Source organism: Phaseolus vulgaris, chromosome 11, assembly GCF_051622355.1.
Source record: "Phaseolus vulgaris cultivar YP4 chromosome 11, ASM5162235v1, whole genome shotgun sequence".
Classification (NCBI taxonomy): domain Eukaryota; kingdom Viridiplantae; phylum Streptophyta; class Magnoliopsida; order Fabales; family Fabaceae; genus Phaseolus; species Phaseolus vulgaris.
In genome coordinates, this window is record NC_143508.1 from 1,861,118 (window position 1) to 1,979,329 (window position 118,212).

Sequence of the window (118,212 nt, forward strand, 5' to 3'; positions counted from 1 at the left end):
AATTTTTAAATTTATAAAATAATATATAATATCTAATTTTTTAGAAAACAATAATTAATTTATATATTGATGCATTCATGGCTAAATTTTCAAGTGAGATCACTTGATAATGAAGGACAGATTATACATCATTCAGGTAACGCTTTTGTGATAGGTGAATGTTTAAAGAAGTGCAGAGACGAATCTGAGACCAAATCTCATTACTACAAAACAGTGAAAATGACAACACAAAAGCCTGAAAAAAATGAACAGAAAACCCATGGGCCACATGGCGTAAAATCTATCATGTTAATGTTCATGGAAGTTTGAAATGTGCAGTAGTATAATCATCTACTTTCCCTCTTTTAGTGAAAGGTTTTTCATGTGGAACACCTCATCATAAATAAACTAAATTGCCATATAAATAAGTCCCTTCAAAATCCGTGAGGTAGGTTATGGTGGTGGTTATGCACTTTAATATGCAGTTTCAATCTCATCGTTCCAACCACCAAAATTGAAGACGCGCCTACTATAATGCATAGGGAGCGATTAACTTGTCCTTTTCAATGTCAATTATCAGAAATTTCCATAGTTAATGAATGGAGAATTAATTAATAACCCCATCACGCTGCTATGATTAAGAGCTACATAATCATGTTAAAAGAGTTTTCTGTCAAAACAAAGAAACTTCAAAGTTTCCCTTTGTCATTATTTGAAGATCAAACATGTTAATTTAGATATTACAGTATAAGAACAGCAAAACTTGAGATTTCTCTACAGGAAATTAGATTGGAGATAACATCGTACCCCACCATGGACCAAAACATTAAAACAGTGGCCAATTGTGTCACAAGATTTTTTGAGCTATGAAACAGGAAAAAAATCAATTTTTTTAGCAAATTCAACGCTATAAATCATTTAAAGTTTTGACTAAACAAACCCAGATATGAATCTCAATAGGGAAAGATCCAAGTCCCAATTTTGAGCTACCCCAGATGAATGAAAGAATTTGCACACCAAAAGCAGAACAGACAGGAACTAAAGGTGGAACTTTTTCTTTCTTGGCCTAAAACTGGCAAAAATTTGTTTTGAGAAAGAGTGAAGGTGACCATGCAGTTGAACACATGATGTTACCACAAGAAAAAAAAAGTGTGACATGAGATGGATATATAACTACCTGCAAGTGAATCAAGAAGGGTGGATTTTCCAGAACCAGAAGGACCCATTATAGCCATGATTCTGCCAGGCTCAGCATAGCCATTGAGACCATTAAGCAGTCTCTTGGTGGGTCCTTTTCCAAAGTTTGGTAGCACCACTCTGAGATCTTGCCAAGCCAAGAAGCTCCCTCTGTCAAGGCCCGTGTAGGGCACATCCCTATCAGTCTCAGCAGCAGCAGCAGCACCCCAGTTGGAGGGTTTGCTGCGATCGGTGGCTGCAGCCTCAATCTCCATGTTGTTCTCGAGCTAGCTATGGAAGTTTGACCTAAAGATGATGAAAGTGAACATAAAATAGAGTTAAAGGAAGATAGAAAAGAGTTATAGGAAGGAAAAGAAAGCATGGAAAGAGTGATTGGCAACAAATACCAAACAACTAACTATTAATGGTGTCATCAACTGAATTAGAGAAACTTATGAAGAGAGAGAGAGAAGAAGAAGAGTTAATGGGTTGAAGATGAACAGATCAGAAGCATACGGGTGGCAAGTAAGGGAAATTAATGTGAGAGTAACAGGTGCATAGATGTATACCATGCTTTCTGATGGCACCACCATGAATGCTGCTGTCACTTTCAACATCTCTCTACTTTTACATCTTCTCATTAACCAAAATTCTAAAAACATTTTTCTAAATTTTCCTCTAATACACTCACTCCATCTTAGTTTTTTATTACTCCAATATTTAAGAAAAAAAAAATTATAAATTTTAATATAACATTAATTAACTACTGTTTTTTATCTTTTATGTTTGTATTCTGTACCAAAAACACAATTTATGTATATATAGATAAAAAAATTGTTGAAAAACATATATTTGATGTTGTTTATAATAATATAATAATATTTTTAAATTAAAAAGTAGAATATAAATGAATAAAATATTAATTTATTTTAGTGTGATGTGTGTGTCTTGAGAGTGTTATATTGTGATATAAAATGAAAATAGTAAAATAAAAAAATTATGTTATTTTATTGAAAAAATTATTGTATTGTTCGATTTATTTAAAACGACACATGAAATTAACTTACTATCTTCCTGTTACATGTTATTTGTGTGACTATCTAATTCTAAAAATTGTGGAAGGATAATAATTATTTCATTAAATGAAATAGTGAAATCTGATACATGGTTTAATTTTGTGATGATTATTTTAAATTTATATAAAATTATTAATTTTAAAAATATAAAAATGCTAAGATTATTAATTTAAATATTTTAAATTATTAATAGTACATCAAATTTAGTTTTTAAATCGTTAATAAAAATATAAATTTGATAAAATAAGTTAAATAAACTTTTCATCTAAATTTATGGGAATAAATATGTATATGGTCGAGATGTTCTAACTCACAATATTTCGAACATATAAATTAGAGGTTGTTTAAATAGATTTTCATTACAAGAAAATCATGAAATAGAAACTAATTTTATAAAAAAAATAAAAAATTTGTTGTTGATTAAATTAGAGACTATTTTAAAAACTAAATAATTTTTTTATTTTTAAATTAGTTTCTATTATTGTTAAATGGTTTCTAAATTGATATCTAATTAGCAACCAAAGTTTTTGCTACCAAATTTAAAATCTAAATAATTGGTAGTTAAAACTTTGGTAACTAGTTAGATACCAATTTAGAAACTATTTAACAATAATAAAAATTAATTTAGAAACCATTTTTTTTATTTTTTAAAATGATCTCTAATTTAATTACTATTACAAATTGCAACTAATTATTTTGGTATCTAAAAAATTGATTTCTATTTAATGATTTTTTTTAGTGTTTGTAAAGAATTTATACTTAATATTAAATTAATACAGAGATATTAATTGTGATACACATACTAATCTAGATCTATGAGTTAAAAAAAACATCTGTAAAAAAAATATGAATCTAATAATATTTAATGTCTTCAACTATCCAATATCGAATATTAAGTGTTAATTTGAGTATCGAAAAACTTTTTCTAAGTATCATATCCACTCCAATCAAAAAATAAACTTCAAAGACTATCACAAGCCCACAACAATGAATTAGAAAAAACAAGATCCATACAATAACCAAGTAAAACACATAATGCTGAAAATTAAGTATATTGTAAAAGTAGGTCTAACATATATAAAAACATAATGATGAATAATAACTATATTGTAAAAGTAGATCTAACATAGTATTCCTAAATTTCGAACTGCTGAATTTATTTTATATTATAGGTTAACATGAAGTTATGATTTTTTTTTTAAATATTTATACTTCGACTTTAATCAAATTTATTTACAGTTAAGTATTCAATGTTTTTATCTATACATAGTTTTTTTTTCCAATTTAGTAACAGAGGTTATTTATGAGCCATTACGTTGATTAAAATATTTGAAAGGCAACCTAAATCGAATTCCATCACTTACCCTATCTTAAAAATTTGATGTCATATATATATATATATATATATATATATATAATTGTTCCTGCTAGGAATATGAGATCTATAGAATTATTGAAGTAGTGATCGCATTGCAGGTATCTCATCATTCGGTGTTCACCCGAGACTGAGTGTCGAGGAAGAAGCACGAAGACGAGAAGAATCTCAGTTCATCATCTAGTAACCTGTCCGATCGAAGGAAGAAGACGAACACTTCAATAATTCTTTAGGTCTCATCTCCCTAGCACAAACAATAATATAAACTCATGTCAAATAAAAGTAAAATAATAAAAATACATTATATATAATATATTATAATGGATGGAATAGAATAAAATGTTAAGGTGCATGAATAGTTAAGTGAGTGAACATTAATTACCCTAATTTTGTTAGCATTGATGTCTAGAAAAACAGGATAATACAATAACTTATTGAATATCATAATTCATGTTTAGGGTTTCATATATCATGCCATTTTAAGGAGAAGAAGAAAAAACATGATATGAAACCTAAACAAAATGGACATCTAACGATTTTTTAAAAAATTTAATGAGGAATTATTATATTGTACAAGTACATGCAGATAAAAACTAATTAGCATTTACGAGGAGGTTGTTATCAATAAATATGAAAATGGAAAAGAATAATAATAACAATAGTTATTATAATAATAATAATAATAATCAATAAATATATTATATATAAATATAGAATAAAAATTAATTAAAATTAAAATCTATAATATATCAATGTTCTAAAATTGACGAAGATTATATTTAATAATATATCATTAAGATTACAAGAAAATCATTAAATAGTAACTAAATTTAGAGACAAAAATAATTAATCAATATATTAACTAAATTGGATACTATTTTAGAGACTAAAAATTATTATTATTTAATGTGATTTCTATTATTAATACAATATTATAAAATAATTTCTAAATTGGTGCCTAAATTAGTTACCAAAGTCTTAACTACTAATATTTTATATTTTAAATTAGTCTTTAAAAGATTAGACTAAGTAGTTAGTAGCTAAAACCTTGGTAGCTAATAGTTAGATATCAATTTAAAAACTATTTTGTAAATTTTTATTAACAATAGAAACTAATTTAGATATTAATAAATTTTTAATTTATAAAATGATATTTAATTTAGTTAATATAATAAATAATTATTTTAATCTTTAAAATTAGTTTTTATTTTATAATTTTTTTTTGTAGTTCTGAAAGAAAAAATAGAAAGTGAGTGAGAAATCAATAAATTTTATGGCACAAGTTGAGTTGATAAAATAAAGTAAGATAGGTATAAATATATAGAGAGGTATGGGATAGGTTATGCCCACACCACAAAGGAAGAAACTTCTCTTATGTTATGAACCTATTTTCACTAATTGTCGGCACAAAAAGTTTCTTCACTATAACAAACATTTGAACACAAGTTTTGGCTTTCAACCTTTGACATGAAATAGTAGTAATCATAATAAAATAATGTATTTTTATTGTTATTCTAACTCTTGTTAGACCAACTTTAAATTAAAAAATAAAATAAATGTAATTAAAATATTAATTTATTGAATTGTTAAATGGATGCATTTACTATTTCACAGCTTTAAAGTATCAGCACTGATTTCAATTTGAGTTACTTGGAGTGGTTAGTGATTCTACTAAAAAAATAAGTCACAAGTAAAAACACTTGTATTTTGATTTTTAAGAAAACCTTTGTATTAAAAAAATTGGTGTCATTATATATATTATTAAAAATAACAAAATCTGTGAATATGACATTACTTGGTAGAGTTTTTATTTGTAGTTAAAAATTTATTGATTTTTCTAGCATTATAGGAGAATGTAATACACATATATATATATATATACATAATTATTTTAATATACTTTAAAATTATTTATACGCGTATATAGTAACATATACTTTAAAAAAGATTATAAGTATATAAAATCTCATTATACAGAAATTAAAAATGATAAACTCAACTCCTGTACAATAGTAAAATAAAAAATAAGAAAATTTAAATGAAAAATAATTATAGTGATGCCACGTGTCATTATAACAAATAGATTGTTTACTTGAATATATATAGAGTTGTAAAATTTGAAATATAATTTTTGGATTCTATTTTTTTTAAACTTTAGAATTTAAGTCTGCAAATTATATAATTCAGAAATAAAAAAAATTCTGCACCTCTTATTGAAGGGTATTCTGGAATTAAAAGATTTATGGAGGTGCGGGAAGAAATATGGAGGTGAAAGAGGAAATTGCCTAGATCAAATTAGAGATTAAAAATGGTTTTAAAAAGAACTTTTTGCACCCCTGATAATGGTTTTGGCAGCTTCTCGGTTGCTAGGCTTCAAAAAGTTAAAAGAAGTCGAATGTTTAATGTGGAAAAGAAATGTTAATTTGGCCACAACAATTAGTAATTTACTAAAATTTATTTTTAGTAATAATTTACTAATTAAATCAAAGGTGGTACAAAGTGTGTAATTTGAATACTTATTATTATTTTCTGAATTTCATTTTTTAATTGAGTAAAACGTATAAATCATAAAAACAGTATATATCTATGATAATCTTCCAAATTGAATGTGCAGAGCATTTTATTACTTGAGAGAACAAAATAACAATTTTTTTATTCACACCTTATAATGAGTAATGTTGTTTTAGAAGACTAATATTTTATTAAAATATGAAGATAGATGAAAAAAACCCCTCTTCAGGAATCTTTTCACTTCACAAAAAAGAGTATATTATTGTCAAATGAAAAGTAGTCTTAATGCAAAAAACTACAAAAGTAAGTTTTAATTAAAACATATGCATAATTTAAAGATCTTTTATACTTTCAACAATCATAAATAATCATATAATTTAATTTCTTTTATTTTCATAAAATTATTCAAAAAGACATAGCTAAAGTAATGTTTAATTATAGCTACTGTTTTTAGCTCAAATATTTATATCCAAAAAAATTCACGAGAACTCTTTAATATATAATTTTTCTATTGCTCTGTAGATCCTGAAATTGAGCTTATGTGGTTTCAAATTGTACTTCAACTTGAAGTCTTTACATGTTTTTACTAAATGCACTATAGGAGACTTGGCATTAAATCTAATCTGAATTAACATAAGCCAACAATTAATTCGATGAAGAGATTAATTTTATGAGATTCAGTCAGAAAAAATACATGTTTACAAAATGTTTATTCAATTTAGTTTTATGCAAATCCAATTATAAAACATAATGTGTAACAAAGTATTGAAAGGATTGACAGGGCAGTATGAATTATAAAACATGATGTGTAACAAAGTATTTTATTTGTTTCAACAAAAATTAGAAAACAAAAATCCCATTTTATAGATTTCCAACCCTAACAATTGACATATAATTTATGCATACAAACACATGTAAACAAATTTCATAAAAAAATTAACATCTGTCTCATTTCCTGTACTGAATGTCCAATTGTTATTAACTTCCTCTCGATCTGAACCCTTACCATGAATTCCTTCAACTGCACTAGTCTACTTTTTAATTTCCTTAATTTCCATCTCAAACTTTAACTCAATTCATAACCATTTTGCCAAAAATTCTTCATATAAACTTCATTTCAAAAAACAGCAGAATAAACTTGGAACTGCATCAATCAGCAGTTATGCAATACGAATGGATCAAATTTGCAGACAGTAAAAACAATAATACATCACAATCTGAAATTTCTTCAAATTTTACACTAGTGGTAGCGGGATCAAAAATAAACCTAACATTGAAGTTTTATTTTTATATACTGATACAAATTATTTTAATATTCAATATTAAAAGTCCCTGAGATAAGTCATCAACTACAGAATACTTATCAGAGCCTCCGGAAGAATCGCAAATAATACGACAGCAATATTTTAATCATTAGACCGAGCATCACAACAAATTTTAGCTTCGAGAAACGGATCATTACTCTTGTGGCGTCTCAAATCTTGTTGGGGTGTCAATTCCCATCATGCAGCAAAGGCCCGATATCAAAATGATTAGCAAAACTAAACCCTGGATTATCACAGAAAACAATCCTATCAGAACACCATAAATGTCATAGTCACGTTGCGGTATTTCCGCAACCCACAGCAGATATAGTCAAACAATAAGAGAAATCAAACAAGACAGACACCAACTCTAAACCCACTCGGCCCAGTTATCAGATGCGCTAACAAGTAATGATGATAAGTAATCATTGCTGTCTTGGGGCGTATCAAGGGGAAGCATACAAGGTGAGAGGAGCAAATTGGATAATAATAGGTGGTTAACATTAAACTTAAACAAACCAAACCATCCATGAAAAATTAAATGGTCAAGACTTTCACCTATTACACTCTCTTCTTGTCTCTGTCTGCTTTATATTACATATTACTTGGTTACATATTGCAAGACATCATGATAAAATGTGTCATCAAGGAAAGAAAACCATAGAAAGGAAGCAAGAAAAGCAAAAGAATAAAACTATCAAGATAATGATAGAGCATACATATATGAAAAACAGTAGACCAGGTAGAGAGGAATAATCAACAAACATTTCACGCTCTAGTTAACATCAAAAGCAATTATTAGCCACTTTATACCATAGTAAACTGGATTTAGGGCCTATTAGAGACTCAAACTTCCCTATTTAAGAATTAAGATCAACTTTCCATTTAATATTTGGTTTACTAAAGCCTAATTGGCAGCATAAAATTTAAAGATCCTATTTTGAAGTTCAAATATGCAACTGAAACCTAGAGTCCTAGATAAACATAGCATCCAAAAGGATATTCCTGAAACAGTAACTGAGTTTGGAATATCCCAGGACAAAATGATGAAGTATTAGCAAGTAACGAAATATAGGAGTAAACTGTAAAAACAAATATAAAGTATAAATGGAAGGTGATAGTCATTTAGATAATCTCCTCATTTCTTTTACCTACAAGTAAGGAGTTCTCTTTTATAGGACATTTGAATTGTAATGCTTTATGTAAATCCATGGGGACTGAGAGCCTGGGAGGGGGATTCTTAGACAGACAACTTCTAAGTATTTTAAGAGTTGTGCTCCACATATGCATTGTTTAAAAATACTATAGCATTATTACCATGTTTTCAAATATTAGATTGAAGGACATTTCTACAAGGAATGCTGCCACATAACACTGGCTAATAACAAACTAAATATAACCAATTGCATGGTTTGTAGGGGAGGAAATGCAATAAATGTCTAAGACTGCCAAAGTCGGGGAGGCTGAGAATGCTGAAATATTACAGGATGACAGGATGTGTTACTGAATGTCATGATACTATCATACTTCCATTGTTAAAACTGGAGGCATGGAGATAGAGACAGACAGCAGTCTACACAAGAAGGCCCAATAAGAGTATAGTTGTGGTAACATAAAATTCATACATCAAGAAGAAAAAAAGGAATTAAAAACAAGGTGACTCCTAAGTCTTCGAGCTACCCCACTGGTAAAAATGGAAAAAGAAGCTCACCACAAAAATTCCCTCCAAAAGAGATGATTTAAGCATGCAGACTTTATCACAACCTGTGGAATTGGTTGATTCAGCACCTTCTTCAAGAAACCTTTGCAGTTCTCTGTAAGAAGGATACCGGATTGACCTGGAGGGATCTGACACATAAAGAACAGCATATTTTGCACCCGATTCCTCCATGGAACTCAGAAGCTTCGATAAAGTTTCCCCTACAAATACACAGTGAACACAAACATTTAGTAAATTCATATCTAGCAAAATCCATAACTAGATAAAAGTGTATGTACCTTCAGATTGTGTCCTGTCAACATTTTTAAGATCTTGAGAGCCTCCATTGCAGAACACAACCAAATCTGTTTTCCCCCTGTGACTATCTTTCATCCTCTTTGTCAAATAGTCCTGTCAATAGGAAAATAAAGGGCATCAGGTCGCCATTACAGGACCCAAGATTCCATAATGGACCATGTCACATTAATTTGTTGATTACTTGTACTGAATGCAAAGCTGTGACTTCTTCATTTGTACCACCCATGGAGCAAGATCCATGGAACGCAACATTGGCAATTGCCGTATCATCTCCACAGGCTTCAGAAAATCCTGAAACCAAAGTGTTTTCCAAAAGCAAATCCTCTGATGCAGAAACATAGGGAAAAGCCATAGAAGTGTTGGATCTGGCAAAAGAGATCTGTTCATAAAAATGGAACAGTGTCACAGTAAAAATATATAATGGAATGGACCCAAACTCCATTATTTGGATTATAAAATATATAATGGAATAGGATGGAAAGTGGTGGAGTTCAATCCATCTCATTCCATCAATTTGAGACTTTCTTGTTACCCCTCATATAAGGGTACACTGAACAATCCTCTCTTCGTCTATTTTATTAATAATTCATCCTTTAACCCCTTCTATCTAGATACAATACAATATCACAGAATGAAGATGTGGATGAGTTTTAACTTTGGTGGCGAGAAAGGGCTGAAATGAAGAATCAGATGATGATCAGTTCGATGGCCCCATTAGTGGAAGTTTACAATTTTGATTGTGACCCTACCCTAATTAGGATTAGGCTCTACTAATGACGATCGGATTTTATTCTCTAAGGCTAGCACATGGAAGAGGTTTATGGTGAGTAGCACAATAGAGATGGTGGTTGGACTACCGTTGCGACACAGAGCCGTAGTGAATGTGAGGGTTCAAACATCAAAGGTGCATGGCAAAAGTTATGATGCCATTGACACTGGGTAACATATTATGCAAAATCCAATCTCATAGGCCTCATCTGCTAAGGATTTATATTTCTAAGATAAGGTTAAAATAAGAATATAAAGTTATCATTTATTCTGCTCTGTTCTTTTTCCAAATGATGGAATGGGACATTTGATTCATTCTATTATAAATTACCCAAACAATGGAATGACATTTCTAATCTATTCCATTCCGCACTATTATATTTTGATTGATTTCGTTCCATTCTCTACCACTGATCCAAGCATAGCCCTAAAAATCTCAAATCATATTTACTCAACATGAAAACTTGACACAGACTGCATGTCACAATTCTCTCACCTTGAGCAGATCTAAAAGGGCTGGGTCTGCATGTTTGTTCATGCTTAAATCTGAAGATTGCAGCTGCAAAAGAAAAATGCAACATAGTTTACTCAACCAATGCCGCTGCACTAGTTGGCAGGAATCTAATACCAAGTAAACAATATACACAAAAGCTGCAATATATAGAAGCTTAAAAGATATTACCTCTCCACCAACGAACAAAAGTGCCAGATCCAGAGGCTTGTGAGTTTTCTTTCCTTTGCACTATCCAAAATATATAAAAATTAAAAACACTAAGCAACAACAATGATAGAAATAAATTGAACAAAATTGAAACAAGGCTATCATAAACAAGAACAGAAAAATATCCTTTTCTTCATAAAGGTTGAGGGGAGAGAGAACTGCAGAGTACATAGCCAGAAACCAGTCATGAAGATTAAGATAATACCAGAAAATTTGACCAGCCCGCTTCAGATATAACAGACTTTGCAAGATCATAAGGAGAAATGACTTGGTAATTTACAGATTCCTTCAATCCAGTTTCAGAGGCCCTGCAACAGTCCAGTCCAGTAAGATATAAACGATTTTATTATTTGCTAAAGTATATATGCAAACACGATAAGGGAATATTCAACAACAACACACAAACCCATTCTCATATGTAATAAATTACATGAAGTATCATGCAAGTTAAAGATGTTGTCAGTTGCCACTAAATACAATAAGAATTAAATGAGATTGTTGCATATTTACAAACAATTTTCGTTTTATCCCCTCTTCATATCTTTCACTTATCCACTGCTTTCATTTCTCACTCTGGACTTCAAATCCACAAAATTTCAAGCCCTATCTGCTGTTTTCTTGAATGATCCAGAAAATCTATCTCCTACTTGTGAACCAAAGCGTGTGTGTAATGCCACTAAAAAACCTAAGAATGAAGAGTGGGTTTTTCACCACTTCAAATCCTCCCCTAATTTGTTTCCGACTAGAACCTTTTGAGCATGCGATTTCTACAGGCTAGCCACACTACAATACAACCGTAGAATACCCAAACTCCTTCCAACAAACCCGAAATTCCCCACTCTACAGCTTCCAGATTCGCCCTACCCTATCCTAATCATAAAAATCGATAACAAACAAGCTCGGCAATAACTAAATTAAACCTAAGTTGTTTGCTATTAGCCACATCCACACGAACCATACAGCACGGAACACAGCAAGTAGAATAAGGAAGTAAGAATTGTGAAGTGACACAAACACGAAAAAAGGATAAGAATCAGGAATTACAGTTCATAATGTGATGACCAAAGGAATGCGGGAACGGTTGAAGGAACTGCTAACAATCCGTTTGGAATAAAAGCGAAAAGAATGAAAACACTAAGCAGCGGCACCACCATCGTTGTTCCTGCAACTCACAAACGACAATCGAAGTTAGATCGCGTGATACATTTGATCGATCAGCTTCAGATCGAGTTCAAGCAACATACAACAACAAATTGAAACGCTCTGCGATGGGACGAATTCAAGAATCGAAATGGATCGAATCAGAGAGAAAGAGAAGAAGAAAACCTAATCGTACGTAACTCACCTCCTTCTTACACAGGTGTGTCTGTTTTGTTGTTATTATTATTATTAGTTTTATCAGAAAATTAGAATTTGCGATGCACACCTCGCTCTTCACAGAGATCTAAGCTGTTCAAAATTTATTTATGATTAAAATGCATATATGGTCCACATTTTTTTTTATTTTAGTTTAAATGTATTTGTTTTTCTTTAAATAAATTCTTTTTTAAAATTCAATCTTTACCTACAAAATCATTATTTTTTAGTTTTATCTCTGTAAAAAAATAGTCATTTAAGCTCCTTTACACAATACTTGTTTTTTTTAATTTATGTTATGTTTTATTTTGTTGTTAAAATTGGAATCTCTTAACAACATTTAAGCATATGTAAACTCTATATCGAGTTAAACTTATTGTTTATTTATTACATTATTTTAATAAAAGATATAGATACAAGGTTTAAGGAAAAAATAATATAAATTTTATTTTTTTTACTTTTTAGTTGTTTTTCCTTGTGTTTTCGAACGGGATTGAAATCAAAAAAATTACTAAATTTCTTCTCGGTTGATCAACCTGCTCTTCCTCTCGAATGAACTTCTACTGCCTCTATTACTCCTCCACTTCTCGTCTCCGTGAACTCTGGGATTGGATGATACTTGTAAAAGACATTCTGACGCTCAAACTTCGACACTCAACACCCAATGTATTTAGTATTAGAGGATAACGTACATATATCTAGCCAGTCTTTATTTTTTTTTCTTATTCTAGTATTTATTGGCTCCTTATTTTACATTATATCTTTTTATCTAGACCTAGAATGAGTGTATTGTTTTTATACATTCAGAGACTCTTTGCTTTAGTTGAAATAAGAAAAATAAAATAGAAGAAATATTCATTCTTATATTTTTTTGTCTTTTTTATTCATCTATTTTATATTTTATAATAAAGTCGTTTAGAATCTATCTAAAAAAAACTATGTTATCTATCTGTGTCATTTATTATTAAATTATTCATAAATATCTAGTTTCGTCTATGAGTTGAAAGTTTTGACACTAGCATAATCAATTTTATAAAATTTACTGAGATTTAAAATTTATATTTTAAAGTTATTTACAAGCTCTCAAATACTTTTTTTTTTTTTAAATAATTGTTCTCTTGCTAATTTTCTTTGTATTTTTCCTAATTTGGCGTGAATATAAAAAAAGTAGTTAAAATACTATAATAGAGTTGGAAAAGAGAAGGAATGAGTAATCACTTTAGGCCGCCAAACAAACACTCACTATAAACTCCAAAAGTCCCAACTCCCAACGAAACCAAAACCATAGCAAAAACTCTCTTCTTTTCGTCTTCTTAATATTCACAGATCTCTACACTATTTTCGATCTAAATTCTCTCTTCTTCTGTTGTCCCACATAAAACTCAGATTTGCTAGTGCCCAACTTCGAATTCCAAAGCAAAAACATGTTTTTGACGAGACCCATTTTCCGGGGACCCTCCCTTTGGGCGTTGCACTCTTCCCACGCTTATTCCTCTGCCTCGGCGGCTGCAATTCAAGCTGAGAGAACCATCAAAGAAGGCCCCAGAAACGATTGGAGCCGAGACGAAGTTAAATCCATCTACGACTCTCCCGTTCTCGATCTTCTCTTCCATGGGGTAATTCCTTCTAATTTGTGCTTTAATGGGTTTCTGCAAGTTGTTAATTTGGTAAGGGAAGTCCATTATTTTTGTTAAAAACAATGTGTCTAAGATTTGGTATTATTAAAACAATGTATATAATTGAAGGGACCATTTTTCTGTGGGTAATTTTTGGGTTGAGTTAAGAAAAGTCTAAACTTTAAGATATTGTTGGAGTCTATTTTAGGGGATAGTGTTTGTTGGACCTGTTGCCTATGAAGCTCGAACAATACTTTTAAATGGCGTGTTGGTGTCGCAGAACACTCGTATGACACTCTTAGGATATGTCTTTTGAAGTGTCTAATTCAAAAAATATTTATTGAATTTTTGACAATTCTAGTACGGTTCTAACACAATTTTATAAGTATTTCCGTGTCCGTGTCATATCAGTCCGAGTCGTATCAATGTCCGTGTTGGTGTTTGTGCTAATAGTTTGTTGCTCTAATACATGCATAATCAAAATTGTTGTAAATTTACCAAAACTTTGTTTCTATTGTTGGGGTGATTTGGTTTGTCAGGCTCAAGTTCACAGACATGCCCATAACTTCAGGGAAGTGCAGCAATGTACTCTTCTGTCTATCAAAACAGGAGGTTGCAGTGAAGATTGTTCTTATTGTCCACAGTCATCCAGGTATGATACCGGAATCAAAGGCCAACGCCTTATGAACAAGGAAGCTGTTCTCCAGTCTGCAAAGCGGGTACACTTTTTCTCAGATGTCATTATTGTCTCTAGCATTTGGTCTTGTGATGTCATTATTGATATCTGGAAAAGTTGAATCTGCCTCTGAAATGACATCACAGAATGGAAAAGTGTTATGCATTAATTTCAAACATTTCTTTACTTCATATGTCTTGCTTGTGTGGTGCCGTGCTTTTTCTTGAAAGGGGTAATCCTTTTCCTGCAGGCAAAAGAGGCTGGGAGCACTCGTTTTTGTATGGGTGCTGCATGGAGGGATACACTAGGAAGAAAGACTAACTTCAACCAGATCCTTGAATATGTGAAAGACATAAGGTAATGCAATGCAGCATCATTTTATTTGTCAGGTTTTTTACAGAATGATAGGCAGATAAGTCTTCTTTTTTGGATTTCTTTGTTAAATACATAGATAAAAGGTTGGTGGTGACTGAAAAGTATGCTGAGTGTTTATTTATTAGCTTTCAAATGGAATATAGTTTATTTCTTCCGTGAAAATGATAACACTTAGATTATCTGTCGCATTCCAGGGAAATGGGGATGGAGGTTTGCTGCACCCTTGGCATGCTGGAGAAACAGCAGGCTGTTGAACTCAAGAAGGCTGGTCTCACGGCATATAATCACAATCTTGACACTTCAAGGGAATATTATCCGAACATCATCACAACAAGGACTTATGATGAGCGCTTGGAAACACTTGAGTTTGTTCGTGATGCAGGGATCAATGTTTGTTCTGGTAATTATATTAACTTAAAATGTAATGAAACTTACTAGTAATTTGCTATGGGCTTTGTAAGTTTGAAAACTGTATACCCAGTTATATGTATTTTATTTATAGATTAATTGAGTAAGGTGCGAATCAGATCTTTCTAAGTGGCTTGAGCAATTTTTTGTCACATTATTTCAAACTTTGGAGCGAATCTTAATGCCTTATTTTGTTTACTTTGGTGACATTATAGTTGCTAAAGAAAAGAGATCCACAGCAGTATGATGATGTATAACGGACTTCAATTCTATAAATATCTTTTATGCAGATTTTATGCCGCAATTTCTATCTTTTCCTTTAAAGCATGCTATGTTTAAGTGAGCATCTTAGGGGGACCAATAGGTATTTAACGGCTCAGCCATGGCATCACTAGCTATCAAATCAAACATTTTTTTGCTTTGAATCTATTCAAAACTTACCTGAATTTACAGTTTATCTTTTCTCATCAATGTAAACAATGATTGAGCCATCCATTAATTTATTAGTAATGAATATATGATATATATTATATTCAGTAAAATATCTCATTGCGATGAGAAGGGTTATCCTCCTTACAATGGTTTGACCAGCTGAGAATTATTTACAGGAGGAATTATAGGGCTTGGAGAAGCAGAGGAGGACCGTGTAGGTTTGTTACATACATTGTCAACACTTCCAACCCATCCAGAGAGTGTTCCTATTAATGCACTTATTGCTGTGAAGGGAACCCCTCTAGAGAATCAGAAGGTGAATTCATTAAATAATTGAATTATTAGACTAAACTAATAGCAAAGAAATGTCAATCATCTTATTGCCCTTAATTTCTGATTGAGTTTATAGTTGATTCAGGAGGACAAAAAGGTGTAGTTTTAAAATGTTTAGCTTATATAAAAAAATGTTAGTTATGAAATTAGCCTTTCTGGAGACACCTTTTATATAGTGCCTTTCAGGAATGTGAAGATGGTAGCCAACATTTTATTTCTGGAGTCCAAATTGTAAAAGTTATTTGTTTAGATGACAAGTAGAGAGCATGTATATGTTTTAAAATTAACAGGTAACTGTTATTAATGGTAATGATGTAAAAGAGAAGGTGGAACCTAATTATTTGGTGGGAAGTTATGCATAATTTTATACACGGATCTATTCAAAGGATTATATGATAGAGGGGCTATGTTTTATGCAAAAAAAAATTATGTTGGTCCAGTAACATTTTTTATCTAGGATTCTCATTCTGTCATTTCCTCTAACCTTTGAGCATTTTAATGACTATATAGATGTAATTGCAATGAATAATAATATTAACTAACAAGCAGACATCAAAGTTGTATCATTGTATGTAGCTATTGTGCTTGCTTTTAGACTATGTTGGGATTGATGCTGCATCAGGAATTGCTTGAAACTTATTGACTCTTGTGTCTCATATACCAGTTTACACAAACTGCTGTCACATTGATTTGAAAATATCTGCAATATTTTCAGCCTGTTGAAATATGGGAGATGATTCGCATGATAGGCACAGCACGTATAATAATGCCAAAAGCAATGGTCAGGTTATCTGCTGGCAGAGTCCGGTTCTCCATGCCTGAGCAGGCATTGTGTTTTCTTGCTGGTGCAAATTCCATATTCACTGGTGAAAAGCTTCTCACTACACCCAACAATGACTTTGATGCTGATCAACTCATGTTCAAAGTTCTTGGACTTCTCCCAAAAGCTCCAAGCTTTCATGAAGGTGAAACTAATGAGACAGAGGATTACAAGGAAGCAGCTTCTTCTAGTTGAGTTGGTCAAGGCCTTCAAACAACATCAACGATCCTTCAACTTCTTTTTACTGCTAATTAATATGTACTTCGTCTTAGGTTTCATTGAGCTCGTTTATACTCAGATTTGGCGACATGAACTCCAACAACTAAAAAATGTTGCATAACTAGGCTTTGTCAAGCATAAAATTAATGAGTGAAGTAAAAGTGGACATAGTTTTCTGCATCATCACACTATGAGTGTACTCTATTTTCCTGTGATTATCGCCTTTTTGGGTGGTAGGTAGTTGGAGATTTAACAAAAAGATCCTCTAAAATGGTCATCTTATGATTTTGTTCTCAAAAACATTTGTAGTTTAAATTTGAATTGAATGAAACTTTAGGGATGTTTACCCACCTGCGTTTTTATTTTCTACTTTTATCTGTTTAATTTTTTATTATAAAAATATCACCTTATTTTTAATATAGTTTTTTTTTAAAGTTGTATAAAAACGGACACTCTCTTAAATTATATGTTTGTGACACAAATATGTTTAATTTAGAAAATGTTAGATTTATAATAATTGTAGTATGCTTTTGACACAATTTAAAAAAAATATATATTAATTTTTTAAATATTTAAATTTATTGTATAATTTTTTATTATTATAAAAAATAAAAAATAAAAATTTTTGAATCAGTCATAAAAAAATATTTTTTATTAAAAAAAAATTAAAACATACTTAATACATATAAATCGAATGAATGTCTATGACACATAGCAACTAACTCTGTTCCAAGAAACGAAGAGTTTTATTCAAATGGGAATTTTTAAAATTGTTCAAAATGAGTTAACTTATCCAAGAGAAGTCTTGTGAAATACGACTGAATAATTTTACTTTTTTAAAGGTTCCGTTCCATACTCTTAATTGCATAATAATTGATATTTTCTGTGTCCTCTCCTGTATTTGATTACTAAATTCAATTTTGCAGGGTAATCATGATTGTATTTGATTGCCTCACCTATAATTTATATGGTGGCTACCAACCAATATTAAATATTCCAACGAAAGGGATGTTCAATCGGCTCAAAAATGCAAAATACCTTTTTCAGAGTCGTGAAACACGACTTGAGATAAAATTATTAAAATAAACTCATTAATAAACATAAAACTCAAACAATCATTGCTTCGTGTAAAAAGAAATGACACACCAAAATTGTTCATAAATCAGGATGTTTAAAATTAATGTAAAGATTGTATAAAATCATTTTAAAACACAACTTCTCTTGTTCAAAGTCATGTTTTAATTCATCATGTATCCATAGTCATATTTTCTTTTAAAATTGACTCATTTTGATGATTTTACTTTTTAAATTGCCCTTAATTTGTAAAAAAAAAAAAAAAATACAAGAAACGTAACTCCAGCACAGTATTGAACCACCCCTTCCAACCCAATCTTGTATTGGTGATATTGAAATAAGTTCAAGAATAAGACTATTAAAATACAAACACGAGTTCAGCATGAGCTAAATTAATGCTACCATATTCAAAAGACAGCCAAGGACCACCTCCCTATCCAACTGAGATAACGGAAGAAACTACTGTTGTGCAGGTGAAATAAACCAATCTAAGAACTAAGTGTGCCAAAATCATTAACATAAAATTATCAAGGATTACATCAAGACACCTGTTTTTATCTGATAAATAAGACGTGAGATCCTCTATACAGAAAAAGAATAATGACTGTCAATTGCTCTCCCATTACAATTAGGCATGCCTGGGTATATTCTGTGTTCCTAATCTTGCAAGATAGCATGCTAACTGGATAAAAGATCAAAAAGGAATTCTTGGAAGGAAATCAGTCAAGATTTTCCAGCAAGGTTATAGTCCCCTACAGTGAGAAAAACATGCTCACCAAGAACCACTTCCACAGCAGGTAGCTGATCAATTGAAACAATAATTTTCTGCAACAGGAGAGAATGATGAATGTGCATATTTCAACCAGTAACTAAAACAAAGACAGGACTATAACTCGATCAAACCTTTCTATTTCCATCTTGAAACTCAGACTTCAACTTCGAATGATCTCTTGATAGCAGGTAAGTTTGCAAATTATGTGCACTTTTTGCATCACCTGTAATAACTGAGCAGTAAGTCGAAGCAACCAAGAATCACAGAGGATGAAAGGGAATCGAAGTACAATTTGTTTCGGATAGAGATATATTAACTTGACTGAGAAAACAAACCTGTAAACAGTGAAAGAATGGCTTTTTTGTTAAACATCAATGCAGGTCTCGTCAATGTGATACCAAATGACATGCTAGCTATCCCATGGAACCTCTCTTCGCCAAGGACAACCTGCAGTTGTTCAAATTAAATTAAGATGGAGTGGCTTGAAACCAAGACACATGACTGATTTGTAAAGAATCACAATTCCCTGGAGGCTAACAGCATATCCACCAACATGATATAGGCCAGGTAAACTAAGGGTTAACAAAATACAGTAGACAATGAATTTGTTCCCAGTTTCATAATTTTAAAATTAATGCTAAAATATATAATTTAAAAAATATCAGAGTTTAAGAAATATTTCAATAAACATTTTTTTCAAAATTGCATTAATAACCATTGATGTCAAATACAAGCTGATGTACGGACAAAAAACTAAATGGGAGGTTTCCCAACGATCGAGTGGGGTTAATTGCCAAGACTACAATTGACCTAAGTACCAAGGGAAAAGCTTTGTAACATAAGCAAGACCTACATAGGCACAAATATTATTTTTGCACAAGTATTGCTAAACAATAAGAAAGAGAGTGACATTAAGCTCAAACCGAGACAACAAAAATGTTTTATTTATTTATTGAGCAAATGGAATCAATACAATAAATAAAAGGTATTTGATATCCACTAATGATACAGGAATAAATAAAAATATTCCTAACATTATGTGTGTATTTAGTCTTGTTATATAAGATTTGCTCCTCCTTTCTATAGTTATAACAAGTTTTTTCAATAAAACCTAGTATAAAGGATTTGGTTTATTTTCAATAAATACATTTAAACTCAAGGTATCTCATAGATCAATAAAAGGAAAGTAAGCAAACCAATTGACGTACAACACCAAAAAAATGAAAAACAAATGATAAAAACTGCAATTATCTTAATTTAGTGAGTGCGTATCAGCATATGCCCACACACTGCCACTCTAACTTGTATCAGTAAAAAAAATTCAAGTTGACTTTATTTTGCCCATAGCATAGAGAGCCCATTCTAGTAGTCCAACCATAATTTGTTCACATGGAAACGATGACAGAACACAAAGCTTAAAGATGACACAGAATTCAAAAGCTTCAAGAAATTCTCTCTAGGTTCATCCTATTAGATACCTCTGCCTAGGCCAAAATGTAAAGAAATCCGCTTTGATGAGAAATTCAGTACATAAAAAATGTACCAATCTTAACAAGCAGCCCTAACCCAATACAAACTTATCCGTTTTCTATAATGTTGATCCTGTTTCTACACAATGTTAACAGTGTAGCAGCTTCTGCCCAACCAACAAGTGAACTGTCATCCCCTGATGAATGTTACTGCTAAAATAACAGCACCAGGATGAATTTTTTACATACCACTAATTTTGGCATTCAAGTTTTAATGGGTCGAAAGTTAAGCAAAAAAATTAATTAACAGCTAGGTAACTTTACCCATTATAAAACAACAAAGTGAAAAGTAAGCACTAGAGCCGACAGCATCTTAATGTCATACATGTTAATAGAAAAGATAAATCATCCAACCCCAATAAGGTCAAAATTAAACAACTTACTGCATGTACAGGCATCAGAGAATTTGGAAGCAACTGTGTACCAATAGCATCCCTGATGTAGGATTCCTGCAAGGAATACAAGATAAAAAGAAAATCAGATTACAAAGTTGTCTCTAACAAGAAACATGGTTCAACTATAGCCAGCCCAAAATGCATGATGCAATTCATGCATACAAAGAACACATCCATGTTAACCAAGTACAAAATATTGAGAAAACTAGCTTCTTTAACAAGACAATGTAAAAGACAATATGCCTTGCATGTCTTTATCTATAAATGTGTACAGTATTAGTCTTCACTGGAATAAAAACTATTCATGTAAATAAAGTATTTATTGCAGTAAACCTCCGCGCAAGAAAAAAAAATATTGGGTGCAAAACAGCCATTCCTTTGGTAATATTAGTACGTGTATGATTTGTATGTCAGGTGAAATACACCAAGGAGAAAAAAACTTCCCCTCTTAAAAATAGCACCCCCAAGCTGCTTCTCACCATCCCCATCTTCACAATCATCTCATTCTCATCTGTCCATTGATTCAAAACTAAACAACTCCTTACACACAAAGGCATAAAAGCATGAGGAAGGTGAATTGAATTGAGTTAAAAGGAACATTACCCCATCCCTCAAAAATCCCTATTTGAAGCTCTTTGAACTAAACTCATCCCATAAATCCAAAGGAGTTATTTTATGAAATAGATTGGTAATGGGTTGGGTGGGGTGTTGGAAATGTAGATATTTGAATTTTTATAACTTCCTTAAAATCCCTAAGCCTTACAAATTGGGGAATTTTATGTTTAAACTCTTTTGTTTCATATTCTTGGTGTTTGGATTCATTGCAAACATTGCAATTACTCCTCCCGACAACAGTGGAAAGGATTGACTTGGTTCTCCATTGTAGTGTCTACCTAGTGGCATGTTTAAAAAACATGGAATTTTAAAAATAAGAACTCTTATGGTTTCTTTGAGCACTTGAGTATGAAGACAAATTAAGACTTTTCATTTATTTCTTTATTCTGGGTTGAACTTGATTTTCACTGTTCTTAAGAATGCATGATCAATGTGAATTTGGACTTCTCATGGTGGGTGGGTGAGTATCATTAGAAGCAATGAAGAGAAAAAGTAACTTATGGGGTTTGAGTACCCTTAGTTCCATTAGTAACAATTTTGTTGCAACGAAAGAACAAAGAAGTCTATGAGTAGAATACTCAGTGCTTATTTGTGTAGTTTGATTCAACAAAGAGATAATGCAACCTACGATACGAGCTTCATGCCCACAGTATGGGTCATGACATCAGGTCCTACATTGATCACTATTTAGCTGCCCTTTACAATCTTAAGACATTTTTACAGAACTTTCATAGTATTATTTGGCAATTCATTTGAATTTTTGGTTGGGGTTATTATAGGTTTGAAATTTAGTTGTTTATTCTAAAAGCACTTCAATTTTTATTTTATTTCTGACTTAAATTTGCTGACTATATTAAAAAGAAATTGATGTCAGCTCAGTAGTTCAGTTTTTCACTTGCTCAATTTTGAATGTTGATAGTGCAAAACAGAGTATCTGTCGAGCAATGCTTTACGCAAAGCGTGGTATTCCAAAGTCATTTATTGGGTCTCCTAATTCTTACCTGTGAATGCAAAACTCTCTGAGAAACTGATTTGTCATCGTCTAATGATTCAAAGTAAACCTCCACTGTGTCAGTTGGTTCAAGAGCAACTTTCTTCCGCAACTTTTGAATCCTATTAACAATCTGTACAGCAAAACTTAATATATATATTTTAAAAAAACACAATCCGGGCCTTAAAAGTTGCAAGCGGTAAAAATTAAATTGAAGCAAAGCATGATAAAATGTATAACATACAGAGAGATTTTGTAAAAAAATATCATGCATTATCAGGTTTTAGGCAAAGAGGAAGGAGATGAAAAAGATTCTACGTTGGAAGAATTGCATATGAAAGAACCAGTTCTTCCAAAGAAATATTGAGGAATGGTAGGAGTACAGAGTAATATAAATTTGATGTTTCTTTCATTGTATCCATATACTTCACAAACATTATAGAACAACCTAAGATGTTTCTTCAATGGTAATTATGTTACCTCTCGGGCAGCACCGGCCTCAAACAATGAATCATCTGGGCGCAAGTCTAATATCACTAGAACATCACCTAAAAGAAAAAAAACAACACATATCAAGGAGAAAAATGTGATAAATTTATAACTTAAAACCACATCATTATAGCAATCAACTCAATTGAACATTAGTCGTTTTAATAATTGCAGAAAAAGGAGTTATTATTAGCTATTAAAGATTCTCACCATCTCCAGCAGCATCAACCTCATTCTCAGTCATACCATCAGGTCGTTTAAAATCACGGAGAACCTGAAAAAAATAACAAAGAGAATAAGGTTCCAAGTTTACTAGACACAGTCTACACTTCAAGTAAGAATCCCAGGACAGTAGAATGCCTCTACAAATCTCCCTTTCAGGTGCCAATAAATACAAAACTACGTTTGCTTGTCACTTCATATAGGTACATATTAAAGAAAAATATTTGTGGTCACCATGAACAACCAAAATTAAAAGGACCAGTTTTTACAAGGGTATGTGATGAACAGATTGGCAATGTTTCAAAGAAAACAAGGTACCCAAGAAAGCATTCACTTGAATAAACTTTCTTATAAGTACTTATAGTAGAAGAAATGAAGCTAAAATGAATTGGACATCTAAGTTAAAATCTTGTGCACTTGCACTTCAACTTTTATAGAAGTTATCTCATCTATCATCTCCAAACAGGAACTATACCAACAACACAGATTTCGATTCCTGGCACCATGAATACTAAAACTTCAGAAGTTCAATAGGAGTTCTCTCATCTCCATACTAACCATAAAGAACACATGCTATTTAATTGTGTTTAAGTAAAGATCAATGAGAACTAATTAGAAAAGGAAGGGCTCCGCTCAATAAAAACAGTCTTAGTCATCATCCCCACAAGATCAGCACACCTTAATATCAGTCAGCTTCAAACAGTGATTTGCAATGATAACTTCTCCAGCATTCTCAAAAGCCAAAATATTTTCCTGTGACATTGCTTTGACTTCTTTAGCAACAGTGCCCATCGATTTTCCTAGTCTTTTACCTAAAACACTGAAAATAAAATAAAAAAAACATTACAACATTGTGACTGGCATAAAGAACAAACTTCACACAAAATCATCAAATGCATACCTAAATTCAGGCTCGGCACGTAAAGATGCATATTTTAAGGTATCATTACATGGAACAAGGGATCGTACATTGAGTTCCTCCAGCACATACTGCAATGCAAATAGAATACAATTACAATTTGATAGAGCAGAAGCCAAAATAAATAGCACAAGCAATTTTTTCAAAGTAAATCACTGAAGAGAGGACACAAGGGATATAGACAAACATGAGAAAAACACATTGACAAAGCAAAGGCAAAAACAAAAGGGAAGGTCAAAAGCAATATCAACTCTAATTGTACTAATTAGCATGAAGAAGGTGCAAAAGAGTGTGTAAAAAAAAAAATTACACAAAAGGTCAAAATAACTTCAACTAAAAAAATATATATAGAAGCTGATAATGTGCCATGTAGTTTTTCTTTTTCCCATCCATATTGGGTGTGCAACAAACTAAGTTTTTATTTGAAAGATCAATGGCGAGAAAATAAAATAAAAATTCATGCAAGAAGACTTTCTTTGAGAGAGAAAAAAAAGCCAAATAATATTATTGTTAGTAAAGGTAGTCTAGTCAGACCTCTGAGAAGCTGCACATTTCAAGCAAGGTAAATTTTATTATCAGAAGCATCAGGGAAAAAGCTATTATCATATGAATTGATTGCCATTAAAAAGTTTCTTAACAAAAACTAAAAAGCACAAAGGGTAAACTGCAACATCTTGTCACATCAAGCAGGTACCTCCTTCAATTTTCCATTTATGTCATCAAGGAAGTCGGCATCGGGATGAACTATAACCATCTCCCTGTAGTGACAAGAAGTGATTAAAATTGTATGTCTTCCGGACATGAGATACATGTTTGTATGCATTTTTTTATACTAATATACCTTAGTGGAGTCTTAAGAGGCTTGTTGTGCCGTTCACGAATATTTCTAGCCAGATCAATTATTGTCATCATCCTTGAAACACTCTGCTCAATTCGTTCTCCCCTCTGTTTTAATCATGCAGATAAATACAAAGATATAGCATATTAGGTAATAATATATATCTTGTTTACGATAAAGCAAGACCTGTTGTGTTAAACTGTAAAATGAAATTACTTTCCACCACAAAATCCAATTATGCTTTCTGGAGAGGGAGAATGAGTAGATGAAGGAGGTATAACAAAGAATGTCATGAATGTTTAATCTAAATTCCTATTTCACATAACATTAAAAATAAGATGAAGGGAGAATAAAAAATCTGGAATATAAATTCAGTTAACTATACCAGTCCAAAGGGTTGTCAGCATACTTTTAAGAATAATTCCTATTACAAACGATAATATACAAATAAAATGGAGGAAAAAAATAATTCTAGAGCAAGGTAACTAAGAAAATGCTCAAGCTATACAAGCACACACACAGCATATGAATTGTCCATAGACCAGGATCATTAATGTGACCCACAGACCCAAAGTTGAACCTTATCATGCAGAAAGGATATGTAACTGTGTTAGTTTGAACTATCTCTTGTCTATCTTTTGCATTTGTTCTGTAGTCAGACATTATAAAAAAATCTAATAAAAAATTCCAGTTTGTCTGTCAGATTCCAGAATAATCAAACAAATAAAGTAAACAAAAAAAATTATGTATTTCTATTAGTATATTTATATTAAAAGAAAAGATAACTTTGCCAACTTCATACAATAAACATGTATATTATAAATGTAAATGTAGTAATCAATAAGCACAAGTAACTACTAATATCAATGTTTTGGTTTTTTAATCATTTAATTAATTGTATTAATTACAGGATTCAGAGAAAATATTAAATAAATCAAGATGTATACCTTTCCTTCTTCTGTGGGAAAACTGCAATAGTGTATGCTTTCATCTGATCCCTCACAAACTTTCCGCATATTTTGATAGAGGACCTCAGTGAAGAAAGGTGTAAAAGGCGCCATCACTTTACAAGACAACAGAAGGACCTAAAAGAATTCAAATGATTAAGTCTTCAACTGTACTAGCATAAGGAACTATCATTTTCCGGTCATATTGCAACCAACCAGGGTATATATGAAAGATATCACTATCACAAACATACATTATAAAGAGTTGATAGTGCTATCCTACAATCTTCTTCCCCTGAACGACCTTTAAGTCTCTTACGGTTGAACCTTACATAAATATTGGTAAGGTTATCAAGAAACTTCAGAAGATAAGGAACCACCTACAATACAATTTTTAATAGAGGTAACATTTTAGTAAATACTGTAAGTATAACACAATAATTATGCCACCAATAAAGCAAATGATGTAACTGAACATCATAAAGAGTGGCAGTAAATCTTACAAACATAAGTAACAATTGTGATCATGCAAAGTGAAAACTGCTGACTTTAAGAAGTAAATGAAGCTAATGTAAAATCAATGACTTAAAGAAATGACAACGGAGATTAAATTGGGTGCGGCAACTAGTTCAAAATTTAAAGAGTTTGGGACACCAATTAAATTAGGAAAAATACAAAACATATATATTTGAAATTGGATATAAATTAGCTTAAAATATCCTAAAAAGGTTAAACAGCTAATCAAATACATCTAACCATTGAGTATGTCATAAAAGGAATCAATATATTTTTGTCAGATTCCTGGATTCTTTCTCTCCATGTATAGTGCACAAAATTAATTCACTAATATGAGAGCTACTTTCCTCTTATAATCTGAGTGTTTTAGGTTAGAATTGGACGTCCTTTTACTTAAGAGAATTGTAGTGATATCAAGCTTTTAGTGACATTGAAATTTAGAAGCATGCAATCAATGACATTCTTTTCTTTGGTATATATTATATTTGGTTGGAGCAGAAAGAATGACTTCATTAACATGGCAGTCACTTGTCTTTTAACAAGATTATGTTTATGGTTTGTCTATGGCATTTCTGTTCACTTTTTTATAAATAGAATTGCCATGTCTACACACAACTTCTCATCTCCCCCTCATGATTGGCAGCCTTGCTGTATTCTTGATATTTCATATTCCTAGTTCCATATAGACATTTTTTTGCATAAATATTCTCTATCCAACAAAAAAAGACTAGCAAAAGCACAACAGACCGTGTAAAGGCGGTACCCATCCATTTCCTGTCGGACAAAATGAATAAGACTTTGGGTGGCTGAGTTAATCCATTGATCAAGAACGTTCGATGACTTCAAAAGTGAGGCCTGATCAAAGGGGACAAAAGGTGCTAGACCTTCAACTTCCAGCCTCTTTGTATTTTGAACAAGGAATCTGTATGCATTATACCAAGGAAGGAAAACATCCCTGACCTGGATCAGAACACCACAACAAAATGGAAGTACCAGTAGTTGTTCAGTTAAACATTAATAAAGAGTGCTTTGGAAAAACGAAATTAATTCATTTTTAAGAAAGAATTGAAAATAAAACCCAGATAAATGATACTAACAACACCATAAACTCCTTCCTTCTTGAAGCGAAGTGGCTCAGCACGCACAACAGGAGAGTTGATAAGGTACAATCGCAATGCATCCTATCCAACCGACAAATAACATATTAACTATTTTTATAATACTAATCATATATGTTGATACCATGGTCATAGACTCATAATTTGAAAAGGCAACCAAAACATGCATCCTGATGTTGCATGTAAATAAATTTTGAAAACAAAAGATGAACTTGAAAAGTTCTTACTGCTCCATAATCATTAATAACATCCATTGGTGAGGGATAATTTTTCAAGCTTTTACTCATCTTTTTCCCGTCTTCAGCTAGGACAAGTCCATTGCATATTAGATTCCTAAATGCAGGCTTGCCAAATAAAGCAGTAGCCAGCACCATAAGGGTATAAAACCTGGAAAACAGAAAAGCAGAAAAACTAAAATACACAACCATAATTGAAGAGGAAACAGAAGTTAGGGACAAAATCTAACAAAAAAATTGAACCAGAATATTATTTCACAAGATAATTTGGAACTATAAAATTATTTGGCAAGAAAAAGATATAACTAAGAAAAGCAGTAACAACATGAAGAAACAAACACATTATTAGAAGCATAGTGACCACAGCCTTTGTAATAAGTTACAGCTCTAGTTTAAACCAAAAATAGAACCACCCCCAAAATTTTTTTCACTAAAACGAATAAGATGTTCAGAATAACATTTCAAAGCTAAAAATGAATCTACAACCAAAGGGGTGAACAGGCCCCTATGACAAGACCAAATGCTAAAATAAAGAAACTGACCAACCACGTGTTTGATCCAGCCCTTCAGCCACAAAATGACCAGGAAAATTCTTCTCAAACAGCTCAACATTTTCAAAAGGATAATGAATATACGCATACGGCATGGATCCACTCTCAAACCAGCAGTCAAACACCTGAAAGATATAACAAGGATCCATAACAAAGTACAATGTATTATTATTTTCTAATAATACTGAAAATGAACATCTCCAGTTTCTCGTTTAGGAATTTTGATTTCAAGTTAATGATGGTGGTGACATGATTTTTATAATTACTGATATTTACTACAATTATTAATACTATATTCTGTTAGAGTTGGCAATTATCCTTTGATCAGCTTAACCAACACTGTACAGCATTTCAATTTTCACAACCTAAAAGAATAAATGAACACTACAAAACCTGATTGAGAGACTATGATGCAATTGAATAATACAATTGCTTAAAAGCTAAAAATAAACATTTTTTACATCATCAACACGGCGAAGTACACGACCGCTGTCAGATTTAATTGTAATATGATCAATGTTGTGACGATGAAGATCAAACACCTGTAGGAAACATTATGAGGGGATTAGTGATCTTATAACTTAGAAAAAAATATACATAAAGACTAAGAAAACAAATAGAACATACATTTTGGAAACAGAACCCATATTAAATGAAAAATACTTGAATATGAAGAGCCACTTTAGACGGTAGTAGGTATATTATGTTCACTTTTATAATGCATGGTCAAAGAATTAACGTAACAGATCAAGCTTTTAAGTGAAACTTCCAAGCTACAACAACCATACACGTAAGCTGCCCATAGGTCAACCTTGTTGCATTACAGTTATTTCAATTAATTACCCAGGGGGAAATATGACAATATAAATGAGGAAAAGTAACAAAACTGTATCCTAGTCACAATACAGAAAATTAAAAGTTATTTATACAGTGACTATAGGGCTGAAACAGCAGAAATCTGAAGCATAAAGGCACTGGAAGTTATTAAGAAATCAAGAAAATGTTCTGTTTTTATGGCATTTGAGCAAGGAAACTCACTGGAAGCTATCTATGGGTTAAATCAAGCTCCTACCGACTGGTTTTAAAGGCTAAAATCTTGTCCCCTTCCGTTTAGATTGTCTGACAGTAATCATGTCTATAGCTGCAATTCCACTACAATTTATCCCTTGTCTATGTTGATGATATAACCATAATAGGAAGCTCTCCTACTGCTATACAGAAGTATTGCATCAGTCACAACAGATATTCTTTAGATACAAGCTTTCCTTAAAGAACTTTATGTTCCTTTTCATATTCCTTTGGTGTTGTGTAATAATCTCAATGTTGTCACTTTAACTTTGTTGGAGAACCCACAATGACTAGAGATATGATCAAGTTATAACAATAAATAGAGACAAGCATCACCTTACATGTCGGTTTTCTAAGGTTGAGTTAGATCTAAAACCAATATCTAAGAGGGTGTCAGATCTTATCCTAATAAGGTTTGTTGGGTCAATCGAATGACCCACTATCAGTCCCACGCTTAAGATGTCTGGTTCTCATTGTCAGAGGGTGTGTTGGAGATTGCAAATCAACTAGGGGTATGACCATATTATTGTATATAAGTTTAGACAGTTTTCATTTTACAAGCCGGTTTCGTGGGATTGAGTTAGACCTAAATCCACTTTCTAAGAAGCTCATAATTCAGTCCTGCATACAAGAACAAAACATGCATGGAGCATGATGTTTTCTTTGTTTGTGAGAAAGTTATTAATAAGTAAGTAGTTCAGCATATTCTTGATCAAGATCAGAGGGCAGATCTTCTTACAAAGCCTTTATCTTCTACTAGATTTTCTTTATTTCGTGTGAAACTCAATGTGACCAAGCTCCTGTAATCAGTTAGTTACTTACAGATTGTTTGTAATCTGTTAGCAAGTTGTTTCAGTTTGGCTCCTCACTTTTGTGTCTGTTAGTCAATTACAAGTACTGTGCTACTAACTATTATAAATAGAGATCCTGTAAATTATTGTCTGTGTTCAATATTCATTCAGTTCAGAATATACATAGTAATATTTCTCTGAACAACAATCCCTTTCCCATCTGATGAGTAAATAATTGGGTTGCATTGCATAAAAGTAGTTGGACAAGGATAAAAAATCACATCCTTGCATATCACCAAGCTATAACAGAATGATCATAAAGAATATTATACAAGTTATATACGTGAATCCATGCAAAACAAAATAAAATTTTCTGTAACAAATACAAATCTATGTATTATCGGAAAAGAGAACAAAAATGTCTAACCTTTACACCGGAAAGCTTTTCAAGCTTTTCAACTGAATCTATGACAACTATTTCCTTCTCATCCTCACTAATCCATAGAGGGAGAGGGGTTCCCCAAAATCTACTACGACTAATTGCCCAATCTCTTGCATTTTCCAGCCAATTGTGAAATCGCTTGTCCTGAAAAAGATATGAACAATACAAAGATTTACATAAACATAGATTGCATACAGCTTAAACTTTGTGTTTGACATATGAATAATAGAAATATTTACAAAAATATAGATTGCATACAAATTAAAATCCATTTGCAATACCGCAGATATGAAATGAACTAGGTTCGTGTTCATGGCCAACCTTACTCATGTGTCTGCATATTTTAAGGAAGTTTCCAGAATTGAGATATCTTAGTTTCCTTTCTACATTTTTGCACATCATATCGTCATTACTTTCTCACAGTTTCTCTAATTACGATGATGTCCTTTGTATTGTACTATTACCCTTGCTATGTAACAAATATTTCTACTTAAACATGTTAACCACAACACATATCTATCCGTTCTCAATCATTAACACAAAGACTGTCAATTAATATATTCATATATTCCTGACAGAAAATAAATAACAAAGGTACTTGCAGAAATAATTTATTCCTTTTAGCTCAAATTGGCCAATTCTGAAAGCAAAAGGGAAGCAAAAAAAAAAAAGATCAAATAATAAACAAACAATTTAAAAATAAATCCATGATGTGTTAAGGAAGACACTATGTACCTTGACAAAATCAGGGACCCAGTAGGTCTGTTTATTGTTTTCCAGCAATTGCTCTTTCAACAACTCCACTCTAACAAACCTATGATAGAGTAGCTTAACATTTTAATAATGCATCAAAAGAAAAGACAGGTTCTCCGTTGTAGATATGCATAATATTGTTATCAACAAAATGACTCTCATTGACCCAAGAAAACGTTTCACTACTTAAAACCATGGAAACATGGATATGTAGTATAGAACAGCCTCAATATTTGTTCTGAAAAAAATTATAAAGCTAGAGATCAGAAGTTGCTCATTTTTCTCTCTATACACTTTGTACTCATTCCACAAAAAACAATAATAAAGATGGTATATTTGGGCAAGCTTTATTTCCAAAAGCTAAACTCTACAATTTGGTTGTATCTCAGAAATTCAGAGACTGTATCACTGAACTACTACTGGAAGTTATGAAGACATTAAGGGAAGTCCCATGCTGCATCTCTACAAGAGTTTTTAAAACCACTGAAAGTCATAGACAGACCTGCATTCTCTGTCTATTAAAAGCATCATTTATCAATCTCCTAAGTAAATATATATATTTCTAAAAATGTCTAAGTAATATTAACAACAATTATTGATAAGAACCTCGAGAGAGAGCCATACATAAATGCTAGTTGTTGCAGTTGGAGAGCCCAAAACTCCACACACAAGAATCCCATACTACCAATGCGAACTTAAGTCTCGTACATTGCAATTGGATATTAAGAATTATTTATATTCAATATCACATTCTACTCAAAACATAAGAAAGTCAACACGAGCACTCACAAATTGTGCTTAGATGAAATTATGAATGCTGGTGGAATCAGAAAACTAAAAGTAAACCATAACTAAAATATGACATTTTTTAATGAGAACAGGAGAAAGTAAATGAATTAACTACTACAGCTCAACAAAGCAGTCAAAAGTTCAAATCTTGATAAAACATGTTTACCAGCTCGGAACAGCTCTGTAAATGAGAGGGGTATCAGATCTCCAGCAGTATGGATAAGAATGCGTAAAAGCTCCAGACTTAAGCAATCTACCCTTTGCCTAAGGAAAGTTGAAAAGGGGGAAAATTTAAGCAAAACCTACTAAAACAATGTTTTAAGATGAATATGCTTCACTCCAAGACATAATAAAGTTAACTTCTATGAAATGTTCTCATCTTAAGCTCTACTTAAGATAGTAACTTAGACAATTTGGTAAAAGAGTTCCTACAGAAGACAAGCAGAAGGAGGAGTAGAAGAAAACTTTTGCATATATATTGTCCTGTACACTGTATCAGGTTTATCTTTTGTTCTCACATACACTCCCAGTCAAAAACACCAAGCTTTTTCTGTCCCAACTACGGTTTATTCCAAATTTTAGAGACAGGAATATTAGGAAAAATAGAAGTGACTTCCACTCAGTTACATTAGAAACTTAGTTAATCATCCAAAGCACCATAAATGATTCAAAATTCATAATGGGCTTGGCTTCTCATAATTATAGATATGTAGAGAATACCTTAACAGCTTCAATGATATCTTTGTCAGCTTGTTTGATGTAGCACCCACTAAAGTCGGTAATTTTTTCAGTAAAGCAGCCATCATCATCAACAGCTACAGTTAGATTATCCTACAGACCGACATATTATTTCAGTAACATATAGGGAAGATAAAGATCCAACAATATATATAAAAACAGAAGGGAAAATCTTAAAAGTTGTGTACTATCACCAAGTTTGCCAGTACAATTAAGTAGCAGAGAGGAAAGTCACCATAAAAGATGTGGCATTGCAATGGAAAAGATTAAGATAAGATAAATAAGAAATGTATCAACTTGAAAAATCTTTCCTAGGGACAGAGGAAAGATAAACATGTGAAGGCATGCAAATCGATAATTAAGAATATTTACTCTATTTAGACATCAAAGAATTGTTTCTCTAGCATTTGATGAGGGAAAATAAAAAAAATCCTCATATAACTTTATGTTCTTAAAAGTACAAACCTTGCTAAGGATTTTATTATCAATGCAAACACGGAAATCATCTTCACCAAAAGCAGGGGCGCAATGGACAACACCAGTACCACTATCATCAGTAACATAATTGTCGGCAACAACTCTAAAAGCTGTATCAGATAACTCCTTGAAGTAATCAAATAACGGTTCATACCTGCAGAACATGTTATCTTATGAGTTTCAATACTCAATGAGTATGCAAAATGTTTTTAGAAAGTCTCAAAAATAGAAAATATAAAGTGATACACTGAAGTTAACTAACATAAAAGATTAATGCAGTATAGGGCAGAACTGCTCACTTTGTCCCCACTAATGATGCCCCTGAAAATTTCTCCAGTACTTCAAAAGAATCTAAAACATTCTCCGTTTTTCCACCTGAAGCTCCCTTGGTCTTGGCATTTTTATTCTTAGAAACGTCATTTGAACTATTAACAATAGCTTCTTTGGGTTTCTCCTTAGGGTTATTGATTGCAGACAGACGAGATTCAGCAACGATATAAACTTTACCAGAGTACTTATTGCGAACCTGATTGCATCAACTCCAAAAATTAGTGATCAAGTAACTAGAAAATAAATAACAATATGTGTGTTTAAATTAACAAAGGATGTAACAATTTCAATTGGTCAATTCAAATGAATTCTCATTTTCCCTATCATTATTTTTCACATAAGTTCTTCAGGATACTTTTGTTGCATGAACATAAGTTTTATTACAGGGATTGAACAGCTAAACATTAGAGGCAAAAGCAAATTGCAACCAAAATCTTCCTACTGATTAAAAAGACGAATTGTAAATAGTTGTAGGTAAAAATCACGGCTCTATTATCAATACTCCTGTTCCAACATAACTTGCCAAGCTAGCAACTTCATTCTACTTCGTATCTATCTATGTATATATGTAAAATCATGCTCCAACTTAACCCCAATTCAAATAAAACAAGCTTGAAGGTAAAGTTAAGCAGCATGTTAAGTTCCATATATGCTATCATGACAACAAAGTTAACGAACCTTCACATATGTAAAATTGGCATTGATACACAGAGCAAGATTGCTAGGAAGAGTCCATGGAGTTGTAGTCCATGCTACAAAAGATGCACCATGCAGATCACCCACGACAGGAAACGTCATGAATACTTCAGGATCAGATACATCCTGTGCCAACAACATAGAATTTCAGATGCAGATACCATTGCAACAACATAGAACAGAATCTTGTTTGGATAAATCTGACAAAAGTAAAACAAATTAAGCATCTCTCATAAGCTAAAATCAACTAATCCACTTCAATAGTTAATCTTACCTTCTTATCGAAACAGATTAAGCTTCACCTAATTTCTCACAAAGTTAAGTTTTATAAGATGATTTCAGCTTATATGAGATACTCGATAATGCAGAAATGTGAAGGTTCTTATCAAAACAGAAACTAGAAACAGCAGAAAACAAGTTAGGTAGATTGGTTGCATGTAATCACCACTGACCTTATAGTTCTGCCCAGCCTCGAAATTAGAGAGCGGAGTTTTGCAGCCGGTGCTGTATGGCATGACCTAGAACAACAAAAAAATGCAGGTAATGTGTTGAAACAGAAATGATACCGGAAAATTGAAACAGAAACGAAGTGTAGTGTAGTGAATACCTTGAAACCTTTATAGACAAGGTTTTTGGCGTACAACTGAGAGAAAACCCACCACACGGACTCCATGAACTTGAGGTCCATTGTCTTGTAATCATTCTTGAAGTCGATCCAGCGACCGGTGCGCGTGATGACGCTCTCCCACTCAGAGACGTAGCGCGTGACGATGCTGCGGCACTCCTCGTTGTACTTGTCGATTCCGAGTTTGAGGACGTCCTCCCGTTTCTTGATGCCGAGCTTCTTGTCGATCTCGTTCTCGACGGGGAGGCCGTGGCAGTCCCAGCCGAAGCGGCGCGTGACGTGGTGGCCGGTCATGGACTGGTAGCGCGTGACGATGTCCTTGATTGTGCCGGCGAGGATGTGGCCGTAGTGAGGGAGGCCGGTGGCGAAGGGAGGGCCATCGTAGAAGATGTACTCCGGCTTGTCCTTGGTGAGAGCTAACTGAGTGTTGAATGCATCGATTTGAGACCAGAGTTCTAGAATCTTCTCCTCCTGCTTCGAGAATGTGAAGTCCTTCCCCTCGCAAACGTCGTCCATGCTTCCTTTCGCAGACGATGAACACGCAGCGGCGGCAACAACGAACACACTCAGCAGGAATCAGGGTTTATGCAACAGTGACGGTAAGTCTATTCTACTGTAACAGTAACACGCAAAATGCACTATGTGGAGAAACTAAAATAATATAATAATGAATGCATTTCTTTCTTGTATATGATTCTTGTTTTATAAATGAGAAATTAAAAAGAAATACACTAAGACAAAAATCACACTTACCATGTTTCCATAAATAGAAAAATCAAAGGAAGACAGTTTTCTTAAGTTCTTGAAAACATATTTAATCCAATAAATAAAATAAAATGGTGTTTTCTTTAATATGTAAAAGTTCAATCGTTATTAGGAAATTATTTTTGAGTATCTTTTATTCTTAAAGAAAGTTATATTTTCTTTTTTAATTCTTTACGGGTTTACTTTTCATTCTAATTTCATTACAATTTTTTGTATTTTTTTATTTTAATTATTTCAGAATTTAAAAATGTCAAAAGTTAACAAAACACATTTTTAGACATGTCCAAAAAAGATCTTTAGACTGTAATTTTCTTAAATATGCAAAAAAAAAAACATAAGATATGGTTTGATGCAGTTCAGTTTTAATTTAATGTAAACTCTAAATCATACAAAATCATAAAAAAAATCAGTGTTTTGTGTTTGGTATCAATCAATTTTTGTTACCATAAATTTATTAAAACTGTACTGGTAGGCACCGGACGAACGCACGTGGCCGACCGGCCTTATACAATAAATGGAAACGAACGCACGTGGCCGACCGGCCGTGTACACAATAAATGTAAGGGCATTTATGTGACAAGCTAAGGTGGTTAAGATACACCTCCGAAGAATAAGGAATATGCGTTTAGAGAAGATATGTTCCCCGGGTATTCCGGAGCACGACTGACAAGACATATCCATAACCACCCTGAGCCCAAGGGATAGAAAGCCCATTAGGCAATCCTATAAATACTGTGCTCAAGCCAGAGAAAGGTACGTTTTGATTCACTTACGAAACTGCGCTTAGAATCTCATACTTACTTGAGCGTCGGAGTGCCTTCGCAGGTACCCTCCCCCGCCCGACCGAAGTTGATAGCACGAAGGGACGACCGACCAAAGGAGACAGCAAGAAAGGACAATCGACCAGAGGAGAAGAAGATCAACACGTCAGCAATTACACCACGTCAACCGACCGTGCCTGGGCCCCATCTCTCCACTCAGGTACAATTGGCGCCCACCGTGGGGCCAAGGCAAATCTTCAATTTTTGAAGCTATAATGGTTGCGACAAGAAACAACAACGACGCTATGGCAGAACAGATGACTATGATTAAAATCCTCCAAGCTCAGATGGAGGAACTGCGACAAAAGGGGATGGAAGACCATCGTCAACATGAAGAAGATAGACGCCTCCAAGAAGAAGATAGACGCCGCCAAGAAGAAGAAATCGCCTTATTAAGAGAGCAGAATGCACGACTCCAAAAACAGGTCGATAATCCCGAACGAGAAGGCCAATCCCATATGGCCGACCGAACCGCCTCTCGCATACCTACACTTGCCAATACCAATCCTGCTTCCAGAGCTGAAACAGTCGAAAGAAAGTCAAGGAAAAGGGGTCATCCTTTTACAGACGAAATTATCACCACTCCACTTCCTGACAAATGGAGAGGCCTCGTCATTAAACTCTATGACGGCTCGACCGACCCGGACGAACACTTAAATGTCTACAAGACGCAAATGACTTTGTATACCACAGATAACAATGTGTGGTGTAAAGTATTTCCCACGTCGCTCCAGGGAGAACCTCTTACCTGGTTCACAGAGCTGCCTCCAAACTCCGTTAACGATTTTGACACCCTAGCCGCAAAATTCTCCACTCAATATGCCACTAGCCGACCGCATCACATGTCCTCCATGTCTCTCCTAGCGGTACAACAAGAAAAAGGTGAATCTCTTAGAACCTTTCTAGATAGGTTCAACAAAGCATGCATGAACATCCGAGGGCTCAAACAAGAGGTTGCATTGCACCATTTGGTCTCGGCCATCCGGCCGAGCCGTTTTACTGAAAGTCTCATCAAGAAGCCGCCTCAAGACATGGAAGACCTTCGAACTCGAGCAACCAAATTCATGCAAATCGAGGAACACATTGATTACCACCAACGGTTCAAAACCGTCGGATCCGGAGTCCTCAAAGACCAAACCCCGAGCAAAGAAAGAGAAGTCGCGATCGAACGAACTGTCCGAACCACTCCAAGGTCCGACCGGAATAGGGGAGGCCGAATCCCCAGGTTTAACAGTTACACCCCTTTAACTGTGCCGAGGGGACGAGCCCTAGATGAAGCACTACAAACGGACCTAATCCCGACATTGAAGCAGTATCAAACACCACCGAATGCAGATACTGCTAAGCGTTGTCAATACCATCAGAATTTCGGTCACACGACCGAAGGATGTCAAGCTTTGAAGGATAAAATTGAAGAACTCATCCAAGCTGGCCATTTACGGCAGTTCGTCAAGAGGACAAGGAGTTCAAGATCCCCACCACGGAATACTGACCGTCCTTCCCGTGGTGTCGACCGGTCGTACCGTAACGATTACAAACGCCACACTGACCGTAGCCAGACTTCGCGAAAACGCAGCGAAAGCCCCGTTCGGCGTACACGCCCCCGTAGCACAAGTCCCGACCGAAACGCCCGACCTCGCCAACGAATCCGCGAAGTCATCAACATGATTGCTGGACCCGTTAACTTGGGCGAACCGAACCACGAAACAAATTATATAGCTGGAGGATTTGCCGGTGGCGGGTGCTCAAATTCCGCCCGAAAGAAACATCTTCGTGACATCCAGTCCGCTCATGCTACCACGAGGAGGCGTCCACATATACCTCCGATTACTTTCACTGACGAAGACTTTACAGCCATAGATCCAGCCCAGGACGACCCCATGGTCATCACTGTAGAAATTGACAAGTTCGCAATTGCCAAGACTTTGGTAGATCAGGGTAGCTCGGTCGACATACTGTATTGGGACATTTTCAAGAAAATGCGCATCCCAGAAGCACATATTCAGCCCTATAACGAACAAATTGTAGGGTTCTCAGGTGAACGGGTCGATACTAAGGGGTACATAGACTTGTACACAACCTTTGGTGAGGAAGACGGCCCCCATAAAACAATAAACGTACGATACCTCCTGGTTAACGCATAAACTTCCTACAACATCCTGCTCGGTCGTCCGTCCATTAACAGATTAAAAGCCATTGTGTCCACTCCACACTTAGCCATGAAATTCCCCTCGGCTAACAACGACATTGCAACCATCCATGTCGATCAAAAAACCGCTAGGGAATGCTATGTAGCAAGTTTGAAAAGTGAGCCAACTCGACGACTCTATACAACCAATACGGACGACCGAGTCCCGCAAAAACGAGGACGTTCCCCCACACGGCGTTCCGGACGACACATGTCCCGTCGTCAAATGATAGCCCTTGTTGACCTCGACCCTCGCATGGACGATCCCCGTATGGAAGCAGGAGAAGACTTGCATCCATTCCCGCTTCGCGATGATCGCCACACTACGCACATCGGTACTTCGCTGAAACCGGACGACCGAATGGCCGTCGGGACGACACTTGTTAAAAATTCCGATCTTTTCGCCTGGACAGCCGCTGATATGCCTGGCGTAGACCCACAGGTTATCACTCACCGATTATCACTGTATAGAGAAGCTAAACCAATAGCTCAAAAGAAAAGACATATAGGCGAGGAACGACGTCAAGCCGCACATGAGGAAGCCGACAAATTGTTACAGGCTGGATTCATTCGGAAGACCCATTACACCACATGGCTAGCCAACGTGGTTATGGTGAAGAAAGCGAACGGAAAATGGCGTATGTGTGTTGACTACACAGACCTCAATAAAGCTTGCCCAAAAGACTCGTATCCTCTGCCTACCATTGATCGTCTCGTCGACGGTGCAGCCGGGCATCACATCCTCAGCTTCCTTGATGCCTACTCTGGCTATAATCAAATCCAAATGCACCCGGCCGACCGGAAGAAGACGGCCTTCATGACTGATTCCGGCAATTTCTACTATGAAGTAATGCCCTTCGGACTCAAAAATGCCGGAGCCACTTATCAAAGACTAATGGACCACGTATTCCACGACATGATTGGTAGGAATGTTGAAGTATATGTCGATGACATCGTCGTCAAGTCCGACTCATGCAAACAACATATTGCCGACCTAAAAGAAGTTTTTCAGGCCCTCCGCCAACACCAGATGCGACTCAATCCGGACAAGTGTGCGTTCGGCGTCGAAGGGGGGAAGTTCTTAGGTTTTATGCTAACTCATAGAGGCATAAAAGCTAACCCCGAGAAGTGCAAAGCTATCTCCGAAATGCGAAGTCCCAACTCCATTCAGGAAATTCAGAGACTTATCGGCCGACTCACCGCACTATCCAGATTTGTTCCTAAACTCGCCGAACGAACGAGGCCAATCGTCCGACTACTGAAAAAAGCATTCCGCTTCGAGTGGTCGACCGAATGTGAGGAAATTTTCCTCGATTTGAAAACTTTTTTATCAACCCCGCCGGTCATCCAGAAACCGGACGCACGAGAATCCATCATAGTCTACCTCGCCGTTTCACACGAAGCCGTCAGCTCAGTCTTAGTGCAAGAAATTAATTTTGAAGAACGGCCGGTTTACTTCGTCAGCCGCGCCCTTCAAAGTAGAACTTTGTCAATTTTAACCAAACAGTAATCATACACTAACTTTTACCTTTGGTTCACAATTTAAGTTGAGGTCAACAAGGTTGTCTTGGTTCTTGTTCAAGCCAGATGCACAATTTCCATCACTCTGAACTGGTTTCTCCTCATTGAATCTTCCACTTTGTGCTTCAACAATTTTATTTCCCATATTGGGGAAGCCACAATCCTTCCACTTCCATGCATTGTTGTCCATGTATCTCAGGTATACTTTTCCATCTGAGCCAATCAAAAGTAGTTGATTGCCTTCAAAGCTTGGACCAGGTGCACCAACCAGTGTAACACCTTTATAAGGTGTTCCATGTTCTATCCAGTTCCATCCATGCCAAGTATTCCACTGGTAACAAGACCACCTTCTCTTGAAAGCATGAAGAGAGAACCTGAGAGTGATTTTGTTGATGGTCTTATGACTGTTCCAGGAAACTGGGATAGAATCAAATGTTGAGACTGGTAATGCTCATGCCACAATTCAGTCACTTTGTTATACTGATATAGACGACCATTTCTTCCAGTGACAAAGACTATATTTTCCCTGAACAATTCCTGGTCAACTATAGTTGCAACTTTAACATTTTGAGGATTTTTGCAATCTTTCCATTTGAACTTCCTCATGTACACCTGAGTAAACATGTAAATTTTTACTTCATATCTAGCTAGTGTAGCAGTATTTTACGTCTATAAAGCTTATTCCCTGAAAATTTTAATATTTATCCATGTGTGTATAAATAAGACTTTAGTTTCACTACTTTCAACTAATTCATTTTGCTAGTTACTTTGTTTCGTGAGGTTGCAACTTGTGGAAAGAGTTCTTAACGGTTCAAAGGGCATAATTACCAATGTTTAAGGCACAACTGTAAAAAATATACGGAAGTGTTGGAGATCCTACATCAACTAGAAATTAACACATTTCATGGTATATAAGTGGGTGTGGGTGCAAACCTTTATAGGCTGGTTTTACGATGCTGAGTTAGACTTAAAGTCTACTTCTTAATATGGTATCAAAGTCATTTCAGACCTATTGTAACAAGAGTTTGTTGGGTAGAATTACCAATGTTTAAGGCACAAACCAGAGAAAATATACCGAAGTACACTCATATTTTTGTTAAGAGGCATGCAATCATCTTAAGCTTTTTGAAATGTTATTCATTCACACTTCTAGCATCTTTTATCAAGGCTTGTCTCTTAAGTATTCTAACTTCTAAGCAATTAAAAAGTTTGAGAACTTGTGTTACTGTTTACCTACCATGTACTGCAGTAATCCTCCACTTTTGCTCACAAAGAAGATTGAATCTTCAGTTGTAGCCCTCCTTGCTTTACCTGGTAATGTATCCCATGGTTGACCTCCAATAATATGTCTCCCTTTCCTCGTAGCAGTGCAGTTTTTCCATGCCATCTCGTTATCACTCCATTCTCTAAGGAACAGACTCCCAAATGAATCAACCATAAACAAACTTCCATTATAGTTCCCCACTATACCACTCATAGCCGAGGAGCTATCATGCTTCAACCATACCCATACATTCTCAATACAAACGTATTCAAAAACCAAACCATCATTGCTGATTAAGAAGAATGACTTGCCTTCATACAGCAGTCTTAAGCGGAAGTTACTACTAATCCAATCATCTGGCAGATTGTATTCTTCTGAAGACTTATTCAGTTCACCACCTTTGCCTAGAGACAAGTAATGACTCTGTGTTTGGCTTTGTTTTCTTCTACTTGTTCCTGAATCATTTGAGTCATCTTTTGTACCTGTCATACAATTTCTGGGGCCTCGTTCTTCTGTACAATATTCTGCATTCCACCCTTCACTCTCTGGCACATCTAATATAGTCCAAACATATCTGTTTGATGCTTTCCTTCTAGAGTTTTGTGGTGCAGATGGTCCTGAACTTTCACCCCCTATTCCTACTAGATGCAATTCTGCAAGTCTACCATCGTCTAGTGCATACAGTATCCTCCCAACTTGGAATGCTAAGCCAGCTATACCTCTTGCTGCTTTTGCTTGCGAGGGATGCTCATGACTTCCCCATGCTTCTGGAAACTGATTGTTATGAACACTTCCTGTTTTCATGTGAGAATTCAATGTCTAGAACGTAGTATTCAGATAGAAAACTTTGTTGGAACAGGAATAGTTTGAGTCTTTCACAGATGGTATTCTATGTCGTATTTTATTCTGCATATGTTGCTTCAATGAGAGAATATACATTGCAAATACTAGTTATTCTTATGAGTAGGAATTATGTTTACCGATGTTGAAATAATGAATCCAATCCACAAATAATCTTGTTAGTCTTTTCGTTGCTTGTGTATAAGCTTCAATAATCTTTCAGGTTCTTGAAAGATTATGAATTTGATTACATAACAGTTCACTATCAATTGATTACTCTTGGTTCCTAATTATCAAACAACTAGAGTGAGGTAAACTATCTAAGAGACAAAAGTAAAGCTTGCTCGATTAAACATCGCAAGTGCCGGCCGACCACCCACCAAACTTGCTTGATTAACATCGCAAGTATTGGCCGAACGCCCGCTTGCTCGTTTAACATCACAAGTGCCGGCCGACCACCCACCAAACTTGCTCGATGACATTGCAAGTATTGGACGAACGACTGCCCGCTTGCTCGATTAATATCGCAAGTGTCGGCCGAACGTTCACCAAATTTACTCGATTAACATCGCAAATGCCGGCCGATCGCCAACCAACTTGCTTGATTAACATCGCAAGTATTGGACGAACGACTGCCCGCTTGCTCGATGAATATCGCAAGTGTCGGCCGAACGTTCACCAAATTTGCTCGATTAACATCGCAAGTGCCGGCCGATCGCCAACCAAACTTGCTTGATTAACATCGCAAGTATTGGTCGACCGACTGCCCGCTTGCTCGGCTATCATCGCAAGTAATGGTCGGCCGCCCACTACACTTGCTCGATTAACATCGCAAGTAAGCTGGCCACCTATGCTTAGTTGTTCGATTAAAGATCACAATTAAATGGCCGATCGCCCGTTCTTGTTCGATTAAAATCACAATTAAAAGCCGACCGCCCGAAGCCAACTTATTTGATCACACCTATGGTCACGTCACACCTCGAGAAATGGAATAGCCGCACGATCAAGGGAAACCGACCGACACCCATCATTAAAGACACATCGGACATATCTAACACATCTGCCCTTGAGCCTGGGGGGCAAGCGTACCGGTATGACCGAGAGGCCGAGACCTTAGAAGACTTGGCCGAGTGGCCTAGACCTTGGAAGAGTTGGCCGAGAGGCCGAGATCTTGGAAGGCTTGGCCGAGACCTTAGAAGACTTGCCCGTGGGCCGAGACCTTAGAAGACTTGGCCGAGAGGCCGAGTGGACCGAGAGGCTGAGACCTTAGAAGACTTGGCCGAGAAGACCGAGACCAGTAGAACATGGCCGATGGCCGACCCATGCCATGATGATTTGGCCGATGGCAGACCCCTATTACAGTTAACGCTCAAACCAAGATCAGTGAAGTTAATCTATCATTAAGAATTAGGTAATGCAAACCTAAGAGGTGTCCACCTCGATAAATGGGCCCAACAAGGTAGGCCCACTAGAATAATATAAATAGTACGCATCCCAAGGAGTAAGGTATGTCATTTATCACTCTGAGAGCTGACCACCCGCTTTACTGACTTGAGCGTCGGAGTGCCTTCGCAGGTACCCCACCATCCGGTGTTCAGCCGAGGCCGAGGGCGGAAGGAGAAGCAGGAGGACGAAGAGAACCCCAGTTCACTACCCAGTCACCTGACTGACCGAAGGAAGGCGAAGAAGACTTCAATAGTTCTCTAGGTCCCATCTCCCTAGCAGGAACAACCATAAATTTATTAAAACATTTTATGATAAATATGTGTCAAATAGATAAAACTCTTATTAAAAATTTTATCTATTCATAATTTCAACTTCGTAATATAGTTATCCATAAAACAATTCCTTAAAAATTAGACTTATATATGACTATTAGTTACTGATTAGTTTAAACTTTTGAATATAATAAATTATCTGGTTCAATTTTATTTTAGTTATTGATTTTCAAACTGAGATCTGAAAATAGATTATTAATTAAAGAGAAATTAAATAAATAAAATTGATTTTGATCAGACTTTTCATGTTTTGCATCAGCATTTAATTATTAGTTTCATTGACTTTATTTCAAATAACCCACTTTATTTTTAAATTGTAATTTAAAACAAGAACTTAGAAAGTAACGTTGTAGTTACTCCATGGTGTTAATTTGAAAATTCTTTTAACACAAATCTCCTTCGATAACTACCACAACATTCATTGGGCAAAAAGGAAGTATAAAGGAAAAAAAATAGCAATCACAAGCTCTCTCCAAAGAGTGAATGAATCCTAACATATCCGTCAACAAAATTTTCTACAGTTGAGTCATTGAAATTCAAAAACGTTGATTTACATCACTGGTGATGCAGTTCAAGACAAACGAATTTCAACATGTTATTGAAGAATGCTAATATTCCAGACAAAAAATGGCCATCCAGAGAAAGGTACTCTGAGTATCAACGCTTGACCCATTGGAAACTTTTTCTTGCTTTTGCCTTTCCTGGTTTTTTCCTTTCTACCACTCGTGAGTCCCTTGTCAGGAAACCAGCTGTTCAAGATTCAAGAAAATACTTGCTTAGTTAATCATCGTAGTAATGCAGCATAACATAAAACCCAGCCACAACACAACTAAAAGACTAATCAAGAGTTTTGTAATATGGTAGGAAAACAAAACTGTAACAAAGTAAATCAACAGAGAAAAAAGGCAAAAAAGGTTATACCATTTCTCAGTGAAGGCCGCAATTCTGGTTCCCAGTTCTGCAGAGCCTTGCTGATCCCCAATCGTATAGCTCCGACTTGCCCTGTTTTCAAGAAACACATTTCATTGACACTGATGTGAACAATAGCTAAACAAATGAACTTTGACAAGTTAACCAGTGGGTGGTTCTGTCAAACTTCCATTGTGCAGAGTTTTCTCAGTGTAGGATTTCACAGAGGAAGTTGAATAGAAGTGTCTATGGGTGATAAATCCAAGATCTAGCATTTATTTGTCAAACTTAAATGTTCTTGCTGGGGTTAGCTCAAGGCCAAAATTCTAGCAGAATGCATTTTTCCCTAATAAAAAAAAGAAACAAAATATGAAGACACAAGAGCAAATGAAAATATAACAATATGATATAGTTGTCTGCTTTTAATATTAGTGAAGGATGTAGTACAGTAGTAACGCAGCATATATACATATAATTCAGTTCACTATTATTTCATTTTTATTTTCTTCAATCAACACAGATAGTTTTCTTGCCTGGTCAAGTATACATTAAAGAAAGCTCGTGATTTACATGACAAAGGGCAACTTCCATTACTAGAATAGTTCAGGCAATATTTCAACTCAAAACAATTAAGTTTTCTTGGTAGGTGAAGTCGGCTACATAGATCAAAGTTTGGAGCCAGATGTGACAGAGATGATGCTCCACAAACTATAAGAAGCTTTTTTGCTAACTAAAACTATAAGTGCTTTAGTTAAAAGATGTAAGATCATCATATAAGAAGCTTCTGCTAAGTAAAACTATACATGCTTTAGTTAAAAGTTGTAAGATCATCATACAATGGAAGAAGCCAATGCCAATGACCAAATATAGAAACTAACTAAAAGTAATGAACCTCACCTGAAACACCACCTCCTTTCACAGTACAATCGACATCCCAGAGCCCCAATGTCTTTGTCTCAGAGAAAGGTCGAAGGAGAGTAGCACGATGATCAAGCATAGGAAAATAGACATCAAACTCTTTATCATTGACTATAAATTTACCATTACCAGGCTGAACCCAGACACGGGCAACACTGCATTTTCTTCTTCCTGTTCCATAAGCACGACCTTTGTCATCAACTTGTTTCACTCTAGCCTTTGCAGCTTCCTCCTGCTTCAGCCGCTCCATTTCACCTCTACTGGATTTTCTAGTATTCCTCTCATACCTCATGTCTTCAATTACACTAAGAGGGGGCAACCCATCAACTCCCTCAAAGTCTTTCAACGCAATCAAACTGTCAAGCATTTCATCCGTGATTCCAGAAGCAGCAATCAAATCACCAAATGCACGTTTTGGGCCTGCAATAACAATCGCAAAATAACATCAGTTACCTAAATAGAGGACTAAACACTGAATAAACAAAAACAGCTATCGGTACAAGGTACAATACATTCTCATTCAATCACAAAACTAATACATTCTCATTCAATCACAAAACTAATACATTCTCACTCAATCACAAAACTAATACATTCTCACTCAATCACAAAACTAATACATTCTCATTCAATCACAAAACTAATACACTAACTCAATCACAAAACTAATACATTCTCATTCAATCACAAAACTAATACATTCTCACTCAATCACAAAACTAATACATTCTCACTCAATCACAAAACTAATACATTCTCATTCAATCACAAAACTAATACACTAACTCAATCACAAAACTAATACATTCTCATTCAATCACAAAACTAATACATTCTCATTCAATCACAAAACTAATACATTCTCATTCAATCACAAAACAGCATCATTTAGGATAACTATCATAAACCTTAAACCTAAAATTTTAATGTGGTGTTAAAGCCTAACCTTTGACAACAGCAGTGAGAGCTTGTTCTTCCTTCTCAAGCTGTTCCACATCCACTTGAGGCTTAGCATCCACAGCATGGATCTCCCTTTCCTGTTCCACATCCTCTTCCTCTTGGAAAGCAAACACATCCTCTTTGTCTTCTTCCTTCAAGTTCCAAGGTTTGAAGTCCTCTCCTGCTCGAACTCCAACATCCCCACCATCAAAAGCACCACCTCCACCACCCGCATCTCCACTTTCCTTCTCGATCCCTTTAAATATAGCATCCTCGTCTTGCTCATCGAGACCCTTCTCATGCAACCACCCCTGTTCTTCCTCTTGCAGCCACCCCCGCTCCTCCCTTTTCCCACCCTCTTCGTTCATTCCGGAAAGGCTTCCACTCTCCTCCTCCGCCTCGAATAAAGCGCCGTACTTTTCCTCAGTCTCCCCAAATTCGTTCCACAAACGGGACGATAGGGGATCCTTGCCATCACTGCTGCCGCCGCTGTTGGTGGAGAAGTGTTTGGGAACAACGAAGGTGGTGAAGTTGGGTTTCGCAGGTGCGTGCGGCGGTTTCAACGGAAGAGAGAGGAAGCGACGGAGGTGAGAGGGTTTAGGGATTAACCGAGAAAGCATGGTGATGAAGCGAGTGAATGTGAAGTTGAATTATAGAGTGAAATTGATATCATTCATTCGCGCATTGCGAGAGAAGAGAGTCGTCGGAGAGTTGACGGCGGCGATCGGAGTGAGTGGAAGAGTGAGAAATGGAAGGACTACTAAGCTTGGGATTAGGTTTACAGAACCAGGGACCAAACCGTCGTCGTTTAATTTCTTTGTTGTTCGAATAACGAAACAGGGTTTAACGGTCTGTTTATTTTGTTACACTTATTTATTTGGTGATGAAAAGCAAACAAAAACAACCACTGGGGAAAAACGGGTGTTTTTTTTTTATCAAAATGAAGTAATTTGGTTTAAAAATTACATAAATGAAAACAAAATTATGGTTATGAATAAGTCTTCATCCAAAATAAGTGTGTTACCTTACCTTGTAAAAAAAAAAAGTATATTTCAATTTTTCATTGTACTTCTAAAAGTTGTCATATTTTTATATTTTTTTAATAATGGGTTGTGAATTAATCCATTAGTCTCCATATAATATTTTTCATTAATCTTATGTTATATTTTTCAGTTATTGTAAAAAAAATATATATTTTCAAGCTTTCAATATATTCTTTTACATCTTATCGTATTTTTATATATATTTTACATTTGCATGGTGGGTTAATGAATCGGACTCTGTTGGGAATTTCTTTCTCCACCCATGGTTTCCATTTGCACCTATGGGTTACTTAAAAGACTAAATTGTCTTTATTAGTGTGATCACTTTCTTGTCATTCCTTGTTTCATCATCTTCATCCTAGTTGTCACCTCTTGAATAAAAGTTTTTTTAATGAAAAAATATTTATAAATTGTGTAATTTAAAAGTTTTTTTTTCATTAAGTGATAATAGATAAAAAATTAGAAATAATAAAAAATATATTAAAACATAAAGAATAATAATGAAAGAAAATTAATTAAGTTACAAGCGTTACCTGGAATAAACTGTAACTTGTAATTATATGTTAAAAACTCTTAAAATAAATTACTTCTGAAATACTCTAACACACACTTTTTTTTTATTAAACTACCTCATAAGTTAATAAATTAATGAAATAAACTAGGAGGGAATTTATCGTTGATGATATTTTTGAAAACTATGTTAACCCAGTTTCTCTTACAATAATGCACTTCTTAATGTTCAGGAAATTGAATTGATTTTTCTAAACAAAACTTATGAAATGGAAACTCTTGTTATTATGATAAATAAAAATTACTAGATCATAATTGAATGGTCAAATAAAAAGAAAAATGAACATTACTTTTTCAAAAGTAGTAAAATGAAATTAACTAGCTACCTTTTAATCCTAAATATTCCTTAAATTTATAATTCTCATTTATTAAAACAAGAAAAATTCTTAATTGTTGTCAAAAAGAATATCTTAGCTGATACTCAGGTTATGTATTTAACCTTCTGATGTACTCCTATTTGTCTTTTTGTAATAGTGTTTTTATAGCAAACACAATTTTATTTTGAAAACTATATAGTTAAAAGACATCAATTCTTAAAGACGTGAGTTTATAATTTATAAATGTGATATGATTCAATACAATTTTAAAATTGTTCCATATTTTTACTGAAGATGTAGGATCTCTAACACACCCTCTTATGCCAAGACGATAAACTCGTGCGTAGGACTATATGTTATAGATGGTCTGATAACAGCCAGATAACGTATGACCTGATATGTCAAACAAACTCTCGTTATGATAGGATCGAAAATGGCTATAATACCATGTTAAGAAATGAATTTTAAACCTAACTCAACCTCATAAAATCGACTTATAAAATGAGATTTGCACCCATTTATATACTATAAAATGTCCTTATCAACAGAAAATGATTTATTTTTTCATTTGTAATCTGATGTAAAGTTATAAACCTATCAACACTTTTATTTATAAGTTATAGATTTTAGAAACACCCTTATGCATGCATCTTCTACATATTATCTATTTTATACATGTTATCTATTTGATGTTTATACTTTTTCACATGTTTGTTCATATGGCTCACCTCCCCGGGCTTTTTAGCAGAACTCTAGTACTATTTCAGCCTCTGGTGGAGCTAAGCTGTTAACAAGAATGTTTGTGAGTACATCAAAGTGCTTCTGAGCAGATCCCTGTCATGCAGTGAGAGATTGCAGACAATACTATGATGATGCTAGTGTGATCCAATAATTTTCCAAACATAAACTGTTTGGAGTGCCAATGATCCGTGACCAACTCCATTCTTTCTCCTCTCCAACTTCTAATTCTGCTAACTGCCATAAGTCATGATGTTACCAAAACACAATTTCAGTATCTTTGCTTGTGAGAGAGTTTTAAATGGCAGGTTTGAAAAGGGTATTGCAAATGCCAAAAGGGGTAGAATTCAAGCACTATGGTGCAAGTTTTCAAGCTACTTATTATAGTATTATATATTATGCTAATGCTTTGTAGTGGAAAGCTATAGCAGACAATATCAAAGAAGTTTGACAAATGGGAACTTAAAATGCATAGAACTTGAATCTTTAAAAAATCCATCCTTCAACTTTTTCTTCTAAAGAATGGATTCTCCACTACTAAAATTGGTTTCTAATTAATGATTTTGTGTTGTAGTAGTGATATATATGTAGTTATAAACTTATAATAAGAGTTTTCCATTAGATAATTGGAATCTATCTCAGTGTGATAAGGTTCTTACCCTGCCATCTCTGAGCTCAAATATGACAGAACTTTCAGAAAATGGAATTGGTCTTGTTGATGCCACCTGTGTTGCATAAGATTCAATGTCAATTCTATGTTCTTGTTACTTTATATTTTATTTCAAAGTAGAACTTTGTCAATTTTAACCAAACAGTAATCATACACTAACTTTTACCTTTGGTTCACAATTTAAGTTGAGGTCAACAAGGTTGTCTTGGTTCTTGTTCAAGCCAGATGCACAATTTCCATCACTCTGAACTGGTTTCTCCTCATTGAATCTTCCACTTTGTGCTTCAACAATTTTATTTCCCATATTGGGGAAGCCACAATCCTTCCACTTCCATGCATTGTTGTCCATGTATCTCAGGTATACTTTTCCATCTGAGCCAATCAAAAGTAGTTGATTGCCTTCAAAGCTTGGACCAGGTGCACCAACCAGTGTAACACCTTTATAAGGTGTTCCATGTTCTATCCAGTTCCATCCATGCCAAGTATTCCACTGGTACTCAACAAGACCACCTTCTCTTGAAAGCATGAAGAGAGAACCTGAGAGTGATTTTGTTGATGGTCTTATGACTGTTCCAGGAAACTGGGATAGAATCAAATGTTGAGACTGGTAATGCTCATGCCACAATTCAGTCACTTTGTTATACTGATATAGACGACCATTTCTTCCAGTGACAAAGACTATATTTTCCCTGAACAATTCCTGGTCAACTATAGTTGCAACTTTAACATTTTGAGGATTTTTGCAATCTTTCCATTTGAACTTCCTCATGTACACCTGAGTAAACATGTAAATTTTTACTTCATATCTAGCTAGTGTAGCAGTATTTTACGTCTATAAAGCTTATTCCCTGAAAATTTTAATATTTATCCATGTGTGTATAAATAAGACTTTAGTTTCACTACTTTCAACTAATTCATTTTGCTAGTTACTTTGTTTCGTGAGGTTGCAACTTGTGGAAAGAGTTCTTAACGGTTCAAAGGGCATAATTACCAATGTTTAAGGCACAACTGTAAAAAATATACGGAAGTGTTGGAGATCCTACATCAACTAGAAATTAACACATTTCATGGTATATAAGTGGGTGTGGGTGCAAACCTTTATAGGCTGGTTTTACGATGCTGAGTTAGACTTAAAGTCTACTTCTTAATATGGTATCAAAGTCATTTCAGACCTATTGTAACAAGAGTTTGTTGGGTAGAATTACCAATGTTTAAGGCACAAACCAGAGAAAATATACCGAAGTACACTCATATTTTTGTTAAGAGGCATGCAATCATCTTAAGCTTTTTGAAATGTTATTCATTCACACTTCTAGCATCTTTTATCAAGGCTTGTCTCTTAAGTATTCTAACTTCTAAGCAATTAAAAAGTTTGAGAACTTGTGTTACTGTTTACCTACCATGTACTGCAGTAATCCTCCACTTTTGCTCACAAAGAAGATTGAATCTTCAGTTGTAGCCCTCCTTGCTTTACCTGGTAATGTATCCCATGGTTGACCTCCAATAATATGTCTCCCTTTCCTCGTAGCAGTGCAGTTTTTCCATGCCATCTCGTTATCACTCCATTCTCTAAGGAACAGACTCCCAAATGAATCAACCATAAACAAACTTCCATTATAGTTCCCCACTATACCACTCATAGCCGAGGAGCTATCATGCTTCAACCATACCCATACATTCTCAATACAAACGTATTCAAAAACCAAACCATCATTGCTGATTAAGAAGAATGACTTGCCTTCATACAGCAGTCTTAAGCGGAAGTTACTACTAATCCAATCATCTGGCAGATTGTATTCTTCTGAAGACTTATTCAGTTCACCACCTTTGCCTAGAGACAAGTAATGACTCTGTGTTTGGCTTTGTTTTCTTCTACTTGTTCCTGAATCATTTGAGTCATCTTTTGTACCTGTCATACAATTTCTGGGGCCTCGTTCTTCTGTACAATATTCTGCATTCCACCCTTCACTCTCTGGCACATCTAATATAGTCCAAACATATCTGTTTGATGCTTTCCTTCTAGAGTTTTGTGGTGCAGATGGTCCTGAACTTTCACCCCCTATTCCTACTAGATGCAATTCTGCAAGTCTACCATCGTCTAGTGCATACAGTATCCTCCCAACTTGGAATGCTAAGCCAGCTATACCTCTTGCTGCTTTTGCTTGCGAGGGATGCTCATGACTTCCCCATGCTTCTGGAAACTGATTGTTATGAACACTTCCTGTTTTCATGTGAGAATTCAATGTCTAGAACGTAGTATTCAGATAGAAAACTTTGTTGGAACAGGAATAGTTTGAGTCTTTCACAGATGGTATTCTATGTCGTATTTTATTCTGCATATGTTGCTTCAATGAGAGAATATACATTGCAAATACTAGTTATTCTTATGAGTAGGAATTATGTTTACCGATGTTGAAATAATGAATCCAATCCACAAATAATCTTGTTAGTCTTTTCGTTGCTTGTGTATAAGCTTCAATAATCTTTCAGGTTCTTGAAAGATTATGAATTTGATTACATAACAGTTCACTATCAATTGATTACTCTTGGTTCCTAATTATCAAACAACTAGAGTGAGGTAAACTATCTAAGAGACACAAGTAAAGGTAGATGGGAATGATAATTGTCTCTTATTTACTTCCTAAGAATAGGAATCAAATTTCAGATGGACGATAGGTTTTGGTAATGGTGATAACTATTCCAAAAAGTTTGATAGATAAAGAATGAAACTGAAAATCCCAAATAGTATGTTGCAGATTCCACATCAAATAAAGATAAAACATCTCATAATATATAACTGAGTGTAAACTTCACTTTATCAGCCAATTTTATAAGATTGAGTTATGCTTAAAATACACTTCTTAATATAATATAGTATCATAAAGTTCATATTTAGTAAAAATATTAGTATAGTCATAGAAGTAAATATCAATCATGGATGAAGTTAAACAGACTTAGAGCAATTGGATGACTGACCTAGTTGTTTTGGCATTTGATATTCAAAAACAGATCCAGCTGAAGTTGTAAAGAATAAAGAATTGAATGTTTCACTTGATTCATCTTGCAAAGCTGGTGTAATAGACGTCAAAGTTTGCTGTTCAGGGCTTCCATGAACTACCCATTTCCACTTCCTCTGATGTAATCTTCTCTCCACCAAAGTGCCTTCCTGTATAATTATCAAGAGTGACAGGGTTTTAGATTCTTAAAGGGCCTCATTAAGATGAAATTCTAAAGTTTAACATGCCCAATTGATTTATAAAGTTAATTGGAACCATGGTTTTACTTTACATAAGTAATTTTGATTAAGCTTATGTTCCTGATTAATTGGACATCAACTTGAGAGTTTTCACCAATATGTTCTTGATTACTATAGCACTCATATTCTGATAATGATATGTTCATAAAATACTTTCATTAACAGTACCTTGGTTAAAAGAAACAGAGATTCAGAATGATCACCACTTAATCCATGTAAAATGCACCCTTTAGATGGAATCAAAGGTGAAAATTTTGCTGTTTTTTCTTGCCATATGTGCTTCCTCCACGACGGTTTTGATTTTCGATTATATTCAAAAAGATCTCCCGCAGAACTACATCACCACATCATCCATTAAACTAGTTAGACTCTATGCAGCACAAACATTGACAAAGACACTGATACGACATAGATACAAACATGAAGATATATATAATCTCTAAAATGTAAGACACTGAGACACGAATCTGTATATTATATAATTATGAATTATATAAATTGATAATAAAGATTTATATGCACAAGTGTATTTCACATTTTTTGAGCAGTAATATTTTTTGAATTGAGCACTTCACTTATACGTGTCTTGTCTTACGAGTGTTGGTATTTGATACGTGTGTCCGACACACGGACATGTCATTTAAGAGAAGTGTCCGAGCATTATAGGTGAAGAATGATGTTTGATACTATTTAAAGACAACACGGTTTTGTTTTCTATCTTTTCTTTACTGCTCTGTTTGTGAGTCAAATTGTTTCAAGCAACATACACATCACCCACCTTATGGTGTATACTGCTTCTCGTGTAGAAGCAACAGCAGCTATTGCTGCAACATTTGCTCCTGCTGGTTGCCCATGATTTGTCCATCTGCTCTATATATTGCCAAAATAGGACCGAAATTAGTAATATTTGCTTAGGATTTAACTTATGTACAATTATGTGCTGAAAAACTTGAGTTTTACCTTGGAGACTCAACCACATCAAGTTCTACAAGAGTTCCATTTTTTGTACAGAAATAACCTCTTCTGTGGACAATGCAACAACACAAACAAACGACATTAAGAGTTTGATAGGTTTCAGACTTTAAGTAATCATCCAATTCAAATACATCCTTGGGTTGTGTTTAATCTCAAACTAAAGTTTCAATGTGTACTCACTGCCCATCATCTGACACCACACCAGACTTCATCAATGTCAAAGTATTTTTCTCCTGATCATTATCTGCAATTGGACCAAGTGCAGGTGGGAATTCAACCCAAACTGGTTGTGAAGTTTCACCAAGTTGCAAATGCATCTGCTAAAATAAACAAAGTCAGTAGAGAAGTGACCGATTTAAGTGCAGAATCAGATCATATTAGTGAGTGATTTAAGTTACAATTCAAGTTGACAATCTGTATGCATATAGTCACTATTAGATTCGAACACTCCTCTTACATGTATTCGTGTCAGACACATATATGAGACGTCTAATAAGAGACAAATTCTTTTGAACCAACCATGAAAAATATTTCTTTTTTAAAAAAGACTGAAACATATTTGTGTACATAAATTTTTATTATTAATTTATATAATTCATAATTATATAATACATAGGATATGTGTTTCCGTATCCTATATTTTAGATATCTCCGTGTTTCGTCTCTGTATAGTATAGATATGTGCTTAAAATGTATCCAAATAGAAGAGTATATATTCTGAACGAAATATAATTCTGAGAACTGATATATATAACCTGATACAGATTTCCCGATTCAGATAAAGCAAGAATCATCTGACTGATGATAAAAACTGCCACTGCACGTCCTGCTGATATTGGTAAGTCATGAGGGGCCATCACCCATTCCAATCCATTCCAAAACCTCTCATAGATAGACCCACTTTCACCAGTGATCCACACAGATGTCTCAGACATTTTGGTCAATGAAACTCTCTTTCTCAGAGGCCTCAGAACCACATCCAAGGGCTCCACAGCTCCTACTTTATTATTTTTTCTGTCCAGTCTCTTCTTTTTATCATCAACTCCCTGTTCTTGATCCATGCTTTCTTCCCTTCTCTTCACCTTACCACACTCACTATCACCACCAGATATCAGATCACAGGGCAGTTGCACCTCAACCCATCTATCAGCTTCTTCACTGAACTTCCAAAACCTATCGGTTTTCTGTTCAAACCTTCTATTGCTCTGCTGAAACACCTGATATTGACAGCATGAAGCACAACCCACACCAGTACAAAAGCTCACAGACACGAGCCCCCAGATGCCACATATCAAATGGAACACTGACATGGTGGCATGGGGAGCCAGATAACAGAAACTCCAAAAAGTCAGGATTTTTAAGATATTCTAAGACCAAGTTTGGTAGTTGCGTCCCACATGAGGGTTCCCCTCAGTCATGGATCTAAAGGCTTGGATCATCTGATAAAAAATCTCAAATTTATTGGATAGATGGTTTTTTCATAGCCTCCAAGTAAAAGGGAATTCATTATACTGGTGTAGGGATGAAAAGAAGGGAAGATATTTTGTGGGGTACCTACCATGTAGTATCAGGCGCAGGTATTGATTCTCATATTATAACTACCTCAGATGGCTTGTGTTTATTTTCGTCAACTTTGAAGTTAATTCTTTGGTAAAATAACATGAAACAACCTGTTTTTCACGCAGCAGTTTAACCACCACGTTTCTTTCTTTCTACATCAAAAGGGTAAGTTGAGTTCTCATCCATTCTAAGTAGCTGCTTCATCTGACCAAGTTGGATTATTTCTTGCCCTTGATTTCATCATCATCGCAGTGATGTTTAGGTGAAAGATTTTGATGAATTGTTGGTTTGTGTTTGTAAAGTAATGCTATTGAGATTCTATAGTCGACTTTTACTACTAGGAAGAATACGGATTCCTCTGGCTCTACCTTGACATAGATGCAACAACGAACAACTAGCCATGAAAATAATATTATGATATGTGGTAACTGTCATTGGATCATGAGAACCCTCCAACCGATGGCTCTGATGTTGTGTTGCACTTTGACTATGTGATTAGAAAACCTTACAAGTTTCGTATCAAAGGGTTTTGTGAGAGTGAGAGGTGGATGACCTCAGATACCATTAATTTTCTTTTGAAGACATTTAGTGTTGAAAAGACAATGAACACATCACCATTAGAAAGTGGTTGGCCTAATAAGACATTACTTGGAAACGTACTACTCATGATTTTACTGGTTGTGAGAAAACTTAATTGTGGCTGTTTACACTAAGTAATAACATCATAGGACTCTCAAAATTTGATTAAAAGATGGTGAAACCGTGGAGAACGGTGCTGCTGAAGAAGTTTGTCCCTGTTGTTGTGTAAGCAATTCCATCACTATCACTTTATCAGTTACAAATTAAGATCATGCAAAATAAAATCATGAAAAATGTTATGTCAACAACTCCTTTCTCTCCTTTGTGGCTGCATACATTCTGAGGTGGCAAAGGGCAGTTTTGTCAATAAACATCGCTGAGTGGGTGATGTGGGGCCAAGAACAGTTTCATATTTTACACTTTGCTTCACCTTACACCCGCAATAATATATATATATATATATATATATATATATATATATTTGTAATATTTATTTAAGAACGATTTTTATGATTCTTTACTGCACATACCATACTTCTCACATGAAAAACTGATATATTATAAAAAACAATAATAATAAAAAGAGAAAACTGGAGAGAGGAAACAATAATTTTACACGATGATAATGATATTTTTTATTGATAATATAATATAAATTTATATTGTTAATATAAGTGTGTGAATAATAACATTATTTATTTAAATTTTAATATTAAAAATATATATATATATATATATATATAAATGATAAAAATAAAAAATTAGATACATTTGCATTCTTGCACTGCATGCATCTATGTGTCCGCTAGTATTTATAAAATGAATACAACAATAATGTCAAAAAGAAAAATAGATATTTTTTTCAAATGATATAGAGATAAACTATAGTATATTTATCTCATCACAACCTACTCTAAAATTTTGATAATATTTTGAATTTTATCGTAATAATGTGGGATAAAATTAAATCCACTCATATAATGTATTCATCTTAATACTGGCACAAAGTATTTTTTATTCCGCAGTCTAATAGTTGTATATAATTTAGAAATTGATATTAAAATAATTTAAATACACATTATACAAAAATTATTAAATACAAATTAATTTTAAAAAATAAATAAATTATATATTATTTTAAAAACTAAAAAATTTATTAATATCTAAATTAATTTTTATTATTAATAAATAGTTTCTAAATAAATATTTAAGATACACTTTTTTTTAATTTAATTTTTTAAGAAATCCATGATTAAACTTTGAATTTTAAACGGAACAATATGTTAAATAGTGTGATTTACTCTAATGGTATTATTTTATCCAAAGACAAATTCTCAAGAGAGCAATATACAATTATTAATTTAAATCGTAATTAAAAATCCAAAATTTAAAATGGATAATACTTTAAATACACTTATATACTATTATGAAGTGAACTTTAAGCCTAACTCAACCCCATAAAACCAGTTCAATGAGGTGAGGTTTGCACCCACTTATATACTACAAAGACTTTAATCTCTAGTCGATTTAGGATCTCCAACATTTACTCTATTGATATTATCTCACTAGATTTTAAATCAAAATATTAAATATGTATATGGTTTCAAAGATAATTTTTCAAAATACATAATACCTCATACATAATTATTAATTTATTTTAAACAGGGATTTGAAATCGAAAAATAATCCAATATTAATGTGAAAGTGATCCACCAAAATTAAGATGAAACAAAGCTAGTATAGTTACTAGGTCGGCGTAGTGAAAATAGTGGTAGTTAACTATTAATTACTCTTTTTCAAGTTTTAATAAATCCTTAAATATAATCACTGCGTCAATAAATGTTTAGCTAACACCACAACTCAATTTACCAACAATAACATTCATTTAGTTTCTCAAAGTCAGAGATATCTTACTTTTCTAAATTAAATTTATCTTTAAGGTCAAAAAACAAGGACAAATCTACTTTCGATTTAATTTAAAGTAAATCATTATTTTAACCTACTCAACTATTTTATTCAAGAAGCTCTCTTAGAGTTTAAAAAGACTACTTTTTTAACATTCCATAAAGGCTTAGAGCTTCTCATTTTTGGGTGTTTCTTCCTCCAACCCTATAATGTTTTTTCTGCACCCCATCAATGAATAAGAAGATCAAAATGTCTCATCTAATCTGACCTTAGTTCAAAATATTTTTTTTAAATGCGTAACTCGATCTCATAAAACTGGTTTATAATATGAGGTTTGCATCCATTTATAAATAATAAAATATCTTAATTTTTAGTCGATATCTTCAACACACATCTCACGCTAAGACTATGGAATATATGTTATGCACCCGATAACAAGTGGAACGATTTACTCAACAAATTCTCACCAGGATAAATGAATAAGAATATCAAAATGTCTCATCTAGTTTGACCTTATTTCAAAAAGTTTTTTTTTTTAAATACGTAACTCGATCTCATAAAATCGATTTATAACATGAGATTTGCACTTACTTATAAATAATGAAATATCTTAATCTCTAATTGATGTGTTATTCATGTTCCATAAATTTTATTCCATGATTTTTTTTAAAAAATGCTTTCCAGAGTTTTTGAAAGTTATTTTCCAAAATACACTTATAAATTTTGGAAAGGAGTATATGAGAAGATTTTAAAAAAACTATTCCAAAAATCATTTAAAAAATGAGTAAAATTGTATTTTTAAATATTGATCGGGGTGAAGGAAGAAACACCCTCATTTTTTTATTATCTAATGAGATATTATTTTTATGATATAAATAGTAGTCATGACTATGGATAAAATACCATTGATTTTTTTTACCTTATCAATACATTTTTCATGGGTATTATAGTACTTTTCCAAGCGCAAGAGAATTGTGGTCACATTCTACACAAAGTTAAAGTGTTTGCGTCTTCCTACGAACTTAGTGTCAATTGACATGATGTTAAAATTGAGTAATTAATGGTTGCTTGAATTGTTCTATTTTTAAATAAAAAAAATTAGGTTATTTTCTAATTTAAAATGTTGGATACACTTTATATAAACAAATGCAAGAGAATGAGTGATTCAAAAAATGAGTGACAATAAACATTTTGTACAACCAGTCATCCATATTTTGATGCTAAATATAAACATGGAAATTTCTTTTTGAAAAACCTCTTGAGATCCAAATGGGCAAATTTTTCCTATTCTCAACCTTTTTTAATCTGCACCCTACACATTTTTAAGTTCCCAAAAATGCCCTTCATTCTAGAAATGAAAATCAAGAATTGAAAAAAAATATGTTTTGGACAAACAAATCTATAATAGATTATTGTGTTATGGAAATTAAAATCAAAAATCAAAAATCAAAATTTCATTTTGGAATGCAAAAAATACGTTAAAAAAATTGGAAACATATTTCAAAAAATGGGGTTTAGAATGTATTTTTATCCTTTCACGAAAAAATTAAAAATCAGATGCAGGTTCAAATTGGATAAGGTGCAGAAAGTAATTGGCATAGTTAGTAGAGAAAGTCATGTAAAACCAATAAAAGGTGTGGAAACACAAATAAAGGAGTGGGAGGATTTGATGCTCAAAGACCTTTGAGGTTAAAAGGTGTCTATTTCAAGTAATTGATAAAACAACTCTTTAACAAATTATGGAGAAACACTTATCCAACCAAATTGGGGATTCAATAAAGAAAAAAATTTAGGGGAATGCTAGAGTGAAATATTCATCCCTACAAGCACTTAAAAAGAGTTCAAAATTTTGGAGATGAAGGTTTGTGAAACCACAACGGAGTATCTTGCTTGAGTTAATGGGCATAGCCAAAAAAAATGTCGAGTGATGAAGAAAACACAAAAGAAGTCACAATCCTGAAAAAAGTCTTAGAAATTTAACAAAAGTTCAATTATATTCTCTAAATATAAGAGTGTTGATAAACTTACTTTTAATGAACTAAAAAGTTTTCTTGTTCATAAACAGTTAATATGAGAACTAAAATAAGGAGTTCAATTCTCAGTAAAACAATATTAAAAAAGAAAGAAAAATATTTTTGTGGATTAACATCTGATGAGGAATATTAAGTAACCCAAATCACCATGAACTTGTAGCATTTTAGCATTTGCATTTATAAGTAGAAACTTTTACATATTGATCAACATTTCAAAAATAAAGACTTTTGGTTTTCCAATTTAATTGGTCATTGCCATCGATTAAGGACATGTTTGTATTCAATTGCATGCAAGAAACCTCTCAAGTGTAGGGTAATTTTTAGTTAAAAATCTATTCAGAATAATACCACCAATGACTACAAATTAGGATAAGTTGAAAGAGTAACCTTTTGGAATCTAAATCTCCAAGAACATGAAGTAAAGCATCGATGACAGCAATCTGCTTATAATCACCATTAGTGATGCCATGTCATTAGATAAAACATGAAGACTATGGAGTTCTGTCGTGAGTAATTCAGATGAAGCATTTCTGGCAAACGTAATTGGTAATGAATTATGAATGATCTAACTTGTTGGCTCACACAAACAAATATAACATGTAGAACACAGGTTATTGAATGAAGTAATATTGTTGAGGAGAAAACAATTGGTTTTAGAATAAAAAATGCAATTCTGTTCCCTCCAGAGATATTATAGAAGGTAGATGGGACTGAAGAATGCTCCCTATCTGATCATGCTCAACTCACTTCAGTGTTCTAACCAGTAAGAATGACACACCATGCCTATTACGAAAACGCTACACCAAGGTAGTGGGAGCCGAGATCACAACTATTTCAAATATTATAACACAAACTAAGTAATTTATACTACACATGGAAATACATAAAAAACAAAACAAAAGAACCCAAAATTAAAGAAATTCATGATAAATGATAAGTCATAGTTTCACACACAATCGCCATCCATCTAGGAACAATAAGAACATTGTAATGATGAAGTAAAAAAATGAGAGATGATGGTGAAATTAACCAAAAAGAGAGCATAACAAATTAGATAAAAAAAAAGGGAGAACATAGGGAATCTAAAGGAAAAAGAAAGAATGGAACACAGGTTAGAAATTGACTTACAAAGTGAGAAGAAATGGAGGTCAAAAGAGAAGTAACTTGTGGAATATATTGGTTTCTAGAACCAATATTGTAAAAGTGCAAAAATAAATATGCTATAACAAAACAATGGTCATGTGGAGAAAAAGGAAAAAATTGCGGAGGATGTGAGAGTATGACGGGAAAAAATGCATCTATGCCAAGACTTGGCACCACTCATACTTCTTTCCATTAGTATTGGAGCACTCCAAAGTAATAGCCCACTTGCTGCTATTTTTTTTGTGGTAATTCAATCACATAGCATCAATTATCAGAAGGAAAGATATGAAATTAGTACGGTGATACTAAAATAACTGCCAGATGCTACTTAAAAGTATTACATTTAGTGCAATTCTAGCTACTAAGCAGAAAACATGATTTGCATAATATAATATGTCAAAAACATTTAACCTGTCGAGAGTTTTTGCCTATCTTCACCTTAAGAAGAATTGAATTTCTTGTAGTAGAAGGGGAAAAATGTTTAGCAGCGTTGTTCCTGGTACCATTTTCTCAACAAATAGTCAGAATCAAGATGACACTTCGATAAAATCAGAATATAGCAGTAAAATTGAGTTTCAGATCACTGCGAGTTAAAGTAATCAATTTACAAGCTAGGACCTCTAATGGTCAACAAATCAGTCTAAATAGTATTTTAGTGTAAAAAAATTAAAGTATTAAAAGGCCTGGATTTTAGGTTCCAGCAAAAAAAAAACCACAAAAATAATCTGGTTTTTGTCTGAGTGCTGAAAGCACACCATCTGATTTGTCAGATGCTGGTCTTCTTCTTGACAATATGTATATAGGTGAATCAGATAAGAGAAGAGTTGACAGTTGACACAAATGTGAAGATTTTTTTTTAATTATGCACCAATGAAGGGAAGGATGAATGAATTGTGATTGGAATGAATATGAATAGTATAATGGTTAGGAAAAGAAAAAATAATTTCCTCTTTTAGTCATTCATGTCCACTCTAATTGGAAAACATGTGTATATGCTTTCATTATGTGTGTGTATAGCAAAGATGTATTTTAAGCAGCCTAAAATATGACCATTTCTATAAGAGAAAAAGATATATACAGAAGAATATTTTGAACTCTAACCATTCTGATTTTCATCACTTTATGAAGAAAATCACAACTGCACAGAAAAAAAGAATTTCATTATCTATTTATCTATCTATATGTCTATCAATCCCTTGCCTTCTTTATACTTTTTATTAGAGATTCTATTGATGCTTGGATTCTACTTCCTTCTGTTTGCATCACTGCTTGAGACGCCTCCTGAAGATGCTGAATCCCACGACCCAAACTGGCGATTGATGGGGCTGCAGGGGCAGACTCAACAGCACACTCAATCCCATCACCACACAAAAGCAAACCTGTACAAGTTCCAATACTGCCTGCAAATGTAGCCCAAGGCAAGAACCCAACAGGCCGCACCTTTCGCTTCCTCATTATTTCATAGAAAGCCGTTCTCATGACTGAAATACTGGTTTTTTCAGCAGACGCTATAACACTGTGAGTAACAACTCGAATCTTCTCAGCAGATAACGCTGCCTTCATGATACCGGACGTTTTGGCTCCTGAAGTTGCAAAACCTGGTGCCACAACTTTCGATTGGCCAAAGGCAAAAGCCAGAACTTTCTGCATCTGGCTGAGACCAATTTTAAGTGAAGTTGGAATTTTGAAAGTAACTACCTTCACCAGCGTTGATGCTGGGACTACTTTGGTCAGCGATGAAGCTCCTAAAACTGCTGTCGCTCCAGCCCCAACTGCCACCATAGGCTTATCCGTTAACAACCGCTTCTTGTCACTGTGATTCAACATTACCTCTTTACCTTCAGAATTTGTGATCAGTTCCCCAACCAGCTCTTTCACTTCAACAGGAAGAGGAGTATCCCAGTGTTTCCTAAGCCCAGCCAAGGCACTAGCATCTACCACTGCCACAATGGTCTTAAACTTATCAGTCTGGCTCCGAATGGCCTGCGCGAAGAGTGCATGCGACTTCTCATCAACCGGAAGCTCCGAGAACTCAATCTTATCCGACTTAGCCCCACCTTTCAAACCCTTATTGTTAAGAGCAATTCTTAGCCCTTCAACAGCAATTCTGAAAGTATAGACCTCAGAAACAGTTCTCTTGTCAAGAACCTCCCCTCTATTCACATCCAACAACATCTTCTGCACATGAGCCAGAGCCTTCCCAAGCGAGGGAAGATCACCAAATATACTATACAAATCCTCAAGCAAAGGGTAAAAAGACCTGGCAAAACCCGGGGTCTCATAACTAGTTGATGGCTGAATTTCCTCACTACCCCCCACCAAAACAGAACTAGCATTAGCACCACTAAGCAAAAGCGGATCCAAATGGCCAGACAAAGCCTTAGCCAGCATCACCCTAAGGTCCTTATCAAGAGAAAATCTCTTCAAAGGAGCCCAAGAAGCAGCATGCTGCTGAGGAACCAAGCTATTAACAAAACTTCGAAAATGGCTCCCCCGATCAACTGCACCCCCAGAATTGCTATCATTATCACTACTTTTACTATTACCCCAACAAGAAGGAGATTCTATAACAAGAAAAGACGATCCAACATCCTCAGATGCCTTCTTGGCAGCCAACAAGGGGCCATGGAAACTGGTCCCGAAAATCTCCCTCAGCACAAAGCTACCTGCAACATTCTCATACATGTCCCTGCCAATTTTATCAAGAAAGCAACGTTTGATTACCCCAAAAGACGAAGTCGGTAACGGAAGAGAGAACTCTTCAGCCTGAAGCTGGTAGGATGGGGAAACCCCAGCCTGCACCAAAACGGCGTCGGGTTTGATCTCCCTGATAAGGCACTCGGCGTCGGAGGCTGATCGCTCCGACAAATTCAAAGCAGAGAGAATGTAAACAACGGATTGGGTTTGGGAATCACGCACCGCGTATACGAATTGCTTCGTCTGTTCGGGAATCCTCAGTTTCCTCACCAGTTCCTTCGATTCTCTCAACTCGTCCACTCGAAATGGCCACAGATTTTGCAGATTCCATAACCATGCAATCCCCATTCTCAGAACCAGAAGCGATTCTGCAAGGAAGAAGCTGGATTCAGTGTAAATTGATATTTTTTTTTTTCTTTTCCCAACAAAAATTTAGAATTTGGTTTGATTCGGGAAGCTTGGCTTAAATCACAGTAGAAACTCCACATATAATTTTTAATTAAAATTTAAATATTATTCTATATTAATAGACTCTGTGTTTATATTTTGTTTATTCATAACGATTATAATTTAATAGTTTTGCTACTTTGTGTTATAAAAAAAAAATCCAAAACACGGTATTATTTTAACAATTTATTTTGCATATAATAATTATTGTATCAATCGGTCCGTACGACACTTGGAGGTCCGATGACCGACCGGCACGACCAAAATAATCACACCCAAACATAGGACTAATGAGACTAATCATTGTCAAGCACGAGACAATACATTCTTAATAATAATCCAAATTCTTAACATGATCCAATAGTAAACGGTTCATCATAATGATATAAATAAACATAAATTCTAAGAATACGTCATCATTATTATTCAATACTAATAGCACCGAATGTCGAACATCAAATTCTTACTTGAGTGTCGAGGTGTCATTTACAGATATCATCCAAATCCGGAATTTACAGAGACAAGAACAAATAAGTGACGGGAGTACAAGAAGATTGTTCAAGTAGAAGAGAGGAGAGGTAGACGACACCACCGAGAAGAAAGATAATCGTTCTCTTTATTTCAACTCCGTCAGGAATAATTATTATTGTAATTGGTTTTAAAATGATTTTAAGATAATTAATAAAAGTTGAAAGAAAAAATTAATAAAAATAATTATAAATTACAATTTTTTAGAAGCAAATTACTTATTAGGAAAAGCTAATAGAAATTACAACATTAAAATATTATTAGTGTTTTACCAACGATTTGTAGTCTGACTAAAATAAGTTATCTATTATTATAAGCTAATTGTTTGAATTTGTCAAACGGAACCTAACACTATGTTTTAAAATAAATATGAAAGAAGATGGATCAGCTTCTCTTAATTAACTATCACTTGTTGAAATATAAATAATTCACTTAAGAAAGAATAGCATGTAATACATATCATGGTTCCTCTGTTATATTTATTTGTTTTTTGAGATTATCAGTATTAAAAAATAAATAAATATGATAAATAAAAAAATATTAAATTTGTATTTTTCCTTGTTTCATTATTCAAATTATTATTCATTTATATCTAACATCCACTTTTTTATTAACTATTTGTTATTTTTTTATCACACAATAAATCTAATTTTTCTGATTTAAAAAATTACAAAATAATTGTGGAAGTCTAAATAAAACATTATAAAAGATATAATATAATATAAAATTTTGTAATTAGACAAAAATATTTTCTCTAAATTGGAAACTTTATTCTTCTCTATTATATGGTGTGCGCGAAATTTATTCACGGGAAAATAAGAATAAGTTTAAAATCAAACACAATAAACATAAATATTTATAAACAAATAATAATTTACATATCATTTTCAATATAAATAGTTGTTTAGTAAATTAGTTAATTTATCGATTTCAAGCAAAATTACAAATTTTAAATAAAAAGATTCAAGTTTATTCATTCTGTCTCTAGTATGATTAAGAATTATTTTATCATTTTTTTTTTTTTTTATGTAATTAAGAATGTTTTAAATAAGTGTTACATACAATTAGATGTCACAAAACGAGCTAGTTTAACAAATTTTGGTATGATTTATCATTGATGACCCGTTAATGTTATACTAAACTTAATAATCCGTCTTGTCATAGAATGAGTTAATAGACGTTAATTATTTTTAAAAAAAGAATATAACTTTTTTTTAAAAAAAATTATTTATATTGTTGTAATCATTGAAATCACTTGTTAAATAATAAAAATTCCAAAAGGAAAAACGATAAAATTGAATTCAACTTTAACTTTCTAATATTTAATGCGAAATGAAATAGAATAAAATAAATATCAACAATACTTCAATGAATTAAATAACATATAAAAAAATTAATATAAATAAAATTTTATATAAAATATTGATGACCATTAATTTTAATTAAAAAACATAAATTTTTATTTTAAAATAATAAAAAATAAAAGAGATTGGTCCCCACTCACTTTATCATCTACATCTAACATTTTATATTGTTATAGGAATTATAAACTCTTTTTAATAATAAAAAATTCATACTTTAAATATTTCAAATAAGAGGAAGAGTAATAATATATATATTAGCAATATATGATAGATACTAATCTCAAAGTCAAGAAATTCTCCTACATTAAATTTCCTTATATTTCACATCAACATTTCAACACATGATTATCACTCATTGTCAAAACACTTAACAGAATGTTCTTTTCTCAAATTCTAACTAATTATGACCACAAAATAATAGTAATTTTTTTCTTAAGCCCCTCAAAATTTTAGATATTTTTAATTAAAAATTTACCTATCTTTAATTAAGTTCCGCTTAATTTTTTTTTTATAATGAATGCATAAATAATTTGTATTTCTAACCATTCTTAAAAATATTCAAATTTACAAAGATAGTTAAAACTTAATTAAGTTTTCATTTACATATATAAAAATGCACATAATACATGTTTTATGAATATATTATGATTAATCATACAAGAATTTAGATTAATATGTGTATTTATTTGAAAAAAAAAACTGTGATAACATTTTCAATGTTTAATTAATTTTCGAAAATAATCAACTATGACAATATCTCAACTAACTTTAAATACTTTTCATTAATGAAATATTGTAGTATTTTTCTTTTAGTTTTCACCCTTTTTCAATTTGGTCTATGTATCTTTTATTTTATTTAGTTTGTTATCTAATTTCTTTAATTTTCTTTTAGTACGTGTAATATTTCTTTTCATCTCTGTCAAATGTTTTTCATCAAAGAGACGAATTAAAGATGAAAAATATATATCATAAGAATTGAAAAATATATATTGTAAAAACTAAAATTAAATAACAAAGATAAAAGAATTACAAAAATAAAAATCAAGAAAAAAGTATAGAAGCTTAAAAATAGTAATTTTTGAACCTTTAGAAACTAAACTAAAAGTCTCAATAATCATACAAATGATTGTTGGCATGTCCTCAACAGATTTGATTATTCAATTAGGGTTTAGAGAGTTCCAAAATTCCTTCTAAAGCAATCCTTTGCTTTTAGAAATTCTAAAGATTCTATTACAACAATTGATTCCTGAAATCAGAAAAAACAGGATCTTTGCATAAAGCTCACAAATGAATCAACTAATAACATCAAACATATTCCTAGCATCTAAGATTATTAGAAGACTTGATTCAAACCAGATTTAGAATCAGTTTCCCAGCATAAATCTAAACCAAAAATCAAAGGATGAGTGATCAAGTCACCTTAGCTGTGAGAACAAAGTCAAATCATTAACACTGAACAAAATGATTTCATATACAAACCAAAAGAGGTATAAAAGAGTTTGATGGATCACATCACATTCAATCTCAATACAAGGGAGCTTAGCCACTCATCCAAGGAGAGAAAAGAAAAGAAAAATAACAGAGTTGATCTCTCTAAGCTTCCCAGCTTCGTAATCCCCCTCATTCCTTGGACTCCTCCTTTCTGCATTCTCATAGGGAAAAACTTATAAAATAATTAACTCTTCTTAACAAAAGAAATCCATTTTTCTTACAAGAATAGGAGTTTTGTTAAGCCTAATTCAATCTTATGAAACCGGTTTATGAAATAAGGTTTACAGTCAGTCAGTGTTTGATCTTGTTTGATCTCTAGTCGATGTTTAATCTCTATACAGATTGTACAGTTCCATGTGCTTCTGACCTGTGATTGATTGGGTATATGCCAGAATACCACTCGCAATTGGGTTTCTGGAAATCAAATTCTGAGGTGGTTTCAATATTAATGAAATACTATATAGTGGAAAAATCATGATAATGATAGTACAAACTTGCATTTATAGATGGATTCTGTGGAGTATCTGTGTCCTCCGGATGAGTGAAGCAGTACCAACAATAGTTCATGAGGGTTGATCAGCCAATGAAGCTGCACACAAGGATACAAATGCATCTCTGACATCTCAGACTGCATGGTAGAATTGCTTAATCAGCTAGTAAAAAAGATTACAAAAAATCATTGTAGAAGAAGACAAAGATGAGATTGTTTTCTGTCAAACAGCTTAAATTCACTCCAACCTCTACAGTTTAAATGGGAATGAACTCAGCTTCAATCTACCAAGATGATTGCAATTTACAAGCATTTCACCCACTACTTCAATAACCCTTTTTCTGATATTTCTGGTTTACATCAAACAAAAACAATTAAGCTGCAACCAAGGATCGTTTGAGAATCTTGATGAACCATATATGTTGCAAAAAAGTAAAACCCCTTCAAATTCCAAGTGAAAGCATTTGAATACTCTTCATTTCTAATTCATCATTATAGTGAAACCCCTTTAAAATAAATGCTCATAATTGAAAGTATTGTTATGAAGGGAAGAGTAAAGAAAAGTACCTTCCTCACGAGAGCAATCTTTGTCTGCGAAGTTTGCTGCTCAACGGCAAGGAAAGCCCTGATTCCACATTTGAATTTGGAATTTGGAAGCTTTAAACAATCACTGCAGAATATACACTCAAAAAATTTATATCCCATTAATTTTAGGGATACTTTTAGAACAAAATTATACCTAATCCATTTCACACTAGTTAAGGAAGTCAATTAAAATAATTTAATTTCACTAATTTCTATCAAAAATATTTCTTTTTTCTAAAGTACCTTTTATTCATATTTGACATCATCAACAAGGAAAGAGCCCTTGAAAATAGAATCACAATTATCAGTAATATTGGTTCAGAGGTGAGAATATTATATTTAATTTAATATCTTAAAGGTATTATTAAGAAGTAAATTTTAAATTTAATTTAAATTTATAAAATAGATTTATAAGTTGAAATTTACACTCATTTATATATTATATTTATTTAATGTGAGATCCGTCAACTCACGTAGGACTATATAATGGATGGTCCGATAACACGACAAGCCTAATAAACTCTCACTATAATTATATAATTAATAGCAAATAACATAATAAGTTCAACAAATTCTCGATAAGATAAACCTAAATAACTCATTGTTATCCAACACAGTACTAATGATAGTAAAATCAACATTATTAATTTGATTTCACAAGATTTTTTTTTTTAATTTTGATGAATTAATTAAGTAAATTTTGTTATAAAAGTTGAAAGAAACATAAAAGTAAAAATATTGTATGCTAATTCTTTATGAATGTATGTATATTATTTCCTTCAAAGTATAAGAGTCTTACAAAACTAATTCTATAGTTTGTGCCGGTGCTCAGTAAACTTCTACAGTAAAAGAATTTAAATGGTACAACTTTTTTTCATTGAAGTTCACATCAGAAACAGAAGTAAATAGTGAATACATTAATATGAGTTCCTGAGAGCAGCTCTGAACAGTTTTGGCTAAGATGAAATAAATGATGTTAAGTCAAACGAGAGAAGGCAAAAGGCCAATAGTATAGCCAAAAACTCTGAGCTGCATTGGAAACGGGAATTTCACTTCATGTTCTTATTGAAAGTTGAACCAAAACATTATCAAACCCAACCACCCTCATCAAGTTAAGCACCACAAAGTAACATTCAGCAACCAAAACTTGAAATAAATATGCAGACTGAGATGGGTCCAAACCAAATCCTTTTCCCTTTGTACCTTCCAATGTGACTATGTAGTTATCTATTTGTTGCAAAGTCAAAGTAGACTAAGATGGGTTGCAAGAAAATATGGCTTTTGCAAGTAATCTGATTCCTATGCATGATTAGGAGTGAGATGAGAGGACAAGCAAACACAAAGTTTCACATCAATGGTTCAGCAAATCTCTGTACTTCACTTAATGTTGCAGATTTAGTTACCTTCAAAGGAAGGTGGTCCAAATGATGACCATCCAGAATTGTGGCATTGCTCACTGCAAGTCATGTGCCACCCTCCACCACACCACACCTCACAGCACCTATCATTCAAAACTCCTTCATAAAGAATGTGCAAGTCCACCCTAATCAAATGCTCATCACATCGCACTTTCTCTGTTTGTTTGTTTGTTTCATAGAAACTAATAAATGAAAGGGCGTGAAAAGTGGGTGAGTCAGTGAAACAAGGAGTTAAAGGAGAAGGGTCCCCTCATTTCTTTCCATTCTGTAATAATTGTATGTATATATATGTGTATGTGTCTCTGCAAAAACCAAAAACCAGAAACCATGGGTTGAATGCAGATTTACTCTGCACCAGGGCTATAGAGAAACAAAGACTACTCATTTAGTGTGCGTGAAGTGTGAATTGAAGATAAAGTGAAGTCCTTGGAAGCCTACGTACAAAGGTGCAGGTGGTTTATCTTTTTCTGCTTCTTGGTCAGATTCATTTTGCTGCTTCATTGATTAACATGCTTCATGCATTTTCATGGTATCTATCTTCATCAAAATCCTATCTTTTTTAGAAGAAAAGAAGTAAAATGAAAAGATTTAGAGTGGGCATGTAAGTAATGAAAGAATAAAAACAGTAAGAGAAGTCTCACGGGTGCAGTTTCATGTGTTATCTTTGTTGTTCTTCTGTGTTTGATTTCTTGTTCGTCCTTGTGTTCTTGAAAAAGCATTCTGGGTAGGTTGGTTGGTCTTCCTCGTGGAAGAGAAAGTTGAAAAAAGTCCAAGGAAGGTACACGCGTCTCAGTAAACAAGGGGACACATAGCTTCTTTTATATACAAACTTCTGAGTTTCTCATGCATGTTCTTTGACTATGGATGACTTGGAGGCAGAGTTAAAGGGTTTGAAGTTACAACATTAATTTTTGCATTTATTACATGTATTGTTGGTCGGTGGTTGCAACCTTAGTTTCAGATAGAATAATGACAGCACATATAAATTGAAGTAAATGTTCTAATATGCAGTAGCAGCATGGAAGCATTTGATTTTGGTATACCGAATGGCACAGCTACAGGTATCCATTTCTTTTCAAATTTTAACTTAAACACATCATTTCTTCAAGATTTGTGATTGACCAAATACCACTTATTCTCATGATATTTTTTCTTATTTTATAATCTTTCTTTCTCTTTTTTCAAACATTAGGCATGGTAACATTAAGTGCAGTCATATTCAATAAATGTACCATTAAACTGAGATTGTCTTGTAATACTAACAATACACTTTCATTTAGCATGACATGTTATGTCCCTGTGTGGTGAAATCATATAATGTGGTGTCTGCTGACAAATGTGTGACTTTATTGGAAATTGAATTAGGAAGCAGAGATTCAGAACTGAAAGGGTTGCAGAAAGAGCATGAAGAGAAGAGTGTGAAAATTGAAGAACTGAAGAAACAGATTGAATTGACAAAGTGTCGGTTGGAAAAGAAGAAGAAAGAGGTGACAGAGGAGGAAAGGGGAGGTTTCAATAGTCTAAGCAAGAAATATAACAGTCTCAGAGAGGAATACAATGCAATGGTGGTAGCTGGGAAATTAACAAAATCAAAATAACTCCAAAACTATTAAGCCTTGCTAAACATTTTTAGTTTCGCATATATTTTATCAAAACTATGAATATATCTAATTAAACTTATCTATTGTGTTCAATACTTGCTCTTATTACAAGTTATCCGATTCAGAATATCTCCTAATTTTTTTTCTTCAATTTCGATTGTTATTTTAAGGGTATCTTCTTATTTATACTAAGTCTTTTTATGTCAAAATGACTTAAATCAAACTTAATAATTATTAACTTTATTATTTATACTAAGCCTTATTATGTCAAAATGACTTAAATCAGACTTAATAAATATTAACCTTATTTTATAGTCTGTAATTAGGATTAACATTAGATAGGTGAATGTTGATCTTTACCGAATGACAACAAACAACACTAAGAGGCATTGTTCTTCCTTCACATAAAATAAATACATGTTGGTATATGAGATTTATCTAAATACAAAGAAAAATCATCAAAAATATTTTTATAAGCTCCCTCATAGTACAAACATATATTTAACATATGCAAAAACAGAAAAAAAATAGCAATTGTAAGATATAAAAAGGAGGAAATATAGATTTACAATGGAATATTGAAAAAAAATCAAAATTATCAATATTAAAATGATTAATAATTTTAAATTCATCTTTTCTAAGTTTTAAATTTATTTAAAAGGAAAAAAAAAATCTATTTTCATATTCTAAAAATTATTTTATATCGAAAGAAACTTCAGTCAAATGAACTTTAATTGAATTTGAACTTTATATTCTCTGTAATACTTGTATCTGTTGAATTAATTGTAGCATTTTTCATGAAATAATAACAAATTTATGAAAAGCAATTTGTTGAGATTGTATTATTTTTTTCATTTTTCTATTTTTTTCAGTTTCTGATGGAATTCTATTTGACATATTTTATTATTTTATAAAATAGTTAATATAAATAAAGTAAAATAATATTTTAAATTAAAAATATAAAATGAAACAATAAACTGAAAATTGTATAAAAGATTCTGATATATTTTTTATTTAAAATTTTAAAATAATAGATTTATGATTTTTTTTCTCATATATTAATTAATTTGATTCAGATTAAACTTGGATTTCTAATATAATCAATTAATGGTATAACTTTATCGTTTAATTCTAATAAATAAAAGTAAAAATTCCAAAGAAAGAAAAATGATATAACCGTTTCCGAAAGATGGGGGAGATTTTTTGCTGTGTGGAGGAAAGGAAGTTTGAAAGCAAAAAAAAATCGTAGTATCCCTTTTGAAGCTTGATTTTCCTGGTTTTGCTTCAATGATGAAAGAAAAAGATGATCAAATGATTTTTTAGAAACAAAAAAGTAATTAAAAATAGAAAAATAAATAAATATAAAATATGTTAAAATCTTATCTTATAGATTTTGAAAATTAAATTAGATTTAAAATTTATAATAGGTCTAACATGATTAGAATTGTACTGATAAGACCCCGAAAGGTATAACTGAGGTTATGCTGAGAACTGTACATATGAAAGAATAAAATCAATATACATATATAATTACTTAATTACTGTAGCAAGGCTAAAATTAATAAAAGCCAAAATTAATAGGTGTGTGTAAAGTAATAAAGTGGTGCAGAAAGAAAAATTTAAATAAGATGAGTCCACTAACGAAACCATATAAATAGAGGATCAAGGCAAGAGGTAAGTAAGAGTGAATTTTATCTGATGAACATAAAATTATTTCTTTCTGACTTTGGCATCAGAGCACCTTGCAGATACATACACTCATTCGTGAGGAGAAGAAGCCGAGAGTCCTACCTGGAGAGAAGCCGAAAGCCCAACCTGGTGAAAAATCCAAAACTTGAAAATGAGTGAAGAAGGTGATCTTATCAACTTACTTGAATGTTCTCGGTCGTTGTTGTAAAAACAAAAATTATTTTGATTTACCTTGTTATCCACTAAGTAACTAGGAAATGATGATATCAAGATGGTAAATAAGAAATTGTACTAAATATCTCACATAAAATAAAATCAATTCATACTATATATTATATAATACGACCTTCATTTATTATATTTTTCTCTAATAATTTATATTAATAAAATTTTGAACTTTATAACTTTTTGGCATATTAGACTTTGTTTTCCCCACATGGATGCTTACCAAAATCTTGACTTTAGACTCGTCAACGACTTATTTGGGTGATGGAATTAACACTAACATTGGAAATAATTGAACTAATTAAGGCAATTTCTGCAAACTAGTCTACTTCAAGGAAACTTCTTAAGACCTCTTCTTCTATTTGGGAATTTAAAATGAAAATTCAGAACTCAGAATGCACACGTCTCATAAATGTATAATAATCAGTTTTACAAGTTCCACTAATCACTTTTAGCACTAATTAAACTAAGTATTACTTTATATATAAGTTAACTTGTAGAAGATTATTAATTTTTTCTAAAATAAATATTCAAATGATGCATATATCAGTTTGAGTTCATAAGAAGATTTGTTTTCATTTCTTTATTTGATCTTATTAAAATTAATTGGAGAAATTTAATTAAATAATGTTTACTCTATTATCAAAAAATTAGTAATTGTCATGATATATTTTAAAATCCATATTTAAAATAATTGTTAATTTATTGCTAGTGTAAGAATTTATAAAATTGTACTCACAAACTCGTTTTTGTAGTATTTTTCATTCTTTTGTAAATATATTTGCTTGTAATTAATATTTAGAATGAATAAATAAATATTTAGTTAGCATCTCAATATATAAAGAATAATTTATTTAATATTTTTATGAAATATCTATAATCAAAATAATTATTCAATCATAGTTGGTAAAATCCAAACACATTTTAAATAATATCTAATTTTATTCTTTTACTCTATTGACTCATACTGCTATGGTAATCTAAGTTTGCTCTGATTTTATTTTTTTTTTAAAATGGATATTAAGTAACTGAGTAATTATTTTATATATTTTTTTGATACTTGGAATTTTTTTTTTCTATCAGAATATATACTTTAATTTAAGGATTAAATATTTTTTCATTATTATAATATAAATTATTTTTCATTTCTGATTCAAATTTTAGATTATTTAATAAGTATATTATGAAATAACTGAAATAAATTCTTTTATATATCAATCAGAGACGACGAAAATAAATCTCTTATAAAAAATATATAATTCTTACCGATAATGAAATTATTTTTTTATTATAAAAAAACAATAAATATAAAAATCACTTCAAAAGTGATTTAATTTTTATTAAAAATAACAAATCAACTACTCCTCAACTTTTTCTTAGAGTTTGTCAACAAGTTCACAAAACTAAACTTTAAAACTTTAAATCTTAAATTCTAAATTCTAAATCCTAAATTATAACTCATAAATCTTAAACATAAGTCCTAATCATAAACCCTTAAATTCTAAATCCTAAAAAAAATTAAAAGACTAACCAATAATTATGAAATTATACCAAGTTCTCTGATAGAAAATTTGTAAAATGTAATCACAAAGACTATTTTTTATCTCTTATAACTCCTATTAATTTTGTTAATTTTAAAGTAATATATAAATTAATATGTAATAATTAGTATTTTATATATTATGATAGATATCCATTTATACCTCTTAACTATTTATACTATTTTTATAAAGTTTTTATCCATCTTATTGAGAACTCAAAATTCCAACCACTTATTTCAGTATACATTATTCATTCATGACCCTTAGTGACATATAGCATACTAGTCAAGTTGCTTACTTGAATGAAATTTCTTAGAACCTTCGTATTGCTCTTGTTCTTGGAAAAAAAACTGATATTTTTAAAAATTATATAATTTTGTTTTACATTTTTCTGTGATATGTTATGGATCAAATTTCTAAACCTAAGAAAGTGTCAATAATTAATATGCAGTATTATTTATATTTAATTTTATCTCTAAATTGATTGCTTGGAATAATAAATAATTTGTGTGTCAATAATTCTTTGACTTGCAGAATTTGCGTTTCATTGCTGGTGATTTTATTACTTTGAAGAGTTTTAAATTTATTTAACTTTTAAACATTTTTTTATTATGTTTTTGAAGGAATTCAAATAAATAAAGAAAATGACAACAGTTAGAAATCCAATAAGGTCTACTATTTTTTGTACTTCATTTCTTCTATAATTTATTGTTTAAAATAATTTATAATTTATTTTATCATAGTTGTATTACTCAAACTTTTCTTTATTTTTGGTTGTAGTTTTGTTAATTTAAAGATTTTTTATTTTTTGAACATTTTTTTTATCGTGGTACTAAGTAATTGCACTAGATAATGAAAAGTGAGAAAAGTTATGAAATCGTTTGAAGACACATTATATTTTATACTTCATTTTAACTATAAATTTGTTGCTTGAAATAATTTATAATTTATTTCCTCATAATTTTGTAACTAGCGAACTTTGTATTATTTCACTGATGATTTGTTACTAAAAAAATTGCTTTCTAACATTTCACTAAAAGAAAAGAATAAAGCAAATTGTATAAATAAATGGAGGAAAAACCTACACGGCAAAAATTTATAATTTACTATATATATAATTTTGAAAAAAATATATTATGAGATGCTAAAAAATGGATTATATATTGAAGATTCAAAACTTATTTAAGTCTAATTCATTTAATTATTTGATATATATATATATATATATATATATATTCGTAATTGATTCAATTATAATTTAATCAAATAATAACTTATATTAATCTACAAAATACATTTTGTGACTTTCAAACGGTTAGAATAAGTAAACTACTTCATTTAGAATGTAACAAATTTGTTGATTTAAGATATATATATATATATATATATATATATATATATATAATGAGTTTAAATTTTTATTATTATATTAGTCTTTTATTTCAGTGAACATGTTACACACGGACAATTCATGTTATAACAAAGTTGTAAATTACTTCAAATTTTATAATTGATAAAAGTAAAAGAAAAAATAATTTTTTATTAAAATACATATGATGAGATGGAAAACTTTTGAAAGATTTAAACTAGCTCATTAAATTAAGTAGTTGTGAAAATAACATTTTTCAATTTTTAATGTAATAGACAAACTCATTTATTGAATTTTGTATGTTATGTGGAAATTATAACAAACTTTTAAAATTCAACAGTTGCATTTAACTAGGCGATTTTGACTCAAGTTGTACAAGACTCCAAAAAAGTTGCAAGTTCTAGATTTGGATCAAAAGGTTCAATTTAGATGATAAGATAGTACTTCTAGAAATCAATTGTTAAGAGTTTTTTCTTTCTTCTAATCAGGTTAAAAAAATATATTTTTTATAGTCAAAATTTCAACTTCAAGATAACAATTTTTTAAGTAAATAGTGTTTTAAATTTTATTTAATGTTAGACTCTAAGTAGTTAAGTTTAAAAGTTGTTTGTGTTGGTATTTTTTTTTTTTATTATTATTCGGACGATTTTAGTTGTTGAGTTTTATGAAATTATACATGCAATCGAAAAAACTCAAAAGATTGATCTTACTAGTTTATGGCTTGAATGCGATTTGTCTTGGTTTGTGTTGCATTTATCGTTAAGACTAATGTTTCTTAGATTCTTCGTAATAGGTTGGACACTTGTCTCAAAAGCTCTTTGTGTTGGTATTTTCCGTGAGAGTTTGAAAAAGTTTATTAGTGATTTTTTCTCTTTTATTTAATACGAGACTGCTTTGGTTGCTTAGTTTTATGAAATTATACATGTCGAAGCTCAAAAGATTGGTCTTACTAGTTTATGACTTGAATGTGATTCTACATTGGTTTGTGCTGCATTTATTGTTAGAACTAATATTTCTTTGATTCTTCGTAATAGTTAGAAACGCTTGTCTTAATTACGGTGAAAAAATCAGGTTTAGGATGTCTCACATTTTTCGTGAAGAGAAATACATGCGCGGACAAACTTGCTAACTTAGGGTTTATTCACAGAAAATAATTTTATTGGTATAATAAACTTCTATATAATATTTTTTTATAATTATTTATTAATAGGTATAAATAAGTATTATTTTTTAGATTTTTTATTATGAATTTTTGTGCATGGTGGGACCTGTTGACGAACTCTATCAACATCAGTTAGTAGCACTCTGCTGCATTTTCGATGTTGATGGCAAAGAACCAAAGTCACAAAACTCAAGAAATTAAAACATTTAGATACACATATAAAGATGTAGAGATGCATTTATTTATAATTATAGTTTTGGGCCATTATATATATATGATTAGACACCCTTATTCTAATGATTATTCTGATAACACTGAGTTCATGATCAGTAATAAGACACTGTTTCAATTGAAACTGAGTTGGTATTTTGGTGATTTATCAGGCCTGAAGAGACCAAAGTGTTTCTCAGTTTCTGCACCACCCTTCTGGTTTTCATCAAACATGGCAAAGAGGTAAGTCTCTATGGGTCCATTAGGCCTCTTTGGGGTGCCACCCTTAACATGTTTGATCAAATTCCTGTAATACGTTCCTGCGTTTTGAACAGTGGCTCCAACTCCACCTTGTGATGGCCACCCACTCTCAGACACAACAACCTTCACATTTGATGCTCCCACTTTCTCAAGAGCTGCGTACAGAGAATCCACCAATGCATCAAACAGGTTTTGGTACCCAACTTCGTTGTTGCCTTGTTTGGTAAACAAGGCATAATCAAGACCAATGTTTTGTTGATTGTTAACGTAGGCGAAGTAAGGGTACACGTTTGCAAGAAGTGGGGCACCGTTTTTGGCTAAAAAGTTTATGATTGGAGTTATGTATGAACTTGCACTGTTGCTGAAAACGCCATCTTTTGGTGGGTAAGAGTTGCCCAGTAGAGTGGTGTCTATTGCTGTGGAGACTTTGATTTGGCGTTGCAAATTTGCTGCAGAAATTGCGTTCTGAATGCTTTGAAGTGCTGGAAGAACTGAGCCTGCTAGAGCATCACCAGGGTGAACTTCGTTGCCAACTGCAATGTACTTCAATTTCACGTTTCCTGCATAGGGTTTCACGTACTTGTTGACCCAATTTGTTGCACCTCCATTGTTGGAGACAGATTGAAGTTGATCATTAGGAACAGCAAGTATCACTTCTATGTTTGAACCTCTGAGGGCTTGAAGGGCACCTTCATCTGGATAGTATAAACGGATTTTGCCAATTCCGTTTGATTTGTAGAGATTCACCACTGCTTGCTTTGTTGGTAGATTGTTTCCATTTCCTCCATAACACACACCCACAGATTCTACCCCTGCATCACCACACGTTGATATTGAACCAAATTAAGTAACTATGCATAAGTGGTGCACTTGTTATAATAGTTGACTTTGAAACAAATATCATTCTTTGTTGTTAATTTGAGTTTTACTCTAATTTATTGTTTCAAATTCATAGCATTTTATAGTATATAACTGGATACAAACTTCACTTTATATCAATTTTATAAGTTTAAGTTAGACTTAAAATTCACTTCTTCATGAGATTCATTTCATGTTTATTCTAGTGAGAGTTTGTTGGTTTTATCAGACCATCTATTGTCGAACATCTGTCGGATCATCCATAATATATAGTCCTACGCATGAGTTAGTGTAAAGAGGGTATATTAGGAGATTTCGACTATAAATTATAACATTTCATAGTATATGAGTAAGTGCAAAAGTAAACTTGAAGTATATCTCAACAAGTTAGTCTCAAATAGACTTTAAGTATAATTCAACCAACTTATAAAATGAGATTTATATTCACTTATATAACATGTTTTTGTCATATATGAAGACTCATATGGTGCAAGAAAAGAAGAATTTGAATGCTAATGTGTTTTGTGACGTGAGATAATTAACAATAGAGACACTTGCATCTATGTAAGATTGAGAATAAATAGAGAAGAAATATAAACCAGTAAGCAGTACTCCAGTGGAAGATAATACTCCAAGAAGCAGCAATAAGGCAGACATGGCTTTTGAGAAGAACTTGTAAATTGATTACACTCACAAAACTATATATAAACTAAGCTCTTAAACACTAACTGATAGGTATAATATTTTGGTGCACAATGAGTACCTATTTATATAGGCAAAGTGGTGAAGAGTGGGCAAAACTTGGATTGCTGCACGTCATCAAGACTTTTTGTGCCCCCGTCAATCACTCCATAGAAAACCAAAAACTATAATTAAAGATGAGCTACTCATTCACTTCGAATGCAATCCAATTTTCACAAGACAACAGAGGTTTAACTATGCCGAGTCGCCGATGACTTTGAACATTCTTAAACATACGTGAATGTGTCTGCGAATAGGTCCGTTTTCAGCCATCAACGTGACCCAAACGTTCCTGTAACAAGACAACCTCAAACGTCACTCATTTTTGTTTCTTCTTCTTATCCTCAAGTTTCAAGACTCTTTCACTTTGAAGTTTTGTGTTCACTTGTTTTGTTAGAGACGGTAGATATGATTTCAAATATTTAATCCACTTCTTCTTGCAATAAATCTCGACCAGAAGGTAGTTTTCGGGTTAACCTTTTAAGATTGAAGTTTTGAAATGCTTGAGAATTACGAGTTTCACCTATTAATAAGATTACGACGATCAAATCAGTAAAAATATTGACAAAACTTGGAAGATGAAGTCAGTAAGAGCATTTAAAAATATGAGTGTAGTATATTACATGGAATAATGCTTATCATAAACCCTAGACCCTAGACCCTAAACCTTGAACTTTGAATCATGAACTCTAAACCCTAAACTCTAAACCTTAAATCCTAAACACGATCGGTTGGATTGAGTCTGAGTTAAGTGGATCAATAAGATATGTTTTTTAGTGATTGAATTACGACTTGATGACAAACCGAATGGTACAATATATTTAAAATTGGAATATGAAATTATTTATTGAATTAAAGCAGCTTCAGTGATTCGGTGGTAGTTCCGTGCGTATTTTCAAACCTGTAATCAGCTAAAATAGCACTACCTAGCCTCTAATGTGTCAAAATTGCCGCCACACTAAGACTTTTATACATACCACTACATCATTTCTTTGTATCAATCACTCGTGTATTATACGGTAAGATTATTTTTTTAAAGTAAAAATAAAAATTGTATAATTTCAAATGATTCCTTTCCCAGTGCATCAAACCTCTTAGTGTTATTATGCACATGTTTTCTTCTTCTTCTTGTTAGTATGAAAGTGCAATTAGTAATAATTGAGGTGTAGGAAGAAAAGATTACCAATCAAATGCTATTAACCCTTGACAATTTCTTCCTCCACCTCCATGTTTCTTTATACACCTTCATAATTTTTTTAATTCTAAAATTAGCCTTGAACAAAAGTTGCAAGTTTTTTTTTTCCATTTTCGATTTGTATAGTCCATAGACTTTATGAACTCTAGAATTCAAAATCCAAATTAAAAGTTTGGAATGCATTCTGAACTCTATAACTATTCCAAATTCGAAACACAATTTTGTATTTCAAAATTTAGAGTTCAAAAGATATTTTTTGAATCAAGGAAATACATTTTAAACTCTAAAATTCAGAATACAAATTTGTATTCCAAATGTTATAGTTTGAAAGGTATTTTTGTAGGTTCAAAAATGTTTTTTGAATTCTAAAATTTGAATAGAATTTTGTATTTTTGAATTCTAAAGTTTAAAATGTATGAATCCAGAAAAAAACAGGGAAGAAGGTGTCAATAAAAAAAGATAAAAAAGGGGGAAATTATATTTCACATGTTCTATAAAGGTACAGAAAGAAATCATAGAGGTATGGGAAGAAATTGCCTCAATCGTTCTACTAAGCCCAAGCACAAGTCCAACAATTCTATTTGAAAGACCCGACACAATATGGCTGATTCTCCCTACACCCAATCAAATTGAACCTGCACCCAATTGCATTTGTGAAAGTATCGAATTACTCTTAATGAAAATGAAATTAGGGTTTAGTGATTTTTGCACCAAATCATACACCTAAGTTCGTTTTTGCCATTCTCGCACCCAACACCATCTCTCGCACAAGCGTTCGCATCCTCGCACCTTGGTTGGCATTTCTCCAACAGCGTAGTGTTGAGTGGAAGGACCCCTTTAACAAAGACGAAGCCAGGAGCACGAAAGTCGTCCATTGTTGTACGAAGGTTTGAGGGCATCATCTGCATCAGCGCACCCTACAAGCTTTTTCAAAATAAACAAGACAAGGGTACAATTGAGTTTTAAAATGTTTGTCGAGTACCAATCACAATTGATTGGGTGGTGCAGGAAGAAATTGTCACACAATATTCCCATAATAAGGCCTAAAGATCACGGTGACAAATACATTTAAGTACCATTCGTCAAAACAAAACTCACTTTAAAAAATACACATAATTATTAAATAATGTTAAATTCAAATTTTAATACTTTAATTTATATGTATTATATGAAAATTTAGAGTAGACAAAAATAATATTGAAATTTGAAAATTTTGGAATTAATTATTATTGAGAAGTGAATTAGTTACATTTTTTTTAATTTATTATATGTGGGTGATATTTTCACTTTTTTCTTTAATTATGAAATCTTAATTTACATATATCTGTTTTGTTAAATATATAAAATGATGCTTTTTAATAACTGTTTTAATTTAAAGTGAGATGATTTATTCAATCCACCATTTTTTTGGTACAATACTAAATCTATATATGGTTATTATTCTTACAGTAGTAGATTTGTAAAGGAGATTCAAATTAACTTTTACTATGTTTCGAACTCAAGTTCCAAAGAGAATATCGTAAAAATAAATCGTCGAGATATTGTTTGTTTTTTAAGTCGGTACTTCGTCACGTTGAACAATAGTTTTCCAGTCGAGAATTAAGGGAAAGAGTTTACGATCTCCACAGACGACAACAATGTTTCGATCTCAAGTATTAGAGATAATATTGCTAAGATCAATCACCGCATCTGAGATATTGTTTGTTTTGGAGGTCGGTATTCTGTCACGATTTTATCCTTAAAAAACACTTCGAAGGGTTTAGAAAGATGTATTTAAAATATCCTTAACATTGATTCATAAGTAATGCAAGACTATATATTAACCATACTGAAACAACCTCACTTAAAAAACCTTCAAAATTAACGAAAAACAAATAATAAAACACATGAGATGAAAGTATATTTAATTGATCATTCTAATCACTTTTGTAATATTAAAATTTCAAGTCATTAATATATAATTTGAAATTTAAACTTTATAATATTTTAAAATCTAACTTTTTTATCTAACTATTATATAATCACTTTTGTCTTTCAATTTTTTTTATCTAACTTTTTTAAAAATTTCTTGAGATTTTATTTTCTCTAATCAAAAGTCACTTAATGGAAGACAATAAAGTTAGCACAATAATATTATCTTAGAGTACATTTTCTCCTTTTTATATACCTAGTTTTACTCCTCTTTTTGTTTGCATGAAACCGTTATTTAAGTTGAGTATACTCTTTAGGAATTAAGGTTTATAGTAATGTGTTATGTTTTGAGTTGAATATATCCATTTTACTAGTTTTCATAAACTTTGTTCCATTTTCTTATGAAGCATTGACATGACAAATAAGGAAAGTTACTTCATTTAAAATAATTTGGATTTTGGCAGCAATTAGAAATATAAACCCTATAATATAATAGTCATAATTGGTTGAACTTTTAAGGTTTGGAGTAAAAATTTATTGAGTTAAGTTGGTCAAATCACGAAGGAATTAATGCAAGTAAGTTTTTGTTTTGAACGTGACTTTTGAGTAACCAGTTAGAGTTAGAAACAATTTATTGATACATTAAAATATAAAATAAGTGTATAATAAGAAATGTTTTTATATTGAGTTTACATATCTTGTTTTACAAATAATTATTTCTGGTGTATTTTCATTTAAGTGATAATTATTACGAAACTAAAAATAAAATAGACATATGAAATTTAGTCTTTAAATTTTTTTCATTTAAGTGACACTTTAAACAAAGAATAAAAAATATTTTATTATGCATATTCTGTTGTTAAATATATGTAAATAGTTTTATCATATATTAAGATGAATAATAAATACATGATTAAGTTTTAAAGATAATATCTGCATCGGTATGGGCGAGGCCGAGACCCACCTGGCTGCCCGAGGTTAAGTTTACCCGACCGAGATCAGGGGAACCTGCCCGAGTCTTGAAAGATTTGATCGAGATGACGAGGCTGGCGACTCACTTGGCCGAGACGACCGAGATCACGAGAAATTGGCCGATGGCCGACCCATACCATGGGAAATTGGCCGATGGCCGACTCCTATTACAGTTAACGCTCAAACCAAGATCAGTGAAGTTAATCTATCATTAAAAATTAGGTAATGCAACCCCAAGCGGTATCCACCTCGATAAACGGGCTCAACAAGGTAGACTCATTATAATAATATAAATAACACGCATCCCAAAGAGTAAGGTATGTCATTTATTATTGTTCACCTACCTGAGAGCTGACCACCCACTTTACCCAAAGATCGATCATTATATTTGAGATATTATATATTTTGAAAGTTGATGTTCCATCACAATTTTATTTTTAAAAAAGATTTGAATGGATTAAAAAAAATTATATTTAAATTATTTTTAAACTCAACTCGGACTATGTGAAACGTTAATAGTACAACAACAATTTCTAATGTATGGTTAGTTGAGATATTAATTAATAGTGTGTACATATAAAAGTGGTTGTTTTTCAATAAGATATTAATTGAGGGTTTATGGATGTTACACAAGTGTAAGGACAAAATCTTGCAAATGTTTAACACTTTCTTTTTGTTTCATCGTAAAAAGTCCACAAAAAATATTGGGAAGGAACAGAGAAGACTTTATAGAATTGGAGCACACGTTTTCATATTTGTATTTTTAAAAAGAAAAGAGTGAGAAAAAAAAAAAGAAAAAATCACTAATTATTAGTTCCAATTAATTTTGAATTTAGACCATATTATTCTGTTGCGTTGCGTTCCAATGATTGCCGAAACCCGACGAAGAAGAATCGTCGATTCAATCACAACTCCGATGATTCCGACGCGTCTCCGGCGTCTTGCTCCGTCTCACTAGGGCGGCGCCACCCGCTCTCCGCTTTGATTCGGATTATCGCAAATCCAAAACGACCGAACCAACCAATGGAATCGCCCAACGCCAGTGACGATAATAGGTTTTCGAATCCAAAAGCAAACGCGAACGCGACGACCTCAACCTCAGGTTTCACGTTCAGTAGCACCTCTTCCGTTTCGGGCCTGTCCCGGCCGAGACTCGTCAAGGTTCGGAAGCCTAACCACGCCCCCGCTTTCAATCCGTTTGGCGGCGGTGCTGCTGCCAATGCAGCATTTGCGAGCCACGATTTTGCTTCGGGAATCGGCGATCGATTTCAGAATCTCAAAATCGGCGAAGGTTTCGACGCCACACGCCACGGTGAGTTCGTGTTCGGCGCTAATGCTTCTTCGCGTGTTAATGAAAACTCGGTCTCTGAACAGATGAACAAGTTGAAGATTGTAAGCGAAGGTGGACCGGGTTTTAACGAACCAGAACTGCGGAGTGACCTGAGGAAGAAATTGAACATTAAGAAAGGAAGAGGTAAGAATGCTGCTACTGAGACCTCAACTCATGAAGTTTTATGTCAATTGAAGAATCTGAATGTGAATGACTCTGTTGGTAGTAATGTTCTCAAGAGTAAAGTTGATGGTAAACCTGGTTTGGAGAATGTGTCTACGTTTGGAAAATGTGAAATTGAAGCTGATTTGTTGGGGAGAATGGAGAAGTTAAACCTAGTTAAGGAGAAGAAGGAGGATGGTGTTGAACCGAATTTGTGCAATCCTTTTGCGGAGGCAATGGACCGAAGAGGTGGTGCTAGTGGTGGTGGTGCTCAAGTTATTTTTGAAGATAGTGGGGTGTCACATAGTGCTGCGTCGGCTTCGCCCTTCTTTCAGCCTGTTGGAGTGAGCAAGACAGAGGGATTTGTGTTTACTGGTAAGAAAGATAGTTCAGGGTCGTCTTTTGTTGAGTTTAAAACACCAGCACCAAAAGTTGGCAAAGAAGGAAAACTTAAACAAAAAAGTGGCAAAATGAGAATGAATAGAAGTAGAGAAAATCTGAAGCATTACAGCTCAACGCAGCGATGGCAGGGAGAGGGTTTTGTTGTGAAGGAAAGTGTTCCCCAGGACCAACCACAGGGTTCACCGATGGATGTGTCACCATATCAGGAAAAGCTGGCTGAAAATGAAAGGTCCAGGGAAAGTTCTTTGACTTCCGAGGAGTTATGTAGTGTTGATAAGAACCCTGCAGTTAATGATTCAGTACCAACATCATCTGTTGATCCCATTGACGAAGATCTAATTGCCGCAACAGAGAGCTTGAATATAAATGAGGTTGATGTTGCCTGCAGAGATACAAACCAGGAAACTTCAGAGGATCAAATGCGTGCAAATAGTTGTGTTGAAGACCCCAAGGATGAGTCAATTTCAGGGGTTGAAACTGAAAGCTTTAAGTCTGCCAATGATCAAGTGGACATAACTAGTGACGGGGCTGGTGTATCAGGAGAAACCGAAGCCCATAGTGCTAGAATGTTGCATGTCGGTAGTGCTTTGAGTTCAAGAAAAGCAAGTGAGTCTGCCTTCACATTCGCTGCTGCTTCTTCAGCTGAAACTCAATCATGTAGTCCAAAACGACATCTCAAAAAGAAAAGTGCTGCTCACGATTCTTACAACTACGCACCAAACATAAAGGTTCCTTATTCATCATCTTCCGTGGCATTTACTCCATTTTCTGGAACTTCATCTCTTTTCACTTCAGGACAAGGTTTAAAACCCAAAGTATCCTCTCCTCAGCCCAAAACAAGTGATTCTAATGAAAATGAGGAGAAGGGGTTAAAGGAGACTTATGCTTCTATTTCTGTTGCAAGCGTTGCTGCTCAGGAAGCCTGTGAAAAGTGGAGGCTTCGGTGAGTATATATATTTGATAGTTCCATTACTAATTTGTGAGTCACCTGCTTGTTATGTAAGGCTTGGCATTTTACAATTGCTTCTGATTTGTATGCTGAAATAGAGTACAATATACCAATGTTTACTGCAAACACACACAAATGGATTTTGTGATTATGCATAATACTTTACCAACATTGCAACTATCATTCACGATACTGAATATGCTCTATATCAGAGGAAACCAAGCCTATAAAAAGGGGGATCTTTCTGCGGCTGAGAATTGTTACAAACAAGGACTTAGTTGTGTATCGAAAGTAGAAGCATCTCGTAGCTGTCTCAGGGCTTTGCTGCTATGTTACAGCAACCTTGCTGCCACACACATGTCTCTTGGTAGGATGAGAGATGCACTGGAAGATTGTAAGATGGCTGCTGAAATAGATCAAAATTTTCTCAAGGTGCAGCTTAGAGCTGCAAAGTAAGTTTCCTCTGTTTCTTCAGACTCCCTTTGTACACAATGATTTAAGTTGTATGAATTTTCAGTTTCATGCAGGATGAGTGAAACCTTAGTGTATATAATACTAGTGGGAAAGTGGGTGTAATGATTCATGATGTAAAAAGGAATGGATCAAAAGAGAGAACCCAATTAAAGTGTGAAACATTAAGGGTCATTTGGTTTGATTTTTTTTTTTCCGCTTTCACTTATAATTACAAAATGTCATACTTTTTCCCTTTGTTTCCTGTTTTTAAACAATAAAAAAATGTTTTCACGATTCCTATACAAATGATTGAAAACAGGAAACAAGTTAAATCATGGTGGTGGCATTTCTGTAATTAAAACTGAAAATAGAAAATGTTTCTCAGGCCCTTAGTAATTGGCATCTATTGCCTGATTGTTATTTAAATATTTGGAAATACATTTTATTAATAACAGGAATGCATACCAGGAAATACATTTTAGTGTTCGGCACCATGCATACTGGTGCCTTATGTCTAAAGTTTCATGTATCGTGATGGATGATTGCATACCTAAGGTCCTTTTGTTTTCATTGTTGTTTAAGTTGTTACCTTGCTCTGGGAGAAGTTGAAGGTGCATCACAGAATTTTAAAAGATGCTTGCAATCCGGAACTGATGTTTGTGTTGATCGGAAAATTGCTGTTGAAGCCTCTGATGGCTTACAAAAGGCACAGGTCTGATTATAATATATTTTTGACAGATAACCTGAAATATTTTGGAGGCTCTTTTTTTTTGGTTAATGGTTTTTAATTAGCTACAATCTGCCCTTGCAATGAGTTAAAATCAGAAGCCTGTTAGACTGAACTGGTTTGGCATAGAATTTATTGTTATCCTTCTGCAGTAAATCTTTCAAAGGTTTAAAGTACATTAGTTTTCAGTGTGTGTGTGTATGTGTATGTATATGGTGAATGCTACGTATGGATCACTTTTGAAGGTGATCTACGGTGAACCAGTATTATTTACCTTTAGATTAGTCTACTTCTCACATGTATCCTACATCTTTCACACACTGAATCGTGTCTTCCTACACCTTCACCATCTACCTCCCATCCCAAGAGTTCCTCTAACTGCCATTTGCCACTGCGGAGGCAAGTTCTGGTAACAGCATTTTGTATTTTTTTTTTCTTTTATTTCTACCATGGAAAAATTTAAATAGAAGATTCACCGAGATGGATCGTTTGAACACCGTGGATGATAAGGGAGGGATAAGAGGGTAGCATCATGAGAGAAGGTGGTTGCAGATTTGTCACTGATTTACTTTTTTAGAGAAGAGGTAGGGGTAGGAGGATCAATGGGGGAGAAGGAAGAGGTCAGAGAAAAGGACACGAGAGGGATTCAATGTCGGTGATAATGGTAGATATGATTGGTTCATTGTAAACCTCTTAAAGAACTTGTCCCTGGGCCACATATATTTATTTCAACGGTTGATTTTTTAGCTTACTTAAGAGATAAGTAGTTTTTTTAATTCCCATGCTAGCCATCACTTTGGAAATTTGGAATCTAAACTAGGTTAGCATCCCAAAATCCGACAATCATATGCCCCCCACATGAGAGAAAATACCTTAAAAAAGAAAGATACAAAAGTATGGGGTTTTTAACCAAACCCATTCAAAAGAAATGAGAATCACACTTAATCCATATCTTACAAAAATTGTGATCCCTATGCTGCGGTTTTCTATTCTTATTTCTCAAAACATGTATCTGGTATATGCCTTTATGATTGTAAATATAAATCTTTTTTTATCCTTATAGCAAACCTTTTTTTATTTGGGTGCAACATGAAAATTGTTTGTAAATGAGTCCCTTGACATAAATAAATTCTTTGAATTGTCCTCTAATGTTATGACATTGTGAGAGCAAGTCCGATGGTTAATGATCGAAAACTTTACACATTTTAAAATTATGATCCTTAAATGTACTGTATCATTTAATTTTGGTCCCTGCCTGAATTTTTTTGTTGATTCCTGTACATGACACAGTATGAAGGAAAATAAAAAGCACAGTGCAACAAAACAAAACAATCTTTTTGTTGATAAAAAAAATTGTATACAAGTTAAGAATGAGCAAATTTGACATGAGTTTTGGCTTATAAAATGAAGGAGTAGAACAAAAGAGAGCTTTCTCTTCTCTCTCTAACACTCACAAATGGAGGTTGTGATGAGAAAATGGTGTTTCAGAGTTGGGTAAGGTTTTACTCATTATGGAGGATCAAAAGGAGTGAATGTGGACTCACTTTTGAGGGCTAAGTCCATTGAAATTTTATAGGACAGAGTAGTGGAAGTCCGCTTTTTAGTTGCATGTCTTCATTTTATAGGTCAAAACCCATGGTAAAATTTGCTCAGATTTATTATGTATATATAGTTGTAATGGATTGTTTCTGTTTTGTTGTATGACCCTTATTTTTGCCTTCACATTATGTTTTAGGTATGTGTAGGGACTAATTTAAGAGATTCTTTCTTGTGGGGAACAAAAGGAAAAATGTTTTATGTATTGGGATTGAAATGTAAAAATGTGTAGAGCTTTATCACACATAGTAAGCCCTGTCAGAAATTCACTAGCCAGGTTAGATTTGCTAACGATGTTATAATTTGTGAAAATGGCAGGATTTCAAGGAAATTGTTTGCAAACTTTTTCATGTAGTGACCAAAAATGTATTTAAACCTTTGTTAATGATTTTTTTATTACCTTCTCCATTCATCATAACCAGATCCCGATATTTTTTGAATTTATAAAAATTTTAAATGTATGTGATGTGAATGTCTGTCCCTCACTTTCTGATCTGATTATGTTTTCAATGCATATGACAGAAAGTATCAGATGTCATCAATCATTCTGCTCAACTTTTGCTTAGACGGACATCCTCTGATGCAGAGAGAGCACTGGAACATATTAATGAGGCGTTAATGATAAGTTCATACTCTGAAAAATTGCTCGAAATGAAAGCAGAGGCTCTGCTAATGGTTAGTGACTCTTTTTTATAATAAGAGGGAATTTCACTAAGCTTAGATTATGAATTTATGACTATCTCAAAATTCAGCATGAATCTATTTGTGCAACAATTTCTTCCAGTTGTGTCTGTGTTGGATAACTTTTGCTACACGTATCAGCTTTGTAGATATGACGAGGTGATTCACCTGTGTGACAAGACCCTTGATTCCGCGGAGAAGAATGCCTGTCCATTGGATGCTGGTGGCGAAGTCACAGATCTGGATAATTCACAACTCTCAAAAGGTTTCTACTTCAGAATTTGGCGATGCTCAATGATGCTTAAAGCCTGCTTTCACTTAGGAAAATTTGAAGAGGGTCTTTCTTTGCTGGAGCAACAACAGGAAAAGATGTCTGCCATAAACAAGTATGTATTACTAACCCGTGACGCATTCACCCTACTCTGCTCCTCCTCGAATGTAAAAAGAAAAGAAAAGAAAAGGGGAAAGTCAAAATGTGAATATTTGAGAGTCATCACCTTAAATCCTCTCCCTGCAGGAGTGGAAGCAAGGTTTTGGATTCACTCATACCACTAGCTGCTATCATACGTGAGCGCTTGCATCATAAGGTTGGCTCATGTTGTTTCATGATATCTTTATATTGATTATTTATAGTACTTATTGTCTGTTAAATACTTGATTCCTAACATTTCCACTGTTTCAAAGTTATACTTTTCTATTTTGTTTTGTGAGCTAATCGTTATTTTAGCTATTTTACTTGAGTACATTATTTTATTCCAGTTGCACTCTTTTTGACAAAGTTGAGTTCAACTTTTAAAATGAACTTTTTATTAGAAGTGTAAATCTTTTACCTACAAGCATTTATTTCATCAATTATACTACTGACTGTGCTAGCTATTGCTTTTAGTGGCAGTCATTCTGCTCATGCTCTCGTTTTTATTTGTATTTTTAGGTTTTTAGGGAAGCACGGAAACTGCTCTATTTGAGATTTATTTACTTTTTTTGTAAAGCGCACAGCCTCAGATAGATCCTTAGGCACTCTGTGGGTATTTATGTTCGTATACTATGGAATTTGGATTAACACACCTAAGTACATCAACACCTTGTTCAAACCCGTCTGAACACCCATCATACACTAACACTACCCTAATTTCCTTTAAATTGATAGTTTGTCCTCTTTCTTTGTGTTTCTGTACTCTTTTCGAGTACAACTATTCCATCATGAAGAAAGGAAATGAAGTGCCACATTCATGTCGTATTCTAAGATGTTTTTGTTAGTTGAATTCATTTGTTTTTCTGTCCTTTTCCTGTAAAATGAAAATTGCTTTTGATTAGGATTGGTGTAAATCTATTCATATGTAGACTGCAGGGAATGCAGCATTTCAAGCTGGAAGGCATGCAGAAGCCGTTGAACACTATACATCTGCTTTGGCATGTAATGTGGAGTCTCGTCCTTTTGCAGCTGTCTGTTATTGTAATCGTGCAGCTGCCTATAAAGCTTTAGGTCAAATAACTGATGCTGTTGCAGATTGCAGTCTAGCTATTGCTCTTGATGGAAATTATTTGAAGGTTTCTCTTTATCTTTTGAGATGTTATAATTGTGTTTAGATCTATCAGAGAGTAGTAGTCTTAGCTTGGTGTGTTATGTTCTGTTAGAGTAATAATGCATATTAATTTTTCTTCATTTTCAAATATATCTATTTTTAGATGCTATTCAAGGAGTTGTTTATTTAGGATTTAAATTTATATGATAGGAGAAAAATGTTTTCGTGTTCTTGCAGGCACTTTCTAGACGTGCAACTCTGTATGAGATGATCAGAGATTATGCCCAAGCAGCCAGTGATCTGAGGAGGCTTGTCTGTCTTCTTAGTAAGGGGGTGGAGGACAATGCCAATCAGCTTGGAATATCTGATAAATCAATTAATTATTCTAATGATTTGAAACAAAATCGTGTTCACCTTTCTGAAGTGGAAGAGGAAGCCAGAAAGGAGATCCCTCTCGATATGTACCTCATTTTGTAATAATCAAACCTCTTTATCTTATCATTGATAATATATTAATTAACCCCATTTTTCTAGTAGTCTAAATTGTCTCAATTTTGTGCTGAATAAAACTTTTGTTTGTAAATTGACATCAATCTGTGGCAAGTTGTTTTTCATCTATGACAGAAAACCTAATGCCAGCTAAAAACCTATTTGCTGCTAATGTAGGGAAATATAATGTAGGGAAATATTATCATTTGTTTAAGGATATCAGCTAACTGATATTATGATGGCAGGGGAGTTGAACCATCTGTTTCGATATCTGAAATCAAGAAGGCCTATCGGAAAGCTGCACTTAGACACCACCCCGACAAGGTTGTTTGATTGTGCACTTTGTTTGGTGCTCATACTAGTTAGTAATCAATCGGTTAACGTTTTATCTTCTTGTGTAGGCTGGCCAGTCTTTGACCAAAAGTGACAATGTAGATGATCAGACATGGAAGGTTATTGCTGAAGAAGTACACAGAGATGCTGATAGGCTTTTCAAAATAATTGGGGAGGCATATGCTGTCCTGTCAGACCCTGCCAAGGTATTCTATATATTTTCAACTAATCATGTTGCTGAGAGGCTTTCTCTATATATAGTTAGAATGTTGGTTTTTTGCGGAATTGTGTCAATTAATCCTCGTGGTCAATCCCATCTAGTGGTACTAGGATTTGTTTTAGATACTTGGCATCATGTCATATGAAAGTTCCTTTTCCTTAAAACAAGGTACTTAACAGCTACCAATGACCAGTAGCTTATACCTAGCATAAAGGATTTTGGCAAGTTTGTTTCCTTAGATAGAAACCAATTTTTTACCAGTGTTCTAAATATTACAGCAAAGGACCAATGGTGCAAATTTAGATGTGTTTTCTTTCTTGGTAACGTGATACTGGATGAAAATAGAAAAAGGTAGTTTGATGATATCTTGTCATAATGTGAGTGGTGTAATATACTAAATCTGTGAAATTGTCAAATAATAAACGTGCATCAACAACAGCGATAGATAAGTAAATCTTACAAGCCTAGTAACATTAAAGTTAAAAAAGAAAAAGAAAGACTGATTTGCTTCTCCATTTACTATAGAATCAGCAAGACTTTAATGTGCTTGTAGTTTTATTACTTATTGCAGTGTTTGTAAGTATGTATGCATTTCCCCCTTGTAATGTAGAAAAACTCCCATGATTAGGGGAAGTCCTTTAAACACTAAAAAAAAATCATTAAATAAAAACTAATTTTAGAAATAAAAAATAATTAGTTGTTATATTGACTAAATTAGATACTATTTTAGAAATTAAAAAAATATTATTGATAAATAGTATTTAAATTGACATCTAATTAGCTGTCAAGGTTTTTGTTACCAAATTTAGAATCTAAATAATTTGTAGTTAATATCTTGGTAGCTAATTAGATACTAGTTTAGAAATTATTTATCAATAATAGAAACTAATTTAAAAACTAATAATTTTTTTAATCTCTAAAATAATATCTAATTTAGTTAATATAATAACTAATTATTTTTAGTCTCTAAAATTGGTTTCTATTTAATAATTTTCTAATAGTAAAATTTGGTAAGGTTTAAGAGTATTATGCTTACCTATTATTCCATTTATGCAGCGGGCTCGTTATGACGCAGAAGAAGAAATGAGGAATTCCTTAAAGAAACGGCATGGACCTATTGGTCGAAACAATGTAGATGCCCAGTATTACCCATTTGAACAAAGCAGCAGAAGACAGTGGAGAGAGGCTTATAGATCTTATGGTTATTCATCTACTCGACCCTCCGAAGCTGCCCGATCAAGCAGGAAATAAGATTCTTTTCAGGAATAATGTTAATCCCATCAGGATTTCACTCTTTAAATGTGGCCTTTTAAGTTATCCGCTGCATTGAGCCTTCTCAATTTATTTGCTGCATTGATCCTTCCACTTAGGTGATGTGAGGTGCAATATATACAAAATTCTGCAGATGGAGATGCTTGGCTCATTTGGCCTTTGGAAGAGAGAAAGACACGACGATCAGAGTTGTTTTTATACAGCTGACCATGACCTTCTAAGTTTGGCTGCTAAAAGCAGAGCTTGAAAATTTTGCATTATGGTCGAGCGAGGTATTTTTTCTAGACATGTAAATTTTACCGACGCAAGTTGATATTGAGATGTACAGACGAAATTAAATCATACCACTACAGGTATTGTAATTACCATGCCCAGTTGGGTTTGTGTAGAAAATGTTCATTAACACGTTCGACTTAGCATTTCTTAGTTAAGGCTGGGAAATATTTATACTTGGTAAAACTTCATATCATGTAACGTACATTTAGTCAACCAATGCTTTTAAAAGAAACAAAAACTATACTATAAAGTAATCCGAAATCTATTATGCATAGTTTGAAGTTATTTAACAAATTTACACCATAATAAATGTTGAATATGCATGTTTTATACTAGTTTCAAAATAAACTTGACTCATCAAAATATGAATAAGTAACCTTTGATGATTTTTAATTAATACATTATGAAAAAAATCATTAAATAATAATTAAATTTATAGATAAAAAGTAATTAGTCACTGTAATAATTAAATATTCATTTAAAAATTAAAAAAAATGATTTTAAAATAAGTATCTAAATTAATTACTAATATTTTAAATTCTAAATTAGACTCTAAAAAGACTAATAAATAATAATTTAGAATATAAAGTAATAAGTAGTTAAAATTTTAATACTAATATTACATATCAATTTAAAAATTATTTTATAAATTTTTATTAACAATAAAAATTACTTTATCAATAATTTTTTTAATTTATAAAATAATCTTTAATTTAATCAAATAATAATTAATTGTTTTAATTTTTTAAAATTAATTTTTATTTAATAATTTTTTTATAATGATAATTAGGTTTTATTAGAGTTTTAGAGAATAAATATTGTCATTCCTAGTCATGGATTGTGTTTTCTTTTCTTTTTTAACAAATCACAGACTGGTAAAGTAAAATCACAGACGACAAAATTCTGCTTTCTTTTTTAACAAATCCAAATATCAGTCCATCTCGTACAGGCATGAAAATGAAGGATGTCTCAAGAACAATACACTTATGGCCTTGCAGTACAATAAAATGAATTTTACTAAATTTCAATTTTTCTGTGGTACGGGCAGACTGACTTATAAGTATATTCCTAACCCAAACTCCTTTGGATTTGTTTCAACCATCCATGGTGACCTGTTTATTTTTCATAAACCCAAAAAAAATTGTTAACGTTTCCAAAGTCACCATAATGCATAACACATGCATAACACGGTCACTAAGATTAGAAAGTTTACCTGTTCATTACAAAATTAAAAGTTCCCTGGCTAGCACGCCCGAGAAGAACTTCTCTTGCTTCAATAGGAATTCCTTCAGGCTGCTTGTAGAATTCGATGAAATTGTCATATATTTGTTAGCAAAAAAAGTGGTCTATATTTCCATTTTAGATCGCAAAAAATATAAAATAAAATAAAATTGAGAAGTGGACACAAATACCTCTTCAGGAAACCAAACCCCTGGCTGAGTGCTTCCTTCAAGAATTGCAAGTGCAAAAGCAGCTGTTGAAATTCCTACAGATCTGAAAAACGTGCACAGTGCATTCGTCATTACTAAGAAATTATATTCCAGGTTTATGAGATTAGTATCTCCTGACAGTTGTTCATGCTGTAAAATTGTAGAAATGGAATAGACCAAGAATTTAATAGGCATACAATAGTCTGATTTCTAAGGTAACAATTATAAGAATCAACAAGCATACCATTTTATGATTAGATTACAGTAACAATTACTATTTATTCAAATAAAAATGATGGTAGAATGAATCATGTAAGAAAAAAAATGGGTTTAGGATCCTGTTTAGATAAACTTTTTCCATAAGCTAAATTCAGTTATTCTATTAGCTAAAACCAATAAGTGCCTTATCTTTTGAAAAAAGCAAGATAAGAACTTCTGTAAAAATTAAGTACATGAGTTAACTTAGAAGAGAAATTTAATTTAATATTTTGTTCCCTATAAGTTTTTCCAAACACAAGGTTAGTTTTATATTTATAAGTTCTATCTATGCGAGACCGAAGATTTTTTAATTAATTACTAGTGGACATGTCTTCACCCTAAATATCTCATTAACTTCTTCACATCAGTAGCGTAAGGACACACTGATGAATTTTTCCACTAAGAGAAAAATAAGAAAAAATTGAAATTAATTTTTTTATAAATTAAATTAGTTTATGCATAAATAACTCGTACAACATATTGTTTATCATTTCTCAAATTTTGTGTGCTTTGTATTTTCTTGGATACTAAGTAAACTTAATTTCTTTATTTTAACACTTTAATAAGGTGTCTCAAGAAAATTTTCTAAGATTCTATTGATTATATATTAAAAACTATCCTTCCCTTCTTGAGAGTGTACAACCAGTTTTTCTTGCATTTTGTTCTTTTTAATGAAGGTGTAGATTAGATATTCTTTACTTAGAAAAAGCAAAAATCATGAAAAGCTTGTAGCAGAAATATTTCAAAAAGACATCCCTTAAATAATATATTGACACAATACAAAAAAAAAACAGAAGCTAGCTTAATGTAAGCATAGTTAAAACTTTGCACAAAATTTCATCAAAAAATTAGAGAAAAGGAGAACTTACACTGAAAGTCTCTTGTGACTAAATATACCAACAGTATGGCGTCCACTTGCGCACTCCAAATCAACCTACCCATTAGGAGGGGAGAGTAACGTAAATAATCAGTCTATATTCGCACTTTACTAATATTATAACAAAAACTACATGACTTAAGGAAGAAAAATATGGTTAAACGAGTAATAGTTTAACCCTTTGCATTCCCCTCACCCTCATTGATACGCGTTCTCCAGCAATCCCATCCAATGCTCTTACAAAAGGATCAAACAACTGAACCAAACTTTGTACTCTATTTCTGTCTCTCAGAAATTCCTGCATGTTTAATCACAAGTCACTGGCAGATTAATCAACCACATAATCTTCAATTCGATTTTCAAGTTTTGTTTTCTCGTCACATTCCTCTTCCTAATTTTGCTTTTATATTTCCAAAGCTTGCTATTATGTTTTTGCGTAGCTATTGGTTCAAATTAGAGAAGGGGCAGAGCAATTTTAATAGTGGGGGAGGGAGGGGAGAGGAGAGGAATAGAGGTCTTCTTATTACGTTTGATTCAGGAAAAGGGAAAGGATGACTGCCAAATGTCCTCTTATTTGATCGAAGAGGGAAAATATGGATAATTTAGTGTTAGGCCGTATAAATACCATTAAATAGCAATGGGGATTTTTTTTTTATTCATGTAGTAATGGTAAATATGAAAGATAAAATAATTTTTTGGGGACAATGTAATTCACTGTCCAAATCCCCCCGCCTACTATTCAAGGGAGGCAAAAATGAGAGAGGAGGGATGTTAGCCCTAAAATTTTTTAATCAAACCAAATGAAATTTAAAAATAATCAAACACCACGTCGCCGGAGTATGGTTTTTGACAAACGTTGATACTAAAATTCAACAGCTTTCTACAAACAATAAACTAAAAAAAATAACTTCAGATTTATTAATTTCTAGGGAAAGGAAATCTGTAGATTATCATCCCAATAGCATTTTGATAGATCATCTTGCACTTAGGTGCAGAGTATCAAGGAAGGGGAATGACAGCATTGGATAGAAGTTGTTGTGTTGTGACTAGTGTGCAAGTGTGATCAGCGCACAGTGAGGGTGCATTGTAACAACTTGATAGTGGGAATAGATAAAAGAGAAAACAGGAGAGGAAAAGGTTGGGAAATTGTGAATGAGGTTTTGGGTCGGAGGGAGCAGAATACTCGATGTTCCTGCAGTGTCTCTTATTTTTTTCACTTGTATTTCTTTTCTTTTTGTGAATTTGCAGTTAGCACACTTTTTCTGAACCACTATCTCACTGATATTAGAACTCATGCAGTAAATAATACGGATTCAGTTCAAAAAACTATCACATTGTTTTGGAATATGCTTTTTGAAACAAAATTATAGTTCAATGTCGAAAGAAAAAATCACAGCTTGATCAAGTTTATACAGGTCTATTCCGTGTACTACATGAACTTCATTGCTATTAACATAATATTATCAAAATAAACAGATACCACCATGAAAGTAGACTAAAAAGATAATGTAAATGATTTATTTTCATGATAATATATTTTGAAAGAGAATAAGAAACCTCTATAAGATACTGTTTTGTAGGAATAGTTGAAATAGCAGACAGAGTTTCAGTTTTGCAAATTGGTATTTCAGGTTACGGTTCCCTAGATTTCATTGCCAAAGAATTTAGATTGCACAAATTCAATTTTTGAAAATGAAATCACTTAAAAGGGAGAATTGCATAGCATAGGCTCAAATATTACATAGTGCATTACCAAAGGATGTAGCTGATTGCAGCGCATATAAATTGAATCAAAGCTCCCAAATATCAACTAAGGTTACTATAATGCTTAAATTACCTACAAAACTAACTATTGTCTTTGTAATCCTCCTTTGTTTGCATCATAACATTAGGTTTCAGGACATTCCGAAGCTCATAATAAGTTTGAAGAAAATATTTCTTAATGATGCATCACAATTTGCAGTTCCATTTCATTATAGAGGGAGTGACCTATCAAAGGAAATATTACATGGACAGAATATTTTCATGCATATTGTTATCAATTAGACTTATCTACAACTAGTCCAAATCAATCAAGAGCATACCAAAGGAAGAAGTGCTGTCATAGCTTCCATCCCCCAATTCCAGAAAAATGGTGCTGTTCCAAATCGAGCACTTACAGTTGGCACTCTTAAAATCTCATGAGCACTGCTAACCTCCGGTAAATTCCTGAAAACCATGTATTGAGGTGGAATCCTAATTTCTGAAGAAAGCAAATATATAGGGGTATTTAAATCAATTTTTTGTGGACAATCTATCGTATAGGTATGATCATGAAGCACTATGACTTTTGTTTCCTACGGTGGGTGTTCTGACTTCCAATGCTTTTTATATATCATCTTATATATCATCAAAACTTACAATAGATAAACATCTCTTTTGCCAATTCCTTTTCCAAAGTCAATCTTGAGCATTGCACTATATGGCTTCATTCTGATCTTCTCTCCTAGTTGAACATTCCAGCATCATCATTTAATCCTACAAACAAAATGGTAATTTAATCTAGATAAAATAAACAACTAGTACAAGCTATTTAGACAATAACCTTTGTTATATGCAACTACTTCCTCTCCCAAAAGCAAGAAGCTTGTAGTCAATATGGTTGGACCAGCACCACCAGTTCCAGCTGTGTAGTAGTAGAATCTGAGTTGACATAGTAGCTTATAAGTGCTGAATCAACATGAAGCTCAGAAAATAAACAAACAAGAATATATTTCTTGTCATTTTTGGATTCTTTATTTTTACCATATTTCCGGATGTGCTTATTACACCTCAGCAGATAATAGGAGAAAATATGCATTAAATTAGTAAAAGAATCTATTCCCTGCATACCACAATGTAAATAGTTTAATAACATAAGACTTTAAGGATGTATTTGAGGTGTAATGTGTTTCATTTCGTCATCAATTATCTAACATGTCTAGGCATAACATATCAAGGAATTCAACATATGATGGTAAGATAAGTAATGACATGTCAATCAAAATACATTTGTATTTAAAATAAGAAATCATACACTTTAGAATTATATGAGAAGATCCACCAACCTTAGCCTCTCTGGCTTATCTTTACTTTCATTTGCTACACGGACTAGCTCTGCTGCCATGACTATAAAATTGTTGGAAGTGTTAGCAACCAAAATAAAGCAGAGGAAACAAGATTTTCATTTACCATAAATCATTATCTGCTCTAATGTCACATAAAATATTGCTGCCAACCTGCATGCACTCTCTATCTTGTATATATAGCACCATACGCTCAATTTGGTTAAAACTTCTCCCCTCATAAGTTAAAATTAATCTCTACTCCTCAACTTTTTTTTACTCATGAACCCAGGGAGGAACCCAATAGTTATGGATGGAGCCGCACCATAAAAACAGCATGGATTGGTCAAGCAAAATTACAAATACATACTTTATCTCACACAATTGAGTACAAACAAAAGTGGAATCAACAATTTATGGGTATGTTTGAATAAACTTCTCCATATTCACTTGTACTAGAAGCTAAAATTAGGTTATACATTAATTAATTTTATAACAGAAACACCCTCATATAATTTTTCTAAATTATTAATTTTAACTCTTACATGAGCTAACTTTAAATTAAGAAAAAAACTCATTTAATTTTTTCTTCTTCTAATTTTCTCTTGTAGAAGTGCTTTACTTTTGATAATCAAGTGCTATCCACGACAGTTTAATATAAATTGGTGATTGCAAAATTTTCATATTAATTCTGGTCCTGATTTGGAAACATAATAACACTGCTGACAAGTAGGTAAGCACCATTGCTAACTCCAGGGTATATTCCTGCAGTTGTTATAGCCGGAATATTTGCATCCAACGCCCTATTCATCAAGGATTTTGCACGCCATGCGTAGCTCGTGTCATCACAAACATCAACATACGCAGTCTGCGGCAAGAAACATACAATCAAAAATTTAAAATGTATATACGCGAAGATGCATGCACAGCAGCATAAAAAACATAACAAATCAGAAACGATGATAGCAAATAAAAGCTACCTTAGTATTTATAGCAGCTTCAAGCACGCTACACCTTTCTGCGCGTTGGAAGGGACCAGCGGCATGAACTACGAGATCTACACCTGCACAGATTCACATTTACAATTACAACATTCATAATCGATTCCAATTCATAAGCATTAGGCACTGAACGGGGATAGGTAGCGAGCGAGAGCAATTTACTCTTCAACGCAGTTTCCAGTGAATTCACGTCGTCGATGTCAACGCGAGCAAACTCTGAATTGCCGCCAAGTTTAGCGGCAAGAGCCTCACCTTTCTCCCTGCCACACGTGCCATGCACACACGAATTAGAATTACACGCAAACACGATTTTAGAGGCGGTGCGTGTGACGCACGAGCACTGTGACTGACCTGTTTCTACCGGCGACGAGGATTTGTAGGTCGGGACAGAAGTTCGACAGCGCAATGGCGGTGGATCCTCCGACCCGACCCGTTCCGCCGAGGACGAGAATTCTCGAGTTGCGGATTTTCTCCGGCAGCGGCACTTCGGTGGCCTTGTTAGTTGCGGTGGCGGTGGCCTTCAAATTCAACGGCGTCCATTTCAAATTCAGAGATAATGAAAGTGGCGCCATTGAATTCAGATTTCTCTTCTTTCTTTGTGTACACTTCGCAGAAGTGCATTCGTTATCGCAACACACTCTATCCCTTGGGTCATTAAAGCGTGATCAATACTTGGCAAAATCCACGCCACCAGTCATATTTTATAATATCTAATTTAAGAAGAAATACATAAAAAAAAAACTAGTATAATTTTTTATTCAATAAAAAAATTCAAAAAAAGTATTCAAGAAAAATATTTTAATCAAAGACTATAGATGAAAATAAACTAAGTTACATAATAGACCGTTTGGCAAGTCGCTCAATAACACACGAGCTGTTTTCAGGATATGTATGAAATATTTAAAAGATTTATTTACTACTTTGTGATCTTTATATTAAAAAATTATTTATTCAATCTCTACAAATATTATTTTAATCTATTTTAGTTTTTATATATATTGTGTTTAATATGTTTTAGTTTCTGCTATTTAAATAATAGGAACTTAAAAAGATTGAAAATAACATGTATAAAGATTAAAAGGGATAATTTGTAAGAGTGAAAATAAAAGATAACTTTTATTATATGGACAAAATGAGTAATTTTATCTATTTACATTCATTTTAGTACATATGAGCATTTAAAATAAAAATCCCTCATAATATTAGCATTCAATTTTAATTATTTATTGTCAACTCTGTAACATTAACACATAAAAATTATATAAATAAATTTATATAAACTGGCCTACAAAGCTGATTTATGTTGTCTTAGTGGTATGATTGGACAACTATCTCAATTCACATTCTACAGCTACAGCTGAAACAAAACAATACTTATTTCCTTAACACATAAAACATAAACTAGAATCGATCAAAGACAACTATACCCAACTTAACTCCAAAACAACACTGTTGTATTCCTCAATCCTCACCAAATTTTTAGAACATATGTGACACTCACTACCCTCCCACACACCATCTATACATACAACTTTAACTAACATATATAATGTTATTATTTTCCTCTTAAACTTCACAAATAATTGCTCTTCACTCCTCCTATTCATGGAGCACCCTCAAAAAGTTCAAAATATTACCTACAAGTTAAAAGCTTCACATATACTTACACGAATGACATAATTAAACAATTGTAAAATTAAAATATACATTTTTTTATATTATGTATACTAGGTAGCATGCCAAATATCAAATCCAACAATAATAAAGTACTGGTTTCCAGTGGGTTAGAATATACATGTTACTCTTATGTACAAACTCTTCACTCTATTTGGTTTTATTATTGGCAAGAAGAGGGGATGGAAACCATGATATCCAATTATGAATAGTTTCATAATCGTTATGGGACAAAATTTCATATAAATGCATGGCTGATACTCATTTTCATGCACATACACAAAATAGTGGCACATTTGTCATTGTATTCATAGCTTCATTTTCATGCATTTCTTCAGGTATATATATGGGGCCAACTTTCACTCCCCCTCACTTTCTTTCCTCTCAAATAAGTGACAACACATTCAACCAAACATGAAGAGTACCACTCTTTTATCACCCCCACAAATTCACACCAGTAATATATATTCACCCATCCAAACAAAACATTAGAGAGCTGATAATAAAAACATCAGACCTCACTTTACACTCTAAAGTACTAAAATCATTAATAATTATGTGCAATATTGGAAGCTTTAGTAGAAGCTAAAATATCATTGGAATATATTTTTATAATTATACACCACTGTTAAGATATTTAATTTAATTGAAAATGGTTAAAATATAACTCACATATATAGGAGGGGAGAAGAGTATGGGGAGAAGAGTATATATATTTTAAAATAAAAGTGGAGATGAATGTAATTTTAGAAACTTTGTTATTAGTTTGATCCTCTCTCAACTTCTCCAGGATGAAGCTAATTTTATAATGAGACGATTATGCAAAGATCATATAATATATAATACAAAAATGTTAATAGCATCTAAGTAATCATAGTTTATACAAACAAAGCAGAATATTACAAACCATCCAAACAAACCTCTCAACACACGTTGTCCACATGACCACAGCTATGCATCAGTGGGTAATTTTTTCGAATTTACAACCCCTGTCCAGAATATCTATCAAAGATGCTAACAAAAATAGTGTATAAACAAAATTAATGAAAAATTGACGGAATAAGAAATGATGATGATCATGATATTAGCTCCTGAGAAGAGTCTCGATGGCTTCAAAGAAAAATGCCGACATTTCAGGGCTTGGTGTCTTGATTGCGCATTTGACACCAGGGTTTCCGACAACTGTGGTAAGCTCAATTAATAACGGTATCCCTCGAGGGACCGAAGCTGAGAAGTAAAACACATCCTGGTTGGCATTCTTGCGTTTTGCAATAAAGAACACGTTTGATGAAGCGAGTAGGTCCAAGGTCACTTCCACACCGCCAACCACAATGTCTGAGAATTCCTTTGATACCTCGTTTGAATCAGGAAGGGACCTCCAAGTCTGTAGCACAGATAGTGATCATCTTTCAATTTTCACTTTCAAGTATTAATCATAACAAGTGGCAAAGATATAGAATTTGTATAAAGTTTCACATTGTCCTCAGCTTGTTTTAAACATGTATAAAAATAGCTTCGATAACGATTTTTTTTTTTAAATTTTACAACTCAGAATCAAAAGTTCATTGCAGTGTGAAAGAATCAGAAGAATGAAAAGGTATACCTCTAAGAAAGTAGAACGTTCCATTTTACCATCCTCGGTAAAAAGTACATGGAATGAGAATTTATCGTTAAAATACCAAACGGGTTGTTGGTTGTTTTTTACAGCAACCTGCAAAAGTGAGCTAGGAGGACCTTGGGACATGTTCTGGAACAAAACCATTGGAAGGAGTGTACTAGTTGATGTTCCAGGTTGTAATTGTGGAACCTGAAAGGCAACTCACCAACTCTTAGAAATTATTTAGTAGAACTCTGGAAGTAAAACTATATGGGAATTGGGCAATAATAACCTGGAGGGGTCCAGCAGCTGCTAGACCAAATGTGTTCTTGTTAAATTGAATCATGAAGCCGTCAAGTGGAACTTGAGTGTTGTTTTCAAACAACATACTGTAAAATATTTGACCATCTTGCTTGGTCAACTGTGCACTGATTTGTAAACCCTGACCAGTAGAAGCGGGAAGTACAATAGGCAATGCAGGTCTGCAAACGAGGCAAAATATATAATTAAGCATGATTTCATAAATGCAAAGTAATGAAAGTTTCAGTCACAACCACTCCAAACTCGTGAACAAGTTTTAACATTGAATAGTACTCGTGACATTGTAAAAATTATCATTAATCTCTTTTTGTACAAAAGAAATAATATTTTATTCATAAAAGAAAGTAAATGCAACACTTCTAATGGGGCATAGTTGATTTAGGTAGGAAATTTCACAAGTAAGACCACAATCTACTTCCCAGTTTCACTCACCTGGCAGGAGTAGCTGGCTGATCAAGAGGAACAACAGAATTATCCATGCCCATCAAATCCCCGAGTAAATCGGGGACAGGGGCACCTGGTGGAGGTGAAGCTGGTGCAACAGATGCAGGCATTGAATAGCTTGAACTTGGTGGTGAAGCAGCCCCATTAGCAGGATTCCCAGGTGACACAGAGTACCCTAGTTCACTTCCCTCGGGATAGTCACCATCTTCAGTTTTCTGGGCTGACGAGTGTGTGCGGGTCACAAATGCATCTGGGGGCTTGTGATAAACAGAAGATAATGTAGCAATGTTGACAAGAAGCTCGTCAAGTAGGGAGGGATCAAGTTGGTTTGAGTCATCAGTTATCACTGGCTTCTCTGCCAACACAACATCCTTGGCTGCCTGGGGAAGATAAAAAAGGTATGTACAACTATAAATTTGTGACCAAAAAATAAATTCAAAATAATAAGGAAAAAAGTATCATTTGAATGTGGTTAGGAACTAAAATCTAAATAACGATAGATGGTGAATCACAATGTGTATACATAATCTTTTGCAAAGAATGATAAAACACATGAAGAACTTCCCTGTGAAGAGTAAATAGTTAATAAATAAGTTTAGCTTGACTATCCAATCTGCAGTCAGGTATCCACCTCAACAGATTATACTGCAAAGATCACAGATAAAAGAGAGAAAATTCTTATTCAAGTAAACAAACCTCAGGGTCAGTTGAGAGGAGACGCCAATATATGTATGCACGATCTCGCAAATCAGGATTATCTGTTTCCACAGTGGCATTGTTCAAAACAACCTGTGATGATTAACCATAAAGTCAAACTTAGTATAGCAGCATAAGAAGAATAAACATGAAACAAATGCCAACATTTTTGTAAAACAATTTAAAGAAGACTCTTAAAACCAACTTAATAGATGAGTGGTGATAGAATGGTAGACTTGTCTTTCAGATTTGATTACAAATTTTGGGAATTGTTTTAGATGTAAATCTCCAGGAGTCACTCTTAAATAACGGTACCATTTTTTTTTTCGAAAATAAAAATGCATTGTAGACCATAACATGGGGCAAAAACATGTGTGCAGTGATGAAGATGATAATCATAGAAAAACAACAAATTTTCTGAAACAAAGAATCCCAATATTGTCTAAGTTACAAAAAAAAACTGATATTTAAAACGAGCAGCCTTTTTATATACACAGCTTGAAGGAAATAATAGATTTCAATGCTCAGTAAAGAGTATTCCAACTTGATTTTGCCAGAGAAAGTTCAGTATATCTTGGTTGTTAACCCGATCTATAATTCATAGATAGGATAGGAGCTTGGGGAGATTCAAGGTAGATAAATGATAACAGCAGAAAGAGTACCAAAGATATCCATTTGAATTGAAAAAAAAAAAACAAGAAAACAAGATGTGAACAAAACAAGCATTATTTGGCAGGACCTGAATCATCTGCTGTGGGCCTTCGGTTGGCTTCTTGAGAAAAAGTTTTACAGTAGCTGTCAACAATTGTAGTTGAACTTGTGCAGGTTCTTCAGGGAAGCTTTCCAAGAAACTTTCAAGAAGCTCATCAGCATTGTCTATTCTCTCCGCATATTCACCAATTATCCAAATCATCGATGCCTATCCTCGAAGGAAAGGGGATGAAAACATAAGCATAGATGCTAATGCAAGATGAAAATTATAAGGGCTCACAAAGAAACATACCTTGGCTTCAGGCTCATCCAAGGTATCTAAGTTCTCACAAAGTGTTGCAATTATGGACTCATAGCTGCAAAAATGACACAGATTCAAAACTTCAAACAAACTTTGAATGTGATATAATATAAACTCTAACCTACAATCTTTTGTTGTGCAGCCCCTCCCCGCCCCCCATCCAAAAGAAGAAAAAAAAAAGACAAGGAAAGATATAGTACGTGTTGGGGTATCTTCTAAATATATCTTTGATGACAATGATAGCCTCTTGAACCACATAATTTACTTTTATCTTGATCAATTCAAGCAAAACACTAATACATCTTTCAGCGGCTCTTTCTAATTTGATGGCACAACGACCAATTGCACGAACTGCTTTTCTAACGAAATCTACATCCACCTCAGTAGCATATTCCTTAAATTCCAATAAAACCTGCCAATATCATAATTTAAAGGTTAACAAAAATTGAAACTGACCACATATATAATATAGCAAATAGAATAAAGCTGCAGGAACCAAAAGTTTTACAATAACAAATCTGTCATGAGTGATGATAGAGATCCATGATTGTTAGATTAAAGAGTTTTACACTGGAGGGGTGAAAGTTTTACAAGGGAAGAATATATCTACTTAATTAAATGGATATGCAAATGAAAAGGCTACAATTCTGTATCAAGCAAATAAAGGAAAAGTGAGTTCCATTAATAAATAGGCTAACCTCTTTTTCAATAGAAAAAGAAATTTAAAAGAGAGCACATAGAACATACGAGGATAAATTATCCTCCACAACAAAACTATTAACAAAGAAAGAAAGCTAAAATTGGATGAGATTCTGATGGGATTAGGATAAATGATTAAAGATATCTTTAGTTAGACACTAGAAATCACATTTTACCAAATAAAAAATTCACTGGGGAAGGGAAGTACAAACTAAAATAAAGTAAAGCTTGCCTGATCTATATTTCGGTCTGAAGCAAGTTTTATCATGATTTCTAACTTTTCCATTTTCACATAGATTGGGTCATTGTACTTGCAGAAGAACACCTACAAACAGAGTAAGAACAGCTCCATAATGACAGCATCCTCCACAATCGAATACAGAAGTTCTTCAGTGCCCAACTATATTATAACTAGCTGACAAGTTCACAAACTAAAACTTGGACCAATACCTTAATTTCATGAGCAAGAATTGTTGGCCTTCTTTGTACTATAAGATTGATATTCCGCAGGGCAACATATTGTATCTCAGGTTCTGCTGAGAGCAATGTCACAAGAGGAGGAGCCATCTTTTTACAAAGATTCCGAACCACGTCAGGACTGGTTATGAGCTCCATCTGTTGAAGGATCATCTGAAAAAACATGCAAAATGTGATTTATGAAGCATTAACACCAACATATACGGTAACAAGATAAAAAGTTAAAGAAAAAATTACCTTAACAGCCGATAGTACAACTGCACAATTGGCATGCTGTAACCTCGGAGTAACTCTTTCTACAATGTTTTCTGCCTCACGAGCATCAACTGCCTTGTACCTAGAAAGGGCGTCCAGTATAAAAACTTGACCCCATCTGATACATTAAGTAAAAGCAAGTTATGTTACATTCAACGAATTAAAAATGATATCAAACTTCAAAGATGAATAAGGAAAAATCAAGATGATGACAACTAAAGCAATGACTGATAAAATGCACACTCAAGATGGCAAAATAAAGTAGTGATACTTTTTTGTATTATGATTCAAGAGATTCTCTCACACCTTTCTCGAGACTTTTCCCCCATTTTCTATTAATTATAATCTGTATAAAATAATGGTTTGATAACATATATTGACCTGATGCAAGAAAATCATAACTAAATAAGCTGCTCAAGATAGCATCCGAAACTACCAACTACTACTGCCCCCTTGCTCAAGAGGAAGAGAAGTTGCGCTATACCTAAATCCAAGAGTGCTTCTAATTTACAATTATGATAACAAATATTAAAACATAAACTTACTCTGTACATTCATTTAAAGCAGTGAGGAGCTTTGTAAGCGTGTTAGTTGTGAGCTCAAAGATGGGTTTACTACTATTGTCCTGAATTTCAGCAAGTGCTGCCACTGCATTAGCTACAACCATTGGATTATTATCAGATATCAAGTCCTTCAGAGATTCCAAGAAACCCCTGTCCTCAACCAACTCTGCATTTATGTCATAAAGCTTTGCGACACAAATGGCTGCTGTCTTACGAACATATGGATCATCATCCTGTCAACATATCACATACAGCTTATACAAGTAAGGGTAACAAATAGATGGCATAAAACACATATTGTCAACATTATGAATACAATAAGAAATTGAAAATAGTAATTTTCAAACTCAATATGCAAATAAAACAGCACTGGACAAGTACCTTCAGGCATCTTTGAAGGGGATCACATAGATACTCAGTAATTTTATCAACACGAATGCAGCCCATTGTCCGTACAGCTAAGGCACGAATTAAAGGATTTGGATCTTGCGAATCCTGCAAACCATTTTATAAAAAGAAATTAAAAAAAAAACAACACACAAACTCAGATTTGCTTCCATCACAGAGAGATAAGGATAACAGTATTCAGTTAATGAGTATTATAATCTATGATTTAAATTTTCCAAAAAACATAGCGGTTAGAGGGCCGCGATATTGGGTTAATGAACAAGCATTTGAAATTAATTACAAAATTTAAAATGTAGACTATATATTGTGAAATTTGAGTATTAGAAAAGGAATATAATCTCACATTACATAGATTACACACTCTCAAAGGATTTATACATCAAGACAATCCTTACACTTCCAAAGTGGGTAAAAAAGGAGATAGTTTTCGTGCACATGCAATTGTGGGCCTCATTTGGACTTTTTGTTAAGGGTAGTGCTCATCCGTGCCTCAGGAAACCATCTTGTTCATGTTCTCAATTACCATACAGAACTATATATATAGTATAAAAGTTGGGATCTCAAGATGGGGAGGGAAAAGGGAATATAGTGAAGACAGACCATGAAAGCAATAAAAATGCAGTACAAGATAATAATAAAGAAACAATACATTAAGATTATAAGAGAAAGAAATACAAACAAAGCAGCGGTAATTCCAGCTTTTACCTTCACAAATGTATTTACAGCAAGAATAGCAAGATCCGGCTGACTCTTTGCATAATTTATCAGGTATAAGTATACCAACTTTTTCAGCTCTAAATTTTCTGTTTGCATGCAATTCACCACATCTGTGAACAATGAAGAGACATCCTTCCCAACTGTCATAGCAGCAATCACCTTTTTCACTGCATCTTTTCTTTTATCCTGTGAAACAAGAAAAAGAGAAGTAAGATTCCCCTGCCCTCCAGCATGCAATTTTCAAAAACATGGCAACAAAAGAGAGGGGAAAACGTCCAAGAAAACATGTCCACAAACTCAAAACACTGAAACAGCAATCTCCATACTATCACTTGTCAATCAAAACATCCACAAATCCTACCACTACAACAATGCAATACATTAATACCCAAACGCGTGCTCGGTAGTCACAACTGATAGAATGATACAAAATTCAAACACGCTAGCAATAAAATTCATAAACGCAAACATGAAGATAGCAAAAGGCTCCATAGGTTAATAAGTGAATGCCACCCATCATAGTGAAAATTTTAAGTTCAGCACTAAATTTAAAACAGAGATAAAGAGAACTGAAATTAAAATCACGACCAACATTAAACAAATCGGAACATTGTAAGTCATTCAATAACTATTTACGTATTGGCGAATTCTGTGATATTTGAAGCTGAAACGGGAAGGAATCGAACATGGCGAGCGAGGGATCGGGCGAAGGATCGAAAATGGAATGGAGAAAGAAGAATCGGGAACAGAAAGGAAAGAATGTGAATGGATCTGGAGAATGGAATACCTTGTACTGAGAATTGAGTTCCTCTTTGAGCTCAGGGATTTCACCCTTCTTGGTGGTGGAGAAGTACTTCGAATCGTTTCTGCTCATCTTCTCTCAATTTGCGCGCTTCTCCTTCCTCTTCCCCGTTTCCCTTCAATTGCTTCGTCTCGCCAACAACTTGGATCGGTTAACTGTGTTTTCACTGTATCACGATCCAAAACGGTGTCGTTGTCTACCCTTATTCAGAGTTAAGCTTCCGAACGCCTACCATGGCATGTCAGAATAAACTTTTTCATATAGTAAATAAAATAAAATAAAATATTTTTGGTTCAATTTTTTTCTTCTTCTCCCATAAAAGAGGAGTTATTCTATTTTTATTTTTATTTTTTTAATAAGGCTTCTACGATTTTTTTTTTCTTAGTTTTAATTCAGATTGTTAAATATAGCCATGTTTTTCTTTTATATAAAATTTTTAATATTTCTACTAATATCTTCTATAGTAATCATTTATCATCATTATATAAAAAAATATTATTAAAAAAAACTGTGAAAGAATTACATTAAAATTTTATATATATTAACAAGAATGATGAAGACTATATTATTCATAAATAATTCTAATAAATTAAATACAAGTTTATTATGTGAATGAAATAATTTTTATAAATAAAAATTAAATCTAAATAATGTCAAGTTAATACAATATCTTTAGATACTAAAATAATAAAGTGATGTATTTGTAAGAAAACAAAATTTTAAAAAAACGGCGTATTGGTAAAAAAAAATAAAAAATGTAAGAAATATAATAAAATACATATCGGTAAAAATTGGAAATCATGTGTAACATATTTGTAAGAATAAACACAAATAAGATATTCATGGAAAAAGTATTTAAGTATTATTCTACACTTAATATTTTAACAACTAAGAAAACATTTCATGGTTAAGGATTTAAAAAATAAATAAAATATATGAAATCACAACTTGTGTTTTAAGTAAAATAACATTTTGAATCATAAAAAGATTCATCAATGTTATAAATAAATTTCAAAAATGACAAATATTATCATAGTCGGATGATGTGATCTGTAGTTAAGATGGATTTCAAATAAGTTTCAGTCAAAAACAAATTTTACATTTATAATAATATATAACAGTTATTTTCTCATTTTTGTATATATATTATTTTTAATTATATTTTAAAATAAATGAATATATAAAGTTTTAATGCTTTTTTATGTACAAATTATTCACTTTTTTATGTAATAATTATTATTGTTTTATTTTTAAAAAAATATAAAAATAGAATATGTCTTTTTCTACTATTATTTATAATAATAATAGAAGTAATGATTCATTATAATAATTTTTGTTAAGTTATTTGTTAATCAACTTTAATTTAGTTTTTAGTAATGTTTTGTAAACTTTATTCTTTATTTATTTACGTAAAAAAATTACTGTTCCTTTTCAGTCCACAAATATGTATTTTTTAATCCATGCAAAAATAGCCTTTTAAAGTTTTAATTATTGAAATTATGTTAACTTTCTTTAATTTATCTAATATGTTACCTTTTTTTTTTTAATCATAAAAGTTCTCATTTGTTGATACACACTTTTGATAATGTGCATAATTTATAGTGGTATGACGTTATCGTGATAGTTATACTTCACAAAACAAATTATCAACAATGTAAAAAAACCTAAGAATGGTTGAAAACACACATATATATAAAGGATTAAAATTAGAAGATTCATGTTGTATCAAAATCAAAGGAACAACAATTATTTAAGCTTATATTTGAAATATTAGTTTACCTATAAGTTTTTTCGTATTTATAAAATTAAAATGTTAAAATAAAGTAAGGGTATAGAAAAGTTAATTGAAAAAAGGATTTTGTCAATTTCTAGTGAACTTATGACTTTGAGGAGTATTTTATTACTACTAGTTAAAAAAAGTCGTTTAATTATAAGAAAATTTCTTAATAAAAGAATATAAATATAAGTACTCATTGGTGAAACATTTTCACAAAGGTAAGCAAAATTATATATCTCATTATTCATTATAAGTTTACATAAATTCTTTGGTAAGTTTACATAAAATGTTCCTCAAATCACAAGATATTTTTCTTTATAACTTTCATAATTAAGAGCATAGTTGGTTTTATGATGTTTTATTTACATATGAGGATTTGAGGAAGATTTTGTGGCCTTTATGTTGACATATATTTTTGTGTTGGTACATTTAAAAACAACTTTTACTCTTACATCATTCTCTTGCATGAACATAAAAACTTTGGTATACAATTTTCAAAAAGTGCATATCTGTTATGTTAGAGACTTTGAAGGTTTCGTGAGTAAATTCTTGATTGTTTTTAGACAATTTTACAATTTAAACAAAAATAAATTTTCTTAATTTAATAACAAATAAATTTAATAAGATTTGTTATGTTTATCATCTCGATCTATGTTTACATAAGATACGTATTTTGATGTTAGTAGTATGATAATTGTAACATAAATTTTTATTTTGTTTAACACATTTATATTGAGTCACCAAACTTATGAGGCTTAAACACACCTTTTAAATAGTGTGTATGTTTAAGATACATGTATCAGATACCGACACTCATATTCGTGAAATGTCTAATTCAAAAAAATATTTATGGATTTCTAACAATTTTAGCTCAGTTTTAACACAAATTTTAAAAAAAATATATATTAATTTCTTAAAAATTTAAATTTATTGTATAAATTTTATTATGATTATAAAAACAATAAACCAATTCTTTTAAATCAATCATAAGAAACATATTTTTGATATAAAAAAAAACTAAAACATATTTGTACATATAAATTTTTATTGTTAATTATATAATTTATAATTATATAATATATAGATTCGTGTTTTTTATCTTACATTAAAAATTATACATATATCCGTGTTCGTATTTATATCGTATCCATATATGTGCTAGATAGCATAAACAAGTTTATCCTAAGATCATTTATGTTTTAACTAATTGATTTGATATAAATAATACGTGACATAATTTATAGAAGTAAATATATTTGATTTCTATATATAAGCACACAATTTGTTACGAGTTGTTATTACGAGTGCAATTATCTATTTATAATTTTTTTTTTGAGTTTTATCTATAAATCTTTGTAAGAGAGACACTTATTTTATTCCTTTTCAGTTGATTCTTATTGTTTTTTATTAGTTAATTGCAATGTTTATTTGATACATTCCTATTATCATGTTTATTAGTGAATTTAGTTTGAATTTAAAACAATAAATAATTCAAATTAAATATTATTTATTATCATTAAAATATACTACTCATATTACCAAAATTGTGTTAAATAATTAAGATTATATTATTAAAGAACAAACTGTTTATTGTGTGAAACTATTATACCATATAATTTTAACAATTAAGAATTCTCATGTACAACATTAAATAACTACAATGAGTGACAAGGAGCAGAAGAGAATAAATAAGTAAAATTATTTATTTAATCACTTCATTATTTATTATATCTTTAAATAAAATGTTCAACAAAGTTATTTAATTTTACCAAATACCAAGTGTTACTTTCTTTGTTCAATAAAAGTAAATGTCATTAGTTTAATAAAATTAATACTTTTATTCTATGAAAATGATAATAACTATATACAATGTTAATTCAAAATTAAAAACAATATAAAACGATTTATTTTTCAAATAGTTCATTTTTCAAGAGTTCAGTATTAAAAAAATCATGATAATAAAATGGTTTTAACCTGCCAAATATTTTTTATAAAAAAAACTTAGTTTTTCCATCACACACTTCTAGTCTAAAGTTTTAAAAGCAACTTCTCACAATTTGAAACCACTACAAACAATTATTACTTAACAAAAAAAAAAAACTACCATTTTCCAGTGGTTGGAATACTAAGAAAATTAATTATTTGTATTATTTTAAAACAACATAATAATAATTAAATTTTATCATGAAGCTGAACAAATTTATTAAACCAATACAATCGATAAACTACTATTTTTAGAATTAATAAAAATTTTCAGATTTTGCTAAAATAGAGATAAAATTAAATCAATTAATTAAATATAGAAACTTAATAAGAAATTTAGTTAATTTTTTACAAAGAGTCATCTTTAATGATAATATAACATTTAATTAGTACGGAATTTTGTCTGATTTTATATACAAAATATTTATTATTTATTTGAATGTCATCGTTATGATGATAATTAACAAAATTGTTAGCATTGTTAATTTGGGTTGACTTAATAGTAATACCTGAATTAATTTAGAAACTTAAAAAAAATATAAAAAAATATATTATTATATAATTATAAATTTAAATAATTGAAATTTATTTTAGGAAACTTTTTAGTGTTTTTATTATTTTAGAAGTTACGTAGATTTGTTTTTTTAAACAAATTATTTTATTTAAATAAGTTGATACAATAAATATTAATTATTTTTGTATTTTAATTTTTTATTTCTTAATTTATTTTTTTTATATTGTTTTTTTTTTACAATCTTTAGTATATATAATTTTCATTTGCTATGATATAATAGAAACATTAATTAATTTATAAGGTTAAAGTTTTTAAACCTTAAAAATATAACAAAATTAGAAAATAACTCAACAAATATTAAAAATAATAAAATAATTATTCGTTTTTATAAAACTAAATAATAAATTAGAATAAATTATTTAAAAGTACCTATCATATAAGAATTTTCATATATAAGCAAATTGCTTAAACTATTTTCTCAGAATATTTTTAATAAAAATGAACTCTGCATAAAAATATTATTTTTATATAAATTTGACGTTCACAAAATTACTTAGGATTGTAATTGGTTATTCATATAAAAAATAAACATGCAAAACTTACATTAAAATAATTTTTTATTTAGAAGAGAGGGTTTTATAGTCTTTCATTTTTGCCAAATATATTTTAAATAGTGATTAAATTCGAAAAAAAATAGGAAAAATATATTAAGAAAGTGGCAATAATGTTACAATTTTATTTTATTTATTTAAAAGTTATAATATAAAGATAAGAAATAAAAAGGTAGGGTGCGTGTGTTTAGCTTTAGTCGTGCTTGTGTCAGTTGACAGCTCAGCTGAGCAGCACAGCTGGACTTAGCGGAAGCCAGCTGGCACTGTACGAATTGGAATACGGAACTACCGTAGCAGTTTCTCTCTCTTCATTTCTTTTCGTTTTCAATAAACACTCTCAATCTTATTACCTATGTTATGTACCCTAATTAATTATTTATTCTTATTTTTTTAAATAGAAAATAACAATAATAAAATCTCGTCCTGTTCAAGGTTGGGGACCATAACACTATTGTACTGTATGCATCACACGAACCTAAATACCCTCAAAACCTTATACATTTACAGTATTACCCTTTCTTTGGTTTTGAACGTTCGTTGACTATGATATTCCGTCAAAGGGGTTTGTCGGTAATTGGAAGTTGGAATAATAATTTAACTATAAAAGGGAAAAATTAATTAAAAAGAAAAAAATTAGAATAATACTATCGTTTTGTTTCTTTTATAATGTTTAATAAATCATGGAAGATTTTTATTCTATACTTAAATTTGTGAAATATATATAATATATTTTTTTTTCTTTATTACTCTGTATTAAGATTATTTGGTACGATCTTAACATTAAATACTTAGGTGTATGGAAAATGCAGAAAGAAATTTGTATAGTATATAGTTATTTTAAATATACTATTGTTTTTTTTTCTTTAACCGTGTTGGTAGCGATCATATTTTAAATAAAACAGAATTGTCTTATATTAAAGATATTTGTGTGAAATTAAATAAATCAATCGTGATTATTTTTTCAATGTACTATAAATAAATACTTAATGATTCATTAAATAACGAAGAGTCTCATCTTTTATTCATTTTATATAGACATTTAAGTTAACATAATAAATACTTGTCTTAATTTTTTGGGACAATCAAGTTTAGGGTAACTCATATTTTTCGTGAAGGAATGCGTGTGCTGATAAGTTGACTAATTTAGGATTTATTCATAGAGAATCATTTCATTAGTATAATAGACTCCCAACTAGTCTGTTCTTAGAATCCTTTATGGATAGGTATAATCTACCTATGTATCGTTTTTGTTAACATATGGGTTTTGGTCTAATTCTCTATTTTTTTCTTTTTTTTTTCTTTTTTTTAATAATATTTTTTTTTATGTGATGATAGATGATTGTTGTTACGTGAGATGTCAATGTCTAACACGAAAACTTTATAAAAAAAATAAAAAAAAAGTAAATTAGTTGAACGTGAAGGACAAATGAGGTTAATTAGTAGTACTAATTTTATTCAATAAAAATATAGTAGTTTTATTTTTAATTTATTTTTTAAGATCATTATTTGCCTATCATGAACGATGAAACTGGTAACTGCAGTGTCATAAACGGTTTTTGAGTTTGTTGAAGGAATTTTGGCAGACAAAATAATAAAGTAAGGTAAAAATAAAAAAAGTATTTGACTATAAAAGTATAAAATAAAAAGGAATACAAAATTAAATTTGATTATGGCCTCGTTAATGACTAAAAAATAAAAAATTACTTTTTTTTATTAAAATTCACGCTAAAATTATCAATAAATATATATTAATGTCAATATTTAGTTTATTTTTTTTCTATATGAAAGAACTACTTATCATATGTCTTTTCTTATTACCAACTTTTCTCATTCATCTCTTATTATTACAAGTAAAATACATTAGCTCTCAATAAATTACGTTAATTATATATTTTTTTATCAATATTAAGCTAATTATATTTGAGGTTTTGCGAAGTTATCACAAATATTTATTAATTTTCCTATTTTTTAATACTTACATCTCTCAAATATAAAAACGTGTATCAACGTAAGAGAAATTTCTGTAAATA

General features: G+C 32.5%; 13 protein-coding genes, 1 long non-coding RNA gene and 1 pseudogene across 30 annotated transcripts in view; 4 read left to right on the plus strand and 11 right to left on the minus strand.

Annotated features, from left to right (window-relative positions):
- Window positions 1–1,835, minus strand: part of LOC137820065 (ABC transporter G family member 15) — a 6,634-nt gene extending 4,799 nt beyond the window's left edge. The window contains exons 1-2 of one of the 4 annotated variants that reach the window (XM_068623862.2): window positions 1,725–1,835; window positions 1,157–1,461 (exon numbers count right to left, since the gene is read on the minus strand). In XM_068623862.2, coding sequence (XP_068479963.2) covers window positions 1,157–1,430 — 274 coding nt within the window. In that variant the 5' untranslated portion in view covers window positions 1,431–1,461; window positions 1,725–1,835. The other 3 variants (XM_068623847.2, XM_068623870.2, XM_068623854.2) reach the window with 3 other exon arrangements.
- A 5,420-nt stretch (window positions 1,836–7,255) lies between these two features.
- On the minus strand, window positions 7,256–12,399 carry LOC137818136 (2-C-methyl-D-erythritol 4-phosphate cytidylyltransferase). 3 transcript variants are annotated; one of them, XM_068621386.2, is made up of 9 exons: window positions 12,273–12,399; window positions 11,972–12,089; window positions 11,133–11,235; window positions 10,889–10,948; window positions 10,703–10,765; window positions 9,620–9,817; window positions 9,420–9,531; window positions 9,133–9,341; window positions 7,256–7,665 (listed from the first exon to the last, which is right to left on the minus strand). In XM_068621386.2, the coding sequence occupies exons 2-9, from the start codon at window positions 12,079–12,081 to the stop codon at window positions 7,576–7,578; spliced, it is 945 nt and encodes a 314-aa protein (XP_068477487.1). In that variant the 5' UTR covers window positions 12,082–12,089; window positions 12,273–12,399; the 3' UTR covers window positions 7,256–7,575. The 3 variants fall into 3 exon arrangements, with proteins under 3 accessions (XP_068477487.1, XP_068477496.1, XP_068477478.1); XM_068621395.2 differs by having other exon boundaries at window positions 12,254–12,362; XM_068621377.2 differs by having other exon boundaries at window positions 12,172–12,342.
- Window positions 12,400–13,470: 1,071 nt separating this feature from the next.
- Window positions 13,471–17,348, plus strand: BIO2 (Radical SAM superfamily protein). Its single transcript, XM_068616576.2, has 6 exons — window positions 13,471–13,899; window positions 14,439–14,618; window positions 14,826–14,932; window positions 15,145–15,350; window positions 15,967–16,106; window positions 16,839–17,348. The coding sequence occupies exons 1-6, from the start codon at window positions 13,708–13,710 to the stop codon at window positions 17,136–17,138; spliced, it is 1,125 nt and encodes a 374-aa protein (XP_068472677.2). The 5' UTR covers window positions 13,471–13,707; the 3' UTR covers window positions 17,139–17,348.
- A 1,377-nt stretch (window positions 17,349–18,725) lies between these two features.
- On the minus strand, window positions 18,726–35,821 carry LOC137810920 (tRNA synthetase class I (I, L, M and V) family protein). The gene is made up of 27 exons (XM_068612421.2): window positions 35,066–35,821; window positions 34,911–34,976; window positions 34,441–34,584; window positions 33,732–33,958; window positions 33,421–33,586; window positions 32,938–33,048; window positions 32,384–32,481; window positions 31,411–31,489; window positions 30,661–30,819; window positions 28,836–28,916; window positions 28,366–28,499; window positions 27,815–27,974; window positions 27,567–27,650; window positions 27,217–27,429; window positions 26,208–26,333; window positions 25,954–26,091; window positions 25,010–25,113; window positions 24,863–24,926; window positions 24,151–24,239; window positions 23,928–24,069; window positions 23,238–23,301; window positions 23,019–23,086; window positions 22,549–22,671; window positions 20,921–20,986; window positions 19,344–19,455; window positions 19,140–19,231; window positions 18,726–19,061 (listed from the first exon to the last, which is right to left on the minus strand). Exons 1-27 carry the CDS (start codon window positions 35,597–35,599, stop codon window positions 18,960–18,962), a joined length of 3,546 nt encoding a protein of 1,181 aa, XP_068468522.2. The 5' UTR covers window positions 35,600–35,821; the 3' UTR covers window positions 18,726–18,959.
- Window positions 35,822–36,884: 1,063 nt separating this feature from the next.
- Window positions 36,885–38,813, plus strand: LOC150022949 (uncharacterized). The gene has a single exon (XM_090297250.1). The coding sequence runs from the start codon at window positions 36,885–36,887 to the stop codon at window positions 38,811–38,813; it is 1,929 nt and encodes a 642-aa protein (XP_090153376.1).
- Window positions 38,814–40,367: 1,554 nt separating this feature from the next.
- On the minus strand, window positions 40,368–42,635 carry LOC150022950 (uncharacterized; annotated as a pseudogene). Its single transcript, XR_016517317.1, has 2 exons — window positions 41,616–42,635; window positions 40,368–40,990 (listed from the first exon to the last, which is right to left on the minus strand). The product of XR_016517317.1 is annotated as an uncharacterized LOC150022950 (transcript).
- Window positions 42,636–44,727: 2,092 nt separating this feature from the next.
- LOC137814434 (Ribosomal protein S5 domain 2-like superfamily protein) lies at window positions 44,728–47,883 on the minus strand. The gene is made up of 4 exons (XM_068617215.2): window positions 47,034–47,883; window positions 46,067–46,507; window positions 45,182–45,262; window positions 44,728–45,009 (listed from the first exon to the last, which is right to left on the minus strand). The coding sequence occupies exons 1-4, from the start codon at window positions 47,644–47,646 to the stop codon at window positions 44,918–44,920; spliced, it is 1,227 nt and encodes a 408-aa protein (XP_068473316.2). The 5' UTR covers window positions 47,647–47,883; the 3' UTR covers window positions 44,728–44,917.
- Window positions 47,884–49,169: 1,286 nt separating this feature from the next.
- LOC137814592 (uncharacterized) lies at window positions 49,170–56,451 on the minus strand. Of its 4 annotated transcripts, none has more exons than XR_016517685.1 (11): window positions 55,351–56,451; window positions 54,776–54,912; window positions 54,581–54,643; window positions 54,399–54,485; window positions 53,789–53,954; window positions 53,341–53,530; window positions 51,765–52,585; window positions 50,531–51,139; window positions 50,354–50,419; window positions 49,685–49,931; window positions 49,170–49,349 (listed from the first exon to the last, which is right to left on the minus strand). XR_016517685.1 is itself a non-coding variant. In XM_068617523.2 (10 exons), the coding sequence occupies exons 1-10, from the start codon at window positions 55,903–55,905 to the stop codon at window positions 49,821–49,823; spliced, it is 2,805 nt and encodes a 934-aa protein (XP_068473624.2). In that variant the 5' UTR covers window positions 55,906–56,451; the 3' UTR covers window positions 49,480–49,820. The 4 variants fall into 4 exon arrangements, 2 of the variants coding, with proteins under 2 accessions (XP_068473624.2, XP_068473544.2); XR_016517684.1 differs by having other exon boundaries at window positions 54,776–54,915; window positions 55,351–56,150; XM_068617523.2 differs by lacking the exon at window positions 49,170–49,349 and having other exon boundaries at window positions 49,480–49,931.
- Window positions 56,452–62,842: 6,391 nt separating this feature from the next.
- On the minus strand, window positions 62,843–64,967 carry LOC137827946 (uncharacterized). The gene has a single exon (XM_068634331.2). It carries the CDS (start codon window positions 64,858–64,860, stop codon window positions 63,004–63,006), a length of 1,857 nt encoding a protein of 618 aa, XP_068490432.2. The 5' UTR covers window positions 64,861–64,967; the 3' UTR covers window positions 62,843–63,003.
- Window positions 64,968–68,276: 3,309 nt separating this feature from the next.
- On the minus strand, window positions 68,277–71,637 carry LOC137824888 (uncharacterized). 3 transcript variants are annotated; one of them, XR_016517116.1, is made up of 6 exons: window positions 71,477–71,637; window positions 70,821–71,389; window positions 69,400–69,457; window positions 69,081–69,182; window positions 68,841–68,970; window positions 68,277–68,493 (listed from the first exon to the last, which is right to left on the minus strand). It is a non-coding gene; the product is annotated as an uncharacterized LOC137824888 (long non-coding RNA). The 3 variants fall into 3 exon arrangements; XR_016517117.1 differs by lacking the exon at window positions 69,081–69,182; XR_011083278.2 differs by lacking the exons at window positions 69,081–69,182; window positions 70,821–71,389; window positions 71,477–71,637 and having other exon boundaries at window positions 69,400–69,509.
- On the plus strand, window positions 71,147–72,515 carry LOC137822357 (uncharacterized). Of its 2 annotated transcripts, none has more exons than XM_090296878.1 (3): window positions 71,147–71,281; window positions 71,847–71,896; window positions 72,201–72,515. In XM_090296878.1, exons 2-3 carry the CDS (start codon window positions 71,854–71,856, stop codon window positions 72,431–72,433), a joined length of 276 nt encoding a protein of 91 aa, XP_090153004.1. In that variant the 5' UTR covers window positions 71,147–71,281; window positions 71,847–71,853; the 3' UTR covers window positions 72,434–72,515. The 2 variants fall into 2 exon arrangements, with proteins under 2 accessions (XP_090153004.1, XP_090153003.1); XM_090296877.1 differs by having other exon boundaries at window positions 71,149–71,287.
- Window positions 72,516–78,633: 6,118 nt separating this feature from the next.
- LOC137822449 (glucan endo-1,3-beta-glucosidase) lies at window positions 78,634–80,831 on the minus strand. The gene is made up of 2 exons (XM_068627338.2): window positions 80,351–80,831; window positions 78,634–79,705 (listed from the first exon to the last, which is right to left on the minus strand). Exons 1-2 carry the CDS (start codon window positions 80,406–80,408, stop codon window positions 78,768–78,770), a joined length of 996 nt encoding a protein of 331 aa, XP_068483439.2. The 5' UTR covers window positions 80,409–80,831; the 3' UTR covers window positions 78,634–78,767.
- Window positions 80,832–85,234: 4,403 nt separating this feature from the next.
- LOC137822454 (uncharacterized) lies at window positions 85,235–95,123 on the plus strand. 2 transcript variants are annotated; one of them, XR_016517383.1, is made up of 11 exons: window positions 85,235–87,407; window positions 87,626–87,865; window positions 88,449–88,578; window positions 90,712–90,864; window positions 91,012–91,256; window positions 91,388–91,457; window positions 92,219–92,418; window positions 92,631–92,866; window positions 93,128–93,206; window positions 93,284–93,421; window positions 94,492–95,123. XR_016517383.1 is itself a non-coding variant. In XM_068627343.2 (11 exons), the coding sequence occupies exons 1-11, from the start codon at window positions 85,594–85,596 to the stop codon at window positions 94,684–94,686; spliced, it is 3,507 nt and encodes a 1,168-aa protein (XP_068483444.2). In that variant the 5' UTR covers window positions 85,282–85,593; the 3' UTR covers window positions 94,687–95,123. The 2 variants fall into 2 exon arrangements, 1 of the variants encoding a protein (XP_068483444.2); XM_068627343.2 differs by having other exon boundaries at window positions 85,282–87,407; window positions 92,212–92,418.
- Window positions 95,124–95,874: 751 nt separating this feature from the next.
- LOC137825192 (Saccharopine dehydrogenase) lies at window positions 95,875–102,316 on the minus strand. Of its 4 annotated transcripts, none has more exons than XR_016517410.1 (13): window positions 101,984–102,309; window positions 101,795–101,892; window positions 101,612–101,694; window positions 101,373–101,499; window positions 100,635–100,695; window positions 100,133–100,230; window positions 99,949–100,033; window positions 99,633–99,790; window positions 97,745–97,846; window positions 97,541–97,605; window positions 96,396–96,477; window positions 96,197–96,276; window positions 95,875–96,095 (listed from the first exon to the last, which is right to left on the minus strand). XR_016517410.1 is itself a non-coding variant. In XM_068630866.2 (13 exons), exons 1-13 carry the CDS (start codon window positions 102,202–102,204, stop codon window positions 96,038–96,040), a joined length of 1,284 nt encoding a protein of 427 aa, XP_068486967.1. In that variant the 5' UTR covers window positions 102,205–102,316; the 3' UTR covers window positions 95,875–96,037. The 4 variants fall into 4 exon arrangements, 1 of the variants encoding a protein (XP_068486967.1); XR_016517411.1 differs by having other exon boundaries at window positions 99,633–99,756; window positions 99,949–100,065; XR_016517412.1 differs by having other exon boundaries at window positions 99,949–100,065.
- A 1,807-nt stretch (window positions 102,317–104,123) lies between these two features.
- Window positions 104,124–111,587, minus strand: LOC137819289 (beta-adaptin-like protein C). The gene is made up of 15 exons (XM_068623124.2): window positions 111,283–111,587; window positions 110,484–110,681; window positions 109,752–109,865; window positions 109,353–109,603; window positions 108,790–108,925; window positions 108,526–108,705; window positions 108,308–108,400; window positions 107,577–107,788; window positions 107,368–107,431; window positions 107,104–107,283; window positions 106,365–106,457; window positions 105,657–106,048; window positions 105,196–105,385; window positions 104,910–105,113; window positions 104,124–104,690 (listed from the first exon to the last, which is right to left on the minus strand). Exons 1-15 carry the CDS (start codon window positions 111,367–111,369, stop codon window positions 104,391–104,393), a joined length of 2,694 nt encoding a protein of 897 aa, XP_068479225.2. The 5' UTR covers window positions 111,370–111,587; the 3' UTR covers window positions 104,124–104,390.
- Window positions 111,588–118,212: the final 6,625 nt, after the last annotated feature.

Excerpts from the sequence above, each read along its gene's own strand:
- LOC137818136 (XM_068621386.2), bottom strand. The coding sequence starts at position 12,081 with ATGGTGGTGCCGCTGCTTAGTGTTTTCATTCTTTTCGCTTTTATTCCA. Across the intron at positions 11,236-11,971 it reads TGGTCATCACATTATGAACT|GGCCTCTGAAACTGGATTGA; the intron begins GTAATTCCTGAT and ends GGACTGTTGCAG. Across the intron at positions 9,532-9,619 it reads CAGCTTTGCATTCAGTACAA|GACTATTTGACAAAGAGGAT; the intron begins GTAATCAACAAA and ends TCCTATTGACAG.
- BIO2 (XM_068616576.2), top strand. The coding sequence starts at position 13,708 with ATGTTTTTGACGAGACCCATTTTCCGGGGACCCTCCCTTTGGGCGTTG. Across the intron at positions 14,933-15,144 it reads GAATATGTGAAAGACATAAG|GGAAATGGGGATGGAGGTTT; the intron begins GTAATGCAATGC and ends GTCGCATTCCAG. Across the intron at positions 16,107-16,838 it reads CCCCTCTAGAGAATCAGAAG|CCTGTTGAAATATGGGAGAT; the intron begins GTGAATTCATTA and ends CAATATTTTCAG.
- LOC137810920 (XM_068612421.2), bottom strand. The coding sequence starts at position 35,599 with ATGGACGACGTTTGCGAGGGGAAGGACTTCACATTCTCGAAGCAGGAG. Across the intron at positions 32,482-32,937 it reads ATATCATTGAAGCTGTTAAG|GCAAAGGGTAGATTGCTTAA; the intron begins GTATTCTCTACA and ends AACTTTCCTTAG. Across the intron at positions 25,114-25,953 it reads TTCCCACAGAAGAAGGAAAG|AGGGGAGAACGAATTGAGCA; the intron begins GTATACATCTTG and ends TGATTAAAACAG.
- LOC150022949 (XM_090297250.1), top strand. The coding sequence starts at position 36,885 with ATGGTTGCGACAAGAAACAACAACGACGCTATGGCAGAACAGATGACT.
- LOC137814434 (XM_068617215.2), bottom strand. The coding sequence starts at position 47,646 with ATGCTTTCTCGGTTAATCCCTAAACCCTCTCACCTCCGTCGCTTCCTC. Across the intron at positions 46,508-47,033 it reads TCTCACTGCTGTTGTCAAAG|GCCCAAAACGTGCATTTGGT; the intron begins GTTAGGCTTTAA and ends TTGTTATTGCAG. Across the intron at positions 45,010-45,181 it reads GCGGCCTTCACTGAGAAATG|CTGGTTTCCTGACAAGGGAC; the intron begins GTATAACCTTTT and ends AATCTTGAACAG.
- LOC137814592 (XM_068617443.2), bottom strand. The coding sequence starts at position 55,905 with ATGTCAGTGTTCCATTTGATATGTGGCATCTGGGGGCTCGTGTCTGTG. Across the intron at positions 52,586-53,340 it reads TCAAATGCCAAAACAACTAG|GAAGTGTTCATAACAATCAG; the intron begins GTCAGTCATCCA and ends ACATGAAAACAG. Across the intron at positions 49,932-50,353 it reads TTGAGCTCAGAGATGGCAGG|TTAGCAGAATTAGAAGTTGG; the intron begins GTAAGAACCTTA and ends GACTTATGGCAG.
- LOC137827946 (XM_068634331.2), bottom strand. The coding sequence starts at position 64,860 with ATGGGGATTGCATGGTTATGGAATCTGCAAAATCTGTGGCCATTTCGA.
- LOC137822357 (XM_090296878.1), top strand. The coding sequence starts at position 71,854 with ATGGAAGCATTTGATTTTGGTATACCGAATGGCACAGCTACAG. Across the intron at positions 71,897-72,200 it reads ACCGAATGGCACAGCTACAG|GAAGCAGAGATTCAGAACTG; the intron begins GTATCCATTTCT and ends AAATTGAATTAG.
- LOC137822449 (XM_068627338.2), bottom strand. The coding sequence starts at position 80,408 with ATGTCTGCCTTATTGCTGCTTCTTGGAGTATTATCTTCCACTGGAGTA. Across the intron at positions 79,706-80,350 it reads CACTGGAGTACTGCTTACTG|GGGTAGAATCTGTGGGTGTG; the intron begins GTTTATATTTCT and ends GTGGTGATGCAG.
- LOC137822454 (XM_068627343.2), top strand. The coding sequence starts at position 85,594 with ATGGAATCGCCCAACGCCAGTGACGATAATAGGTTTTCGAATCCAAAA. Across the intron at positions 88,579-90,711 it reads ATGGCTTACAAAAGGCACAG|AAAGTATCAGATGTCATCAA; the intron begins GTCTGATTATAA and ends TGCATATGACAG. Across the intron at positions 91,458-92,211 it reads GTGAGCGCTTGCATCATAAG|ACTGCAGGGAATGCAGCATT; the intron begins GTTGGCTCATGT and ends ATTCATATGTAG.
- LOC137825192 (XM_068630866.2), bottom strand. The coding sequence starts at position 102,204 with ATGGCGCCACTTTCATTATCTCTGAATTTGAAATGGACGCCGTTGAAT. Across the intron at positions 101,695-101,794 it reads ACTGGAAACTGCGTTGAAGA|GTGTAGATCTCGTAGTTCAT; the intron begins GTAAATTGCTCT and ends GAATCTGTGCAG. Across the intron at positions 100,034-100,132 it reads AGTAGTTGCATATAACAAAG|GAGAGAAGATCAGAATGAAG; the intron begins GTTATTGTCTAA and ends ATGTTCAACTAG.
- LOC137819289 (XM_068623124.2), bottom strand. The coding sequence starts at position 111,369 with ATGAGCAGAAACGATTCGAAGTACTTCTCCACCACCAAGAAGGGTGAA. Across the intron at positions 109,604-109,751 it reads CCCTTCAAAGATGCCTGAAG|GATGATGATCCATATGTTCG; the intron begins GTACTTGTCCAG and ends ATATGTTGACAG. Across the intron at positions 108,926-109,352 it reads GCTTTAAATGAATGTACAGA|ATGGGGTCAAGTTTTTATAC; the intron begins GTAAGTTTATGT and ends TTAATGTATCAG.